The sequence below is a fragment of the Phacochoerus africanus genome, chromosome X (genome assembly GCF_016906955.1).
Source record: "Phacochoerus africanus isolate WHEZ1 chromosome X, ROS_Pafr_v1, whole genome shotgun sequence".
Classification (NCBI taxonomy): Eukaryota; Metazoa; Chordata; class Mammalia; order Artiodactyla; family Suidae; genus Phacochoerus; species Phacochoerus africanus.
In genome coordinates, this window is record NC_062560.1 from 110,114,578 (window position 1) to 110,236,473 (window position 121,896).

General features: G+C 38.8%; 1 protein-coding gene across 8 annotated transcripts; it reads right to left on the reverse strand.

The window, feature by feature from the left end:
* Positions 1-47,257: 47,257 nt before the first annotated feature.
* SMARCA1 (SWI/SNF related, matrix associated, actin dependent regulator of chromatin, subfamily a, member 1) lies at positions 47,258-121,535 on the reverse strand. 8 transcript variants are annotated; one of them, XM_047764797.1, is made up of 25 exons: positions 121,196-121,535; positions 115,433-115,519; positions 113,248-113,414; positions 112,799-112,899; positions 112,590-112,690; positions 108,932-109,111; positions 104,959-105,114; positions 103,216-103,347; positions 102,228-102,296; positions 98,185-98,294; positions 96,128-96,354; positions 94,662-94,783; positions 92,112-92,147; positions 91,022-91,174; positions 89,115-89,247; positions 87,392-87,540; positions 84,187-84,306; positions 76,539-76,649; positions 76,162-76,275; positions 67,343-67,465; positions 65,109-65,241; positions 62,181-62,299; positions 61,842-62,054; positions 49,084-49,225; positions 47,258-47,990 (listed from the first exon to the last, which is right to left on the reverse strand). In XM_047764797.1, exons 1-24 carry the CDS (start codon positions 121,376-121,378, stop codon positions 49,091-49,093), a joined length of 3,174 nt encoding a protein of 1,057 aa, XP_047620753.1. In that variant the 5' UTR covers positions 121,379-121,535; the 3' UTR covers positions 47,258-47,990; positions 49,084-49,090. The 8 variants fall into 8 exon arrangements, with proteins under 8 accessions (XP_047620753.1, XP_047620752.1, XP_047620750.1 ...); XM_047764796.1 differs by having other exon boundaries at positions 47,258-48,059; XM_047764794.1 differs by having other exon boundaries at positions 49,115-49,225; positions 121,196-121,534.
* Between the last annotated feature and the right edge of the window lie 361 nt (positions 121,536-121,896).

The following is a 121,896-nucleotide window of genomic DNA, read 5'->3' on the forward strand; positions in this document are numbered from 1 at the left end:
TTTGTGAAAATTAACTGAAATGTACAATTTTAATTTATACACCTTGCTATATGTATGTTATACTTCAATAAAACTTATCAAAAAAACTTAGGTATGTGGCCAAATATTACTCATAAATAAATTTAGTCTTAAATGCATGTATTTGAAACAAAGATTGAAAATAAATGAACTCATTTTCAACTCTAGAAGATAGAAAGAAAACAATAAGGCAAATCCAATGAAGGTAAAGTGAAAAATTATATATGTAGATAAAACATATACTGGTAAAATATAAGATAAAACTCAAACACTGAATAATAAAAAACCCAAAAGTGGAGTTCTCTTGTGGTGCAGCAGGTTAAGGATTCAGTGTGGTCACTGCAGTAAGTTTGATCCCTAGCCCAGGAATTTCTATATGCTGTGGGTGCAGCTGGAAAAAAAAAAAAGGTGAGTAATCTAAATAGTTAATAATATAAACAAATGTATTTATTTAAAATATTTCTATTACATTTAGAATGGATAAGCAATGAGGTTCTGCTGTATAGCACAGGGAACTATATCCAATCACTTGAGACAGAACCTGATAGAAAATAATATGAGAAAAACAATGTGTATATACATGTGTAACTGGGTCACTTCACTGTGTAGCAGAAATTGATAGAACATTGTAAATCAACCATAATAAAATTTTTTAAAAATACGATATTCTTCTTCAGATTCTTTTCCATTATAGGTTATTACAAGATATTGAATATAGTTCCCTGTGCTATACAGTAAAAATCCTTGTTGTTTCTCTATTTTATATAAAGTGGTATGTATCTGTTAATCTCATATTTCTAATTTATCCCTCCTCCCCTTTCCCCTTTGACAACCATAAGCTTATTTTCTATGTCTGTGAGTCTATTTCTGCTTGGTAAATAAGTTAACTTCTGTTCTATTTTAGATTCCACGTATAAGTGATATCATATATTTTGTCTTTCTCTGCCTGACTTCACTTAATATGATACTCTCTAGGTCCATCCATGTTACTGCAAATGGTAATATTTCATTATTTTTTATATCTGAGTCATAGTTCATTGTATATAACTATATATGATATATATATAGTAAATCAAGTTCAATTTTTAAAAAGCATATTTTAAGACTGTCACATTATTCAACTTCAAGGGCTCCATTTATATAATTCCTTCATAGTCTTGTGCAAAAGGTTGTGCAGTGGTCTGGAGTTGGGCAACAGACTGCAAGACTGTATTGCCTTGATTTTAGATAAAATGTACACCATTATTTCCAAAAAATAAATATAATTTTAAATTTTAAAAATGATATAAACATAACAAACAAGTTGTTCTGGTGGAAAATGTTGTCCTTGTGTGGGGACAGGGGTATATGTAAGCTCTCTGTACCTTCCCTTCAATTCTGATGTGAAACTAAAAGTGATTCTAAAAATACGTTTTATTAATTAAAACAAAAAAATATAAATAAAAATATGGCAAATATGACTGTTTTTTAAAGGAGAAAGCAAAATAAGCCATATTGGGAACACAAAAAGGGTATAACTAGAGACAAATTGACTAAAAAATTACAAGGGACTCCTTACTGCGTACAACCTAATACCAAGTAATTCGAAACCTTAAAAAATGGACATATTCAAGGAAAATACAAATTGCCAAAATTGGCCCAAGCATACAGAGAGAAACTTGAATAGACCACAAACCATTAAAGAAATTTTAAAGTATCCAAAATTTTGTAGTTCCCCCTCAAAACATCCCAGTGGTTTTGCTGACACATACTAGTGAAGCTTCAAGAAAGCAATATTTAAATGTAATGAATAAAAAAGGTTCTGGAGGTATACAACCATATGCATAATAGTGGTTACTTCTGGGAAAAGGAAGTGGAAATTATGATCAACAAAGAGATGTTTTCATTTTTATAAGAATATAGTCATTTCTTGTATAATTTATAATTCCTTTAAAAAGACACCAAAAAAGTCTTGATCTGCATCTAAATTGAAGACACACAAAATGGACAATTTTCCATATAAATTACCAGTACAAACTCAAAATCCACCACTTCCACTCAGCTGTGTGATCCCTGGTAGATTCTTTAATATCTCTGAGCTTCAATCTCTTTGTAAATGGTGAGTAATGACAGTACCTTCTTCGCAGGTGTTATAAAAATGAAAATTAAGTAAGTTAGACAAGTGCTTAGCCTGGCACATAGTAAGAGTTCGACAACTTTTATAATTACTAATAAAACAATGTTAAGGAATTTCAGAGGCCACAGAACCTTACAGCAATCTCACAGTCACTCACAAACCATAATGTGTGATTTCCTTACCATAACCCCTGATTCCCTTTGAGGCCATGCTGACTGGAATCCCCCTTGAGATTATGTCTTGTACTCTCATTCCTGACCGTGGGCCTCACTCTCCCTCCCCCCACCACAACTTGGACCCGCTTCAGGAAAAGTCACATGGACTCTCCTTTTATGTTTCTTATGATTTTTTTTTAATTATAGTGACAAAATGTACATAACAGGAAATTTACCGTTGGAATCATTTTTAGGTGCACAGATCAGTGGCATTAAGTACATTCACACTGTTGTTCAACCGGCACCACCACCCAATTCCAGAATTTTTTCTTCGCCCCAAACATACTCTGTACCCATTCAACAATAATTTCCCACTGCATACTCTTTTTCCTGAAATTCCCTCCTCTCTACCTAAAGATCCTAAGCCTTTGTCTCCAAGGACACGCGGCATCTCTGAAAGCTCTCTAGACTGGGTGGCTTCCAGTTCTCCAAGCTTCTAGAATGATGGTCTCCAGGCCTTTCCTCACAGTCAATACTTTCAATGAAAGTGGGGAAGGTGTCTTTTGAAATATGAATATATTTACAGGGATAATGAGCCATTTTAAGTGATTAAAATCCTACTGGGCTACAAAAAAATCTGTTACGGGCTGGCATGTATCCCCCCCAAATTCATATGTTGAAGTCCTAATCCCAGTTGTTGCTTATAACTGTCACTTTAGTTGGAAAAGGCAGTGTTGCAGATGTAATTAGTTAGGGTAAGATGAAGTCATATGGGAGTAGGGTGGACCCCTGATCCAACATGACTCGTGTCTTTGTAAAAAGAATATCGAGAGACACAGACATGAATACATGAAGAATGGCATGAGAAGATTGGAGTTTCGCTGCCACAAGCCAAGGAACTACCAGAAGCTAAAAGAGAACTCTGGAAGAGGATGCTTCACTAGCACCTTCAGAGGGAGTATGGCCCTGCTGACCCCTTGTTTTTGGGCTTTTGGCCTCCAGAACTGAGACGATAAATTTGTGCGTTCCAAACCACCCAGTTGATAGTACTTTGTTACACTAGCCCTAGGAAACAAATACAGTTACCTACTAAAGAAAACAGGAGAGGGAAATTTTGAAGGGCAATGGAGGGTTGGTAAAGTGTATTCGTTTTCTATTGACTTGGGTAACAAATTACTCAGAGTATAGGGTACTTCTGGGGAGAGTCAGCTTAGGTTAGAGGCCATAGTGGGGGGTTATAGACAATAGGGAGGCATTATAAAGGTCTTGAATTCCTGGAAGACTAAGGATGTCCATAACAGCCAGGTCTGCTTACGGGCATTTTCCTAGTATTCCCAAAGATACTTTTTCGGGGTCTGTCTGATGACTTCCTGGGGCCACATGATGTATAACTTCTTCCTTTTTGTGCTATTTTTTGTTCATCTAAAGAGAAGAGCTCTTGAAAGCAGACAGGCACCTGAGGGGAATGGTCAGAGGAAGGCAGGCTCTCCTATTTCTAAGCAGCCCAGTTTGCCATCATGAAGTGCTACCAACTGTTGAGCTTACAGGATGTTTACCTGGTGGCTGATGTTTGTTCTTTAAAGGGCAGTAAGCTACTCCAGGCATTAGGTAGGAGCTGTGAAGAAATAGCATTTGGAATGAGTTGGGAGATTCAATATGCCTTTCCCAGAGCTGGAGGCAGGGCCCACTTGTCTGTCAACCATGGTATGATTTCCTTACCATAGACCAGAGGCTCGGGAATCCAAGAAAATCTTCTTTCAGCCAGCAGCTATTGTCTACTAGTTAGGACTGAGGCCACAGACGCCTGACCAGAAAGTTACCCTGTAACCCTGCTGACCAGCCTGGTGGTTAAAAAGGCAGGAATCATTCTCTAGAGCTTGAGATTGGCTCCTCCTTTTCATTAAAAATGAAATTCACGGAATTTACGAGTTCATGAGGTTGGAACGTTCACTTGCTGAATTGGCCTTTAATGGTCTCACATCTCATCTGTGTCTTCCTGTGTTCCATTCTCCTGCCAGTGTGCCCACAATACAAAGAAAATAGCCCCTTCTCAGCAAAATATCTTGCGGTTTATAAATGACAAATAGCTGAAAAGGGAGAGAGCCTGTACCTTAGTTGACTATATAAGTTTAAAATGTGTCATCTCTTATTTTTAATTACATTTTGTTTTTTAATTTCCCCAGTGAATCTTTGCAGAAGGTAGGTTACCATAATTACAAATCAAAAGGAAGTTCCTCCCCACAGAATAATTGGCAAGATTTTCAGCCATAATCATCTTGACCAAATACCTAATCATTACACACGATTATGCCCTTGGCATTTGCAAAGACTTTCCAAGATCTAAAACTGTATCCCTTTAAGAAGACATCAAGTAAAAAGGGAAAATGAAGGAATTATGGTAAAGTTTTGCCTTGTCATTATATTTTGTTAAGCTTTTTGAAAGACAGTATTAGCTCCAATGTATGGTGTGTTCATTCAGCATGTGTTCATTCAGCAGATATTTTTAGAGAACTTACTATATTTTAGACACCATGTTACACACTGAGGATACAGCTGTAGGCAACATGGACCCTGCCTGCATGGAGCTTGTGGGCTAATTAGAAAGATAACCAATGAAAGCAGCAATTACAATAATGTGTGAAGCATTCTATAAAAAGTTAACTTCTCAAGGAACTGTGAGACTACGATGGAGGGACATTGTTCCTGGACTTGGGAGTGGGAGTGGAGTTAGGAAGACTTCCCAGGGATGGGCAGATTTCAGCTGACACTAGAAGGATGACTTAGTCTGGCAGTATGTGGGCAGATGGGAGTTCCTGTCAGTACAAACCCATGCAACAGGCAAAGCTGTGAGACTTTGAGTAGGGTACACACAGGGGACCGAACCAAGTTCATTATAGCTGGAGTATTAGTGTAAAAGAGAGAGAGGTCTGGTTTAAAAAAAATGAGGTTGGGCGAGTAGACAGATGCCAGGCCATAAACAACTTGCTAAAATGTATTAATAAGTTTAGACACTTTCTTTAGGTAATGAGAAGCCACTGAAGGTTTATGAGCAGGGAAGTGATATGATAGATTTATGCTTTAAAAAGCACATTCCAGCTGCAATGTAGAGAACTGACTGGAGGAGGGGGGAGAAGTAGAGGCAAGGAGACCAAGGAGGTAATTGTAGTAGTCCAACTGGTCAATTATGGAGAGGAGTGTTAGTCTACTGCACAGTGATGGAAATGGAGAACAGTGGAGAGGTTCAAGAGACATTTAGAAGATAAGATGAACAGGACTTAGTGATTGAATATGGGAAAGGATGAAAAGGTGTCAAGGATGAGTCCTTTGTTTAGGGCATAGAACTCTGGGTGGTCGGTGATGTCATTCACTGAGGTACAGAACAGAGGAGAAGGTGCACACTTGAAAGGCTATGGGGAGGGGAAGGAAATGAGTTCAGTATTGGTAATTTTGAGTTTGCAGCCCATGTAGTATATCCAGATGGAGATGCCTAATCAGCAATAGAGGAGAGAGGCTTGGGCTGGAAATAAAACTTGAGAGTCACCATCATTTAGATTATACTTGGAATCACCAGATAAGATCGCCAAGGCAGAGAATGTGGGAAAATAAGTTAAAAGTCCTGAGGCCCAAATCCTGAGAAATCCAACATTTAAAGTTTAGGTATCTTCAACAACAACAAAACAACCCAATCTAAAAATGGGCGAAGACCTAAATAGACATTTCTCCAAAGAAGACATACTGGATGGCTAGTTGGCACATGAAAAGATGCTCAACATCATTGATTATCAGAGAAATGCAAATCAAAACTACAATGAGGTACCACCTCACACTGCTGATGGTCATCAGTATGGTCAGACCAATGATGGTCAGAATGGCCTTCATTACCAGGTCTACATATAACAAATGCTGGGGAGGGTGCGGAGAAAAGGGAACCCTCCTGCACTGTTGGTGGGAATGTAAATTGGTACAACCACTAGGGAAAACAGTAGGGAGGTTCCTCAGAAAACTAAATATAGAACCACCATATGATCCAGCAATCCTACTCCTGGGCATACATCCGGACAAAACTATGATTCAAAAAGGTACATGCACCGCATGTTAATAGCAGCACTATTCACAGCAGCCAAGACATGGAAACAACCTAAATGTCCATCAACAGATGAATGTATTAAGCTGTGGTACATATATACAATGGAATACTACTCAGCCACAAAAAAGAACAAAATAATGCCATTTGCAGCAATTTGGATGCAACTAGAGATTTTCATACTAAGTGAAATAAGTCAGAAAGAGAAAGACAAATATATGATGTCACTCGTATGTGGAATCTAAAATATGTCACAAATGAACCTATCTACAAACAGAAACAGACCCAGACAAAGACAACAGACTTGTGGTTGCTAAGGCGGGGGTGGGGGGGGGAGTGGGATGGACTGGGAGTTTGGTATTAGTAGATACAAACTATTAACATTTAGAATGGAGAAGCAATGAGGTCCCACTGTATAGTACAGGGAACTATATAATTATATCCAGTCTCTTGGGATAGACTATGATGGAAGACAATTTAAGAAAGGGAATATGGTGACCCAGGAATGACCAGGTCACTTTGCTGCACAGCAGAAATTGGCATAACATTGTAAATCAACTATACTCTAACAAAAAATTGAAAAAAAATAAAAGTCTAGGTATAGGAGAATGAGCACCCAAATGCGACTGAGAGGGAGAAGCCTGGGAGAGGGAAATCAGAAAAGTTGTATCATAGAAGACACAGGAAAGGAATGTTGTTTAGCAAAAGGGAGTAGTCAACAATGTAGTGGGGAGTTCCCATTGTGGCTCAGGGGTTAACGAACCCAACTAGGATCCATGAGGATGTGGGTTCTATCCCTGGCCTCATTAGTGGGTTAAGGATCTAGCGTGGCGTGGCTGTGACTATGGCCAGCAGCTGCATCTCTGATTTGACGCTTAGCCTGGGAACTTCCACATGCTGCAGCTGTGGCCCTAAAAAGAAAAAAAAAAAAAAGAGTCTAATGAAAATAATAGGAGGAAGACACTGGGCTAGGAGTTCTAGCTTCAGCTGAAATATTAGCAATCACAGCTCTAATATTCTGTGATTCTATCCGCTCCAGATGCACCCCAATCTAGACTTACCCTTATGGCGCAAATGAACCTATCTACAAAACAGAAATAGACTCAAAGACATAGAGAACAGTCTTGTGGTTGCCAAGGGAGACGGGGAGGGAGTGGGATGGATGGGGAGTTCAGGGTTAGTAGATGCAAACGATGACATTTAGAATGGATAAGCAATGAGGTCCTACTGTATAGCACAGGGAACTACATCCAGCCTTTTGGGATCGACCACGATGGAAAGATAATATAAGAAAGAGAATGTATATATATGTATGACTGGGTCACTTTGCTGTACTGCAGAAATTGGTACACATCTGTAAATCAATTATACCTTAATTTTTTAAAAAAGGAGAAAAAGATAGATTTATTCTACTTAACTAACATTACCTCCAAATGGTTCCTGGTATGGACCTTCCTTCTTATATTGTCAACCTCATGTTAGTTTCATTGCATACCTTTCTTTGTGTCCACCAAAATCCTTCCAAGTCAAACTTGAATTCACCTTCTCTCAAAGGCCTTCCTTCACTCCAAGTCACTTTGATGGGACATGGCCCTCTGTCTTTGTTTTAGCAATTATCACACACTACTTCTAACCTAAATAGTTTTGAGATAGGTTAGTCTTATCGCCCTAGTGAGACTGTAAATTCTTTTAGAGCAGCAACTACGTATTTACTTGCCTGTTCACTCCCACATGCCAGACACAGACTACATGCTCAGAAACTACCTAATAAAAAAGACTTTTCTCCTAAAACTGGTGTGTAGCCTTCCTTTTTAGCCGTTAAGTCAGCAAGACCAAGCCCTGTACTCTGTTATTTGTGGTATGCTTATTGCAAAAGATCTCCATTCTATGGTATTTGCCATAGTTAATGGGGCGAGGCAGGGAGATGTCAATATTTTAGTTGCAGTAAAGCACAAAAAACAGGCAAATGCCATGGGAAAGAAAACAACAGCAGACACTGCTCAGGAATCCGAGACCTTTATTGGAAACCCTCAAACCCCAGCATGGGCCTGGGGAATGAACATTTCACACTGAGAGGCACTCATTTTTAAAGAAGGTCAGAGCTAGTGAACTGTGATGCTTTAATGGGGACAATATAAAAATCATACATTTTTGAAACAAGGGCTGTTTGAATGATTTGCCTTGGCTTATGATGCATTTACCCTAGAAGGAAAGCAGGTAAACATGGCTGAAACTCATATTAAGCTACAAAAATTGACGGGGCCAATTATCTTCCTCTGGAACTCAGCCCACATAAGGAGGAAGAGAATAGAAATGGTTTGGAAATGGAAATGGGACACTGACAGAGAGATGAGTGGCATCAGGCAGTCTCTGATTTTCACAGTGGCCCACTGAGAAGAGGGGGTCCTTCCGAGGGAACAAAATTTGACTGAAATCAGTCAGCTTTTACCAAGCATCTTTGGTTCCTACAAGCCTTTCTGTTTAGCCCTTTTGTGGATGATATTAAAATAAAGTGTTCCTGGTCCTTGCTCTGTAGAACCCTAGAGTGTAGCTGATGGAGCCTAGACAAAGATAACTGAAATAACAAAAGAACACTTACCATGTGGTATGAATAGGAACAAAATGCAAATTACAGTATCTAGGAAATGGAGACTCAGGGAATTACATGATGTGTGTATATCCACACATGTACACATGCCCACTTGTGTCTGTTGGGGAAGTGATGGTACAATAATCTGGGAAATGGAGCTTCATCCTGATGAAGTGTATGAGCTGGCATGTTGGAGGAAATGGAGCATTCTCTGTAACTATATGAGCAGTGGCTGCAGAGGCAAAAATAAAATGGGGCATGTAAAGAAAAGGATTTTTAAAATTAGGCTATTTAGGAAGTTCCTGTTGTGGCACAGTGGAAACAAATCCGACTAGGAGCCATGAGGATGCAGGTTCAATCCCTGGCCTTGCTCAGTGGGTTAAGGATCTGGCATTGCTATGAGCTGTGGTGTAGGTTGCAGATGTGGCTTGGATCTGGGTTGCTGTGGCTATGGCATAAGCCAGCGGCTATAGCTCCAATTCAACCCCTAGCCTGGGAACCTCCATATGCCGCCGGTGTGGCCCCAAAAAGCAAAATTAAATAAATAAATAATAAAATTAGGCTATTTAGACCAGTGGGTCTTTGTGAAAAAGGCTGGCATTGGGGAGCTGGGCCAATAGGCATGCAAAGGTTGGTGGTGAGGAAAGAGTTGGATTGATCAGTTGAGATTAGTTGGAGGAAGAGCTTCAAAATCCACAGCTAACATCATACTTAATACTGAAAGACTGAAAAGCTTTCCTTCTCAGATCAGAAAAGAGACAAAGATGCTTGCTTTCACCAGTTCTATCCAACACTGTACTGATGGACCCAGCCCAGTCAATCAGGCAAGAAATAAGAGGCACTCAGATTGGAAAGGAAGAAATAAAGCTATCTCTATGTTCAGATGACATGATCTTGTACAGAGAAAACCCTAAAGAATCCACTTAAACAATCTACTATAACTAATAAACGAGTTCAACAATGTTGCAGGATACAAAATGAACATAGAAAAATCAATTGCATCTTGCAATGAACAGTCAAAAAATGAAATTATAAGACAGTTCATTCATAAGTCTGGTCACTTATGATGGAGCATGATAATGTGAGAAAAAAGAATGTTTACATGTATGTGTAACTGGGTCACCATGTTGTACAGTAGAAAATTGACAGAACACTGTAAACAGCCTATAATGGAAAAAAAATAAAAATCATTATATATATATAAAAAAGAATAAAATGTTTAGGAAAAAAATTTTTTTGTCTTTTTTAGAGCTGTACATGCAGCATATGGAGGTTCCCAGGCTAGAGGTCGAATTGGAGCTGTAGCTATTGGCCTACACTACAGCCACAGCAACCCCAGATCCGAGCTGCGTCTGCAGACTACACCACAGCTCATAGCAATGCTGAATCCTTAACCCACTGAGCGAGGCCAGAGATTGAACCTGCAACCTCATGGTTCCTATTGGGTTCATTTCCGCTGAGCCACGATGGTAACTCCAGGAATAAATCTTAAAAGAAGTGAACGACTTACAGTCTGAACTACAAAGCATTGTTAAAGGATATTTGAGATCTAAATAAATGGAAAAACATTCCATGTTTATGGTTGGAAGATTTCATATTGTTAAGATGGCAATATTGCCCAAATTAATCTACAGATTCAACAAAATCCCTATCAGAATCCCATCTGACTTCTTTGTAGAAATTTACAAACTGATTCAAGTTTCCCAGAACAGCCAAAGCAACCTTGAAAACAAAGTAGGAGGAGTCACATTTCCTGGTTTCAAAACTTACTAAAAAGCACTCATAATCAGGACAATATGAGAGTGGTACAGTATAGACATATAGATCAGAGGAATAGAATCGTAAGACCAGAAATAAAACCATATGTCTAGGATCAACTGATTATTGTTCGGTCATGCTTATGGCATCTGGACCAGGGATCAAACCCATATCACAGCAGCGACAGAGCCACAGCAGTAACAAAGCTGGATTCTTAACCCACTGAGTCACAAGGGAATTCCTAGAATCAACTGATTTTTGACAAGGGTGCCAAGACCACTCAACTGGGAAAAACATTCTTTTCAATAAAAAGGTGTTGGGACAGCTGGATAGCCACATGCAAAAGAATCAAGTTGGACCCTTACCTCACATTCTACACAAAAATTAAAATGGATCAATGATCTAAACGTAAGAGCTAAAACTATAAAACTCTTAGAAGGAGAGGTCATTGAGGTAAATCTTCATGACTTCAGATTTTGCAAAGAATTTTTCAATATGACACCAAAATCATGGGCAGAAACAACAATAGATGACCGGACTGCCTCAAAATTTAAAACATTTGTGCTTCAAAGAATGCCATGAAAAAAGAGAACCAGTAGAATGAGAGAAAATATTTGCAAATCATATATCTGATAAGGGATGTATATCCAGACTATTAAAAAACTTAGAACTCAATAATAAAAATCAAATATCTCAATTTAAAATATGGTCAAGTGGCCAGATATATGTGCAAGTGTATAATTGAATCACTTAGCTGTACAGCACAAATTATCACAAGATTGTAAACCAACTATACCTCAATAAAACTTTAAAAATATGGTCAAATGGGAGTTGCCTGGTGGCCTATCGGGTTAAGGACTCAGCATTGTCACTGCTGTGGCTCGGGTTGCTGCCATGGTGTGGGTTTGATCCCCGGTCCAGGGAACTTCTGCATGCTGTGGGCGTAGTCAAAAAAATAAAAATAAATTAATTAAATAAAATAAGGTCAAATGATCTGAATGGACATTTATCCAAAGATGATATACAAATGACTGATCAACACACGAAAAGATATACAACATAATTTGTTATTAGGGAAATGCAAATTAAAACTACAATAAGATACTATTTCATACTCACTAGGATACAATAAAAAAGATAAGCATGGAGTTCCCTTCGTGGTGCAGCAGATACAAATCCGATTAGGAACCATGAGGTTGAAGGTTTGATCCCTGGCCTCACTCAGTGGGTTAAGGATCCGGCATTGCTGTAAGCTGTGGTGTAGGTCACAGATGTGGCTCAGATCTGATGTTGCTGTGGTTGAGGCATTGGCCAGCAGCTGTGGCTCCGACTGGACCCCTAGCCTGGGAACCTCCATATGCCATGGGTGTAGCCCTAAAAAAAAAGCAAAAAAAAAAAATAGAAAAATAAAAAGATAAACAATAACAAATGTTGGAAAGGATGTGAAGAAATTGGAACATTCACATATTTCTAGTGGGAATGTAAAATCCTTCAGCCACTATGAAAAAACATCTAGTAATTCATCAAATTGTTAAATATAGTTGTCATATGATCCAGAAATCCCACTCCTAGTTATATATCTAGGAAAAACCAAAACATATGCCCATACAAAAGTTTGCAGACACATGTTCAAAGTAGAACTATCCGTATAGCCCAAGAGTGGAAACTCAAATATCCATCAACCGATGAATGAGTAGACAAAATATAGAATATTCATCATACAAGGGAATATTACTCTAAAAAAAAGAATAAATTACTGATACCAGTTCCAATATGGATTGACCTTGAAAACACTTTTCTAAGTGAAAGAACAGTCACATCAGACCACATATAGTATGACTCCACTTACATGAAATGCCCAGAGCAGGCATATTTATAGAGACAAAAAAGCATATTAGTGATTGCTAAGGGATGGGGCAGGGAGAGGGGGAATAGAGAGTGGTTACTAATGGGTATGGAGTTTCTTTTAGGGGGAATAGAAATTCTAAAATTAAAATGTGGTGATTCTTACACAACCCTGAATATACTAACAATCATAGACTATCTACTTTTAAATGAGTGAATTATATATGAATTATATCTCAAAACATATAATGAGTTGAATTGTGTCTCCCAATAAGACATACTAAAATCCTAAGCACTGGCACCTGTGAATAGGACCTTATTTATAAATAGGGCCTTTGCAGATTTAATCAAGTTAAGACAAAGTCATTAGATCGGTCCCTAATTCAACATGAACGGTAACCTTACAAGAAGAGGAAAACCTGGACAAAGACACATGGAGAAAATGCAACGTACGACAAAGGTACAGATTGGAGTGATGCAGCTACCAGCCAAAGAACACCACGGGTCGATGGCCACCACCAGAATCTTGGAAGAGACAAGGGGTGATTGATTCTACCCACAGTCTCAGAGGAAGCATGGCCTTGCTGACACCTGGATGTCAGGCTTCTAGACTCCATAACTGTGAGAGGATAAATTCCTGTCCTTTTAAGCCACCTAGTTTGTGGTACTTTGTTATAATAGTCTTGGCAAAATTATAAAGCTATTAGAACATAAATAAAACAACACAAAGAAGTTTTGACTTGTATTGCAATACCAGAAATAACACTGGACTGAAAGTTAAAAGACCTAAATTTTTTGTCCTAATTCTCTCCTGACTCACTGTATGACATTAAGTAAGTCACTAACTCTCTCTGAGCCTCCGCTTTCTGGTTTAAAACATGCAGGGATTGGGTTGCATAATCATTAATGTGCCCTTAAGGATGGCATTCCCCACCATTAATAGAGTTCATTTTACAATTCCAAAAATATTAGCATGGAGTTCCAAATCCATATGACACCAATAAAAAGTAAGTGAAATATTGTATAATCGAATTAACTCCTTCCATCTTGAAGCTCTTTTGCTCATCTTGAAATCTCACTAGAACTAAAATCACCCCCATTTCTTCTTAGCTCCTATAGGAAAATGAAATCATTCCCCTAAGCCTTGTAGAACAGGACATAGTTTCTGAGACACAATATAGTTGTGAATTAAACTCCATTTGTCCTTTTTCTTATACCTTATAAAGGCAGAACTTCCTTTCCAGCATTGTGTTAATATAAAACCTATGTGGTGCCAATAACTAAGCCTCATTTAACCAAAGAAAGAAAAGTAGCATTGTCCTAGTTCTTGTTCTACCTGTATTCAAAGATGCTTTATGTAGTTTGCATACCATTGGTTTTGATATGCATTAAAGAAATCTTGAGCTGATCTTCCCTTTGTTATTAAAAATGTATAGCATACAGTTGCACAACTCAGCAAATGTTCAAAATGACTTCCCCCTCACCTTTCTATATTTTAAACACTTGGAACATGATACTCTTTATGTTTCATTTTTAAAATTTTTATATTTATTTATTTATCTTGGTCTCTTTTGGGCCACACCCGCAGCATATGGAGGTTTCCAGGCTAGGGGTTGAATCAGAGCTACAGCTGCCCGCCTACACCACAGCCACAGCAATGCCAGATCCAAGCTTCATCTGCAACCTACACCACAGCTCACGGCAATGCCGGATCTTTAACCCACTGAGCGAGGCCAGGGATCGAACCTGCAACCTCATGGTTCCTAGTCGGATTTGTTTCCACTGTGCCACGACAGGAACTCCCCTTTATGTTTTTTTAAAAACTTTCTTTTATCTCTCCCATGGTCCTTTCTCTTTGCAAGAACAGTCACTTGACACTCCTGACACTGGCAAACTCCATTGTAGCTCAAAACACGGAGTATGCATCAGTTGTTGAATTGTACACATGCCATAAAGATGTCTTTTCTTTAATACATAGCCCCATATGAAGTTTAAATTAAGTTCCAAGATCACAAACGAGTAGAATGTTCTTTCACAGGCTGAGTATTCAGGAAGCAGTTGTATATTTAGCTTCAAAATAATAAACTCTCCTAAGTGCTAATCATTGGCTTTTTGGCAACTCATTATGGTTTCCACTTAATAGTTTGCCTGTTGCACTTAAGATTTTACAACTTACTGTTGTTAATTTGTATCAAAACTTTTTTTTTTTAGGGCCGCACCAAACTTTTTTTTTTTTTTTAGGGCCGCACCTGCAGCATATGGAAGTTCCCAGGCTAGGGGCTGAATTGAAGCTACAGCTGCCTGCCTATATCACAGCCACAGCAATGCAGGATCCGAACTGCATCTGCAACCTACACCACAGCTTATGGCAATGCCAGATCCTTAACCCACTGAATGAGTCCAGGGATCGAACCTGCAACCTCATGGTTACTAGTCAGATTCATTTCTACTGTGCCACAAAGGGAACTCCCAAAACTTTTTATCCTAGGTATTTATAAAGTGGCATTTTCAATTTCATGATTTAGTAGTTAGTTTTACATTTATTCAGTTATTCATGCAGTATGTATTTGTTGGGTATGATGTGAAGTTTCACACAGACTGAATTTTACAAATTAAACCTCGTTTCAGTACAATACATGAATGGCTGGCTATACAGAAGAAATCTACAGTGGACCCTTCTGTAAAGTAAATAATCATTTGGTAAAGAGATACCTCTACCCTAATGTGTGAATTCTACCAAACATTTAAAGAGTTAATACCTATCCTCCTCAAACTATGCCAAAAAATTGAAAAGGAAGGATCACCGCAAAATTTGTTTTATGAGGCCAGCATTACCATAATACCAAAACAAGACAAAGACACAAAGAAAAACTACAGGCCAATATTCCTTATGAACACAGATGCAAAAATCCTCAAAAAAAAAATACCAGCAAACCAAATTCAACAATATATTAAAAGGATCATACATCGTGATCAAATAGGATTTATTTCAGGTTTTAAAGATGATTCAATATTTGCAAATCAATAATGCAATACACCCCATTAGCAAGACAAATGATAAATATATGATGATCTCAGTAGGTATAGAAAAAGCATTTGACAAAATCCAAATGCTGTTTATGATAAAAACTCTCAACAAAGTGGATATAGAAGGAACGTATCTCAACATAATAAAGGTCATATATGACAAACCCAAAGGTAATGTCATTCTCAATGGTGAAAAGATGAAAGCATTTCTTCCAAAATCAGAAACAAGACAAAGATGTCCACTCTCATCACTTTTATTCAATATAATATTGGAAGTCCTCGCCTCAGCAATCATACAAGAAAAAGAAATAAAAGCATCCAACTTAGGAAGGGAGAAGTAACACTGTCACTGTTTGAAGATGACATGATACTACACATAGAAGACTCTAAGGACTCTACAAAAAACCTATTCGAATAAATGAATTCAGTAAAGTTGCAGTATACAAAATTAACATATGCAAATCTGTTGCATTTCTATACACTAGTAATAACCTATCAGAACGAAATTGAGAAAACAATCCCATTTAAAGTTGTATCAAAAAAATAAAATACCTAGAAATAAATTTCACCAGATGAGTGAAAGACCTGGACTCTGAAAATTATAAGACATTGATGCAAGAGATTGAAGACAACATGAATAAATGGAAAGATATATCATGCTCATAGATTGGAAAATTAATATTGTTAGACTGTCCATACTACCCAAAACAATCTATAGATTCAATGTTTTCCCTATCAAAATACCAATGACATTTTTCACAGAACTAAAAAAATAATCCTAAAATTTCTATGGAATGACAAAATAGCCAAAACAATCTCGAGAAAGAAGAACAAAGCTGGGAGTTTCTGTTGTGGCTCAGCCGAAATGAATCCGGCTAGTATGCATGATGATGCAGGTTCGATCCCTGGCCTCGTTCAGTGGGCTAAGGATCCGCCGTTGCTGCGAGCTGTGGTGCAGGTTGCAGATGTGGCTCGGATCCAGCGTTGCTGTGGCTGTGGTGTAGGCTGGCAGCTGTAGCTCCGATTCAACCCCTGGCCTAGGAACTTCCATATGCTGCAGGTGCAGCATATGGAAAAAAAAAAAAGAAGAAGAAGAAGAAGAACAAAGCTGTATCATGCTCTCTAATTTCAAACTATATTACACTACTCAACATTTTAAAAAAACCTGATTAAAAAACAGGGAGAAGACCTGGCTTTTTTAGACACATGATAAGATGCTCCATACCATTAAACATCAGAGAAATTTAAATGAAAACTACAATGAGGAGTTCCCGTCGTGGCGCAGTGGTCAACCAATCCGACTAGGAACCATGAGGTTGCGGGTTCAATCCCTGGCCTTGCTCAGTGGGTTAAGGACCCCGCGTTGCTGTGAGCTGTGGTATAGTTCACAGACGTGGCTTGGATCCCTGGTTGCTGTGGCTCTGGCGTAGACTGATGGCTACAGCTCCAATTAGACCCCTAGCCTGGGAACGTCCATGTGCCGTGGGAGCGGCCCTAGAAAAGGCAGAAAGACAAAAAAAAAAAAAAAAAAAGCTACAATGAGGTATCATCTCACCAGTCAGAATGGCCATCATCAAAATTCTACAAATAATAAATTCTGGAGAGGATGTGGAGAAAAGGAATCCTCCTACACTGTCTGAGGGAGTATAAATTGGCATAGCCACCATGGAAAAGTCTAGAGGTTCCTTAAAAAACTAAAAATAGAGTTACCATATGATCCAGGAATCCTACTCCTGGGCATATATCCAGAGAAAATTCTAATTTGAAAAGGTACATGGACCCCAATGTTCATAGCAGCACTATTTACAATAGCCAAGATATGGAAGCCACCTAAGGGTCCATCAATAGATGAAAGGATGAAGATTTAATTACGCATTACACTGTGCAATGTCCACTGTCCACACACAATGGAATATTACTCAGCCATCAAAATTCATGGGGATGTAACGTACAGCACAGGGAATACAGTCAACAACGTTGTAATAACTTTGTGTGGTAACAGATGGTTACTAGACTTGCTGTGGAGATTGTTTTCATAACACACATACATAAATGAGGAACTGCTATGTTGTATACCAGAGAACAATATTGTATGTCACCTATACTTCAATTAAAACAAAGTAAAACAAAATAAAATTCGGATCCTAAAAATCTACCCACTCTGTGTTTAGAAACATCCTAGGGTCCGCAGAACATCCACAGAAAAGACAACCTTGAGTTTATAATAAAAAGATAGAAGCTACATGACGAAATTAACCACTGTGAGGAAGAGTCAGCTATCACAATAAACAGCAGGATTAGCACCCAAGAGGCCCACAAAATAAACAGGTGACAGAGATTATAAAATAGCTATGTTTACAATAATTAAGGAGACAAAAGCATAGGATTTTGAAGAAAAGGCATGAATTCAAAAGAGAAACAAAAAGAACTTCTTGAAATAAAACATACAGTTACTGGAGTCCCCATTGTTCTCAGCGGTTAACGAACCTGACTACCATCCATGAGGACGCGGGTTCGATCCCCGGCCTCACTCAGTGGGTTAAGGCTCTGGCATTGCTTCAGATCCTGTGTTGCTGTGCTTGTGGCGTAGGCCAGCTGCTACGGCTCCAGTTAAACCCCTAGCCTGGGAACTTCCATATGCCATGGGTGCAGCCCTAAAAAAAAAAAAAAAAATTCAGTCATTGAAATTAAAAACTGAATAAAGAACTGAAGACTAAACACAGCTGAAGAGAGACTCTTTAAAGAGTAGAAGTTAGCCAAGAAAATTAATTTAGGTTAAAATGGATGGTTGGAGAATGTGGGTGATGAAAATACCAAACTATATAATAAGCAGGATATAATTAAGGAGATAGTATTATTTTAAAGGTCACACTTACAACAGATTGAAAATGAGTTACAGAATAAATGATGAGAGAGAATGAGGAAGAGGCAATATTTGAGGAGATAATGGCTGGAAATTTTATAGAACTGAAGAAAGATCTGCATTCGCAGAACAAAGAAGCACTGATTCTTAAGATTAATAAAAGCAAACATATATCTATACACAGCATAGTGAAAATGTAGAATACCAAAAGTAAAGCCAGCTACAAAAAAAGTCCTACAAATGATGACAATTACACCGACAACAGAAGCTCAAATGAAAACAGCTTCAAAGTGATGATAAAAAAATACCTGCTTCTGGAGTTCCCATCGTGGCTTAGTGGTTAACTAACCTGACTAGCATCCAGGAGGACATGAGTTCCATCCCTGGCCTTGCTCAGTGGGTTAAGGATCTGGTGTTGCCGTGAGCTGTGCTGTAGGTGGCAGACAAGGCTTAGATCCCATGCTGCTGTGCCTGTGGCATAGGCCCTCGACTACAGCTCTGATTCAGCCCGTAGCCTGGGAACCTCCACATGCCACTGTTGCGGCCCTAAAATACAAAAATAAAATAAAACAAAACAAAACAAAACAAAATAAAATAAAATAAAATAAAATAAAAAATCTTAAAAAAAAAAAAAAATACCTGCTTCCCTGAAGCCTACTCCTGGCTTAACTATCACGGAGTGGGAGTAACAAAAGGCACTTTCAGATAAACAGGACTGAAAGCATTTTCTATTTACAAACCCTCACTGAAAGAGCATGAGAAAGTGTAGGGCACAAGAAAAAATGGTGAAGAGTTTCCTTGTGGCTCAGCAGGTTAAGGATCTGGCATTGTCACTGCAGAGGCCCGGGTCGCTGCTGTGGTGTGAGTTTGATCTCTGGCCCAGGAACTTCCACATGCCATGGACACAGAATATACCAAAATATACCAAAAGCTGCTGAATTTTACATGTTAGAGGACTTGCACAATATATAAATTATACAAATGAGTTGTATGTGAATTATATCTCAATAAATATGTTTTCAAAAAACAAAAAAAAGTCCAAATATGTTGGTAACCACATAAATGATAATGGATAAAATGTGGCTATCACAGGTTCACATGGCTTTGGAGGCAAGCGGTTAAATTTTTGGTTAAAAATTTCCAAAAGTGTATAATCTAGATTTTACATAAAATATTCCAGAAAAAAGTGAAAGGACTCTTTTCAACTTATAATTTTGTGAGTCTAGTACACTTTGACACCAGTGACAGTGCAAAAGGAGGACAAAAGCAGGACAATATGACTTAAGATCACTGATTTTTTTTAAAATCCTAAATTCAATATTAGTAAACCCAGTAAGTATTATAATTTTTAATACTTTATGACAAAGGAGTATTTATCCCAGCAATGCAAAGTTAGTATAACATTAGAAAATCCATGTAATTCACAAAATTAAATGCCCAAAGAATAAAATTTATCAAATCTCACTAAACATGGAAAAAATAATTGCTAAAATTCAACACCCATTCATATAATTACAAAATAACTTCTTAGCCAACTTGGAACAAAAGAAACTTCCTTAATTCGATAAGAGGTAACTACCAAAAACCTGCAACATTAGAATGTGAATGGTGAAACATTAGAAACAAACGCATTAGTGCCAGAAAACAAATCAAATATCCTTGCCAGATTTCTACTCCAAGGCTGAAGGGATTTGTCAGAACAGTAAGACAATATAAAGAAATGAGAGAATATTTTAAGGAAAGAAAATTATTATTTGCAAATGGCATGACAGTCTACATAGGAAGACCTAGAGAATCTGCATATAAACTATTGGTATTAATAAGATATTTCAGCAGTGTTGCTAGATACCAAATCAACATACAAAATTCAATGTACTAGCAATAATCAATTAGAAAATGTATATTTTTACAATATTATTCTCAATTGCAACAAAATCTATAATACACTTAGGAACAAAACTAAAAAAGTATATGTAGAATCATAACAAAGAAAATGGTTATTCAATTCTATCCCAACCAAAATCCCAGCAGTATTTTTTTCATGGAACATGACAAGCTGATTCTAAAACTGATATGGAAAAGTAACAGGTCAAGAACATCCAAGAAAATTTTGAAGAAGAATGAGAGGGTATTCACCCTACCAGGTATCGATTTATCATAAAATTATATTAATTTTGAAACAACATGAGATTAGCACAAAAATAATCAAATAAATTAGAGATCAGGAAAGTTTTTTCTGTAAGGGGCTAGATAGTAAACAGTTTAGGCTTTTCATGCCAAGGGGCAAATTTGAGGATATTATGTAGATACTTATATAATAGAACGACTCCTGCCAATGACTGAGGAATTAAGGCCACTATGTGCATGTAGCGCCAGCATCTCTACAGCCAATCTCCAGGCCCATGATGCAATGGGGAGGGAAAGGAGAGAGGGGTACTATCACAGAGAATCAGAGACTTTTCACTGCCTCACCCAGGAGGGGACTCACATCACTTCTGCTCACATTTTATTGGTCAGAACTAGTCACATGGCCTGCAAGGGGACTAGAAAGTATAGTTTCTATTGCTCAGGAAGGTGCAAAATGAACAAGAATTTGATAAATACATAGCATTGTCTCTGCCACAAATGATAATTATAATTGACAAGGTGAAAATAATACAGTTTGTAATGAGAAAACTTGAAAACAATATAAATATCCACCGAAGTGTTAAATAAAATAACACACTGGAACAGTACAGTGAAAATGAATAAACTAGATCCGCATGTGTAAACATAGGTAAATCTCAAAAACACAACATTGAGAAAGCATAAAACCATGGGTAGGAGGGATAAGAACCAACCTCTAGGTAATGATCACCTCTGAAGAGGAAAGAAAGCAAAGAGATGACACAATGGGATGATATGACATTTTGTTTCTTTTAAAAAATTATCTGTAGGAGTTCCCGTCGTGGCGCAGTGGTTAACGAATCCGACTAGGAACCATGAGGTTGCGGGTTCGATCCCTGCCCTTGCTCAGTGGGTTAAGGATCTGGCGTTGCCGTGAGCTGTGGTGTAGGTTGCAGACGCGGCTCAGATCCTGCGTTGCTGTGGCTCTGGCGTAGGCCGGTGGCTACAGCTCCGATTCGACCCCTAGCCTGGGAACCTCCATATGCCGCAGAAGCGGCCCAAAGAAATGGCAAAAAGACCAAAAAAAAAAAAAAGAAAAAAAAATTATCTGTAGAGGCAAATTTACGGAAAAAGAAAGTTGATTAGTGGGTGACTGAGGCTGAGGTTAAGAAGGAGGAGTGACTACCATGGACATGAGGGACCTTATGGGGGGTGACAGAAGTCTTCAAAAATTGAATTGTGGTAGGAGTTCCCATCCTGGCTCAGTGGTTAACGAATCCGACTAGGAACCATGAGGGTGAGGGTTCGATCCTTGGCCTTGCTCCGTGGGTTAAGGATCCGGTGTTGCTGTGAGCTGTGGTGTAGGTCACAGACGCGGCTTGGATCCCGAGTTGCTGTGGTTCTGGTGTAGGCTGGCAGCTGTAGCTCCGATTCGACCCCTAGCCTGGGAACCTCCATATGCCGTGAGAGCGGCCCAAGAAATGGCAAAAAGACAAAAAATAAAATAAAATAAAAAAATAAAAATAAAAATAAAACAAAAATTGAATTGTGGTGATGGTTACTCAGCACTGTAAATCGTTAAATTCTACACTTAAAATGGTAAATTTTATGGTATTTAAATTATATCTTAATAAAGCTGTATTTTAAAAACTATCTGTAATTAGAAAAACATTATAACATATAACTCCATTAATAAAAAAATATGTTTGGGGAGTTTCTGCTGCAGCACAGTGGTTTAAGGATCCGGCATTGCTGCAGCTGTGGTGTAGGTTGCAGTTGCGGCTCGGATTCTATCCCTGGTCTGAGAACTTCCATAGGCTGAGGGTGTGGCCTAAATAAATAAAATGTTTGTATATGCATTAAAAGCTTTTTTTAAATGATAGGGCATAGTAGTTGGCTTTTGCCTATAGGTCTGATGGCTCAAGTCAACTGCTTTTTGGAAAGAAAAAGAATGTGGTACTTAAAGTGTTTCCGAAATAATAACAATGATAATAACAGCTACCTTACATTATTTATTAACCTAGATGCATGCATATTTAAATTTTAAGTTAGGGATGTTGACAATTCACTCTCACTTTGTGCAGCCAACTCAGTGCTTACATCTTGGTGCATGACTGTTTGCATCATCTAACACAATTTTCCAAAGCACATCATTTTCACTTCTGATTAGGAGCAGAAGATATGGCATTTCAAATATAACTATATGATGCTCTCTCCAGAAAAGCAAACAAACAATAAGTCATATGTATAGGCATAACATACAAAATAGTCCTTTTTTTTCTCACTAATAATTTAACACCATGAGTAAAGAATAACCTCTGGAGTTTGACCAGCTAACATCTATTGAGGACTTACTAAGTGTCAAGCCTATTAACTTTCTGAAGTTAAATATTATTACTTAGCACTATTTTTCAGACGAGAAAAAGAAGTCTCAGAGAACTTGAGTAATTTACAGCTAGTGAGGATCTGAGGGCAAAGCCCGAGTGTCTCTACTCTGGCTGCTCCTATGGAAAGTCTAACTACCCAGAGCCATGTCATCAAATTAACCACAAGATCTGGTGGAAGGAGAGTAGTGTCCTCAACTCTAGTCAATGCAAAACCTTACAGTTCTAGTTCCTCAATGATTTTAGGTCATTTTGACACCCAGGGTTCCAGAGAATTCAGATGCCCTCAAGGTCTGAGTTTTTTCAGATTGGCTTTTTAGGAAGGCTCCAAATCTGCCATGTCGTGGATAATCCCACATTATTTCAGCTCTATAGAGGACCTGGGAGTGTTGGCTGACTCAGTGGCCAGGCAGCAGGTCAGAGATGGCTGACATTCTCTGGCAGCAATGGAATTTTTAAAAAGGTATAAACCCCAAAAGGAAAACAGCAGTAAAGAGACTACCCCTGGACAAGAAATACCAGGAAGTTTCTGAACATAGAAAGGAGATGTCCAAGTGATCATTGATGCAGTGAGTCAGAAGAAGCAATAGCCAAGAAAAGGCATAGGGGAAAATACAGCCGAGAAAGGAGTCAGTCAGTATGCCATCTAGCATCTCACAAAAGCTTATTGTTCAGAAGCACCAGAGACAACACAAAGTAGGAGTGAGGTGTGGAACTGACAACACAAGGATTAAAATCTATGTTATAACTGGGGCACCATGCTGCATAGTAGGAAAAAAATTGCATTGGGGAAATAACTTAAAAATAATAATAAAATAAAATAAAATCCATGTGAAAAAGTTGACTCTCCCCAGCCTCCAAATCCCCTTGCACAGAAATATTCACCATTAACCATTAGACTTCTTTCCCAGGCAAGAGAAAGGGGGTTCTTCTCTGGAGGATTTAAACAGACCCACAGCAAAGGCCTCTGCTTTCTGGTCTTTGGGAGATCCTTATCAGATGACCCTAATGTGAAACATACCAGTTGACCAGCTCTATCCAAGCACAGAGTTCCCGGGCAGTTGTTTATATTTTATTTCATCATTCTTATACATGAACCCAGGGATCATCAGGCATTTGAAGAAATTTTGCAATGGAAAAAAAGAGATCAATAATAAACAGAAAAATGGCCCCAAGAGAAACAGCAATAATTCAAAAAATAAAGAGAAATAAAAAAGCAATAAAAACCATTTTTACTGCGTTAAGAGCGCCTCACATGAGAGCTACCCTTTCAACAAAGTTTTGAGTGCACAATACATTGTTGTTAAATATAGGCATTTTGTTGTACACACCAGATCTCTAGAACTTATCTTGAATAACTGAAACTTGATCCCTGCTAAACAGCTCTCATTTTCCACCCCCCCCCCCCAGCCCTTGGCAACCACCTTTAAACTCTCTGCTTCTTTGAGTTTGACTATTTTATTACCTCATAGAAGTTGAATCATGGAGTATTTATCCTTCCATGACTGACTTATTGCACTTAGCATAATGTCCTCCAGGCTCATCTATGTTGTCGGATATAACAGGATTTCCTTTCTTTTTAAAGTTGAATAACATTCCATTGTACTTACATACCACATTTTCTTTATTCTTTCATCCATCAATGGACATTTAGGTTGCTTCTGTGTCTTGGCTATTGTGAACAATGCTCCAGTGAACATGGATGTGCAAATATTTCTTCAAGATACTGATCTCAATTCTTTTGGATTTATACCCAAAGGTGGGATTGCTGGATCATGTGGTAGTTGATTTTGTTTGTTTTTGCTTTTTAGGGCCACACCTATGGCATATGGAAGTTCCCAGTTTAGGAGTTGAATCGGAGCTGCAGCTGCCAGCCTACACCACAGCCACAGAAACGTGGGATCTGAGCCCCGTCTTTGACCTACACTACAGCTCAAAGCAATGCCTCATCCTTAACCTACTGAGGGAGGCCAGGGATCAAACCCACACCCTCATGTATACTAGTTGAGTTTGTAACCTGCTGAGCCACAATGGGGATTCCGCAGTTTTTTTTTTTTTTTAAGGAACTTCCATACTGTTTTTCACAGTGTTTGCACCATTTTACACTCCCAAAAAATAGCGTACAGGGCTCCAATTTCTCTACATCCTGGCCAACACTTCCTGTCTTTTGTTTTTTTGATAATAGCCATCCTAAAGGTTGGGGAAAGATATCTCATTATGGTTTTGATTTGTACTTCCCTGATGATTAGTAATGTTGAACATCTTTTCATATACCTCTTGGCCATTTGTACGGCTTCTTTGGAGAAATGTCTGTTCAAATCCTTTGCCCCATTTTTAATTAAGGTTATGTTTTTCTGCTATTGAGTTGTAGGAGTTCCTTATGTATTTTGGATGCTAACTCCTTATCGGATGTATGGTTTGCAAATATTTTCTCCCATTCTGTAGATTGCCTAATCACTCTGTTGATTGTTTCCTTTACTCTGCTGAAGCTTTTTAGTTTTCTTTTATTGCTTGTGCTTTTGGTGTCATAGCCAAGAAATCATCGCCTAGACTTAAGTTTTTTCCCCTCTGTTTTTTTCTAGGAGCTCTATAGTTTCAGGTCTTACATTTAAAATCTTTAACCCATTTTGAGTTGATTTTTATGTATGATGTACAATGTAAGCTATCCAAAAAATAATAATAAAAATAAAATAAAATAAAATGTAAGATGTCCAGTTTCCTTCTTTTGGATCCCATTTATTTACGATAGCATCAAAAAAGAATAAAATACTTATGAATAAATTTAACCATAATTATAAAACAGGAGTTCCCACAGTGGCTCAGTGGTTAACGAATCCAACTAGCATCTACGAGGACTCGGGTTCGATCCCTGGCCTCACTCAGTGGGTTAAGGATCCAGCGTTGCTGTGAGCTGTGGTGTAGGTCGCAGACACAGCTCGGATCCCACGCTGCTGCGATTCTGTCGTAGGCTGGCAGCTGCAGCTCCAATTGGACCCCTAGCCTGGGAACCTCCATATACTGCAGGTGTGGCCCTAAAAAACAAACAAACAAACAAAAAAAGAAAGAAAAAGAAAATTATAAAACAACATTGATGAAAGAGAAATCACAAATAAATAGCCATCCAGGCTTCATGAATTGGAAGACAATATTGTTAAAATGTCCAACATACCCAAAACAATCTACAGATTCAATGTGATTCCTACCAAGATTCCAATGGCATTTTTTTTACCAAAACAGGGGAAAAAATCCTAAAATTCATATGGAACCACAAAAGACCCGGATAGCCAAAGCAATTTGGATAAAGAAAAACAATTTTAAATAGCATCCTCAGAGAGATTCGAGATATTACATTCCTAAAACAAGGACAAAATGATAAGAGAAAGGATCAATAAGAGAAAAAGAAAAAGCTTGTGTAAAATGTAATTTCCAAAATAAAACTTAGTGACAAGGTTGAACATAAAGTTGAGGAAATTTCCCAGAAAACAGAATGAAGGGAGAAAGAGGTGGGAAATCTGAGCAAAAAATATTACACATAGAGGATCAACTGAGAAATTCTAAATCTGATCAACAGAAGTTGCAAAAAAAAAAGAGTTGAGAAAGGAAAGACAAAGAAATTATCAGAACAATACAAGAGAACTTTATAGAGCTTCATGAAAAATAAAATTGCTCTATCAAAGGGGCCTCTTCAGTGTCCAGTGCAATGAATCAAAAACATTCCACAACAAGCCACATCACTGTGAAATTCCAGAATACCAAATATCAAGAGAAGGTGCTAAAAGCAGCCAAAGTGAGCAATTGTGATCATCTACAAAGGTACAAGAATCAGACTGGCAACATATTTTTCTTCGGCAACACCAGATTTTAGAAGGCAACTGAGCCACAACTTCAGTTTCTGAAAGAAAAGTACTTTCAGATTTCGCCAACTACAAACTCATCAATCAAGTGCAAGAATGGAATCAAAACCTTTTCAAATACTTAAAACTCAAAAAGCTTATTTCTCACATATTCTTCCTTGGGAAGTTACTTGAGGATCTATTCCTGCAAGAAAAAGTAGTAACAAAAAGAAAAAAGAAAGAAAAGAAAAAAAAGACAAGACAAGAACTATTGGTTCCATCCAAGAACTGCAGTGAAGACAAGTCCTACGATTATTGCTCTTCATTAGAGCTGGGGAACAATCACACCAGACTGGAGCAATCTCTTGATGTTTTTTAAGTTAGTTTTTTCCCTCAACCTTAGAAACCGATATGCCTTACGATAAGCAAGAATTTTTCCAAAGTGTATAGTTTCTGCCTTACAGTAAGTAAATATTTTTCCAATGCATGTGATTTCTTCAGTTTGACCTCATTTTCTCTTTATTCCATTAAGTTCTAGCAAAAGTAATATGAATAATTTTGATTAAAAATATATTATATGATGCAAATTTTATAAAAAATGGGTTCAGTATGTCTATCACCTGTCTATATGTGTGCAAACAGATATCTAGAATGCTGTTAATCTCATATTAAAGGTGATTGCTTCAGTGTGGTAGGAACTGGAGTGGTTTTAGTTCTCAACTTTTTACTTTGAATTGCTTTAACTATTTATAATGAGCATGTATCATTTTTAGAAAAACAAAGTCATTTTGAAATGAGGGGGTTATTAAACTCAAAGGTCTCTAAAAATCTCTGCGCTCTAAAAGTCTATGATTTAATATTCTCTGAAGCAAACACAGATTCGTAATTCAGTGATCAGTCTCCACATTCTTGTGTGTGTGTGTGTGGTAATACCTTACTGAGACTTCTAGCCTCCTTTGATCACTGATCTTTGCCTAGGCTCAAGGCCTATTGGCAAAAACACTGCATGACCCCAAATAATTAACCTTAGAGGACAATGTGTTCTCATCAACCAAAGGAAATTTTTTTTGAATACTAATGAAAAAGTTACAACAGGAAGCATGTTATCTAACCCAAGAACAATGAAGGAACATCAGCTTACACATAAGGTAGTTTTAATATTTAATGGTAATGACTACAATCTGTCGACTTAGAGAGGATATAAGTATAACTCACACTGGGATACCTTTCTTCAAAATAAGGAGTCCAAATATGTTTTTCAGTAGGAACATCCACTATCCCCCTAACCTCCCAGCTCTTTCATACTCCTGTGTCTTTGGATGCATCCTAATGCTTTCTCCCTCATCTATAATTTGGACAAATGACATTCACTTGGCAAAATTCAGTCCCTCCTACCACTCCAGGCCCATGGCACTTGGCATACATATACCTGCGTGGTAACATTTCTCAGGGCAGCGTGTGTAACCATGCAGGTTGTGCACTGCACAAAGGCGCCCAGATCAGGGAGTAACTGGGAGCTAAAATCTACCCTGAGCTCAGCTGCCAAGCCAGGTTGTACCTGCCTAGAGGAAGTCTCTTTATTAAATTTGCACAAGGTTACCTTATAGATTCACATTGACTCTTACAGCTGTTTTGGATTGAAATAAGAGTTTATCTACTGCTCCTCCTAGAGTGTGAACACATCAAGGACCTGGCATACAGTCAGAACTTAATGTATGTTTAATGAATCCTGAATAAATGTAAGAAATAAACAGTTCCCTTAACCTCTTAACATCACAGTGAAAAGTGTCAGGCATTTTTCTCTCCCTTTATTTAGGTTGACAAACATTTTCTTATAAAGTTGTATAGAAAAAAAGGAAGAAAATAAAACTAATATTTCATGCGTAGCAAGCGTATGTCAGGAACTTCACATATATTATCTCGTTTTATGTTCCAAATAACCCTACCCATTAAGTCTTACCAGGAGTGAGAGTCAAAATATTTAACAACCACAGCATGGGCACCCACCAATCAGAATGGACACTGGCCCAATCAGAACAGCCCAGCGGCAAGCAACCGATGCCCCCATGCTGGTAAGGATAGGCTGAAAGTCAGCCCTGAGTATACCACCCCCACATCACAGATGGGCAAATGAAAGCTAAGCGAGGTTAGATAACGTATCCAAGCTCACATAACTGGTAAGTGGAGAAACTAGGACTAGACCCTGGATGAGTCTGATTCCCAAAACCCGTGTTCTTTCCCCCAGAGCACAATGCATTCCTGGTCTCTAAAGCCCAGCAGGAGGGTGAGGAGTTGGGCTTAAGTTTCCTGACATCTATTCCGACGTCTATTCACTAGACCACATCCCTTCCCCAAAGAGGGATCACCATTGTTTGTGAGTGTAAAATAATGACTCTCATTCCATAAGTCACACACACAGAAGTGTGACATTATCTGTGTGACACTGCTTCAGAGCAGCGCTTCACATCTTAGAGAATCTGAATGGGGCATTTTTATCACTCGATACATCGAAGAGGTTAACAAAAGGAGACAACCCTTGAATAATGCTCCTAGCTCCCTTTGCAGTTTCTAAAATCTGTATCATTTAAATCTGAACTACACAATGCAGTTCCTTTCAGCAAATATACTTCAACTGCTGAAGAATATACCAAATAGAATTTTGTTCTGTGAAAGTTCAGGGCAAGAGTTGGCATCCAATACATTTTACTACCAGTTGATGAATACTAGCTTGTTTCAAGACCTCAGATGTTCTCTGAACATATGTTCATTTCGGGATCCTGACATGCACTCAATCCTTGGATCAGCCACTGCACGGCACCATGGCCAGACACTATATACATTATGCCACATCCCTACCGGGAATGAAAACACTCAACAATGTTCGGTTCGTTTCGAGGTTGTTTTCCATTATAGCCCTGTAGGAGACTCTAACACATTTTTTTTTCTACTAGGAAATCAGTTCTTTTCTGTAAAAGAAAGGAGATTTTTTTTTTTCCTTACGTCACTTTTACTAGAATATAATGTTAACCTACAGGCAATCAACTCATTCTGATTTGTGACCAAAATTTATTTTTTTACCAATAAAAGAGTGAACCTAAGCAAAGATTATCACTTAAAAATGCTTTTTTAAAGACACATTTTCTCCTTTTTTTTTTTGCAGAAATAAATGGTGAATGTTTTAAAAACGCAAAATTTACAGACGTTGAAACTGCTTTAAAAGAAATCAACTAAACTATGAAATACCTAATTTATAACTACACTAATGCAACTATGCACAGAAAATATTGTACATACGCCTTTTTTTAATAGGGGTTTTGGATCTTCCTTCCATGCAAGTCATGGGAATGGCCTTCGAAATATTTAACAACGAGTACAGCACAGATACCAGCCAATCAAAATGGAGACCAATACTAGCCCTGAAATAGAAGCCCAAGCTCCTCGGCTAGATCACAAATTAACTATTTTGTTGCCAGGTAGTAAGAAGATCTTGGGATTCCCTGGGAGGGACCAGGTCACCTGGGTTGAGGAGGCACTAAAGGGTATTCAGCATTTCAATAACCAGTCCAGCTTGTTATTAAATAATTCCCAGTAGTAGATTTTCATGTATATTTTAATATTATATTAAATATTCTCATATTAATTAAAATAACCAGTATGGGAGTTCCCATTGTAGCTCAGTGGTTAACGAATCTGACTAGGACCCATGAGGTTGCGGCTTCGATCCCTGGCCTGGCTCAGTGGGTTAAGGATCCAGTGTTGCTGTGAGCTGTGGTGTAGGTTGTAGACGCGGCTCAGATCCCGCATTGCTGTGGCTCTGGCATAGGCTGGTGGCTACAGCTCTGATTAGACCCCTAGCCTGGGAACCTCCATATGCCACAGGAGTGGCCCTAGAAAAAGGCAAAAAGACAAAAAATAAAAATAAAAAAATAACCAGTATGGCGGCTGCCATCTGAAAATCAAGTCTGCCAGTCTGTCCTCAAAATGTCCATCAGTGGCTGCCAGGCCCCAGGCCCTTTGTCCAACTCCCCTACCCTTACTGAGCCCCTGATCCCCAGGCAGCCATGTCACAAACCATATTACTCAGCTCTTCAGGGGCCACAGCCACCAGGACCTAGGGTGGACTCACAATCCAAAGACTGCAAATCCATAGGCCAGCCAGCAACCCGTTTTGGCCCGACGCAAAATAACCTGGCTAGTCAGTCAGATTCCTAGTCTTAGAAACCTCAGTTAGGAAACACAAAGAGACTGATGCAAAGAGCAGGGAGTCCTTTCCTGGCAGGGTGGGAAAGGTGATGACAGAGGTGTCACTAAATACACAGAGGGTGGGAGGAGCTAGGGCTGGACACAAGCGGCAGCAGTTAATCCCAGAAGTGCCTAAGGACGTCACAATCAGCACCTGAGGAAGGATGGCAGTCCAGGTGCCAGGCAGGACAGGACACAGGAGACCTCTGTTTGGGATTTACAAATACAAGGGTCCCCATTGACTGCCAACAAAAGCCCGATTCAAGCCCCCGAGAAGGGCAGTTTTTAAAGTGTGAGTCCTGAACAAGCAGCATCATCACCTGGAAATTGTTAGGCTGCACAGTCCCACAGAAGCAGACGCTCTGAGGGTGAGGCTCAGGAGGCTGGTTTGATAAGCCCTCCAGGTGATTCCAATCCAAGCTCCAGTTTGAGAACCAAGCCCTGAATCTGGTTTGGCCAAGAGTGCCAGCATTACCTGGGAATGCACTTCTGCTGCCCTTAGGGCATCTCGGGGTAGTCCTCCCAGAGGCAGATTCTTCGGTTGGTCAGATTTGCTGACCAAGGAACTCACTTCTCTGCAGTACGCGTACGCTTACCAGTTCCAGTTAAAAATCCACCAGCCCCCAGCAGCTGCAGGATGCAGGGTATACTCTGAACCAGCAAGCACAGCTGAAGATGTGAAGATGCCACCTAAAAGTTATAGACATTGAGTCTGATGAGCAGCTTTTAATGCGATTTTTTTTGCATATTACCTCTAAATAAAAGCAGATTGTCTTCCTCCTGGAAGTGGTGGGAGCAGGTGTTTGTGGCTGAGGTGTCATAGGGAGATTGTTTTAGGCAGAGGCAACTTTGGTACTGCAGATAGGAGAAAGGTTGGTGCACCAACGGGCAAGAAACAGACTAGAGATGCATGTCAATTACTGCCTGTCAGTTCACTGCCTGCCTGCACCCTCTGCTGCTCATGCTGCCAAGTTCCAAGTTCGCATAACCTTGCCTTCTAGCCAAAGGGTGTATCTCCAACCCAGGTGCAGTCAAGTCAAAACACTTACCTACATTGTGACCTGATGCAGAAGATGATCTGTCCCCTTTTGATTCTCCTACTCAAAAATCTGAAGACTGAAGCTGTTAGAAAGGACAGCTAAAGCTTACCAAAAATATCCTGAGGAGGAGAAGGATCTATGAAGGATCATGGCCAGGCAAAGTAACAACAGAAACCGAATGCACTGCATGGTATGGGCTTCTAAGAAATAAAACCAGTAGGGCCATCCATTAAGGCTATGATCACGTACAGAGAAAAGCAGAGACACGGAGAGACAATGACAGTGACAGGGACAGTGAGAGAGACATCCTGTAGTCCTGGAGAGAGGGAAAGCATAACCACCTTGATTCCTGCTGGCTGGTGTCCTTTCAAGAGCCATCTTCTCAGGCTTAGGTGGTCAGAGCGAGTTACGAGAATGTCTACGGAGGGTGCTGTTTAAATTAGTTTGAGTGTAAGAGCAGGTGAGGGAGATAAACAGGATGAGCGAGAGCTAGAGTCAACGGGACAAAGACAATGAAAGAAACAGAAATGCACACAGACCAACAGAGACAATCCCTAGGATGCAAAGCTCGAAGGACATCCTGATAGAGAAGGGGTCCTAGCCACCACCCCTTCTCCCAGGAGTTGAAGTCCAATTAAACGAAGAATGAATGCATGCGTACACAAATGAATAAATAATAAATTTGAAATGACTGTTAAGTTAATGACATTTGTCAGGATGGACAGAGGTGACTCTGGCCAAGGGCCAGTGGCAGAAAGAGCATCAAAGCTTCTGAGATCAAATCACTAGGAGGGTAGAAAGAGATGACACTAGTGGGCCAGACCTTGCCCCAGCATCCAAGAGGATCAGAAAGACTGGGTCTGTGCGGGGGCAAACCCAGCAGCCAATCTCAGCCCAGCTCTTCGGGTGTCCTGAAGAAAAGGAAGTTAATGTTTCTAAAGAGCACAAGTGTTTGAGTTGCAGACCAGCTTTTGACAGAGCACCTTTACTCCGTGGTGGCCTGGGTGAGGGGCCAGGAAAGTGCCAGGAGTGGGGGTGTTCTGCCCCAGACACAGCAAGTCAGTCAGAACACGTGACACTGCACAGTCCAGCCCTGGCCATGGCAATAGTGACGATCAAGTCATCACAAGCCTTGCCAACCTTGGGGGCAGCAGAAGTGACATGGAAAGCCTGAGTTCTGACGCAAATGTCTTAGGGTAGCAAAGGTGGAGGTTTCCAGCCTCAAAGGGGCATATCTGATTTCTGACCCAGTGCCAAGAGAGGAGCACGCAGGGTCAGCCCTGGCTGGACCTTAGTAAACATGTGGGACCTGGGGTCATTCCCAGACAACACATGACATTTGCTCACAGCCCATATAGTCTTTGAATTTTTAAATGGTGATTTGACACCTTGAAAGCAGCTGAGCCCAGGAGAGCAAAGACACCGTGTGCTAATCTTGCCAGTTACAGAACTGGCACACGTTGCCTTAGGTTCTCGTCTCGGAGTACCCTTCTTTCACCAGTTTAGAGCAATCACAACCTGGAGTGTGGTGCCTGAGAAAGAAAGGGGGAAAAAAGGCAGCCTCCGAAATCTGAAAGCCTGGTGCTCACAGCTAGGTCATGTTATTCTTCTATTGGACGGTTGGTAAGTTCACATAACAACAACTTCAAACAAGGTTATCCTGAAAATGTGGGGCAAAACAAGTACACTTTATGATTTTGTCTTAAGCACAAAGCCAAGGTCACATGCTCCAAACAAACTACCAAACATCGCCCCCTTTTGGTTAAAACGGGGAACTGTTGTTTCTTTACCAGTTGCAGCTTTATCTTCTCTCTAGCTGGCCCTCCCTCTAAAAAAAGATTTTATTGAGGAATCCCCTTGGTGTGCAGGGGGTTAAGGATCTGGCTTTGTCACTGCAGCAACCGGCGCAGGTTCGATCCCTGGCCCCAGAAGTTCCACATGCTGCAGATGCAGCCAAAAACAAAGATTTTATTGAGATACCTAGCCATAGAATCATCCTGATTTCTGACAGCATCGATCTAAAATGAACCCTCTCTTCCTTAGACCCTCCCTTTATCACCTAATCAAAGCCCAAATCCTGTAATAGGCTCTTTATACTATGCTCTCACTGAGAGACCCCCTGGCTCCCCATGGTGCGTATTCACCCGCCCTGCAACAAGAAACGAACCCAACTTGCTCAAATACAGGTGTGTTCCTGGTAGGCTTTAGCTGTAGGGCATTGGCATGCCCCTAGAATGCATTCTTTTAATTGATTTATTTTGCCTTTATTATGTTTGTGTGTATGTGCGTGTGTATATATGTCTGCATTTTGCATGGAAGGTGGAAAGACAAAGTTTTCGTATCATATTTATGATTTTGGAGCAGTAACAGAGTTTTGTATGTTGAGTGTAAAATATCTACAAAGAGTTTAAACAGAACAGGTAAACAGTCATAATTATATTAAGAGAAACTGCCTAGTTAGGTCGTATTATGAAAAGTAATATTAATTATTAAACACTTGAGTCCATTTTAATGGATATCTGGTGGTGGGGTTTTTTTTTTGTTGTTGTTGTTGTTTTGTCTTTTTGCTATTTCTTTGGGCTGCTCCCTCGGCATATGGAGATTCCCAGGCTAGGGGTCGAATCAGAGCTGTAGCCACTGGCCTACGTCAGAGCCACAGCAACGCTGGATCCGAGCCGCGTCTGCAACCTACACCACAGCTCACGGCAATGCCGGATCGTTAACCCACTGAGCAAGGGCAGGGACCGAACCTGCAACCTCATAGTTCCTAGTTGGATTCGTTAACCACTGCGCCACGACGGGAACTCCTCTGGTGGTGTTTTAATAGAATAGGTGTCAATGTGGGGGCTCAGGGATGCATAGCATCTTTCCCCATTTAAAGTATTGTACAGAATGGGAGAAAATAGTTTCAAATGATGCAATGGACAAGGGCTTAATCTCTAGAATATATAAACAACTTATACAACCCAACAGCAAAAAAGCCAATCAATCAATGGAAAAATGGGCAAAAGACCTGAATAAACATTTCTCCGAAGAAGATATACAGATGGCCAACAAACACATGAAAAAATGCTCAACATCGCTGATTATAAGAGAAATGCAAATCAAAACTACCATGAGATACCACCTCACACCAGTCAGAATGGCCATCATTAATAAATCCACAAATAACAAGTGCTGGAGGGGCTGTGGAGAAAAGGGAACCCTCCTGCACTGTTGGTGGGAATGTAAACTGGTCCAGCCACTATGGAGAACAGTTTGGAGATACCTTAGAAATCTATCCATAGAATTTCCACATGACCCCGCAATCCCACTCTTGGGCATCTATCCGGACAAAACTCTACCTAAAAGAGACACGTGCACCCACATGCTCATTGCAGCACTATTCACAATAGCCAGGACATGGAAACAACCTAAATGTCCATCGACAGATGATTGGATTCGGAAGATGTGGTATATATACACAATGGAATACTACTCAGCCATAAAAAAGAATGACATAATGCCATTTGCAGCAACATGGATGGAGCTAGAGAACCTCATACTGAGTGAAATGAGCCAGAAAGACAAAGACAAATACCATATGATATCACTCATAACTGGAATCTAATATCTAGCACAAATGAACATCTCCTCAGAAAAGAAAATCATGGACTTGGAGAAGGGACTTGTGGCTGCCTGATGGGAGGGGGAGGGAGTGGGAGGGATTGGGAGCTTGGGCTTATCAGACACAACTTAGAATAGATTTACAAGGAGATCCTGCTGAATAGCATTGAGAACTTTGTCTAGATACTCATGTTGCAACAGAAGAAAGGGTGGGGGGAAAAATGTAATTGTAATGTATACATGTAAGGATAACCTGACCCCCTTGCTGTACAGTGGGAAAAAAATAATAATAAATAATTAAAAAATAAATAAATAAAGTATTGGTAAGGAGTTCCCGTCGTGGCTCAGCGGAAATGAATCTGACTAGCATCCATAAGGACACGGGTTCCATCCCTGCCCTTGCTCAGTGGGTTAACGGTCCGGCGTTGCCGTGAGCTGTGGTGTAGGTTGCAGCCGCGGCTCGGATCCCGCGTTGCTGTGGCTCTGGTGTAGGCCAGTGGCTACAGCTCCAATTAGACCCCTAGCCTGGGAACCTCCATATGCCACGGGAGCGGCCCTAGAAATGGCAAAAAGACAAAATAAATAAATAAATAAATAAATAAATAAAGGTAATTGCAACTTTGATTTCAGAGGATTTGCACCAAAGGAAATTGCCAGGAATAAGTCACAAGGGGAAAGATCATATTCATAAGCATTGGATGTGCAATAGCATAGATCTACCCTGAAGAATGGGAAAATTCTGGAATACCTGAAGGGAGTTGCTCACAACTTCCTCATGGAATCACCAAGAAATTAATATCAATTTCCAAGTCATAATAATTTAACTGGTAGAACTAATCAACACAAAATAAAATGGTCAATGTCTAAAATAGCACATGGTAAAAAAATATTTTTGCTCTTTTTAGGGCCACACCTGCAGCATATGGAGGTTCCCAGGCTAGGGACTGAACTGTAGCTACAGCTGCCGGCCTACACCAGGGCCACAGCAACGCAGGATCCGAGCCGCATCTGTGACCTACGCCACAGCTCATGGCAACGCCGGATCCCCGACCCAATGAGCAAGGCCAAGGATTGAACCCGCATCCTCATGGATATTAGTTGGGTTTGTTTCTGCTGAGCCACAATGGGAACTCCCAGTAAACTTTATTAGAAACAAACAAACAAACAAACAAACAAAAAACTGAAAAAAAACCCACATGTCATTTGTAACACTGGAAACTGAAAACTGACCTGAGAAACTTTAGACTTGGTGGAAATAACCACCATAGAAAAATATGACAAGTTGTGAAATTGCACAAGATAAAATTTGTTATTGACTAAAATGTTTACAATTTTAGACAAAAACCACATGTTCTTGGAAAATTTATACCTGTAAAATATGACCCAAGGAAATAGACTTTGATAAAAATGCCCATAAATTATAATTTACAATGCAAAGTAAATTTTACTATGGAAAAATTTATTGATAAAGCGAATCCTTACTGTAAACTTAAAATGAAACTAATCAATCCCAATGAAAATAGTTTCAGTAGCATAAAAATACAAATGGAAAAGAGTCTATACGGTTTAGAAAATCAATCAATAACTTTAGCTGACTTAAGGGAATTTATTCCAATAAAAAATTGCTCAGAGGGCGCTCCTGTCGTGGCTCAGTGGTTAACGAATCCGACTAGGAACCATGAGGTTGCAGGTTCGATCCCTGGCCTTGATCAGTGGTTAAGGATCCAGCGTTGCCGTGAGCTGTGATGTAGGTTGCAGACGTGGCTGGGATCTGGCGTTGCTGTGGCTCTGGCGTAGGCCAGCAGCTACAGCTCCGATTAGACCCCTAGCCTGGGAACTTCCATATGCCGCAGAAAAGGCCCTAGAAAAGGCAAAAAGACAAAAAAAAATTGCTCAATAAAAAAGTCATCAATATTGGGAGTAACAGCTAGGATACAGCTCCATATACCAATGACAACAAAATTCAAAACAGTGGCTTAAACAGGTGGAAAACTATTTCTCTATCAAGACAACAAAAATCTGGAAGTGAGAATATCCAAGGGCTGGTCAGGAAGTTCCATGTCACCAGGGACCCAGGCTCCCCCGATCCAGCTGCTGCACCAGCCTTGATGTGCATCCATGTAACTCAAACTCTAGCCATAGTATCCATATTCCAACCAACAGGAAAGAGGAAAGACTGTAGAAAATCTCTCCTTTTAAGGACACTCTCCAGAAGTTGCACTGTCGCTCCTGTTTACATCTCATTGGTCAAAAGTAGTCTTTCAGCCAAGTGGCAATGTGAACAGCTGAAAATAGATATTATTACTAAGCAAGAAGTAAAAGATGTAGAAGTTCTCTTACGGTGCAGCAAGGTGGGGATCTGGCATTGTGACTGCAGTGGCTTGGGTTGCTGCCATGGCACAAGTTCAATCCCTGGCCTAGGAACTTCCAAATGCTGTGGGCATGGCCAAAAATAATAATAATAATTAGGAGTTCCTGTCGTGGCGCAGTGGTTAACGAATCCGACTAGGAACCATGAGGTTGCGGGTTCGGTCCCTGCCCTTGCTCAGTGGGTTAACGATCCGGCATTGCCGTGAGCTGTGGTGTAGGTTGCAGACGCGGCTCAGATCCTGCGTTGCTGTGGCTCTGGCGTAGGCTGGCAGCTACAGTACCGATTCGACCCCTAGCCTGGGAACCTCCATATGCCGCGGAAGCGGCCCAAGAAATGGCAAAAAGACAAAAAAAAATAGTAATAATAATTAAAAGATGTTATATTAGGAGGCAATTAGCAGTCTTCTGTCTCCTTTAGCATAATTGTGATATACATGCTTATACTCAGAAACAGGGAGTCCAAATGTTCTTGTAGCCAGATAGATGGGAGATCCAAACTGCTGTCTCAAAAAGACAAGTTCGAAATGGTAGAGCCAAAAAAGCAGGTGCAAAATATCTTTGTGCCCTTCATACACACATGAGGAAGGAAGGTTCTAAGTGATAGACTCTTGACCTCCCACTGAGCTGTCTACAAGGGGACTCAATGCTATAATTTGGGATACGACTAGAGGACTGTTATTTGCACACTAACTATAAATCAGGACACTTCAACAGAAGAAGCTAGTGGTAGATTCCCCTCCATGCCCATCTGGTATCCACGCCTTCTGCAATGTAACTTTGCAGCATCTCCTATCCAGAGGAAGAGTCAATTTCCCTATCCCTTGACTCTGGTCTGGCCTTGTGATTCGCTAGGCCCAGTAGAATCTAGTGTGAAATCCAAGCATGGGCCTTAAGAAGGCCTTGCAAGCTTCTGCTTTTCCTTTTGGATCCCTGCCAAGCTACCATGTGCATAAGCCCCAGCTAACCTGCTGGATGATAAAGAGACTTGCAGTGAAGTTACCTCTACTGCCTAAGCCAATAACCAGTCAATGCCTACAACCAGAGTCACCCAGCTGACCAGTAGTTGACCATAGACACGTAAGTGAGCCTAGCCAAGACCAAAAGAACCACCCACCTGAGCCCAACCCAAACTGTCAACCCACAGAATTGTGAGTTACATAAATGGTTGTTTCAAACCACTAAGTTTTAGAGTGGTGTGTAGCGAAAGCTAACTGATGCTGAGCCTTACTAAAGTAAAGCCAAACCAAGCTTATCTTCAAAGCCTGAAGCTAACAATCCTGAATATATCCTTAACATATTAAATAGTTCTTAACATACTAAATACAAACCCCTGTGCCCTGGGAGATACACTCACTAGTCAACAGTTCCATGAGGCTTGGGCAGTATACCTTGCCATGGTCAAGCATGAAGAAAATGAAGAAAAAAAAAAGATCTCCACACGAAGAAAATGATGGCATGTAAATTATTCACACATGGTTTATACTGCTTTTTAAACTAAAAAATAAAGGTGATTCTTTTAAAAACATACTCCATCCTGGAGTTCCCACTGTAGCATAATGGGATCAGCTGCGTTTCTGCATCACCAGGACGCAGGTTCTATGCCCAGCAGCGTAGATCGCAACTGCAGCTAGGATCTGATCCCTGGCCCAGGAACCCCATGTTCCATGGGGCAGCCAAAAAAGAAAAAAATATATATTTTTTGTAATTAAAAAAAAACCATAATCCATCCATATCCGCATCTGAGCAGTAGATACGCATTAATAACATATGAAAGCATCACTTTTTACCTATCATGACTGGAAAGAGTTGCCATCCCCCAGAAGATGCAAAATACTGTGACATCATTGTATAATTAACCATTGTTCTCAAGGACTCAAATTCACTGACAAATTGTCTCACCAATAATCATAACATATGGTTAATCTCACATAGGTGATACGGTTCTCGTGAGAAGTTATCAAGTGTGCATTCTATAATGATGCTTTTTGGGACACCTTTTGTGGTAGTCAGTGTTCAGCCCTCTATGAACATGTAATCAATCACAGACTAGAAACTGACCTGGCTACAGAAGCTGAGCATCTAAGCACTGGAGGCATAGTGTCCATACTGGCCTCCAAGGGAAGGGGTTCAAAGCCCCTCTCTGTCCTCTTCCTATCCTCTTATGCAAGGAGTGGACATGTGCCGAATGAATGGGTATGATTCCCAAACACTCATTGAACCAGCGTTTCTAGTGGGTGGAGCCTTGAGAATATATAAAAAAAAAAAATCCTATATGGATAGAAAGCCTCTTTCGAGGATCCATTCCCTCTGGAGCTGGTAGCCGTGAGGTTTTTTTCTCGGGTTCTGAGTTCCAGGCTGCCTCTACCCTAAGCTGCCTGTGGTCAAGCCCAGCTCAGTAGAGTGCTGAACTAGGGTTTAGAGCGAATGTTCCAGTTCATAAAATATTACTTTTCATTGTTTTGACAGTCTTTTATGCATATGTCCTTTGTGGAACACCCAAATGTGGTAGGGCTGAGGCAGGAGTTAAGTATTCCTGAGTCCCCTGTGCTACTACCAACAGAATTCCACCCCTTAATAGTACCTGGACCTGGAGTTCCCATCGTGGCACAGTGGTTAACGAATTCAACTAGGAACCATGAGGTTGCGGGTTCGGTCCCTGCCCTTGCTCAGTGGGTTAACGATCCGGCGTTGCCGTGAGCTGTGGTGTAGGTTGCAGACGCAGCTCGGATCCCGCGTTGCTGTGGCTCTGGCGTAGGCCGGTGGCTACAGCTCCGATTCGACCCCTCGCCTGGGAACCTCCATATGCCGCGTGAGCGCCCCAAGAAATAGCAAAAAAAAAATAGTACCTGGACTTTACCTCCACCACTAATGCTGCCATGGTCTCAGGAGACAGAGCAGATAGATAGCCTAGGAACTGACATTTAGACAGCAAAGTCCTACAAAAGAGATTGAGGCTCAATCCTCAAACTTGAAGCACTACTTCTGTAGGCCCAGAATATTATCTCCTATGTATAAAAGGCAGGTGTAAGTATTGGTGCAAAGAATTTTAGGACTTAGGGTAACCTTGTCCCTGAATTCAAATTGCAGAAGCAGCAGGTTCTGCAACATGACCTAGGTCTCCCCAAAAGAAGCAGTGGGATATTTTTGGTGAATTGAATTGTTAGATCCAAACAATCATATGGCCAACTAGACGGTAGGTCCAGATTCTGTTCCTCTTAGGTTTTTTTTTTTTTTTTTTTTTTGGTCTTTTACAGCCACACCCATGCATATGGAGGTTCCCAGGCTAGGGATCAGAGCTGTAGCTGCCAGCCTACACCACTGACACAGCAATGCAGGATCCGAGCCATGTCTGTGACCTACACCACAGCTCATGGCAACTCCAGATTCTTAACCCACTGATCGAGACCAGTGATTGAACCTGTATCCTCATGGATGCTAGTTAGATTCATTTCTGCTAAGCGACTATGGAAACTCCCTGTTCCTCTTAGGCTTGTTTTAACTCGCATCCCAGAATAAAGAGGAAATGATGAGACAAAATCCTGGGGTATCGTGTGCCTTCCCTGAAATTTTCTGAGTCTCTTCTCCTCCATATGTTCTCATGTTGACTCTGATTTGGGCACTACATAAGTCCTAGTCTACAAATTTGTGGAAAGAAGATAAAGGGATACAGTAACAAAAAATAACCATCAGTGATTTGCCAGGCTTAATCAGGAGACAATCAATATATTCCTTGCAATGGCTTTTCTAATTGGGTATCTTCAGTGAGCACTGGCCAAGCTCCAGCCATGATTGTGGGTTTCAGAGACTTCCACAGGGTGATACAATCACTGCAGGGAGGTTGAGTTCACTAATAAAAGAGAATTGAGGCCTTTAGTGCATAGGGAAGGTCGCCTCTTGGACTGAGGTGGAGAGGGGAATTCAGTGACAGAAAGAACAGGTCCGGAAGTCAAAAAGACATTAAATAATGCCTGTACCTAGAATGTCCTGGCTTTGAGAACTGGGTTGGCCTGACATAGTGGAAGTCCCTTTACCAGGTAGCATGATTACAGGCTATTTAAAATGATCTAAAAGCTTTCGTCCAGGAGATAATTTGAGCTTTAGGAGTGATAGGAGGCAAACTAGGAGAGAATTGGGAAATTACGAAAAAGAGATAGTTTGAGGTCTTAGAAACCAAGAAGGACATATAAGAAATGAAAAAAGGACATACCTCCAAAGATATACCCAGATCTAATTGTATTCAGCTATCACAAATGTAAGGGAAGCCAACTAGCCAATTATAAACAAGATAGTTATCACACACTGGAAAAAGTAGGTGAAGACCATGCCAATCTTAGTAGAAAATAGGTAGATAATCATATTTTGACAATGCTCTCATATGGCCAGTACAAAACTAAAAGGCATTTGGAGACCTAGAGTTGATTCTAAGACAGAGATAAATAAGGTATCAATCCCAACTGGTGATGATGGTCACACGCTAAATATTCTAGCAACAATGGGACCTTAATCACAGATCTTTTCTGTCCTGGACATCACAAACAGGCTTTGATCTCCGCCACTGAAAACGATATGTTAGCTCACTTTCCACAGAAAAGAAACTCATGGACTTGGAGAACAGACTTGTGGTTGCGCAGGGAGAGGGAGAGAGAGTGGGATGGACTGGGAGTCTGGGGTTAATAGATGCAAACTATTCCATCTGGAGTGGATAAGCAATGAGATCCTGCTGTATATAGCACAGGGAACTATATCTAATCACTTGTGATGGAACATGATGGAGGATGATGGGAGAAAAAGAATATACATATATATATATATATACACGCACGACTGGGTGACTTTGCTATACAGTAGAAAATTGACAGAACACTGTAAACCAACTATAATGGAAAAAATAAAAATCATTAATTAAAAAATATGTAATCCAAAAATACATAAGTGGAAAAAAAAGATACGTTAGGTCAAAGTTGTATTCACGATGGGAGGCAAACAGTTGGACATGAATAGTACTCACTGTCAACCTCCTACAGGTAGATAGAGACCTGAAAAAATAGGCAACATCATTTGACAGTCCTACACACAGACAAATCCAGCATCATCTCACAGCAAGAAGATCAGACATTAACCAAGCATGTGTTGGGGGCAATAGGGAAGGCAAGGTTGAAAGTCAAGGGGAAGATATAGCTTGAATGTGACTAGAGTGGCCTAGATGAAAGTTTCCCCGTAGGAAAGCAATGAATGTATGAGGAAAGGGACAAATAATTGGGTCACTTGACCCACACATGAAAAAAATCCTGTTCTCACCAGGTTTCCATAATGATTATATGGCACAATACAGTGAGAAAGGCCAACACTTGGTTGAGTTACCTAAATGAACCACTGCTTCAGGGAGGCACCAGCCAGCATGGGGAACACTTACAAGAGACAGTAGCCTGGGCACCAGCTTTGGCCTTACCAAAAACTTGGGAACCTTTTCACCTCTGCCCCATAACAATTCCCAGTACCACAGCCATTGGTGATACGAGAGAGTCTCATTTCTTCATCAGAGAAATCTGAACTCAGTACTTCGTACCAGTGCAAAATATCCTGGGCCAGTCACGTCACACACTGACTGTCCGCAAAGGAGTAGATCTTCTAAGAACAGATCCACGACATACTATCCCAGTCATTACTATCCTTAAACACCCCCACCTTCTTATGAAATAACTAAGGGCCAAGAAGAGCTACGCATACAAGGTGAATGTCTTGATTTGGGTTTCCCCAGAAGCAGACCCTGAGACAAAGATTCTAACACAAGTGGTTTATTTAGGAGTTGGTGCCAGGAAACACACATAAGGGAGTGCGGAAGGGAGACACTTTTGATCTCTACCAAACCAGAGACGTGAAAAGCGGTCAACAAGGAGTATGTTATCAACACAGTCACTACAGTGGGTGACTGGAGCTTCATCCGATGGGTGAACTCTGGGGAACCATACACATGACACACCTTAGGCTGACCTTGCTTGAGGGGTGAGAGAGCTGTTGTACTTACAGGCCAACTCCAATCAGATTTTGGTTGAGAGCCAAGCTGTAATGTGTTAACCCTCTAGCACGTCCATCCTCTCAGGCAAAGGGTAGAAAAGGCTTCAAGGCCTCTGATAAAGCCCTCAGATAAAGAGATGTTGGCACTTAGAAATCAGCTGAGGCACACAGAAACGGTAAGGTGGAAGGATAGGGAACAACAGACAAGATGTTAGCTACGTGTACTTGAACCACAGGAAAATCGTCCCTCTTATCTATTAGGGACGGTAGCCGGGCAGACTAAATGAAGGAGATGGGGGTAGAATACTTACAGAAGTTTTAAATCTGATGGGAACTGGAGGATTTCCAAACAACAGCTGGAGAGAAAGCATGAGGGCACCAGCCCTGTCTCTGAAACTGGCCTGGGAACCTGAAACCAGCTAGACTGGCTACTGCACCATAGAGGAGAAACAACAGGCCACGGTGGGGGCCTCTGCCAAGAATTTGGGAAAGAACACCATTGTATTTTGGTGGCAACAGCGTTACACCAAACAGCCAGCAACTAAGATAGCTACAAAGATTCTAATTCAGTAACTTTTCTTAACTAGGAGGTCTCACACGAGGGACCAAAAGCTGGAGGCGCACTTCATGAGAGAATGTGTATTCTGACAAGCATCTGGGTTTTCCAGACAGCACAAGCACTTGGAGGCCGGGGAGCCAGAAAGAACTCTGCAATAAAGACTGAGATCTAAGCAGCTATGATGAAAATGAGGGATTTCCGAGTTCTCTGCCTTCTTTTGATCCTAAGGACATCAGGGCCTGAATATCCAATGGAATAAGGCAAATGCTTTACAAGGGCCTCTGGGAGCCTGAGAGCTACTGGGAAACCTATTCACCTCTTGTTTTCTATAGAGAAGTCTTGAGCAAGAGGAACCACTGAGTCCCCGTCCTTCTACTCACTTCCCTCCTTGCACATTCTCCAAGCAAGTTATCAGGTTGGGTCAGATTCTAGCACAATCTATTAGACCGTGTTTGCGGTGGCCTGGATCACTGTGCACTTATTAAATTTCATTCATGGGTACATTACTCTTTTCTGCTGCTTTTGGCCTCTGAGCAACTGACACGGTGAACTGACTATCCTGCCCTTTCTCTCCAACATGGTAGCCAGGTCTAGGGTTACTAACCCCATCAGTCTAGGCCTCTAGTTTGAAATGGGATTTTTTTTTGTTAGAACTTAAGTTTTTTGACATTTTAATTTCTCTGTGGAAAACTGACAATAAGAGAGGTTTCATAAAGAGACTTGGGGCCTTCTGCTATCAACACTGTATTGCTGGGACTGTGCTATCATCTGGTATTCACTGTGTGGACGTCTTTGTAGGCTATGTTCAACAATGATGCTGCACATAATCTGAGGAACAGACGAGGTGGTGCATTTCTCACTAAACATACAGTCATCTTGAAGTTAACACCCTGAGTAAAACTGCTTGACAAGTCCCTGAGGATGACATTAGAGGCATTCACTGAACATTTTGGAGAACTGAATTTCACATCGCTCTCTAGTCCAAGAAAGAGCCATGATACGGTCAGGGGAATAGCCCCACGAAAAGACTGGAAGAACTTACCTGCAGATTTTCTCCCCTCAAGTAGACAGTCACATACAGCTTAGCTATTAACCCCTTTGGGTTAACAGAGAAAGAACAGGAATAGAGACTTAAATTTCCATGAAAGAAGTTCAAATACCCTAAGCATATCTGCTCCCACCCTCCATCTTCATTTCTCCCTAAGAAAAGAAATGCTGAACTGATTGATCGGAGTCCAGTACTTCCACTGGGCTGTTTCTCAGTGCACAGAACTTGGAGGTATTAATAAGACCCTCAAAGGTTATCTTTTTCTGCATCTCAGGTGACTGTAGCTTCTAATCTCATTTCAGTAGAAAATTCCAAGATTCTACTTTGGGCTTAAGCGCTCTGGATTAAAGTTTGGAGCCAAAGTTCCAGCTGATGAAGTATTATTTTGCTTACCTTCCTCCTCTGTAGACCTTACAGAAAGGACAGTTATTCCAGGACAGATTTGGATATTTCTGGGTCCCTTGACTTAATTAGTATCACTCTAAATTCATCTCTTAATAATAACACCTCAATTTAATCCCAATTTCCAACAGAGTACAAGAGTCTAAGTCCTAACAGTGGAAACAGTAAAAGGAATCAAATCAGGAGCATGGCAGTAAGAAATTCAACACCTTGGCAATGAACAAAGACCCGGAAGAGTCCAGCAGAGAGTGGACTAGCATTCTAGAAGATCTATTCCCGTGTTGCAGAACCCCAGTGAGAAAGAGGATGTGAAAGACGCTGACTCGTACTCGGGGCTACCCAAGGTTGGCCAGTGGTACACTAAATAAAGTCTGATAGGAAATGCAAAGATCTTGGCAGGGGGAGAGAGCAACTCTTCACTGGTCCAAACCTTGCTGTGATGACAAACGCCACTGTCCCGCATCCCCAGCTTTGCTTATTTGCTATGTGTTTCACACTAGATTCTGATCCGTTCCCTGTCCCCTTAGAACCTGACCTTGACACTGATTAACCGCACACTAACAGTTCCATGTGACAGCCCCTGTGGAAGAGGCAGAAATGTAGAACATTCCATTTGTTCCCCTACCTGTGCCAGCCCTCTTGCACATACACAGGACCAAGAGACTAGTTTTGGACAATGAAATGATGTGACACATGTCACTTCTGGGCTGAGGTAATAAAGTACCCACAGGAGATTCTCCAGCCTTTTTTTCCTACAGCGGCAGCTGAGTGGGCCTCACGTTGCAGGTGGCGCAGCTCCAAAACAGCAGCGCCTCAGCCAGGAGCCTTGAGGGTCTGTGTGGGGCAGATCTCCCCCCATTCTCACATCCCCCTGACCTGCGTGGGATCTGCGGTGTGGGCGAGATAGAAGCCCTCGGTGTGCAAAACCTCTGACACTCTGAGACTCTTTGTTATCTGAGCATACTTGTATTCCCATAGGAGACCCCCCTTCTTCTGCACGCGTTTCATGCTTTCGTCCTAGCTGTTGATAAGTCTAGGTATTATACCCAGACTCCTCTGAACTGGCTCTATGGGACGCAAGAGCAGGAACAAGCCAGGAACAAAGCTTTCCCTTTCAAACAAATACAGACTTGTGAGCAATACAATTCAGTAAACACAACTATTTTCTACTGCACAAAAAACAGGAAATAATTAAATTTCTTATAGACGTTTCTTTATTATATTTTCCCACTTGAATATTTAGAGAATAATTTAACTGTAATGCATACTGACAGCAAGCACAGTATCAAATATTAGGTTTTTCTTAATATTTTTCTGTTCTCACCCTTTATTCCTTTAGGAAAAAAATATTTAGATGACCTCAAAGAAACAATTATTATGCTAATCACAGTATGCAGTAACACGTACAAGCCCATACTCAATAGAAAAGAAAGCAACAAAGAAGTGAAAAAGTCTTTCTCCTCAAATCATTTTAATTCATTTTTCCACAGCCATATAAATTTAAAGTATGAAACAACAATAATACAGCTATAGAATCTAGGTTCTCTTTCAAAGCAGCGGCATATAAAACATAGAAAAGCTAAAACCTCAGCACAAGCTTCAAAAGAACAAGGACTGAGAGAATTTTGATGAAGACATGAAATGCACAAAATACAGTACACAAAAATACTAGAATGCATAAAATATAAAGCTACACATTTCAGGTAGAAAGCATCGTAAAATATATAAAATATGCAAGAAATCAAAACCAAAGAGATTTTTCTTAGAGTACCATGAATACACTGGAACTGGCAATTAGCATTTGAAGATGGGAACAAGAAAATAGCAGTTTCCCATTTAAAACTTTATTTCTAGGCTTTAGGATTTCACCTTCTTGACATCCTTCTTTCCAGAGCTCTCAGTAGCTGACTCTGCTTTTCTTTTCTGTGACTAAAATGGAAACAGATTTAATGTTCTGCTCCAATATGCACATTTTTAAATGGCCCAACAATGTTAAATCTAGGATGTAAATGCATTAAAAAAAAATTTTAACATGAATATTCACTTAAATGTTATACTCACAGTTAATGTTCTATATACCCAACAAACTACATAACCCAAAGAAAAACAACTTTTAAAGATGTTTCTTTTTAAGAAAGACATAAAATACCCATCAAAAATAGTCATCAAGTGTCTACTTACACATGGTACTATAAATGTACGCTTATCTTAAAGAACTACTTAATACTTAAAGTCTTCTAGGCAAAATGTTATATATGAGTGTATTATTTTTTAAATCTTATGATAGATGTTAAAATACCATATTTCATATGTTCTATGATGCACATTTCTTTCCCACTTCAGCATCTCCGAAATTGGGATGCAGCCTATAATTGATGACAAATCACAGTGACTTGGCAGCAGTTTTTCTTAGTGGTACGTACATAAAATAATGCTGTGTCTCACAATGGAAGGCATCTTAGACTTGATGAAATATGGTAGTTTACTTAACCACACTCAAATAATATGATCTATTAGAGAGTATTTGAAATTGTAACTCTACAAGGCAACCTGACTGAATTAAAATCAAGTCATCTTAGTATTCAACAGTTAACTTATTACCAAGTAAACCAAGTAAAGCTTTGCTGTCGCCTCAAAGTTCTTATTTGTACTCATAGTTCCACGAAGCTCAGAAAACTTATTTGATCCAATCAGAACTCCCAAGTTTCCACCTCAGCCCCTCCCATCCCACCCCACCCCCTCCAATTCCCCATGACAACGCTAGTCTCAATTCAAAGGACTTGACTTGCATTATCCTTCTGCTTAGAAGTCATGAGGAATTTTTGAAATACTGAGACCTGTTACTAGGGCGTTCCTAACCATATGTTCTACCAACAAATAGGAAACAGGGGGTTGTAGTGTGATTTTTTTCTATCAAAAACAAATCAGCATTTCATAAAACCAGTTTTTATAATAGCTATCACTATGGCATTAAACATAATATAGGCATTTCAATTATGTAAAAAAAAAAAGGGGGATCTACCTAAAAGTTAGGAAAATGCTGAAAATTTTACCATTGGAGTTTTAGTTGCCCGTTTCTTCTTTTCTGCTCTTTCTCTTTCCTCAATTTCCATATTTTCTTTTTCAATCAATGAAATCAGAGTATTACAGCGTCTCTGGAATTCCTAAACCAAATAATACAAGGCTTTTAATTTCAACAGCCCAGGCACAATCTGAAAAAAGGGGTAATTCTTAATTCTATCACTTACGTGATACAGAATTTCTAACGTTGGTATTCTTCAGAACAATATTCATACAGGGTATATGCCACGAAAAATATGAGAAGTGGATAAATGTCACTCAGTGGGTGAATGGGTAAACTATGGTACATCCTCACCATGAAATACTACTCAGCAATAAAAAGGAAAAAAACTATTGGTTTATGCAACAACCCGGATGAACCTCAATGGGATGATACTGAGTGAAAAAAGCCAATCTCAAAATGTTACATACCACACTGTTCCCCTTACATAGCACTCTTAAGTGACAGAAGTTGAGAAATGGAGAACATATCAATGGTTGCCAGGGGCTGGGGAAAGGGGGGAGAGTAGGTATGACTAAAGAGCTAATACAAGGGAGTCCTGTGGTGCTGCTAATGACAAGTAACCTATCCCCATATGATAAAGTTGCACCTAACCAGCGAAATCTGAATAAGGTCTGTGGATGGACTAATGTTAATTTCCTAGTGGTGACACTGTACTGTATTTATGAAAGATGTTACCAACTGGGAAAACGTGGTGAAGGGTGCATGGGCCCTCCCTGCAAATTTCTTTACGACCTCCTGCGAGTCTATAAGTATTTCAAAATCACAAGTGAACAAAAATCCCCTAAATAAAAAAAAAAAAAAAAGGGGGAGGGATGTCTTACTATCAAAGTGCATTTTGGGAGTACTCTGTTTACAAAAGCCAAACAATCTTTCTGTACTCCAGGGTTCCTCAGAGCCCTTAAGTGCCTAATGAGCACTGTCACCCACTAGGGTAGGAGATGCAGGAAGCAAGCAATTCCCGAAGCTATTCAATCAGCAGAACTCTCTCCTCCAACGGACACCTCGTGGGATCAGAGTTCGAGGAGCACCTCTCAGGCAGCACTGCTGCTTTTGTTAATTCAGAGCAAACAATAGGTGAAAAGATCCCACATCAACCTTGCCACTACCTATATTTCACTGCCAGCAAATCAATGCATCCAAACAATAGTTTTTATGAATGTATGGTGAGCATTAAACACATGATTCATCAATAGGGACACCCGTATATATTAACCCTGAATACTTTGTGGTATTTTAAAGGTAAACGGCAGTTTAATATCAAAGGCTAAATAACATGTAAAAATGAGTTCTTTTTTGTATAAGCAAAAATATCTGATAAAATATAAGGCAGCTAAACACTCAAATAAAAATGCAGGTTTATGGGCAATTAAGAACTCCAACCAAAAAAACGGTCCAAGTACAAGAATAGAAAACTCATAAAAATTAAAATGTTCAAAAATTTTTTGCTCAAAGAAAGGCAAAGTAAAAAAATGATACATTTATCAAATTAGCAGTGACACAGGCATTCATGTGTGTGTGGTGTATGTATCCAGGGCTGGCAATAAGATGGTGAAATGGGAACTCTCATTTACTGATGATGGGATGTCAATGTTATTACCTGTTAAAAAATTGTGTCCCCCAAAATCTGTAAGATGAAGCCTCTAACACCCTGGCAATGTGACTGTGTCTGGAGAGAGGACCTCTAAGGAGGTAATTAAGGTTAAATGAGGTCATAAGGGCTGGGCCCTAATCCAACAGGCCTGGTATTCCTATAAGAAGAGGAAGAGACACCCAGGGATATTTCTCCCTTGCTACCCTCACACTTGAAAGGGCATTGTGAAGATGCCGTAAGAAGGCACAGCCCACGAGCCAGGGAGAAAGGCCTCAGCAGAAACCAATCCTACTGGCACCCTGATCTTGGACTTGAAGTCTCCAAAGCTATGAGAAATTTGTTTCAGCCACCCCACCTGCAGTATTCTGTTATGGCAGCCCAAGCGGACAAAAGAACTATCTTTCCAGAAAACAATTTGGAAATCTCAGTGAAGCATCTTAAAAATGTTATACCCTTTGAATGAACAATTCCACTCCTAGCTACTTGATGTAAAGAAATGAGAAATGTATATCAAAGATACACAAGACAATATTTAGAGAAGTATTATTTTTGGTCACGCCCATGGCATGCAGAAGTTCTGGGGCCAGGGATCAAACCCTTGCCACAGCAGCGATCTGAGCCACAGCAGTGACAATGCCAGATAGGAACTCTGAGAAGTGTTATTTTTAGCAGAGAAATACCGGGAACTAAATTTTTGGTAATTTGGAAATGGAATACACATACACATCTTACTATATACACATAAACACAGAAATAGATGAGAGAGTACTAACTACATAGAGTTATTAATGGTTAATAACAGCTATTTCTGAAAGTAGGACCAATGGTAACTTTTTATTTTCTTCTTTATACTAGCATTATTTTCCAAATTTTCTGCAATGACTATTTAGAGCTTGGGCAATCTGTAACATTTTTAAGAAATGGCAAAATTTTTTAAATAGCTTTACCTAGCAAAAGTGAAAGCCAGAAAATTACATATAGAAATATTACCAGCTAGCTAAGCATTTTCTACTCCATAAAAATTCAAGTCTAAAAGGAGGCAGAAAACCAAAGACAGTCTAGCCAGAAAAAAAAATTCATTAACAAATTTTGTTTAACTATTAAAAATAACCTTACAAAACACTGGTACATTCATGTTTCTTGTGCATCTTCAATTACCCAAGGTTAAATAATTTAGGAAAAATAACACTGGAATTTTCCTTACTTACCAAAACAACAGTGGTACCTTTAATATGCAGACCAAACATTCTTCATAGCTTCATTCAATAACACACATACAAATTAAACAGCATGTTATTCAATTTATCTATTACAGAGAAGGCTAAGTTGACCCTGATGAGATTTGATTGTTGGTTTCTAGGGAGGCTAGACAGTCTTTATGTGAAGCTGATTCTTGAATCATTAAGCTACACCCTCTGGCTATTATTATTCTCAATAAGTAAAAGCTGCCTGTGACTACAGATATCTTTGGATACATATTCATGGTTCATATGGGTGATTCAGGGAAAGAAATAATACTTCTAAGACAGTCTCATATGCAGGGAAGTAGAATCTCAAAGTGATTATAAACAGACTGTATAATAAGTTCTTACCTTCACTCCTTTTAACCTGTCACTAACTACTCCAGACAGAAAACTAATCTAACTCTCTAGAGAAAGGCAGCAAGGAATGGGTGAGTATGGATGTTATCTTCCTCGCATAGGAAATACCACTTGCTCTAGAGATACCAACCCCATATTTTATTCACATGTTTAAAGACTGCCTAACTAAACAGATGGTATCATGAACAGAACACTAGCTAAAACCAGAAATACAAGGAGAAAGGCCAGATTACCAATAAAACAGTGATTCACTTTTTGACTAACCAAGTGACTATGAAATGCCTATGAGAAATTTCGTGGTGTCTAAAGCACTTTTATATAATTTCTCCTTTCATACACATATTCCCCTAAATTCTTGTACCTTTTTTTAATCTCCCTATTTTCCTCGGGTTACAGGGAGTAGTTCATGTGGTCTCAAACCGTTTCCATAATTCTGTAGTCTAATTATCTCTTTCTCTCATGATTTCCCCATGCTGGATTTAGGAATGAAATTGGAAGGAGAAAAATAGCACACAAGAGGAAGAGAGGAAATACAAAAACAACAAAGACAACAGAAGAGGGTAGGAAAACTGTTCTGCAGTGTTAACAGCTGTGGCCAAAGGAAAAAAATTCTTTGTTAACGCATGTGCAGGAAATGCTAGATTTTAAAAAGGTTAAATTTCTTCATGGCAGGACTCCTCCGAGCTTTTAGCATTCTACTTGTAGATTGGAAGGGTCAAGGGCAGGATTCGATATCAGCATTTCCCAAATCTATCTGAACACAGAACCTTGTTCTGCATATTGTATATTTGCAAATCCTGGAAGAATGTTTGGTAGAAATCAAGTTGAGAAATGCTGTGCAGGATAAGAGTGATGGGTAAGACTAAGTTTGAGCCAAAGTACAAAGAACCTAGAAGCCAAAAACAAAGAACTAAGCAATTTTACTTAATTTAGCTGACAAAAGGATCTCATTGGTGATTTTTAAGCAGAAAGAGTCATGCAGCCAAAGATGTATTTTGTCCTCCGAACTCTTCCCTTGATACAGTCTCAGTAGTGGGAGTCCATAAAATCACAGATTCGCAAGATCAGAAAGGGCCTTTAAAGCCATTCGGGTTGATGCTGAATGCCTTCTACTTGGTCCCTGCTAATTAGCTGTCCAGCCTGTCTGAAGTCTTCCAACAATGGGGTACTCCCGCTACCTCCCAAGGCTGTATGTTCCACCTTTGGACAAGTTAAAAAAGTACTGTTAGGCAAAGCTACAATGTCCTACCTTAGAGTCTGCAAAACAACTGCTTCTAGCTCTAACTTCCGCAGGCAAACTGAACAAGCTAATTCCCTCTTCTGTATGTCAATCTTCCAAATACTACAAGGCAGCTCTCATGCCTTGATCACAATCGCCGCCACCACCACCAGACCTCCCAAACATCTCTGTCAGGCTAACAGCCTCTCCCTTTACTCGTCCTTCATTTAACACTTTTCTTGAAGGGCTGTATTCGTGTCTGACTACTTGATTATATTATTTCTTTTCTTCCACCTTTCTTACACATTCTTTTAAACCGGGGGTCAGCAACATCCTTTCTGTGAAAAACCAAATAGTAAATACTGTCAGCTCTGCAGACCACACGGTCTCTTCACAACTACTTGGCTCTGCCATTGCAGCATGAAAACAGTCACAGACGAGGCACAAATGAGTGCGTGTGGCTGAGTTCCAATAAAACCTTACTTACAGATACTAAAATCTGAATTTTTGTATAATTTTCACATGTCACAAAATAGTCTTTTGATTTTCTTTCAGCCATGTGAAAATGTAAAAAGCATTCTTGGCTTGCGGGCCGTACAAAAACTGGTAAAGGGCTTCAGTTTTAAACAAACCGTGCTGCCTTGGTTTTCCGTATCTTTTTAAATGGTTTATAATTCTATTCAATGCAAAGTTACCCAAGTTGCAACTTCTGAATACTAGGATATGTGTCTCTACCTTTATGTAATAAATGATGGGATGTTTGCAGTAAGTGGCGCTGCCCTGTACTGTGTGGTGAATACCAATCACGCCAGGCATCAAGTTCAAACATCCTTTGCCCCAATACTCAGCTTCAAAGCATCAATTCAAAAGGCACAGAAAGCATCAGTAGACTTGAAGTGACTTATTGAAAGAGATTAAAGAGACTCTACATTACATTTCCTATGTACTAAAATCCTAGACACTAAGCCTGCCTAAGTCTGAATGACAGACGGTCTCTGCCCGTTATGGCTGAAAGTCAAAAGCAGGTGAATGAGCAAGGGCAAAAAATAAATAAATTGCACTCCACCTTTGCACCTTTAAATTTGTAGGTAGTTCTGTGAAGTCAGAGAATTTTCTTCTACAGTTCTTAGCAAAACAAAATGGGTATTTTTTCTCCTTTGCAAACTCCCTATACTTTACCTTCTGAATCGATACCTCCAACTATACACTCTGTGGTGTATTTCCCAGGTTCTTCATCCCTTTGGAACCTCTATCATCATACTAACAAAACACAACAGCATTCTATATTAGAATCTCAGGGCCCAAGCACATCGGCAGTAAGATGGGAGTTACATATTCTAATAAATATATCTTATATTTCTTAAGCAAGTATCAAATGTTATGATAGTTTTACCTAACGGCTGCTGCTTAAGCATCACTTGTAAAATGTCGCATCACCGCCTCACAAGATAGCACATAAATACATAAAACACACTCCTGTTAGTACATTTATCACATTTCAGACTGGCAGAACAATTCAGTCTTAAACACTACAGTTATGAATAAAACACATGATATTTATAACTGGCTACTCAAAACTTATGTAAAAACAAAAGTTGCAGGAATTATAGCCAAGTCAAGTCTATTATTAGAAAAAGGTAGATGAAAAGAAACGAAAGAAAAGGAAAAGAAAAAAGAACTCAAACCCATTGCTACGTTTCACATTCTATCCAAATCTGATCCAACTGTAGGGGTCTCTGAAACAGAAGCAAACTGAAGCACAGAAGTTCCACGCTCATTCACTGAACATCTACTTTGCGCAAGGTGTTAGGCTGGTCCTTTTAGGCGTAACCATTTGTACTCGAAGGTTAAGAGAGCAGTAGTAAAAAATGACTGTGGGGCAGAGGGTGACATATTAGCCAAGGGAAGAAAAGAAAGGGAGGAACAGAGAAAAGACAGAGATATAAATTTGGGAATGATCAGCCTACATGGTGGTTAAGGTAGATATTTGCCCACTCACAGAAGGGCGTTCCTAAAATGTAAATCTGTCCATGTCACCGCCCTGTTAAAATCTTTCAATGACTCCCCATTTCCTGCAGAATAATGACCAAAGTTCAATACAGGGGACAGGGCCCTTTGTAATTTGGCTGCCAGCTATTTCTTCACCTTCTGGTACCCTCCTTCTTACACCCTACCATACCCACCTACTCGCAGTTTCTGAATATGCTGGGCTTGTACTGTTTCCACAGTCCCAGGGCCAAATCCTTCCCGGCCTTTCGAGGCTCAGTCCCAAGAAGGACTTCTGTGAAGCCATTACTCTGACCTAACCTCGAAGGCAAAGTTAAGTACTACCTCTAATGTACATACGTCTATATAGGACCTTTTTCAAAATTAAGGCTGAAAAGGACATTCTAGTCTTTCAAGCACATGAGGAAATAATATATCCTTTTAATAAGCATAAATATTTTTAATATTTTAATAATTCTAGTCAACAAAAACCTACCAATAATTTCAGTCTACCAATTTTATGAGTAAATGTATTAATTCATATTCTCATGTTTCATTAATAATGTAATTCTCTAAATGATCAATATCAGTTGTTATCACACAATTAAGTAGTGATATACACAATAAAAAATTATGAGTAGCCTTCTTATAAAATTTCCTAGGCTGTGCTGCATAAGCAACAAACAAAAGTGCTACTGTGATCAGAGAATAGGTTGGAAATTTTTGAAATTGATTTTTTTTCTAAAGTATCTATAAAGAAAATCCTTCTCTGACTGGACAGATAATCTATAAAACATCCTGTGCTGAACTAATAACTTAACATTAACTATCCCTGATAAACCTGTTAAAACAGAAGCAAGAAAATAAAGAGCTATGGCAGTGTTTTCTAAAAAGTTTTTTCTTTCCTACAATTCTAATGATGAATGTCATTTCTTAACTTTAAATAAGGAACACTTTCATTAAATAATAAAGCCGTGACTTGAAAACAAACAGCAGTAACATGAAATTTTCATTACATTGTATGCAACAGTACATGATTCTCTCTGAGATACTATCCCAAAAATTCATTTAAACTACTACAAAAGGGGAGTTCTCACCGTGGCACAGTAGGTTAAAAATCCAAGTGCAGTGGCTTGGATTGCTGTGGAGTCACGGGTTTGATCTCCAGCCCTGCATAGTGGGTTAAGAATCTGGCATTGTTGCAGCTTTAGCACAGGCTGCAGCTGCGGCTCAGGTTCAGTCCTCGGCCTGGGAACTTCCATGTGCCGTGGGTGTGGCCACTAAGAAATTTTTTAAAAAAAAAAAACCTACTACAAAAGGCAGGGTAATTGTAATAACTAATTACCAATACTTTGATTCAATTCCAAGGTCCATGGCCATAAGCTATGTACACAGAGCTTACTAGGAGAGGAAAGATAAAAGCCCCCTAGGGGCTGAAAGATAAGAATATTTTTTGACTAAAATTAAGAGTCAAAGTAAGCTTGCAAAGGAAGCATAAACAGCTATCTCAGGAATTTATTTATTTATGTATGTATTTTGTCTTTTGTTCTTCTAGGGCCACACCTGCAGCATATGGAGGTTCCCAGGCTAGGGGTCTAATCGGAGCTACAGCTGCCAGCCACAGCCACATCCACAGCCACAGCAACACGGGATCTGAGCCGCGTCTGCAACCTACACCACAGCTCACGGCAACGCCAGACCCTGAACCCACTGAGCAAGGCCAGGGATCGAACCTGCAACCTCATGGTTCCTAGTGGGATTCGTTTCTGCTGCGCCACGACGGGAACTCCAAGAAATTTTCTATATCACAGAGTCAAATTCTGCTTTTTCTCCCATAGTACTTAAAAGAACCTAAGCAGGTCCAAGGAATTATTACAGATTAAACTTTGGATACTTTCTATCTGTCCTTACCAGTAAACTGACTAGTATCCTGGACCGTTGTCTCAGATTCTTTTCAAATCTCCCAGTCACCTTAGCCTATCACTAATAAATGGAGATAGTACCTTGATACTCATTCCCTACAAGAAATTAATGAGCTAATAATGTTGGCAAAAAAAAGATTGACAAGCATTATATAAAAAGTACTATATAAATACAAAGGTACTATCTTTTCCTTATAGTCATCAGGCAAAGGTCCTTTAATTCTGATGGGTTTTGACATGATAGTTAAGACTAGGACCTCATTGTAAGACATTTCTTTTCTTAGAAGGAAAATGGTAGGGCCATTCATGTGCTATGAGCTTAAACATCTACATTGATCATATCCTTCCTACTTGTTTATGTAGTTCAATAGAGACTGATTACTTACTTAGAGACCACCAAGTTGTCAGAGAAAAAAAAAAAATCACAATCTTTTTAGCACAGAGAAATGGAACTAAAGCTCATTTTCTCTTTTGTATAGCCAGCATTTTTAAATGGAGAAGAGCCTCAAAGAAATCGTCAACCTTTAGCTGAAAGCTTTCAAAATGAGGCATATTTAGAAGTGGAGGTTCATGCCTTCAAGCACTTTAAGACTGAGAGTTAAGTCAGAAGTCATGAATGCAGTACTCTGAGATGGCTAAATAAAATGTAACTGGCTCGTAAGGTTTCTATTTTTTCCTAAGTATGTCACACTATTTATTGGTGTCTCTGGGAAAGCATCATCTTTAAGCAAGATTATGTTTTGAAAGACAGCTTCTTTAGTAAGCTAAATTTAAAGTTTAATCATTAATAAAATTTCAATGTGAACACAGTGACACACACAATGAATCAGATTATATCCTCTGTATTTCTAAAATGAGATTTTTCAACGAGACAAATTATTTTAATTTTGGAAATCACGACTGTCTCTTTCAAGAGGAAAGTTATACTTCTTAGATTGTGAATGCGATTCACTACACAAGACCAACCGTTTAAAATGAAAGGGCAAAGAGACCATCCAGAAATAACAGAAATCCATTTCTTTAGTTCCCTAGTTATTTATGGTACCATGAAATATTCCAGAAAGATGGTCTAAATTTATGCATGCATATTTTAAATATATTACTTTTATTGCAAATCTAGAAATGTAAGCAAAAGTTTTCATTAACTAGGAGGGAAATAATATGGTAGAAAAGTTAACAAAAACTCTGGATTAAAATATTTAATATGAAATAAACTACTATACGTTTTTAAAGACTCTTTAGAAATCATAAATTCCACCTTCTAGAACATAATTAAAGACAGAACTGTCTTCATTTTTAATAGACAAAAGTTTCATTTTTTAATCACATACGTAGTTAATATATACTCTTGCGAAAACATAGAGATTTAAATCTCATGGTAAAGAAAGAGGTAAATGGTTTGTACAAAGATGGAGGGGAAAAAAGATTCTTTACAAGGGAGTTCAGAGACATCTAGTGGTTGTTAATAATATATTGGATTTTTTCCTGGAAAATGAAGTAAGGTTATGTAGTTCTACAGTCAGGTTCATATTTCAAATAATATAAGATTTTCCTTGCGCTTTGAATCTGTTTCATCCTGCTTTATTTAATGATTCCAGAAACTGAAAACAGCATGAAATGCAACCTTTTTTAAAATTAGTAAAGTATCACTGAAATAATACTCTCAAATTGAGCAAATGTTTCATCACATAAAAGGGCATGTATGATCTAAAACATGATCAATCAACAAATGCAGGTTGGCATTTGTCTTTTATAAGCTGTTGGTGCCGCTCTAAATTAAATTAGATCCTAAGCTGCATAAAATGATATACATATGATTGCACCCCATATGGCCAAAAATGTTAAATGTAGCAGGGTGTGCTTTTGAAAGGCACGTCCTGCTAAACATGGTCGTAGATGCACTGAGCTAGAAGGCACCTTAAAAGGCCAACTAGCTCATTGCCAAAGTCTTCAGACCATCAAAATAGAATCTCACTTCCAAAGCTCACAGGAAAGCTATTCTACATTGTTCTTCAATAATATATTTCAATGATCCAAAGAACCCTATCAAACAACTCTTCCATATCCAAGCTCAGTCCTTCATGCTACAGATTCTTATCTTTTTCATTCTTTTCTCAATTCTTCCTACTGTATCTTATTAACCTATACACCTCTTCCTATTCTTTTGTACAAGTATAGCATTTTACATTCATTCCTATAACTGTCTGTGGCAAGGGACATTCAATAGATCCACCATTCCGATTCCTCTAGTTCCTTCTGGATTCTGGCTTGATTCAAATTATCTGCAGTATGTATCTCCCAGCATTATGTATTCCATTAGCTTGTTAGACATATTCTAATAACAATCCGGGAACACTCCAAATTTGTGTTAAAGTTTTAAGACATATTTATAAAATTAGCATCTTCAATATAGCAACTAAGATTTTTCTTTTTATTCAACTTGAACTGAATATATAAAATGGGTCAGATAAAATATTAAGCATTGCTTCACATCCCTATGAACATTTATGATGGCTAGAAACTAAAGAAAAATGTCCATTGTTTGGATTGTTAGTTTCTGGTTACTTTTAATGTTTAGACTGTATAAATCTATTTTTTGTCTCAACCATCTCGGCTGACAAAAGACAGATGGTGCAACACTGAAGACATGTTGCATTTATTTCAATATCAAGAACACTGCTCGGCAGCACTAGGATTTAACGGGAACACAATTCCTATTAGAAAGTAACAGTAGGAGTTCCTGTCATGGCTCAGTGGTTAACGAATCTGACTAGGAACCACGAGGTTTCGGTTTCAATCCCTGGCCTCGCTCAGTGGGTTAAGGATCTGGCATTGCTGTGAGCTGTGGTGTAGGTCGCAGACGCGGCTCAGATCCTGAGCTGCTGTGGCTCTGGCGTAGGCTGGCGGCTACAGCTCCAATTAGACCCCTAGCCTGGGACCCTCCATATGCTGAAGGTACAGCTCTAAAAAAGGCAAAAAGACCAAAAAAAAAAAAAGTAACAGTAAATTGCATGAAGTGAAATCAAAATTTCTTTCTTTTTGGCTGTACCTGCAACATGCAGAAGTTCCCAGGCAAAGGATGGAACCTGTACCACAGCAGCAACCCAAGCCACTGCGATGACGAGACCAGATCCTTAACCTGCTGTGCCACAAGTGAACTCGTAAAATCTCTTCTTAACTATTGACTCATAATATCCTTATAAAAACTCAACTGAGGCAACAACTCCTGCTCATTTTAAAAAATCCTTAATTTATTCACACAGTCTCAAGTACCACTTGCCTCATTACAAAGGGGAAACAGAGAGCTCTGGTGGTCACCATATTAACCAAGTAATCAAACTTAACATCACCAAGAGTGGGACAACCTGACATGATGAGCCTCCTGATGTGCTGCAATAAGAAGTACACGTAGGAGTTCCCGTCGTGGCGCAGTGGTTAACGAATCCGACTAGGAACCATGAGGTTGCGGGTTCGGTCCCTGCCCTTGCTCAGTGGGTTAACGATCCGGCTTTGCCGTGAGCTGTGGTGTAGGTCGCAGACGCGGCTCGGATCCTGCGTTGCTGTGGCCCTGACGTAGGCCGGTGGCTGCAGCTCCGATTGGACCCTAGCCTGGGAACCTCCATATGCCTCGGGAGCGGCCCAAGAAATAGCAAAAAAAGACAAAAAAAAGCATTAAAAAAAGAAGTACACGTATATCACTTAGGTCGTGTTCTTGCCAAAAATGTTTAACCAAACTAACAATGGGTAAACAATGACATAAATGTGGGGCATTCTACAAACAAGCCTGGGCACCTTTAAAAAGTCACTGTCGTGAAAAAAAAAAAAAAAAAGTTGTAGCTTGAAAGAGACTAAAGAGAATCAACCAGATGCAATATGTGAACTAAGCTTACTTAACTGGCTCATCAATTTTAAAAAATGGGTATGAGAGACACTTTGGGGACAAATGGAAAATTTTGTACATGGTCTGTGTACTACATGAATTACTGAATCATTGTGAACATTTTCAGGCAGGATAATGGTCTTGTGCTTATGTGAAAAATATTTTTATTTAGGAGATAAATGCTGAAGTATTTAGAGGTGAACACTGTGACTTACTTTCAAATGGTTCAGAAATATATACCTGTATTTTATGTTCATTAATACACAGATCTATACTTCTGAAATAGATAATGTTTCTGTATTTCTAAATACAATAAATAGATGTATGTATATGTAGATTCTATGTAGGTATATGTAAGTATATATACACATACATTGGTGAGAGGAGAAAGCCAAAGTGGCAAAATGTTAACAATTAGGGAATCTATGTGAAGACTATATGATATCGGAAAATTTTCAAAGTAAGAAGTTGGAGGAAATAAAAAAGGAATACATACCATGGCAGTTCTAGACTTGATAAACCAGTCAAATCTAAACTGAGGAGCATTCCGAACACACTGTCTTAATTCTTCATACACGTTTTCTCGATCAAAGCCCATTTTGTGTAACATACAAATCAAGAATCTATCTTCTTCCTCAGTATAGTTCTTTCCTTTGCTGGTTCCGTACTGAATACGTAACTGATGAAATGGAGCCTTGTACCTTGCAATCTGTGGATTTAAACAAAATAGCGCTTTTAACTAAATGTGCAAATAATAACAAGCCAAAGCTAATCACCATTTAATTACTAATTAAGAACAATCTATTGGTAATTTGACAATTATGCAATAGAGTACTTTGGCATCCAGGGCCTTCTTGATACTGATCCTTCGTTGAATTCTTGCTTCTCCGCGTTCAATTTGAGCCATAATTTTCTCAATGTCCTGTAATTCATTGCAACGTTCCCAAAACACAGCTGAAAAACAGAGTTATTAATTCACAATTCTATCATCTTAAGTAAATAAATCCAAGGAACTGCAGAATAAAGAATTAACAGGAAAGGATACAGTGCACTTACACTGTTTATAATTAAGATTCAGATTCATCTGTATATTTATGTTCAATTATTAAATACTCCTAAAGGGTAATAAATGAGGAGTATTAAATACCTCTTTTCATTTAAGTAAGACCTCAACAAGAAGGTTTTAGGTTATCAATTTTCCTTTCATGAAATATTACGGAGTTTTTAATTAACCACCCCAGAGGACTAGAATTTAAAAAGATACTACAGATACTGATTTAAGGTATGCTTCTATTCAGACATTTTATAGAAGGTACCAAATACATAAAGTGAAACAGAAGAGAGAGTGGTCATATAAACCAGAGAACACAGCTTCCTAGCAAGCAAAAACAAAAGCAAAACCATTGTCGACAGGTCAAACTACTTACTAAGCAGCAACTTCTACTGAAACTGCTGCTTCACTTCTGGATCCACTCACTATGCTTACAGTATTTCCAGTGATATACAACTTGCTTTTTAAATTTACTTGGAATGGTTTTTCTCTTAAATAAAAAGCCAAATCACCCACATTTTATAAATGAGCTAAATAATCTGGCTGCATTAATATGTCACATCTTGGAGTTCCCATTGCGGCTCAGCAGGTTAAGAACCCGACTAGTATCCATGAGGATGCAAATTTGATCCCTGGCCTCGCTTGGTGGATTAAAGATCCGGCATTGCCACAAGCTGCAGCACAGGTGGCAGATGTGGCTCAGATCTGGCGTTACTGTGGCTGTGGCACAGTCTGGCGACTAAGGCTCTGATTCAGCCCCTAGTTTGGGAACTTCCATATGCCACGGGTGTGGCCCTAAAAAGACAAAAAAAAAAAAAAAATCACATCTTATAACTTAAGTGAAAGGTCCTCTAATGGCATATTCTATATTCTCAAATTTTTTCATTTTTTTTGAGTCTATCAAGAAAGGAATGTTAGGGATTAACATATACACACAACCTCAGATAAAATAGATAACCAACAAGGACCTACTGTATAGCACAGGAAATTATACTCAATATTCTATGATAACCTGTAAGGGAAAAGAATCTGAAAAGGAAGACATATATACATATAACTGAATTGCTATGCTGTATACCTGAAATTAACACAACATTGTAAATCAACTATACTCCAAGAAAAAAATGTTTTAATTTAAAAAAGAAAGGAATGCTAGTACTCTGATTTTTATAAGCACTTGTGTTCATTTGTTCTTACTTATTCATTCAACACATACTTAAATGTTGCTGTATATAAGATACTCATGAATAGCCAAGTATACACATTGTTTCTTTTATTGCAACCAACTACATAAATTCATTCAAACCTCCCCAACCTCTGACATGGCCCAGTTAAGCTGTCCTGAGCTAGTCACACTACCTGGCCTGGTGTCAATCTGAGGGAGCACCTGACATGCTATCTTTTTTAATCATTTTTTTTCTTGCAACTTCATACACACTGATGCTATCCCTCCTTCCTATCCTCTGAAGAAAATTCTACTTCATAAAACCTCTCTGCACAAATCTTTTACACTCTTTTCATTCACCTCTTGCTAAAATTTCTCTCTCTCCTCTGTATTTCCCCTCTTTAAGCCCCCAAGTGCCCCAAATTTATGTGATAAACTTTAAGAGCAGCAGTAATGTTATGCTGGTATCAAAGCAAAGGACATTCACAGGCTTGATGTTATACTACACGAAATAAAAACCCAATATAATCTATCTCTAAGGTCCCTGGAATGTCCCAGAAGACCCTTTCAGATTTCCAGAAGAAAAAAGGTATCTGTTCTCTAATTACACATGGATTTCTTCAAGCACTAGCACTATAAATATTAAAAGTTGCCCCCAGTCTATATTAATCTTTGGTATATTTATTAGCATTGCAATGGTTTCTCCCTACTATTTTTCACTGCAAAAAGTACAGAATTTCAGTTGTTACACTAATAGGCTTTGAGGGGCTAGCGTAGAAACCTAAACCTACTTCATAACACTGTTTTTATGGGCGAAAATGTCCTAGATTCTATACAGCTGATATTCAGACTAAATTTGAGAGCTCAACCTAACTGGACTTCAGAAACTTTTTGTTCTAGAAGACATATTTATTTTTAATAAGATTTCTCTTCAGAAGCCTGAGGTTGGATGCGCTATGCCATGGTATTAACTTCATATGCTTCAGCACCTAATCTAGTTCTGGTCAAGACCAAAGACACAGCTGAATAAGAGAGAGAGATGACTCTAGGACCAAGTAACAGTTTATTCAAGCAGTCTTTTTAGATCTATTCCAACTTGCATAGAGTCAATGGAATCCACAGGACCTGCCTGGAGCAAACTGGAACTCTGATCGTGTTCGAGCATCTAAAAAGGTCTGATAGGAATATTCTACTTCAAGGACAAGACACTAATGCAATCCACTGAAACTGAAGTCTTAGACCTGATTTGCCCAAAAGATGACCAAATTCCAGGGCAAGTGGGCATTTTGCCAATGTGCATCCAACAGCTATCTTTGTTTGATCAGTCCTACATATACTCAGCTCTATCAGCTAACTAGTAGGGACAACAGCAATTTGTTTTGATAAATCTTAAGAATCTTTTCACTGAAACACAAGTCTATTTTATACTTTCACCTACACTTTATTCATAAAAGTCTAAAGGTCTCTGAATAAAGGTACAATTAAACTGACACTAAAGAAATGCATAAGGTTACAATTAAACACCATTTTTGGAGTTTTACACAAACCTGAATACTCCATGACCTCCTCAGGGGATTTGCCCTCCACCTCTCGAGCTATGTTATCAATGTCATCTCTTCCGTACTTCTCATTAGCTTTAATAAACTGGTTAAAATCTCGCTTAGTCCAGTTGGTGAATCCCTGTGAACCAAAAATTAAGCATCATCAACAGAGGTTAAATTAACAAATCCGAACATTGTTCTATTTAGTTCTATACAACGATACATTAAAAACAGTTCAGGAGATTAAGGATCCAGTGTTGTCACTGCTCTGACATGGGTTCGATCCCTGGCCCAGGAACTTCCACATGCCACGGCCAAAAAAACCCAAAAAAACACAAGTTCAAAAAACTTAAAATTTTCCTCCCTACAAAACCCCGGTTTTTTATATTGGAATCAAAAGTTGAGTTACAGTTATTGTAAAAATAACTGCTTTTCTATCATGAAGAGAATGTACTTCTCTTCATGGACTAAAAACAGATTTATAGTTCCAAAATATTATATAGTTTTAATTCCATATTTTATAGACGCTTACTATGTTAAAATACAAATGCATTAAAATAAAAACGTTAACATAAATGTGAAAGTCCCACTACTCCAGTACTTTGTTTTTCTCACAGACATATTCCCATGTAAATTAAGAAAAAAAATGTGGATGCATTAAATCAAAAAGATATATGAAGGAAAAGAGACTGCCGAAAAACTTTTATAGCTCTTTGTATCATTCCAAACTACTGCGAATAAATAATTTTTGTTCAAAATTATATTCATAAATAGAATTTCTATAAATAGAATGTTATTGGGCCTACTCAAAGACAGAACAGTTCGACCAATCAGTGTTTTAAGTCTCTTTGGTATTTATTAGCATGTTTCTTAAGTCTCAAGAACAAATATTTGTTTTCCACTCCTCATATCCCAACCCACATAAATGTGATACCCTCAACAATGCAAAACTCTAGCCCAAGGCTTTAGCTGATAAAGATTTCCAATGACTCCACATTTTGTTCCTTTGTACTCTCATGATTTTTTTAAAAGACTGATTATTTAGGACAGTAGAGAAAGATGATGATTAAGGATGATTTCAACTACAGGGAGGGGCAAAAAATTCATTTTGTTTCTATTACAAACTAAAGCAATTTCTCAGTTGAGACTGTATATTCACAATATATTGCACACTCACAATATACTGCAAGCCAAATAACATTCTAAGACCATAACTTTATTTTTGTGTTCAGGAAATAAATTTTGAAAATAAAACATGAATATTTAAATGTTTTATTTTATTCTGTGGTAAGTCCTAACACTCAGCCAGCTACAATTATATTTTCAAACCAAACTGTATGACTTCCAGGTATCTGGCTAAAATACTTACAAATGTAATTTGTAAAAAAAATGATTCAACAAAATTACATATTATAACAAAGACCTATGTAATAAAACATAAATATAAAAACCATCTTTCAATAATTAATGTGGAAATTTTCCTAGTGCTGTGCTTTGCATACTACTCAAAAGAATTTGTTGAATAAATAAATCTTGCTGGCAATTTTCCATACTAAATTGGAAGCATACAGTACACATTTTTACTATTCTGCAAAGATCTCTCACCCTGTAATTCTTTTTATCTTCTACATATTATTTTGGAAGTATGACCCTCATTAACGCAACAATGACAAGAAAGCATTAATATGTTGTTCAAATGGAAATGTTCCCTATTTAATCACTATTAGTTTTAACTATACAATGAGCACCTTTAAAAATTTTAGAAATTTCTCAGTATTTTATTAAAGCTCTTTTCAAGAAAGGATATAAGGCATATTTAGAATTATAAATCATTCTAGAAATAAATGATTAGGAGAGTATAATTTCAGACAACAGTTCTGAAATTACACATGTTATTAACAATAAACAAATTTAAATTTTCAAGAATATGTAATTATCAAGATTCATATGTGGATAAACTGATCTTATTAAAACTGATAAAATGCATGTCTTATTTTGAATAATTGACACGTATTTTGCATTTATGTATTTTATAGTATTTCCAAAAGAGTATATTCCATAAAAGGGATTAAAACTAGGGATATTTGGTCTAAATGTATGTTTATAAAATAGCCCTGAGTTTTGTTGGTATGGTCCAACCAGGGTACCAGGCCCATACAATAAAAAGTAAGTGTAATCTACATTTTCTTTTTTTTCTACTGGTTGACTAGAAGTACTTCAAAGCACTTGAAATAGTTTACTTGTGTGAGAAGTTTTTCCTTTTCTTCAGTCTCTTCTGGTGTAAGAGGTTCAGCTCCATCAATCTTTTTTTGCTCCTCTCTTTGAGCCACAGCTGGATTGGGGATGTCAGGATTCCTTGGGACCTAAAAATCAAGAGATGTGTTATGAGTAAACTGTTGAGAAAAATTAATTAAAGGTATACATACTCATATCAATATTTAGAGTTATTTTCAACAGTAAACAAAATAAAGTCATACCAGAATGATATATGATCCTCTCCACATTTCTACTACCATGATATTACCAGAGTAAAATTGTTCTTAAATGTGCCACATAGTATTTTCTAGTTAAAACCCCATTACTAAGTGCCACATTATATTCTAGATTTAATTATACCTTGGAACAAAAATATATCCTTATAATTTCGTAATACATGGTAATACTATCATTATCCCCAATACCAACATTATATAATAAAATCTCAAGCCCAGAAACAAAATATTTGGTAGTACGAAAAGAGCCCATATTCACCTGGCAATATAGACCAGGGCAGAGACGTGGCAATGCGCCTGAAGACTGCATCCAATGCTCTGATCAGTTCAACGTGCAAAAAGAAAGGAGTGCTTTTATTGCCTGCTGGGGTATGGAGAGAGCATCTTCACATAAAATGCAAAGACTGAAAGAAGTGACAGGATAAGGAAGAAGCAAAAAAAAAAAAAAATACAGACTATATGTAAGAGGGAAGGGATAAGCGAAGCGCACAAACAGCTGTGATGGGACCCGCAGTCAAAGGAAAAAGACCACAGTAGCAGTGACCAATAGAAAGTATAGTGTATACTACACAGCTCTGCATAGTATGCAGAGCTGCAATACACTGATAGCTGAGAAGAAGAGAGCTTGAGTTCAGAAGACTGAGGGCAGAAGCTCAGCTCTCCAAGGAAGCAAGCAGTCAGCCAGTCATCTGTATCTTAAAACTGTAGCCCCAGGGGCTTCACTGTGTCACCATGAGCATAGACAGCCCATACAGTTCAGCAGTATAGAGCAGCATTCATTGTATGGAGTGATAAACTAAGTCACTCAGCACAAAGCCTCACATCATTTTTATGTGCATCTGCAGTAACAATGCAGCACGCTGATTTAAGAGGGCAGGTATATAACATGTAGACTACATTTTACCGCATTCCATTAAACATGAAAAGTGTTGACAGTAAGCCTTCCACTGTTTGGAAGGCACACCTATCGTAAATGACTCATCCTCTCTAGGGGTATCAAGAAGTCTTGGTTTTACACAATGTAATTATAATACATTAGAGTACATTTCTCTAATTATTAGACATATTTCATAGAGTTTGAAACTATAGCATTATAACTTAAAAATATGTATTTTTTTAATCTATTGTATCCTATAGTTGTTTAAATATAAAACCTACTAAATGGGCACTAAAAAGAAATACTGAAAAAAAAAACCAGATTCATTTGTACATAGTCATCAGTACCAATCAATTTAGTAAGTACTGATTAAATGTCTATTTTGTCTGTAGCACTACAACAGGTATTCACTGGAATATAAAGAGCTCATAACATCATTGTGGAATTCTGCGCTGTATTTTAAGAACCCTAAGGATTTACAGAGATGGAGAAGAGGGAAAGAACACTCTAGGCTGGAGCACTATAAGCAAAAACTGTGAAGGCAAAAACAGAAGGAGCATATAGGGTTTATATGAGAAGGGATAAAAAACAGGCCAGGTGGAGACAGAATTAGAGGGCCTTCTGAAACTACACAGTAGGCAACAGCAAGCCATTGTAGACTTTCAACAAGGGAATAGTGTTTTCATCTGTCAGCCTTGTGCTGGATGGACTGAAGTGGGAAAGCAACTAGAGGCAAGAGAACCAGCTAAACTGTCATAATCTAGAAATGAGGTATGATCACCTGGCTGAGGATGGTAGCAAATGGAAAGGGAGAAGAAGTCTTAATTAAAAATGAAATGTAGTCCAGTGTATGCATGATTTAAAATAACTTTTCAATAACTAAATTCTATTCTTAAAGGCACACCAGCGATTCCATTCCTAACATATCTATACAAAGACTTTTGAGGAGAATGTTTACAGCAGATTTATTCATAAGAGCCAACATCCAGAAAACAACCCAGGATGTCCATCAACAAGAGACTGGATAAGCAAACTGTGGTATATCCTTACAATGGAATAGTACTCAACAGTAAAAAGGAATGAACCATTGATAATGGGACCACATGGATGAATCTCAAAAAATGTTCTGATAAGTGAAGGAAGCCTTACACATAATATATGATTCCATTTCTGTGAAGTTCTAGAACAAAACAACTAATCTAGAGAGGAAACTAATATCAGAAGAGTGGCTCTCTCCAGGGAGGGGGTATGGGGATCAACTTGGAAGAGGTTACCTTCTGCAGTGACCAGTGACGGTAATGTTCTGTATCTTCACAGGGGCCTTAGTTATGCAGGCATATGTGCTTGTAAAAATCCATCAAATAATACACAAGATTTATATATGTCAATGTATGTAAATTCTATCTTAAAAAATAATCAAATAAATATTGAACTCTGGCTAATATGCATTTTGAAGTGTTTCCAGGTAAAATATATTTATGTCTGCAACTTTGAAATGCATAAAAAACTAAGAAGGACATACATTTGATAGAAAGCTGGAGAAATGGGACAAATAGATGATAAAGCAAATACAGTAAGATGTAAACTGGAGAATATATACTGTGTATACATATGTTCACTCTATTATTTCAACATTTTTGTATGTTTGAAAATTTTTCATAAAATGCTGAAAAAAATTACAGACATAGCTTTGAAAGTTTAGATCTTTAAATTGTTAGTGAAATTCTCCAGCCTCAAATTTTGATTTTAAATGAGGAAAAACTCTTTTCATCTTTAAGATATTTCTCTACCAAATAGCTTTAAACTTTCCAAAACCAACAAACCACACTTTAACAAAATATTTCATAACTATCTAATTTTATGACATAAAATGGGTAATATACCCACACAAAATAAACTGTTTATTTTTATGTAGATGTCCCCAATACTACAAATTTCCCCCTTGAACTTTAATAAAAGCAATTATCAGGATATTATATCATACCATTAGCTTTCAGGATCCACTGCTCATATTTTTAATACAGCAAAACTTTAGAATGACTTCATCAATTTTATATTTACTATTTTAATTCTAAAAATTACTCAAATAGCTGCCAAAATTTTTAGAATTAGATGTGACTCAAAATTCCTAAATTCTTTTATCTCCTCCTACAAATAATCTCCTTACTATTTATTATTTTTAAAGGTATTCATTTTTTACCTCATGAGGTTTTTATCGGCATTTAGCTTCCTAGAGTGATTTCAAAGTGCTATATAAGAATTAAGTAGACAAATTATAAACCAACAGTACTAAACAGATAGCTAGAAAGTATCTCAAATACTCATACTGTATATATTACTGATCACCCGCAGCAGCACAATACAGCCACAATATGCAAGTTATCTTTCAAGGAAACATCTCAATTATTATGTGGGTTTCTAGTCAGATTGTAAGGAATCTGTGATTAAGAGCTATGTTCCATGGAAAAGTGAAAACTGGGGGTCTTGTTTCTTAGGAGTTTCAGCATAGAAATATGGAATACTGAATTACATGTGACAACACATAAAATGAAAGCAGTAACCTGAAATCAGCTCTCTGTATTTTAGTTCTAACACAGCAAAACAGGTGGCCCACAATGACACATTATCAAAACTCACAAAGATTACAGAACTGCCTGCATTTGTCAAACGTTTACATCCATCTCTAGAGAATTTTCTATTGAAGATACATGTTAGAAGGTTCTACAGATTTTTTCACCTTCTAATATGGTAAAACTCTTTCACTCTAGGACTTAGACTGACTCAATGGGACTTCTGGGTACTCTGGATTTTTTAAATTCTGCAACTGCAATTTTAATTCAGTCGCCTTCTTCCAATAGAAAGATTTTAGTGAACAACTGACTAAAACCACTAAGTAACTCCTTTAAGTCACAAGAGCAATGAAGCTTCTGAATATGTCTAACAAGGTCAAAGCTTGGACAGCAGGGAAAATTGGCATATAATGCACAGCTAGCTACCCACCAAGTGGCTAGGACAAAACAAATACTTCTCTCTGCCTCAAATAAAACAAAACTAGATCTTATTACCAGAAAAACTGCTGTGACCTTGTTGTGCTGAATATCGAGGGAGAAAAAAACAAAGTAGAGAATACAAATGCAAATAAACAAGCCCTGGAGAAAAACGCCATTTACCAACTGCTTCAAACCTACTGAGCCCCTCACTAGCCCCACCCCAAATCACTAGAGAATGTGAGCGTGAGGACTCAGTGCACAAAATGCTACCATGCACAAGAGTGCCCCTAGCTTTAGACAAAACCTTTCTCCCTGGGCTAACAAACATTTCAGCAGAAAGGAGGAAAGGAGTCCCTTTTTGAGAACCTAACTGCATAGAGAATACCAGCAAACTCCACTACAGCAGTCCTGCTCATCTAACAAACGAGTGCTCCATTCACTTTGAGACTCGGGTGAGTTGTCTGGAGGTTTAGTAGGGGGAAAAACATCAATGCTAGATACCCTTGAGAAGATATGCCCAATACTTATCAATATGACATCATCTTTCATGGGAAGCTTTTGCAGATGATTAACATGCCATGCTCATCTATCCATACAGTTGGCCCTCTGTATCCGCGGGTTCTGCATCCGTGGATTCAAGCAACCTCAGGTCAAAAATACTTGGGGGGAAAAATCCAGAAAGTTCCAAAGAGCAAAACTTGAATTTGCTGCATGTTGGCAACTATTTCCATAGCACTCACATTGTATTTGTACCTATTTGCATAGCAATTACACTGTATTAGGTATTATAAGAAACACAGAGATGACATAAAATACATGGGCAGAATTACGTAGGTTACATGCAAATACTGTGCCATTTTATATAAGGTACTTGAGCATCCACGGATTGTGGTATGGGGGGGGGTGGTTCTGGAACCAATGCCCCGCAGATATTGAGGGACAACTGTACTCAAACACGAGACCCACCCAATTAAAGCACCCACCTTAGCTCAGGTCTGTAGCCCCTGGTAAAGAATGGAAGAGACAAGGTTCAGAAAGAACCAACATCCAGAATGTATTCGTCTTTGTCTTGTAAATCCTCAGCTAAGTATGCATTTGGAAGATCAAGGCAAGTCTTAAGACCATGCAAAGGCAACCCAGGATGGGGCTGAGGAGAGCTCAGGGCTAGGAGTGGAGTGGTAGAGGATCCATTCTCCATGCCCACTGCCACCACCACACTCCAAGCGACCACCATCTTCTCACCTTCACACTGCAGCAGCCTCCTGGCTTGTTTCCCTGAAGAAACTCACCATTCTCTGTGTTGCAGCCAGAGTGGTATTTTTTTTGGCTGCACCCAGGGCGTGTGGAAGTTCCCAGGCCAGGGATCAAATCCGTGCCACAGCAGCAACCCTGCAGTGACCACACCTGATCCTTAACTCCTGGAATTCCCGCTGCGCCACAAGGGAACTCCAACAGTGATTCTTAAAAATGTAAATCTGATCATAATCCACCACTTATAAGGAGATTGCCAAATTACTCAGGGATAATTACTCAACCTCTCTATGCCTCAATTTCCCTATTTATAAAATAGGCATGTAGTTCCAGCGCCCTTATGAGAATAATGAACTAATCATTCTAAGCAATTAAGAGCAAGCAACACAAGTAAGAACTAAATAAGTATCTGTTGTTATTATTTTATCACCCACCCACCCACCCCTCTGCCTTAAAAACACCTCGAAGGTTTTCTTTTGCTCTAAAGTTCAACCTAATTAATATGACCTTCATGATCCACATGATCGGACCCAACCCGTTCACCAGTTTCATCTCAAGTCATTCTCCTCCTCACCAACACCTATCCCAAGCAACACTAGCCTTCTTCCAACTTCTAAAAGGGCACTCCTCCTTCAGTCTGCAACACCTCTGTGCCTGTGGCTCCCCCACCTAAGCGATTCTCTCCTACACTTCACTGGGCCAATTCCCATGCATCTCTCTGATCTCGGCTGAGATGCTGGTCCTTAGGGACCACCATCCTGATCGCCCAGTTCACATCAGATACCCATGTCATGCTCCCTGGTAGCAGCCTTTATAAGCACCAAAAGCAAATGTCACTACTCTGTGCTATCAGCTTCGTGTCTTGTCTCCTCCATTAGAATGTAAGTACCATGCACCGAGGAACCTTGTCTGTTTTATTCGCCAGTTTATCCTCAGAGCTTGGCATAGGCCCTGGCACAGAGGAGCACACAATAAGTATGTATTAAGTGAAGGCCAGCTTTACTTTCACTCATACTCGCTCTCCTGTCCTTCTCTCCAGGAGGTGAGGAAGAGAAAACAATAAGGTGCCATAGCACGGACTCCGTGCCATCTTCCCTCTCATTCATCCTCTTCCTCTCTTCTTGAACCTTCCTATCACCCTTCACAGCTGTCCCCTCATTCCTCCTCCTTCTAAAGTTTCCTCCCTCCTCCATCTCCTTCCAGTTGGCTACCACCCAACTGCCATGCAAGACCCCACCCGTAACCACAAACTGCCTGTAATGAAAGGCACTGTCTACATTAAAACCAGGGCTGTGGTGAGAATGTGGTGGGCACTGTATTATCTCAGGGAACAGAACTGCAATATCTCCAAAGAAGGAGCATGAACGGCTATATTAGCAGAGATGATTTTTTTATTGCTGCTACTTGACTACCACTTGGCTCACCTCCCAAACAACATGTCAAACCACTGTAAACACAGTCCTTATTTAGGGCTGCAGAAAGAGGCAGAGTTATGTCACATGCAGAAATAGCCCAGAATGTCTGAGTGGAAAGAGAACAGCATTTGAACCCTGAGAACCTGTGTTTGAGACCAGTCCCCTTGGCAACTCTCTAGATACCTGACCTTGAACGAGTCATTTAATCTCTCTAAACTTCAGTTTCCTCATCTATTACATGGAGTGATAGTAATACCTATCTCACTGGGTTTCTTAGAAATCAAATGAAAAATGCAGTAAAGTATTTCTTCAATTATAAAATGCTCTACACGGTTGATTACTAACCGAGGTCTAACATATCAGTTTAATTCTCCCATCAAGCCTCAGTAATAACAGTTAATAAAAGCACAGAAAATAATGATCTAAACCTAATGTTTTTTATAATCCTTAGTGGGATAATACATATATATATATATTTGTTTAAGAAACTTTATTAACTACCTTGTTAATTTTACTATTTTCATTTTATATCTTGAACCTGTAACTTGCCTGTTTCTTCAAACATACTGCTGTTTTTACTTTCTTTGAAACTGGTTTTATGCCTGGACGGAATGTTCAACCATGGTTACTTTATTCTTGTACGACTTGCTAAGAAGGATTTTATCCAGTCCTGTTGGTTAAATACATTCAAATTTAATCAAATTTCCCTAACCAGTTTATAACTAACCACTTACGTTCACCTTAAATTTTTATTCCTATTTATATATATTTCCATTTAACTCAGCCCTACTTCTTGTTCCTATTTATATATATATATATATATATATATATATATATATATTTCTCCTTATATTCACCTTAAGTTTCTTATCCATACATAAATAATATATAGATTTTGGTACATAAACAGCAAGCAAAGATTTTTTTGGCTCTATTTCAAATGACAATGCTCTAACTCTGGATAAATAGTAGAAACACTCTAGAGATTCACTCAGTTTCCAAAATATTAACTAACTAAATATCCCATATATAGGGAGCTTTATAAAATAACTGGTTATAGTTCCACTTGTGATTAATGTTCATAAAATAAATTTTAAAACACAGCTTCCAATTCATAAAACAGAAATCATCATGAAATTATAATAGTGTTAATATTTTTATAATTTTATTCATACTATTGATTATTATACTTTTGGTCATCCCTTTCCATTCACTGGGAAGTCCATTTCAACATACAGAAATAAACTGGTATGCTTAATCTCTGACAGCTTTAGTATGACAAATATTAAGCTTCACTCACTATAAATGAGTTCCTCTCTAACTATAAATAAGAATTTTAAATTTCAAACGATCATTTTTAAATTCTATAATTCATTACTATGTCTATCACTATTTTAACACCCAAGTGACCACAATCCACTAGCCAGCAATAGAGCTTTCATCAGTCTATGAGCAATAAACACAAAAATACTATTTCTTGGTCATTTTGAGGAAAACAATAAAAAATTTCTTATCATGTAACATACATTCACTCTTTTTTTTTTTCCTTTTTTGGCCACACCCACGGCATATGGAAGTTCCTGGGCCAGAGATCAAATGTGAACCACATCTGTGGATCCTTAGCCCACTGTGCCAGGCCAGGAATCAAACCAGCAGCACCACAGAGACAAGCTGGATCATTAACCCACTGAGCCACAGCAGGAACTCCCAACATTCACTTCTAATTAAACACACACCTATTATTCATTCTACATATTCTTTGAGCACCTGAACACTAGCACTATCAAATATGTTATTACTATTTTGAAATATTGGATAATTCTCCATTAATTCCATTTAATGATGATCTTGCTGGTGATTAGAGAGTTTGATGCTTTACTTCCAGTTAGACCTCCTCTTTGGTTTTAAAAACACCACTACTTTGATTTACTCAGATTCTGTCACATTAAAATGAAACACTTTCTAGTCTAACTTAATAGAATACTGTAGCTTAAAAGATTACATTACTCTAATTTGATAAAGCTAAAAAATTACCTTATAGCCTATTGTCTTCCTATAATAAAGAATTTCCTTTTCGAGGAGCTCGAATAAGCGTGGTGGAAAAAACTGAAAATCTTGAACATTTGGCTGTTTTGGAGGTCGTGGAGCCTGTAGGGGAAAAATGCATTACACGTATATTTGTTTCAAGTATATTAAATGAACATACTTATCTTTTATTATTTCTTTTATATATAGAAAAATAAATACAATGGAATCCACTTACATGTTTGGAGCATATCAAGGACTTTTCTGCATTGCTGTTATATTTTAGGGACTAAGATTTAGTACTAATATAAGTAAACCCAAATTAGAGACCATGCTACAAGAGAATTCCACTATAGGAATTCTATCCCAGCCTCAGACTGTTTTACCTTTGGCACCTTTGGCTCGCTGACACGTAATGCCTCTCTGAAGTAGGCATCCACCGCATAGTTTGCTTTGCGTTCTCGTTTGGGAGGTTCAATCCATTCCACCATTCCAAGCTATACATGAAAACAAGAATGAGGAATTTAACTACTCCAAACAGCAAGGCTGTAGAAGCGTGAGAAAAGCAAAGCCATTAGAAAGAATAAAAACTTGCTTTGTAAAACTCTAATTCAAAGATACATGCACCCCACAGTTCATAGCAGCACTATTTACAATAGCCAAGATATGGGAACAAACCAACTGCCCATCCACAGACAATTGGTTTAAGAAGATGTGATACAGAGTTCTCACCATGGCTCAGCGGAAACAAATCTGACTAGTAACCCTTGAGGACGCAGGTTCAATCCCTGGCCTCGCTCAGTGGCTTAAGGACCCGGCGTTGCCGTGAGCAGTGTAGGTCACAGACGCTGCTGGGATCTGGCCTTGCTGTGGCTGTGGCATAGGCCGGCGGCTACAACTCCAATTCAACCCCTAGCCTAGGAACTGCCATATGCCACCGGAGCAGCCCTAAAAAGAAAAAGACATGATATATATGTATATATACACACATACACACACGCAAAGCAATACACTGAGCCATAAAAAAGAAGGCAATATTGCCATTAGCAGCAACATGGATGGACCTAGAGAATATTAATAAAGTCAAAGTCAAAGAAAAATACTATATGATATTACTTATATGTGGAAACTAAAAATAGTACAAATAAATTTATATACAAAACAGACCCCCAGACAGAAAACAAACGTATGGTTACCAAAGGGCACAGGGAGGAAGAGTGGGACAAATTAGAAGTATGGGATTAACAAACAACTATACATAAAATAGACTGGCAACAAGGATTTACTCTATAGCACAAAGAATTACATCCAATGTGGAGTTCCCACTGTGGCGCAGTGGAAACAAATCCGACTAGGAACCATGAGGTTGTGGGTTCGATCCCTGGCCTCACTCAGTGGGTTAAGGATCCAGCATTGCCAGAGCTGCGATGTAGGTCTCAGATGCAGCTCAGATCCCGTGTTGCATGGCTGTGGTGTAGGCTGGCAGCTGCAGCTCTGATTTGACCCCTAGCCTGGGAACCTCCATATGCTGCAAGTGCAGCCCTAAAAAGCAAAAAAAAAAAAATTATATTCAATATCCCATGATAATCCATAATGGAAAAGAACCTGAAAAGAAATAACTGAATCACTCTGCTGTATACCCAAAAATAACACAGTATTGTAAATCAGCAATACTTGAATTATTTTAAAAACTCGTTTTTATAAGGCACAATTATACATCCCGAATTCTAAAACTTTGTACTATATACCAAGTTCAGGTGTGCATGCAAGGATGATTTTCTTTTTTGTTTTTAAGTAAGTTTAAAACTTAGCTTTTCCTTATAATTGAGAAGAATTTACACAACCTGGTTAATATTTTATGTCAAAATAAATAAACAGCATCTAATATATGAGGAAGACTAATACTGATTCTGTTAACTCTGTTAAGTGTATGAATTAGGAAATAGCTAAAAGTCATAAATAATGAATATCAACATTACATGCATACATCCCTTCAAATCAAGAGAAATTGTACAATGAGACCTCTTGGTAAGGTGGCTGTGGGAAAAGCCAGTGGAATCAGAAAGACCTGAACTTGAAACCAGGTTCTACTACTTTACCAACTGTATAACTTTGAAGAAATTATTTTTTCCATCTGTAAAATGGGAATAATATTAATACCTACCCAGAGGATTAAATGTGACCATATATTGTAAAGCATTAAGTAAACAACCAAGAATTAAATGTAAGTTATTATTAAACATCCAAAGTGGGGTGAACAATGATTTGGCAGCATTACAAAGCTTTCCTCCAATATCAGCTAGAAAATGCAATTTAAAAGCCAAGAGACAAAAGTGACAATATAAAGTTCCAAAGTCTGTAGGTACAGTTTTCCAGTTCGGATAGTCTTCCTGATTTCACAGTGCCTAGCCTAGTGCCTTTACACAAATGAGGCCATTAATCTACAAATAATGATCCCACTCTATGTGACCTTATCTACAGGGTGAGCTCTAGCCTTGGTATCCTATTTTAAGAGTAGATGATAGACTAAGATGACTAGATTGGTTAGAAATCCACACAATTTCAGTGTCTAGAGAAGTAAAGACTAAAGACAAAATGGTGGCATCCACATATGTAAAAGTCTATCAAAGAGGAAAAAAACAGTTCTTTGTTGATCCTTAAGATTAAAACCAATGTGGAAAGTCATAGGAAAGTAGACTGCTACTCAATATAATTTAACAAACATAACTACCTATTTGCAAGTCAATGTCAAGGATACAAAGATGAATAATAAAACAATCTCTTCCACCAAGAAGCTTATAAGCCAAATAGGACATTTTCTCAGAACCAGAGAATATAAAACAATGAAATGAAATATCCTGAGAGGAGAGGAGTAAGAGTCCCAACATGACGGCATTTAAAGAGAGGCTGGATGCGGAGAGATTTAAAAAAAAAAAAAAAAACAGAGGCTGGCTAACTATTCTAGATGCTACAGATGGGATTTCTTAATTACAAAACAGGTTAGACTAAATGACCTTTAAGGTCTCTTAATTCTAAGAGTCCGTGGGATGTGGGTAGTATAACATGAGTTGAGTAAAATAAGAAATATCCAGAATAATGAAACAAGTTTTGTTTTGTTTTTCCCCTCAAGTGGATTAATATGAGATGATAGTAATGGAAAATTACTATCTGGATAGTATTTTTAAAATAACCAATATTTTATTTGTCTCAATTGAGTGAAAATAAATCAACAATAACTTACTAAAAGTAATATATTTGGCCACTTGACCTATATGTGTTTGAAGGTGTAGATATTCAAATTTGCAGTAAGTAGTAAAGGCCAATTCCTGAACTTTCAAAAACAGACTAAATCATGTGAATTAGTTTTAGATTAATACAAACATATTCGAGTTAATTTATTCAGATTCAATGTCAGTCATTAATTCACCAGGTATGGTTATAAACTAATGCAACTAGTTCAACAAGTCCTATATGAAAATCTACCTCACTGCAATTCCCATGATATGTATGAACAACATTCTTGCAGTTTTTCAATTCTCTTCGAAGGATAATATGAACCTATTTTTGAGAACCTATCTAGAAAATATGGAAAGACAAATAAAATACAATCTCAACTCAGAATATTCAGGAAAAAAAATCTGAGAGTTCCCATTGTGGCTCAATGGGAACAAACCCAACTGGTATCCATGAGGACACAGGTTCATTCATTCCCTGGCCTCATTCAGTGGGTTAAGCATCCGATGTTGCCATGAGCTACGGTGTAGGTCACAGACATGGCTCGGATCCCAAGTTGCTGTAGCTGTGGTGTAAGCCAGCAGCTGTAGCTCTGATTCAATCCCTAGCCTGGGAACTATACGCCATGGATGTGGCCCTAAAAAAGAAAAATTTTTTTAAATTTTTTAATCTGATTTAATCAGACATTCTATTACAAAAGTACAAATCATCATAGTTGTTATTAAGTTTCTCTGTATCTGTACATCATTATTTTGCTAGAATTAGAAGCACAGAAAAACCTGTTATATTAAAAACAGACAAACATTTTACTAAGCCTAATTCTCCTCTAAGGACGTAGATAAGAAACATCACTGATATTTAGACTTTTCACTATTTAATATTTTCCACTTTATAAGACACTCTTAATACCAATAAGCCCCCGGGAATAATTGTAAAATTAATAAAATCCGTATCACATAATGAGATCTAAAAAGCATATTGGAAAGGCAGTTTCCACCCCGTGCATGCAGGCTAGCACCTCCATCTCATCAGAATAAACCATAAGTAGTCTGAAGTAAGGTTATAAATAGAATAACCACATAGACTTTGGTCAAGATACTAAAAACTAACCAGAAATAATGGTAGCTGCAAAGCATTATCACCGTAATACCTGTAATGCAAACTAAACTAAAATGCCTCCCCTCTCAATTTTCAACAAAATCGATTGGGAAGAATAAGCTTTTTTTTATAATTTTTTAAAAATTCTTTCCCACTGTACAGCATGGGGATCAAGTTATTCTTACATGTATACATTTTTTCCCCACCCTTTGTTCTGTTGCAATCTGAGTATCTAGACATAGTCCTCAAGGAAGAATAAGCTTTTTATTTTAACAAATTCATTCTGTCAGTTAAGAAAATAACATCTTTATGGAACAATCTGAGTAACAAAATTTAAAAATACAGAATTGTATTAGAACTCAAAAAATAAGTATCTTTGAGTCCATGCTTATATAAATAAATGAGTACATAAATAAAAAGGGAGAAGGAAGAGCTTCTCCTTACAGAAAAATCCCAATTAATAAACATACATGGAATGAAGAAAATACAAAATTACCATTAGGTAAACACCACAATAAGAACTACTGCAGGTGACCTCCACCAAGAGACTGCTAAAAATCACAGGTGAAAGTTTGAGGAGTATCTCCCCCAAGATATTTATCATTTACAAAAGAAAAAATGGTAACTCTCTGGTGGAAAAACCCAGCAGACACCTTCTCAACTAAGTGATTACGGTTGACATCGCCAGTAATACAACACCATGACGTCGTATGTTCCCCGGTACAATGTACTGAGAAAGACCGACATCCCCTCCAAGGCATTCTTGCCAAAAATGCATAACCTCAGTCAATCATGAGAAAATGTCAGACAAACCCAAAGTGAGAGACAAACTACAAGACAACCAAACAATACTCTTCTAAAGTGACAATATCATGAAAGACAAAGACTGAGAATTATCACAGATTAGAAAAACACAAGGAGAACAGCAACAAAAGGCAAGGTAGAGCAAGAGAATGAGAAGACAAGCCACAGACTGGGAGAAAGTGTTTGCAAAAGATATGTCTGATAAAAGACTATTATCCAAAGTTATGCAAAGAACTCTTAAAACTCAACAATAAGAAAACAATCCGATTTTTAAATGAGCAAAAAATCTCAACGGACACCTCCCCAATGAAATATACTGACGACAAATAAGCAAAGGTAAAGATGTTCAACATAATATGTCATCAATGAAATCCAAATTAAAGCAAAACCACTACACACCTACTAGAATGGCAAAATTCCAGAACACTGATAACACCAAACGCTGGTGAGAATGTGGAGTAACAGGAACTCTCATTCACTGCCCGTAAGAATTCAAAATGGTATGGCCACTTTGGAAGACAGGTTGGCAATTTCTTACAAAATCAAACATACTCTTACCATACAATCCAGCAATAGTGCTCCTTGGGATTTACCCACAAGAGTTGAAAATCCATACAAAAAACCTGCACATCAATGTTTGTGGCGGCTTTATTCATAATTACCAAAACTTGGAAGCAACCAAGATTGTCCTTTAGTAGATGAATGCATAAATAAACTGTAGTACATCCAGAAAAATAAATGTTACTCAGCAGTACGAAGAAATGAGCTATCAAGCCATGAAAAGGCATGAAGGAACTTAAAACGCATATTGCTAGGTGAAAGAAGCCAATGAGAAAAGGATACATACTGCATGATTCCAACTATATGATGTTCTGTAAAGGGCAAAACTATGGAGACAGTACAAAAATCAGTTGTTTCTGGGGGTTGAGGAGAGGGAGGGATTAGTATGCAGCACACGGAGAGTTTTTAGGGCCGTGAAACTATTCTGGATGATATTATAACAGGGGATAGCAGTCATTTATTGCTATCCAAACCCACAGACTGTGTAACACCAAAAGTGAACTTTAATGTAAATGATGGACTGTGAGTGATGTTATGTCAATGTAGCTTTAACTGTAACAAATATACCACTCTGGTGTGGGATGTTGACAGTGCAGGAAGCTGGGGAGGGGGCAGAAGGAATATGGGGACTCTTTGTATTTGCCACTCAATTGTGCTGCGAACCTAAAACTGCTCTTGGAGTTCCCGTCATGGCATAGCAGAAATGAATCCGACTAGGAACCCACTAGAGGTTTCAGGTTCAATCCCTGGCCTTGCTCAGTGCGTTAAGGATCTGGCATTGCTGTGAGCTGTGCAGTAGGTCACAGACGCGGCTTGGATCTGCTGTTGCTATGCCTGAGGCTGTGGTTGGAGGCTACAGCTCCGATCAGACCCCTAGCCTGGGAATGTCCATATGCCGCGGGTACACCCCTCAAAAAGACAAAAGCCAAAAAAAAAAAAAAAAAACCTGCTCTCAAAAATAAAACTCTAGGAGTTCCCATTGTGGCTCAGTGAAAACAAATCTGACTAGCATCCATGAGCATGCAAGTTTGATCCCTAGCCTCGCTCAGTGGGTTAAGGATCCAGTGTTGCCGTGAGCTGTGGTGTAGGTCACAGACACGGCTCAGATCTCATGTTGCTGTGGCTGTGGTGTAGGCCAGCAGCTACAGCTCCGATTCGACCCCTATCCTGGGACCCTCCGTATGCTGTGGGTGCAGTCCTAAAAAACGAAACAAAACAAAACAAAACAAAACAAAAACCCTCCTTTTATAATTAGCAAAGTGAGATCCTGGATTATAAACCCTGGAACAGGGAAAGGTCATTGGGTAGAAAACATGTTAATTTCCTAGATTTGACTGGTGTAGCATGATTAATTAAATTGGTAATATTAGGGGAAGCTGAGTTAGAGATATATGTGAACTGTTCTACTTTTTTGCAATAAAGTCTCAAGTCATTTCAAAATTACAAAGTTTTAAAAACTTACAGCCATAATTTCAGTTTAAACAAACTAAATAAAACCCCATTTCTTCAAAAGGCCTTTGCTGCCCATGAATTATATATTACAAGGCATTATTTTTTAAATGAGACCACCTGCAATAAAGTCCTTCTGGCATCTAAGTAACTATATGTTAACAATAATATTATTACTAATATAATTAATACTAAGTGCCACGAATTTTGTTCTAATTACTCTGTGATGTCATTACTACAACCTCCATTTGATCGGTTAAAAAAATTGATTATCCAAAGTCACTTAATTAGTGATAGAGTTGTAATTTCAGTTTCAGAATCCAGGAATTCAACCACAATCCTGTATACTGCTTCTCAAGAACAAAAGTACTGGTAGTAGTGGTAGCAGCAACAGCAAGAATGATGATGATGGTGGTGATAATACTAATAAACCAGGAGTTCCCATTGTGGCTCAGCAGTTAACGAAGCCAACTAGCATCTATGAGGACGTGGGTTCAATCCCTGGCCTCCCTCAGTGGGTTAAGGATCCGGCGTTGCCGTGAGCTGTGGTGTAGGTGCAGACTCAGCTTGGATCTGGCATTGCTGTGGCTGTGGTGTAGGCCAGCGGCTACAGCTCCGATTCGACCCCTAGCAGGGGAACCTCCATATGCCGCGGGCGTGACCCTAAAGAGACAAAAAGACAAAAATCATCATCATCATCATTATCATCATCACCAACCAGCAAAATATACTAAAGATAGCCCTTGGGTAAGGTTGAACATTCTGACCTCTATCACTCTCACTCTATAGCAGAATACTGTGAAATAGGTAAGTGCCAGTGTTTAATATATAGTTGTTATGGAAAGAAATGCTAATTTGAGCATCTAATGGTTGAGGGTAAAGTGTTACCTTCTGTTTTTCTCTATAATCTTCTCCTTCAAACTTGTACAAACTTTGTTCAGTGTCCATTCTAAAATTTCTCAGAGAAGACTCTCCCATTTTCTGCAAGCGTTCATTCATCTCTGCGGTCTAAAGTTGAATGCATCGAAATTAGAAAATTATCACCAAATTACTTATAAAAATCTGTGGATTCGCCATCTTTTCAACAGTTAGGTTTTGACACAAAATGTCCAATCTGTTAATTCACAAGGTAAGAATGCAATGCTAACATGAAACTCGAATATAAATTTAATTTGCCCCAAGTATTTTATTTTTTTCTTTTTCAGCCACACCTGCAGCATATGGAAGCTCCCAGGCCAAGGATCAAATCCAAGCCGTAGCTGCTACCTACACCACAGCTACGGCAATGCCTGATCCTTAACCCACTGCACCACAGCAGCAACTCCAGCCCCAAGTATTTTAAATACTTAAATGATTCTTCTGAAGTGTTCTCACTTAGGCTTTCTTTAAAATCTTTTATTATTGAGGATATAGCCATATTATAATTTCTGTGGCATAATTTTAATGGGACAAATGGCTAATGCTAAAATAAAGGCACACTTGGATTAAACAACACATATTGCATGCTAACATGAAACACACACAAGATTGCTCAAAATTCAACATATGACCGCAGATACATGAAAAGGTGCTCAATGTCACTAATCATGGGAAATGCAAATCAAAGCCACAATGAGATATCACCTCAACCTGTTAGAATAACTATTATCAAAAAGGCAAGAAATAATAAGTGTTGGTGAGGATTTGTAGAAAAGGAAATCCTTATACATTCGGTGGGATTGAAGAACAGTATGGGGGTTCCTCAAAAAATTAAAAATAAAGCTACTGTATGAGGCAGCAATTCCACTCCTGGGTATTAATCTGAAGGAAATCAAGACACGAACTCCCAAAATATACCCGCACCCCCACGTTTGTTGCAGCATTATTTACAACAGCCAAGACATGGAAACAACCTAAGCATCCATTGATGAGTGAATGGATAGAGAAAACGTGGTGTATAATGTATACAATGGAATACCACTCAGCCGTAAGAGAGAAGGAAATCCTGCCATTTGTGACAACATGGATGGACCTTGAGGTGGTTATGCTAAATAAGTTAGAGGAAGAGAAATACCATATGATCTTACTAATATTTGGAATCTAAAAAGAAAAAAAGAAAACCAAACTCACAGATATAGAGAACAGATTGGTTGGTTGCCAGGAGTGGGGTGCAGGTGAATAGTTATAAAATAAATAAGTCCTGGGGATATACTGTAAATATATGGATGTGGTACATATGAATATATTTATATATATATATATATCATCAGAAACAAAAAATAGTCTGAAAGTAAAAATTCAACCAATTTACAGAAAATACAGCAAATAAGTGACATACATGATAAAATACCCCATGGGGATGGAAGGAGCAAAATCCAAACCGAGCAACTCGGAAGGCAAACAATCTAGTTCCTTCACCAAATAAATTACAAGGGAAATAATATATAAACGGACGAAGAACCTACAGGTTAAAAAAGATACAGGAGTTCCTGTGGCTCAGGCAGGTTAAGAACCTGACTAGTATCCACAAGGAAGCAGGTTTGATCCCTAATCTCACTCAGCAGGTTAAGGATCTGGCATTGCTGCAAGCTGCAGCATAGGTTGCAGACACGGCTCCGATCCACTATTGCTGTGGCTATGGCGTAGGCCAGCAGCTGCAGCTCCAATTCAACCCCTGGCCTGGGAATTTCCATATGCTTCGGGTGCAGCCCTAAAAAAAATCAAAAATCAAAAATAAATTAAAAAGATACAGATAACATATCCACCAATGGCAATGTATGGACCCTACATATAGCCCTATTTTTTTAAAAGCAAGCTACTTCTGAGATAACTGGAAATCTGAATACCAACTGGAATTTGATGTTAAAGAATTACTGGAACTTTTCAGGTGGGAGAGTCTCTTAATGATTGTGTTTCGAAAGAGTTATTTTTTAGAAATCCATGGAACTGGGGGTGTAAATGGAGCAGGACTGGTTGATGTTTGTTGGAAATAGTATTAAGTACATGGAGGTTCATCACACTATTCTGTCTACTTTTGCTTATGTTTGAAATTATCCATAATTCGTGAAAAAGGTAAATTCATCACAAAACTGTAATATTCTAAAACAGCTTATTATACTTTAACAAATAATGCTTTAACAAATACAAACATACTTAAACAAATACAAAATATACTTTAACAAATAATTCACAAAATGTTCACAAAAGGTTTTCAGTTAACACAATGTATCAGCAGATAATTTCTAATCCCATAGAAATGCAGTCATAGAAATGCAGTCATAGAAATGCAGTCCTGGATTACCTATTGTGGCTCATTGGGTTAAGAACCCAACTAGTGGAGCTCCCAGTGTGGCTCAGTGGTAATGAACTTAACTAGTACCCGTGAGGATGCAGGTTCAATCCCTGGCCCTACTCTGTGGGTTAAGGATCTAGCGTTGCCATAAGCTGCAGTGGAGGTCACAGATGCAGCTTAGACCCAGCATTGTGCGTGGCGGCTGTGGCATATGCCGGCAGCTGTAGCTCCAATTCAACACCTGAGAATTTCCATATGCCATGGGTGCGGCTCTGACAAAAAAAAAAAAAGAACCCCCAACTAGCATCCATGAGGTTTGGGTTCGATCCCTGGCCTCGCTCAGTGGGTTAAGGGACTATAATATATGTTGTAACTCTCACATGCAACTCTCAGATCTGGCATTGCTATGGCTGTGGCGTAGGCTGGCAGCTACAGCTCCAATCCGACCCCTAGCTTGGGAACTTCCATATGCCACAGGTACAGCCCTAAAAAGAAAAACAAACAAACAAACAAAAAAGTGCAGTCCTGATAATGTGATCAAACACAAAATTTATCTGGCTTTTAAGAAGAATAAATACCAACATTAAAAGTGTCAGATATAAGGTCACTCATTTTTAAACTCTGGTTCTTAGTCTTTCTCACCAAAAATTAAACTAAAAAAAAGTAATTACCCCTGTACATAAATCCACAAATTCTTAGGAAGAGCATGAGTCACTTGAAATATGCAGTTTGAAACATGCATTTGAAATAACACAATACAATAATCATGCTGAAGTGTGTTAATTTTAAAGCAATCCATCATGAACTGCCGTTTTAACTAACCTTCCTTTCCCCTCTTTCCAGAAGAGTTGTAATGTCTTCATCTGTCAGCTCACTTTCTTTAGAAGCAAAAACATGGGTGGCTCCATGACGTATCATTTGCAGCATTTCTTCTTTTGCCATCTTGTTAGACTGTTGGTCGATGAGTCTTCCTAACAATAAAAATAAAAGTTGCATATATTCAATGATATACCAAAGAGAGCAGAGCATAATAGTTTTATCAGACACTAGTACATTTAACCGTAAGTAAAGCTTTAGAACAGAAAATTAGTGAGCTTTCAAGTAAATTTTTCATGAACAACCCTGCAAGGTTTTCTTCTACCATACCTTCTATATCAATATGAATATCCTTCTATAAAATTCAGTTAAGGAGTTCCAGTCGTGGCTCAGCAGTTAACGAACCCGACTAGTATCCATGAGGAATTGAGTTCGATCCCTGGCCTCACTCAGTGGGTTAAGGATCTGGCGTTGCCATGAGCTGTGGTGTAGGTCGCAGACACAGCTCGGATCTGGCGTTGCTGTGGCTATGGTGTAGGGCCAGCAGCTGTAGCTCCACTTAGATTCCTAGCCTGGGAACCTCCATGTGCTGCAGGTGTGGCACTAAGATGACCAAAAAAAAAAAAAAAAAAATTTCAGTTAAAACACGGAAGGAAAGAAATATTTTTTCATGTTCAAACTTCATTTCTCAGATTATTTCTCTGTATGAAAAGGCACCCTCAGCAGTACCGTTGTGACTCAGAGGTAACAAACCCGACTGGTATTCATGAGAATGCAGGTTCGATCCCTGGCCTTGCTCAGTGAGTTAAGGATCAGGCAGTGCCATGAGCTGTGGTGTAGGATGCAGCTGGGATCCCAAGTTGCTATGGCTGTGGTGTAGGCCAGCAGTTACAGCTCTATTTGACCCCTAGCCTGGGAACGTCCATATGCTCCAGGCATTCCCCCCCCCCCCCCCCGCCAAAAAAAAAAAGAAAAGAAAAGGCACCCTCTAATACATAGGATTTTTTATTATTTTTTTTCTCTTTCAGCTGTCCCAAGGCACATGGAGTTCCCTGGCCAGGGATCAGATCCAAGCCACAGTTGCAACCTAAGCTGCAGGTGCTGCAACGCTGGATCCTTAACCCACCGTGCCAGGCCGGGGATCGAACCTGCATCCCAGTGCTCTCAAGACACCACCTATCCCATTGCGCCTCAGTGGGAATTCCTCTAAACACAGGTTTCTAATTTTTTAAACCAAACATTTTATGTGTTAAATAATACCAAGTACTTCAAAAGAGATGCCACTGACATTCAACTATAAGCTAGTGATGTTCAACTAACTACTCCACATATTGAACGCGAGGCTTCAAAATACAAAGACTTAAATTAGCACTTTTAATTTTTAAAATTATTTGAAGTTTTACTGACGTATAGTTGATTTATAATGTTGTGATCATTTCTGCCACACAACAAAGTGATTCAGTTATACATATACACACATCCATTCTTTTTTCAGGTCCCTTTCCCATATAGGTTTATCACAGAATATTAGGTAGAATTCGCTGTGCTATTCAATGGTCCCCACTGACCCTCCATTCCATATACAACAGTGTGCATACAGCATTTTTTAATTGACTTTTTTCTCTAAGTTTGCAGAGTTTGGTCAACTTTCCTTAAAAGTCATCTCCTTTAAAGAAAACTGCATGTATTTTTGCAAAAAGCACCTAATTAAGTTTACATGTATAAATACCTTGTTGTATGACAATTGAGTCAAGTCTCAGTTTTATCTCAGCTCTTTCAACAATCCTTTCTTCAACAGTATTGTCAGTGATAAGACGAAACACACGTACTGGCTTCTTCTGACCAATACGATGTGCCCGATCCTAGCAGAAAGAATCCTTATATAAGACATTGGGTATTCTGGATAAAATACATGATATAATCACCTTATGTTAGGAAATTCTGGAAATAAAATTAGTTCCTGATCTCTCAAGACCTGCCACTTTTGAAAGGAGGATAATGAGTATTAAGAATATCTAGAGACCCCTGGGAACAAAAAAATCTGCAAATATTCCAACATACCATTAATGGAAACTTCCAGAAGGACGACGGACAAAACCCCTTTAAGATAAGGACTAAAGGGAGCTGAAAGCTTCTAGATTAAGTTACTAAGTAACTTGAAGCCACTTAAATACAAACATCTTCCACACTAGCAAGGAGTTTTTTTAAATGAGGGGCAAAGTAGTTAACAAGGATTGCTATGGTGACAAAAGTCAGCTTTCTCTCATCAGCAGGCAGTTTTTTCTGCTTACTGGGGCAATTCATGGATCTGTAGCAAAGGGTCATAAAAATTAACGGGATATTAATATCCTTACTATAGCGTCTAGAATTGGTCTTATGGTTTACACTTGGTAAAAGTGACAGGTGGCAAGTTCTGATAACATGTAAATAGCTAGGGGGAGTGTTTTTAAAACACAGAAGCTGCCAGAGCAAATAGGTGAAAGAAAGGAAATAGGTAGTCAAGAAAAGAAAACCAAAGAAAACAAGGATCAAAACAGCCCTTGTAAAAACAAAACAAAACAAAAAACACACAGCCCTTGTACTAAATATTAAAACACTAGATCCAGTAATGGTTTCAACACAGCACACTTACAAAGACTGCAACACCCTTACACATATTTGCATTTCAAACTCAAATCAGTAAGTCATGAAAATCGGCTATATTCTAACACTTTCAAGGAAGTAAAGTGTTATCATCAACAGGTTTTCCAGTTCAGTAACACTAATTTACTGGGGCTTACTCCAGCTTAGTCATATCAAACAGGGAGTTTGGTACCGTGTTAAAGTAGCAATAATTATGCCAAAGCATGTGGATTTTAAAATGTCCCAATGGTCAACATTTTTCAATTCTCCATTGTAAAAGAAAAGGAAGGACTTTTAAGCTTTGCTTCATCTGGCACATGACTTTAACTGATTCTAAAGACAGTCAACTGTCCCATAAATTCTCGGGATTTTGACTGCATAACTATTTTGCATCTTTTTACTTCTGAAATTATATTGAGTCACAGTGTCTGAAGTTGTAGCTCCAGTTCAATAAATGAAACCATAATGAAAGGTAAGAAATAGCTCCTTAAAATTTTTTAAAGAACACGACAGTTTCTGACGGTGTCATTAATTAGGCAACAAATGTTTTTCTGGAATATATTCCTTTGTTACCTTTTTACCTTCTTGACCTAATTGTTTTATTGCAGAAGTTAAAATCCTACCTCTCCCAATGTCAATGCTAAGAATTTCAGTATATTTAGTTGTTAGGCAGAATAATATTGAGAGGCTAACTTTTAAACCCTTTTCATTAAAACACATGTATGTGCCCTCTTCAATATTCAGAAGTGGGAAAAAATGACCTTTCTGTTTCATGATAAAAGCCAAAGTTGACACAAACGCAAGAGTTGGATTTGGCATATGTTTATTTTTTTTGTTCAACCTGTTTTTGCAATTAGCATAGCAACTTTGTTTTCCAGGAAAATCTAACTTAACATCTACAAAATCTCCCCAAAATTGTTGTTACCCTTTTATCATAAATTACCTTTGTGCTATGTAAATAACAACAGTTTTCTGGGCTAAGATAAATTTCTGACATCATTAAAGATTACTAACCATTGCTTGTAGATCAACCTGCGGATTCCAGTCTGAATCATATAGTATAACGACATCAGCACTTGCCAAGTTAATTCCGAGACCTCCAGCCCTGGTACTCAGCATAAAGATGAATCTGCTACTGTTAGGAACATTAAAGGCCTCTATTGCTTCCTTTTTTTAAATTGACACAGGAGATGGAAGAAAAAGAGACAAAAATCAAATTATATTACCAGAGTCTTTACGAAAGAAATAAACATTTTTACATGCATGTTCAAAACCCCACTTTATAATACTCTCCCATCTTCAAAAATGTTTAAGCATCCATCTATCTATAAACTATACTGTGTGCACAGTAAAAAGTATATTACATAAAGTTCCTAATCTTTAGAAGCTTACATCCATAAAGACAAAGACTAATCACAAAGATAAATTTAACTAAGCAAGTAATAAGTCACTTCGATTGTTCTAAAACAGTAATAGTGAAAATGTTTTAATTGAGTGAGAGCTGAAATATATCAAGGGGGTAAAATGTCAGATATCTAAACTTCATTCCCATTAGTCTATGAAGGATTAATTTAAAAATGTGTAGTTTAGAAGACCAACCAAGAGAGAAAAAGGTTTAGAAATGGGAATCAACAGATAAAGGGGGAAGTAAGGAGATTTATTTCCATACGGTGAAAAGGGGCAAACAGGGAAGTAATGGGAAAAATGAGGAAGGTAATCCAGGGATATTCAGTAAAGAGTCTTAAAAATTAACAGGATGTTAATATCCTTATTTCATAAAGATCTCAACAAATTCATTAGAAAAAAACATTAAGACCCCAACAGAAAAATGAGGGGGAAAAAAGAACAGACAATACACAGAAGAACAAATACGAATGGCTAATAAACACAAGAATAATGTTCAATCTCACTAGTAATCAAATAAATGCAAATTAAAAAAACATTAATACCATTTTTTGAAGATTAAAAAATGATAATACTCAATGTTGACGAGGGGGCGGTGAGACGGGCACTCTCATACATTGCTGCTGGGAGAGTAAATTGGTACAACCTTTCTGGAAAGCAATTTGGCAATATGCATCAAGAGTCTTAAAAGTGTTCATACCCTTTGACCCAGTAATTCCACTTCTAGGAATTTATCCTAAGGAAATAATCAGAGACGGGCACAAAGATTTATGTATAAGGACTTTTACTTCAGCATTATTTATACTAGTGAAAAATTGGAAACAACCTAAATGATCAACAATGGGGGAAAATTTATTTAATGTACGTACACAGGATGAAATATCACACTAAAATTATTTTACAATGATTTTTTTTACTGATATAGGAAAGTACAACATAATTTTGAGTAAAAAGTATCAGAATACTGAACTTCATATGCAGTGTATAGAGTATTAATTATTTATGTATTATGTATGCATAAAAATATTGGCCAGAAATACTTCTATTTTCTGAATTTCCTTGGCAATCATATACTATTTTTATAATCACAGAATACAGGAAGTTCTATTTTTAAGGAATGGAATGGCATGATCCAAAGCTGCAGGCAGAGAAGGTGGCTCTGCCGCAGGCCGCGCAGCATGTAGAAGGGGCAGTACAGAAAGCAGCATGATGTAGTGAGAGGCAATTTGGTGTAGAGGAAATAGCAAAACCCCTGGGCTTGAATCGTAACTCTACCATTTATCACATATGTGATTCTCAGCAAGCATTTAACCTCCCTGAGACACAGTTTCAAGTGGAGAAAATTATGCCAGATACTTTACTGGGCAACTAGGAGAGTTCAGCTGCAACTATAAGCTGCCTTCCTTTCCCTACAAAAGTGAGGAGACCAATAAGTAAAGGCTACAGGAAGTAGCTGCGTTTAGCTGCAGCAATGGAGAAAAGGCAAATCTGAGCACTATTAACGGCTTGCAGACAATTCAAGTAAGGAATCAAAAGAGGTCTTTCCCTTCTTGTGGGGAAAATAGATGAAATGCTTGCCTAAACAACAACCTAATGGGAAGGCAAAGCATTTCCAAAACAAAATGAACCGCTCTCATTTTCCTATATCTAAAGTCAAAACACGTGACTCAAAGTCTCTGAAGGGAGAACATTATTTGACGTTTAAGAAATCGGATAATTTGGGCATAATTTTAAGTAATTAATACCCACATTGTTCATGAGCAGAATGATTCGTCAGACATGCAAATCGGCTATTTGAGATCAGAAAGCACCCACTCTTCTGCCTTACAATCATTCCAGGAAGAAGGGCCATCTTGAATGGCTTATGTCTAAAGCAGATTTGGAGAAACCCATTCTCAGGAATAAATCAGTAAAAGCCCAAAAAAGCTTCAAGTTACCATTTCAGAAAGAGTAAAAGACTACAGAGCAGGGAATGGCGTAAGCTTTGAAACACCCTCACGTTTATAAATATTACCACAGCTGTTTCCCCATGGTGGGTAGCATGAAAAGGGCCTTGCTCCTGCTGTGGACATCATCCTATGCTATAGGTTTCACAGAGGAGACACGCAAGGGACAGAGTGCCCACTGCAGCTATGGAAGGAGAGGGACACACGCTGAGAGTCTGTGGCCTGAGAAGGAGTCCTGGAGAGGTAGGCAGGCCCGTGCACAATTTCATGACCTGTGGTCTATACTGCACTACATAGGACAGAAATTATGTCCATACCTATAATATCCAATGATTCTCACAAAGCTGTCAGGAAAACAGAAGCCTAGGCATTAAATATCACCCCTGTAATATACACTTTAAAAACACTGAGGCTCAGAGGATTAAATAGCTTGCACACACTACAAAGTGGTGGAGTTGGTGCTAAAACTCAGGTCTTCTGAAACCAAGTTCAATGCATTTTCCACTATACCATTAAACCACGATCACTGCCCAGAGCATGAGTATAGACTTAAAACAGAGGCCAAAGACAGAGCCCTGAAGGATCACAGAAAAGAGAAGATAAATTAGCAAAGTCCTCCCCAAAGAGTGCTTTAAAGGGTTTAAAATACATTAGACCCCTGCCATTCATGAAAAATAATCTAAAAATCTTTAAGAATTTCCAAATTAGAGAAAGATACCAGGTGCTAGGTAGGCTTACTCACTAGCTATGTGACTCATTCCTACACACCAACCTTTCAGTATTCCAAGATCCAAGTACATGATAAGCACCTATTCCTGTGCTATCCCACTTCAGTTTTAGAAAATTCCCCTAAGACTGAGATCATTCCCTTTACAAATTACTGTCTCATGAGTCTTTAGGGTTGCTCATAAACTGAAAAAAATCTCAACCATTAAACTCCATGAATGGCAAGGGTCTACTGTAGGAGGCAAATCAAGAAAAGAAAATGACACAGAATCAGGGGTCAAAGAGTAAGCTAAGAAACAGTCATCAAAAGGCCAGAGATAGCAGGTTAGAGCAGATAAGGATGTAACGATGCAGTGTCCTTTAGATAAGTGAGGATGTCTTTGAAGACCTTGGAAAGAATGATTTGCAGAGAGTTAGTGCAATGGAAGTCCAGCTGAAGATCTCAGAGGGAAGTGGTAGTGAGCAATTCAATGCACCTAGCTAAAGAAAAGGCCAAAATTCAAAACTACCTAATGATGAAAAACATGGCTTAATCGAACTCTGATTTCTGAAGTCTTATTTTATTTTCTCTTCCTCACCTCTCTTTCTTCGTGTGGAGTCTGTCCATCCAGTCGACAATACTCATAACCACGCCACATACAATAATCCTCCAAAATGTCCAGCAAGCGAGTCATCTGGCTAAAAATGAGAACCCTTGATCCTAAAACATTTCACCAAAAAAAAAAGCAAGTTATTCAACATGTATAAAACTAACTTGAAAGCTACAAAAATAAAAGTAAACATTAAATGCCCTATAAATATACAGCACATGAACATTCCCCTAAATATACGCACGCACGCAAGCAAACACCTTCAAGGAATACCATACAGAAATATGCATTGTTGTGCTATGCATTTTTAAGGCCTTCAAAATCCTCCACACATACGATTTAAAGTCTGCCTTTACTCTGACCTGAGGATGCTTCCAGTCCCTCATCCTCAGTAGATAAACCCCCATACTGCTTCCAAGATTGTCTTCCTAACATGCAAGTCTGATCGTGTCACTCCCTTTCACAGCCAAATCTTCCATGAGCCCCACCACCACCTTCAAAGGAGCCCAAGCTCCTGAAAGCGTGGTTTTAACGGCCTTCAGTAATAGCCTATCTTCCCAGACTCATCCATCGCCACTCTACCCAAATACCATAAGCTCTGCATTCCCTCCTTGCACACTTCTGCTTCATTGCTCAGGGAAACCCTTCCCCCTCCTTAATTTTTTCTTTTTAGGGCTGCACCTGTGGCATATGGAAATTCCTGGGCTGGGGTCAAATCCGAGCCGCATCTGCAACCTTCACCACAGCTCACAGCAACACCCGGTCCTTAACCCACTGAGTGAGGCCAGGGAGGGAACCCACATCCTCACGGATAACAGTCTAGTTCTTAACCCACAAAACCACAATAGAACTCCTTTCGCTCCTTTTTCTCATGGTTTACTCCTACACATTCTCCGGTGCTCACCTCGAATGTCATCTTCATGTAAACTTCCCCAACTCCCAGTCTCTCAGCTTATGGCAGCACTCATCACAATGAGCTGCAACTACTCCTCACTACACTGTCCTTTGCATCTACAAGGCAAGGACTACTGTACACCCAGCCCATAGGACAACTCCAAACAAACAGTAAGTATTCAGAAATGTTTGCTGAACAAGCGAAGGAATGAAAGAAAATGATTGGAGTTCCCTTCGTGGCTCAGCGGTAACGAATCTGACTAGTATCCATGAGGATGTGGATTCAATCCCTGGCCTCACTCAGTGGGTTAAGGATCTGGCGTTGCCGTGAACTGTTGCAGATGTGGCTCGGATCTGGCATTGCTATGGCTGTGGTGTAGGCCGGCAGCTACAGCTCCGACTCAACCCCTAGCCTGGGAACCTCCATATGCCTCGGGTGCAGCCCTAAAATAGCAAAAAAAAAAAAAAAAAAAGAAGAAGAAGAAGAAAGACAAATGATTATGCAAAAAATTATTCATGTACAATATTATTTCACGTTAATCTGAACATTTGTAACTCACCCTGTTCTTTGAGTTTGGCCAACAGTTTATCAAGAACTACCATTTTACCACTGTTGCTAACAATGTGCTCATCAGTGGTATAGGGTGGACCAGGCTCAGCACCATCAAACAGGTAAGGATGATTACAACACTTTCGAAGCTGCATCAGAATGTTTAAGAGTCGCATCTTGTCCATTTTGCCAGCAGAGTTTAAAACATCAATATCTTTCATCAGGATTTTTGTATACCTAAAATTTTAAACTATAATTAATCATCAACTATTAAAAAGGTTTAATTCCATAACAAATGTCCCTTTGGTGATCAGCTTAGATTCCTGTTTACAAATAAACAAAAATATTTGATTTGAGATTAAATCTGATCAGCAAAACTAGTGAAGATTTGAATATTTTAACTTGTATGTTGCCTATAAACCTGTTTCCTTCTGCTTTATCCATTGCTAGAAATTACCATCAGCAGATAACAATTCAGTAACTACCACTGGTAATTATTTAATAACTACAATATATGCTGAGAGTCAGTATCCAACTTTTATTTGCTTGAGCTAAAAACAACTATAACTTTTTATACCTGTCTTCAGAGGTGGTTTTTTTCCTGATCCCATAAACATTTTTATTGTCTTTTCTACACCTTCACCCAGGGGAAAACAGACTTACAAATCCACCTGGACAGTAATAATATTTAATTATAACAATGAACAACTTGTACTGAGTGCAAATGCCAGGTATATGAGTCATCTTGTTAAATGTTCACAACAACTCTGAGTTAACAACTAGGGTCACCCGCATTTTATAGATGGAAGGAAATTCAGGCAGCTAAAAGAAGTAAAACAACTTAGAGCCACAGAAAGAGTTAAGGCCAAGGTCTGATCTCACATCTGAGTCCAATGAAACATACTCTTCACCACTACCCTATACGGACTTCAATAATAGAAAAGTTACTAAATATTATAAGCGATCTAACTTTTTTTGGCCACCCCGCAGCATGTGAAAAGTCCCAGGCCAGGGATTGAATCTGTGCCACACCAGTGACCCAAGCTGCTGCGGTGACAATGTCGGATCCTTAACCAGCTACACCACAAGGGAACTCTCATAAGTAATCTAATTATTCTTTATATAAGCAACACTTTGCATCTCTTAGTAGCATTATTACATTATTAACATGTCTAATTTTTATCTAATTTATGATTCCTTGTGACTCCTCTTGTCAATTTCCTGCTCTGCTTGTATTTTTTTTAAAGTATAGTTGATTTACAACATTGTGCCAATTTCTGCTGTACAGCAAAATGACCCGGTCATACATATATATATACATTCCTTATATTATCTTCCATCATGGTCTCTCCCAAGAGATTGGATATAGTTCCCTGTGCTATACAGTAAGACCTCATCGCTTATCCATTCTAAATCTAATAGTTTGCTGGGAGTTCCCGTCGTGGCTCAGTGGTTAACGAATCCGACTAGGAACCATGAGGTTGCAGGTTCGGTCCCTGGCCTTGCTCAGTGGGTTAACGATCCGGCGTTGCCGTGAGCTGTGGTGTAGGCTGCAGACGCGGCTCAGATCCTGAGTTGCTGTGGCTCTGGCGTAGGCCGGCGGCTACAGCTCCGATTCGACCCCTAGCCTGGGAACCTCCATGTGCCGAGGGAGCGGCCCAAGAAATAGCAAAAAGCCAAAAAAAAAAAAAAAAAAAAAGAGGCAAAGCATGGACTCAAACACAGTCTGATAGACTCCAAGGCCTATGCTCTTTCCTAAAGGTTAAATAAAATACTCACCACTTTTCTATTAATATATCTGAACTACTTAACTATTTAAATGTAATATAAAAATTCTGAACTAAAGGTACAACTGAATCACTACAAAGACAGGGTTTTTTTGGCCACGCCCACAGCATGTGTAAGTTCCCAGGCCAGGGATCGAACCTGTGCCACAGCAGTGACCTGAACCACTGCAGTGACAACACCAGATCCTTAACCCACTACACCACAAAAAAACTCCTATCAAGATAATTTTTAATAAATCATTATGCATAAATAAATTCTAATGGAAATATAACAGCTCACCATTCTCGCTGCATTTTACTCAGTCCCAAGTAAATCTTGATTTCCTTTTTAGGAGGCAGGCTCTTCTCTACGTCAGTTTTTATACGACGTAACAAAAATGGTTTTAAAACCTACAGAGTGATAGTTTTTATAAAAGTTTATAAAACATTCAATATTATAACATTTATTTCATTGACAACTCACTAATGTGAAGTTTACTTCCCACTGTATAATCTTAAAAATACCAATACCAATTGCCAACTTTCTTGGTAAAAAAGAACCAAATAATGGCTCATTAGAAAATCATAAGGGTACTCAAATTAAACATGCATGATTTGATGGCGCAGAAGACATTAAAAATTAAGACAATGAGATTACTGACTATTGAAGAGGTACAAAATAACCTTTTAAAAAATATACTGTCACACAAGATTTTTAAATATTAGAGGAAATGTGAGGTCAGAATATGGATCAGAAAGTCTCTAAAAGTGAAATAAAAATTCAGACCATTTAAAAATGGTTCCATGTTAAGGAAGCTATGAATGAAAAGAGAAAAAAAACAAGAAATAATCAGTGTACTGATTGTGATAGAATCTGCCTAGAAGTGCAAGGCAGATTCTATCACAAGAAAAAAACATCTCCATAGTACCTGCAATGTGCCAAACACCACACCATGAACCTTAGAGTATTGAATCCTTACAACAGATCTTTAAAAGGGAAAGATGATTATTTCAATTTTCGTATCATTACCAGAGTCACTCTGCTACTAGGTGGTAGAAGCAGAATTCAAACCCAGATTAAGCCGATTCTACATTCAGCTCAGTCCCCGATTAGCTGTTGAGCTAGGCAAGTTCTGTAATTTTTCCAAGCCTGTTTACTCATCAATTCATATATATATATATATACATATATATATGTGTATATATATATATATATATATATATATATATATATATACTATGTGTTTATGCTAAGCACTTTTACATGGGGATAAAGATACCTATTTCCAAGGCTGCTGTGACAATGGGTGGTACTACATGTGCAGAGCTTAACCACAGTAGACATTAGTAAGCGGTAGCTATTATTACTAGAGATCCATGGGAGGTGAGGAAAAGGGAAGTGTAAAAGAAGACCTCTGGTTTCCTGTTTGGGCCTCTTAAATTTGTCTAAGTGGCATTTTTAAGAATTGAAACTGCCTATGAGACATTTAGGCAGAAGACTCCAAAGGCAGTGGGATATTTTCCTCTCCCTGTCTCTCTCCTAAGTCTTATCTAGAGCTCAGGAGACAGGGAGAGAGAAATTGGGAGTTGTAAGTATAGAGGCGGTAGCAGAAACTCTGCGAGTGAACACCCAGGGACAGCATGTATGCAAAAGAGAGTCAAAGCCCTGCCAAACAATAAATTTCCAGGGACAGAGAAAGAAAAGTCCCTAAAAGGGACTGATCAAAGTACCCAAAAAGGTTAAGGGAAAAATCCATTCCACACCCCAGACACTAAGCACGAAAACACTGAAAGCAGGAATGGTTAGCATTGCTCAATATCACAGAGAAGCCATGGCGCTGACCAAAAGGTATACCCTCAACTCAGCAATAAAAAAACTACAAACACTTGTGAGATAAATTTCAGTTGTATTAAATGAACAAAATCTATGCATTAAGGGGTGAATAGGAGCCAGCAGAGACAGAGTAACCATTCCCCAGACAGAGCTAACCAAGTTCCTGCTGTAAGAGGCCCAGCAGCACTACAACTTGTGTTACAAGATTCTTAGAAGATTTGTCTTCTACTCCTCTTCTGCATTCTTACAATAAATTCCCCATTACATAAGGTAATTTGTCTCTTGACTTGCTCTGCTTAACTCTAAATAAATATTTACAACATGATGACTGTTGGGGCTTCAAATCAATAAATATTTAATGAGCAGTTACTCTGGACCAGGCACACAGGGCACAATGTGGTGGAAAACAGACAGGGTCTCTGCCACATGAAGTCCACGTTTTGCCAGGGTAGAGGGGAGGAGAGGGACGATGCGTTTGTTTTTGAATTGGAAAGAAGTCTTGAGATTCTCTTTTAAAGTAGCAGACAAGGGGAGTTCCCATCGTGGCGAAGCAGAAACCAATCTGACTGGGAACCATGAGGTTGCGGGTTTGATCCCTGCCCTCCGTTGCTCAGTGGGTTAAGGATCCGGCATTGCTCTGAACTGTGGTGTAGGCCAGCAGCTGTAGCTCTGATTTGACCCCTAGCCTGGGGATCTCCATATGCTGCAGGTGCGGCCCTAAAAAGCAAAATAAAAACTAAAATAAAATAGCAGACAAAGGAGTTCCTATCATGGCTCAGTGGTTAACGAACCACTAGTATCCATGAGGACGCAGGTTTAATCCCTGTCCTGGCTCAGTTGGTTAAGGATCCGGCACTGCCGTGAGCTGTGGTGTAGGTTGCAGACACAGCTTGGATCCTGCGTGGCTGTGGCTGTGGTGTAGGCCGGCAGCTACAGCTCCGATTTGACCCCTACCCTGAGAACCTCCATATGTCTCGGATGTGGCCCTAAAAAGACAAAAGACAAGTAAATACAAATAAATAAAAACGGCAGACAAAAAAATAGCAAAATGCATCTGTATCCACTTCCTCACAAATCTCCACTAAGCCAATTTTTAAAATTACAGGTGTACATTTTTTCGGCCATGCCTGTGGCATTCAGAAGTTCCCAGGCCAGGGATCAAACCCTCACCACAGAAATGACCTGAGCCACGGCAGTGATAATGTCAGAACCTTCACTTGCCAAAGCCACCATGGAAGTTCAATACATGTACTTTTTTTTGGTCTTTTTTTTAGGGCCACACCCTAAAAATAAAAGGGATGGTCAATAAAAAGGACAAATCAAGGGGTAGAAGTCTATAAGGAAGCAGGAAAAGATGAGATCCAGGGTTCATGTTGGCAGAATTAGCCACAGAGAAAGACAACCTCTTCCACTTAAGCAGAAGGAAGCAGATACCCTTGGAAGATGAGTATCTTTGAAGGAGTTCCCACCTAAGGACTCCCTATTTTTCTCTTGGATAAAGGAAGGACGTTACTCGCTGAGAAAGGACAAGGGCAGGGAACACCTGGGTTAGAAGTCTTGGGGGGACTAGAGAAGGTCTGAAATGGCTGCTATGGGAAATGGGAAAGAACGCTGAAGAAGGCCATGGTAAAGGATCACCAATAGCATCCAATCTCAGCTTATGTCAGGGAACATGAAGTTGTAGTGCGTCCAACCTGTACAGTGAGAATAGTATTTTTTATCAGTGTTGAGCAACCCCAGTACAGAGCAGGTCACTCTGCTAGTAAGTGGTAAAAGCAGAATTCAAACCCAGGGGACAGAGACACTGTTACATAATTCCAGTTTAGGGCTTATAGGGCAGAAAATGGCAGGTCAAAAGAGCAAGGGAGTTTGAAATATTGGCAAAAAAAAAAAAAGTGGTTCAAGTGATAGAAAAATGGGCTCATTGCTGGACACAGAAAATGTAACAACAGAAATGGGCTGATGGGGGAGGAAGGGAGTAGGGGTCCAGGGACTGGATGTCTCTCTCACTCACAAGGCATAACGTGAGTGAAAGAGAAGGATGCAAGAGGCTGCTATCAAAGAACAGAAAATTGATGTTCAATGAATGTGAGGGAATCACTTGGTAATGAATAAATGACAGAGAACAGAATGGGCAGGGAGTGGACTTGCAAGATAACTGGAGCCTCAAAGGAAGAATTCTACACATGACCGTGGTTTCGAAATGACACTGGGGAACTAGGAGAATACTGACGCAGGACCTGTGGGGTGTGGGAGAGTAAACAGCCTCTACAAGAAAGACTACGTTACCCAAAGGAGCGAGCCAAAGCAAAAAGCTGTTCCATGCAGAGGCTGAGGAAGAGACAGTGGGAGTTTGCTTCCCAACGAGGCTGTCAGAGAGGTTGAGAGGGAAAAGCACTGAGGCTGAGCCAAATGCCAAATCCACAAATTCAAATGGATTTGACGGCAGTTTATAAATGACTCAGTTATACACACGTAATTACTAAATTCTCTTGTCTGCTATTACTTACTGCATGAAGTCTTTCCACAAGTTTTTGATCACCAAGACAATTTTTAGTGTCAAACCAAGAATCAAAGTCCTGTGGAGGGGTGAAAATTCTGCAGTTAGCATACAGGTTTTTAAAAAATAAATGCAATAGTCTATAAATTCTTATACAACTCATACAGCAATAATTCATTTTAAAAGCACTTTCGAAAATATGTTAACTGTGATGGCCAATATCATTTACTTCTGAAAACAGATAAAACCCTGGAGTAGTTAAAAAAAATTGAACCCTACTATATAGGCACTCCATCAGCAGTTTGTCCTTAAAAGGCTTTACTAGGCTTCCCAATAACCATAGTGGAATTATGCCCAGTTAAGAGGAGTAGAAATAAGAATATAACATGGAAAACATGCTAATGAAAGTGTTAAACAATAAAAATGAACAAAAGCAAGATAAAGTATACAAACCAACTTAGTATCAGAAATGAGGAAAATCAAGCTCCAAAGTCCTTAAATCATTCAATTCAGTTTGCTGCACTAGCATAACCTTGTTTTAATGACAAAGACAGTTTAAATCATTCATTTACCAAAAAATGTTGCTTTTCAAATCACATACTATAAGCTACTTAGTACTCACCAAATGTTAATGCCTGCAATAATCAAAGATTACTTCAATGACTCCACCTGCCAAACTCGTTTGCAGAAAGTCCCCCCAATTTAATTCAAAGAAAGACATTTAGAATGCACTATTCTGAACTCGGCCCACCTCATGTCCTAAGTTGTGGTAGCAATGTGATATAGGTAAAGGTTAACAGGCAGGATAATCTCAAAGCAAAGAAACATTATTTCTTTAAATATCACCATCTGAAAAAACGTCTATTTAAGAGCTCTTTTCTGAGAAAACCAAAACACACAGATAAAGGATTACAAATTTCAATCCACATTCTATGCTTTGAAAAGAGATGTCTGTGAACATAAGAAAAGTATTCCTAAAACATACGACTTAAACTTACATCTGCAGAATTAAAGACATCAGGCAATAAAAAGTTGAGTAGTGCCCAGAGTTCATGCAGGTTATTCTGCAAAGGCGTTCCAGTTAAGAGCAAGCGGTTAGTTGACTTGAACTCACGAACAATCTCTGAAAGCTAAAAAAAAAACAGTTAACATTTTAATTTATTACAATGTTTAACATTCAGTTGTTCTCCCGATACATTTTGTGAATAAAATAAAACTTGAAAATTGATTTTCCATGGAAAAATACCCTCGTTCTGCTGATGGAGTGCCACAGTGAAGCACAACGGAACAAAATATCCTGGGCATTTCTACACTCACAAGAATGCTGACCATAGTCACACATGAGACCTTTCCCCCGTTCCAAAAAAATGTATTTTTTCCACTTGGGTCCACACAAACAGTCAGAACCCTATGGAATCCAGGCTATTCACCTTACAGAATTGTATCTCCTTCTTCCTGTCAATCACTTTCATCTACATGCCTAGTCCACTTCTAACTTCGCCTGGTCACGATTTTTCAACACCACAGTTGAATCCATCTTCCCCGATATCTTATGTTAACTTTTAAAATATAAAACCACAAAAATGAAGGCACAAAAGTATAAAAGAATAGTAATCTTATCAATAAAAAATACACATTATTTTAATGCTCTTAAATTAATAATTATTCTCTAACATGCGTCTTATCACATATTATATTCCAGTTTGAAAACCACCACCTGGTGATTTTGCTTCTGTTCTGTCCCTATTTCTCCCAAAGCAGCCCAGTGATCCAAAGAGAGGCTCATCACAGTAATTCATATTTTTCCTACTGTTGATAGAGTTGAATGGCAAGAAATATTGATATTTTCCAACGTTGACACTACGCTCTAATTCACACACATCAGATAATTCTAGGAATTTATTCTTTTCTTATCTATATGAATACTCACAAGGCAGCCCCTCCATAAAAAATAAACCAACGCAAATGATATTTGTACATCAATTGCTTCCCAAATATTAAAATGCTGTAGCATAAGATTTAGGCTGCCAACAGGTACAGCAAATGAACACCTAATTTCCTTTACATTAAAAACTGCACAATTTTGGAGCTCCCGTTATGGCTCAGCAAAAACAAACCCGACCAGTATCCATGAGGAATTGAGTTCGATCCCTGGCCTCATTCAGTGGGTTAAGGATCCAGGGCTGCTGAGAGCTGTAGCGTAGACTGCAGATGCGGCTCAGATCCTGCATTGCTGTGGCTGTGGCATAAGCCAGCAGCTACAGCTCCGATGCGACCCCTAGCCTGGGAACCTCCATATGCTGCGGGTGCGGCCCTAAAAGGACAAAAAAGACAAAAAAAAAAAAAGCCTGCACGATTCTCCTTTATCTTGTATTCAATCATTTCTATTTCAAAACCATTTTTAAAACTGATTTTCATTCACATTCTGTGGATAAAAATCACAATCCTCCATCACGTTTTTATTCTAAATATAGAGAAGTAAACAAACATATATGGTAGTTAAAAGAAAACTTTAATAAAGATATTAAGGAGTTCCCTGGTGGCTCAGCGGGTTAAGGATCCAGCATTGTCACTGTAGTGGTTCAGGTTGCTGCTGTGGCATGGGTTCAACCCCTGGCATGGGAACTTCTGCATTCTGTGGATGCAGCCAAAAAAATAAGTAAAATAGAATAGAGTAGAGCAGAGCGGAATGGAATGGAATGGAAAGGAATGGAATGAAAAGATACTGAGAACTAGCTTACCTTAGATTTTTCATTCTTTATTCTGTGAGCCTCATCAATGACCAGGTATCGCCAGTGGAACTTTTTGAATACAGATTTTTCTTTAATTACCATCTCATAAGAAGTAACACAAACATCCCACTCTCCTGGCATCATCTCATCACGAATAAAAGCAGCCTGATGCAAAATAAAGTTCCCTGTATTAGACTATGCTGACAAGATATCACAGAATTAAAGCATCAAGAGAATACTAAGAATTCTAAGAGACTCTAGGAATCATTGGATCTCATCCATTTCAGAGATAGGAAGTCTGTGGCCCAAAGATGCCTTTGTGGTCAATTATCTGAATGATATGCTAATGTTTTTATTAACAAAAGAGAAGCAAAGGCTTCCATCAAACAAGTAAGGCATATCCAATGAACTGAAGAAGTTCATATCACCAGACGATGACAATTACTAGGCTCTCTCTCCTCATATCCATGGGGTCAAAAGGACATGGGCAAAGGAAGCACTTTCTGAATACCATATCCTTACCAAGATCCAAGCATTACCAACATGGTATCATTTCAATAAATGGAAAAAGCTCAATATACATGAGCTGTTGAGATCTCTTGTATGTTTCCTTCACTTTCCAGCAGAGACGAGTCATAAAGTTTGTTAAGGGATCATAAAAGCCCATTAATGTTTTTGTACAATTCCTAATGTTATGAGGCTATTGAATGTGATTTTATAAAGGGGACTTGCTTTATCATATACAGGAGTCGATTTAAAATGGTGAGACTACTAAAGGCTATTTTTAAATCATCACAGGCAGTGGCTAATGTGGTAGTCAAGGTGACTGAAAGCATTTTTGACTTGCATGAACTGAATTCCAGATTATTTTTATTACGGGTCAAAAGAAAACCACAAGTTAGCAGGGAGCCGCAAAATCTACATTGAGAAGGGGCTGATTAGTACTGTAAATCTGAAATTGCAGTACATACACAAAATTGATTGTTCACTACAAAGTCACTATTTCATAAATTCAGTTATGCACCAAACACACCAGGGACTCTTTCAGCAAATATTCAATGAGTGCCCGCTATGTATAAAAGGATTGCCTGTACTGAAGTAAAGGACAAAAAAAAGGCCTTTGTAGATCTCAGCTGCACCCTGGGAAGTGGTCATATTCAAAAAGTTAATTAAGACATTAGGGAGTTAGAGGAAAAATAAAAAGAACCAAGGTTCCAGACCCCATTTGGTCCTGCAAATACTTTATACTTATTTTATTTTTTTAAATACTCGGTTTAATGGTTCCTCCTACAGTTTCATAGAATATACACACATTTTTAACTTAAATTAGCTCTGCTTTGAAATTTGTGTAACTACTTGATAGTTCTAGAGTTAAACATATTGACAGAACATTAAAGATCACACAATCCGGAGTTCCTGTCGTGGCTCAGTGGTTAACGAATCCGACTAGGAACCATGAGGTTGAGGATTCGATCCTTGGCCTCGCTCAGTGGGTTAACGATCCAGCGTTGCCATGAACTGTGGTGTGGGTCGCAGACGTGGCTCGGATCCTGCATTGCTGTGGCTCTGGCGTAGGCCGGCAGCTCTAGCTCTGATTAGAACCCTAGGCCTGGGAACCTCCATATGCCGTGTGAGCGGTCCAAGAAATGGCAAAAAGACCAAAAAAAAAAAAAAAATCACACAATCCAAAAGCTCTCATTACACAGGTGATAAAAGTTAGGACCCTTTGAGATTCACTCAACATCAGAATCAGTAGCAAAGCCAGAACTAAAACCAGATCTCCCATTTCCATGTCCATGACCTTTGTTTGATGCCTCTAGAGTGGAGAAGGAAGGCGTCAAAAACTTTTTTTTTGGGAATCACACCTCTAAATACCTCAGGACTACATTAGTTTCAAACAGGATCAGGATTTTCGCTGATGATTTCCTAACTCAATTAAAATATCTACTATAACCTACATCAAATATTTTATTACCAGGAGTTCCCATCGTGGCTCAGCGGAAATGAATGTGACTAGTATCCATGAGGATGCAGGTTCCAACTCTGGCCTCGCTCAGTGGGTTAGGGATCCGGCGTTGCTGTGAGCAGTGGTGTAGGTCACAGACACGACTAAAGCTCCGATTCGACCCCTAGCCTGGGAACCTCCATATGCCACGTGTGCAGCCCTAAAAAGACCAAAAAAAAAAATAAACTAAATTAAAAAATATGTATTACCAAAATGTTGATCTCATAAAAGGTTTACAGAAGACCATGAAAACAGAAAGACCCAATATATCTATCCCATGTGGTACAAATGTTCAAACAAATCTGTCAATAAATAATGATCTGGATTTTCTCTATACACAATGACATTAATCCCTAAGTGGTGCATATTATATTATTTATGTAATTAACAATTACTGATTCTCAAACTCTTTGACCATGGCCCACAGTAAAATTGTAATTTAGGTTGCCATCCAGTAGACACATACATGTTTGAGGGTATGTATACAGAAAGAAGCAATACATATCCTCACACATATGAAACTTCTATTTTCTATTCTATTCTATCTCAATGTTTTAAAAAATTGTTGTCACCACCCACTAAGCTGAATTCCCAATCCATTGATGAGTGGCAATTTGAGAAACGCTGACTTTGAGGATTAGTTTTCAAGATTAAAAAGTTTTTGAAGCCTCTAGATGAATTTCAAACTCCCACAGGGCAGAGATAGGGCAGCTGACAATTAAATATACCCACTCTTTCTTGAAAACTCCCAGAGTCACCTCATGACTTGGATTCCAAATGCTTAGATTCCATGCTGAAAACCACTGACATACATTTTTATTGAGACGGGATGAAAACACAAGCCTAGCTATTTATCAGTGTCTATGACCTTCAAGAAATAATTTCAGCAAAAAAATTCAATGCTTTAGAAATGCAAAATTTTTAAGGAATGGTGAGGCATTAAACAATACCAGTTATCAGAAAGAGTTCTAAGTGACTAATTTGCTACTGGGAAATATTAGGCATAGGGAAGAATCAAGCCTGTAATTCCAAATTTATGAGCTCAGTATTTCAATATTTAAATTATTTATAAGTTAAATTTAAATAAATTTTAGTAATTTTTCTTCAAGCAAAATGATAAGAATAAATTATATAATTCATTATGCTACCATTCTTTTGAGGATATTTTTGATAACCTATTCTAAATATGTAAAATAGAATAAATCTTTACTCTAAACTATGTTCTCTGGAGGCAAAATAAAGACAAAGTTTAATAATATGCTTGCTAAGCTGATTATTCATTTTGGTGTTTTTGCATAATTCATTATTTTTAGATTAATTCAACAGTCCTAAAATAATTTTAGCTTATGAGATTGATAAATAGCTAATTTAATCAAGAGCCCAGAGTTTTTAATATTATCTAAGAATGTATGCAGACATGGATTCTTTTATTCAAAGATCAAAACGGAAAGTTGTGTCTATGCATAAACACAAAACACAAGGCTCTCTGTACCAAAAAAAAAAAAAAAAAACGGTTCCATTCATGTGTGTGTGCATGTACAAAAGTCAAAGTCAAAAGTAAAAAATATAAACAAAAAAACTGACATGCAAATTTATACTTTTGGCATCAAAACAGCACAAATAATAGAATCACTGATAAGACACACTGTCAATAAAATAAAAATTTTTTAAATACAGTCACTTAAAAGTGCAACTCAAAAATGCTTAGGTTAATGATCTAGTTAAAAGTATAATGCAAATAAGCATAATAATGGATTTTCTGTTTTGAATAGGCAACACATCTACCTCATAGGAATGTTGTGAGAATTAGTTTAATTAATACAGAAAAAACACTTACAAAAGAGCCTAACATGGAGTAAACACAACTTAAGCGTTATTTAGTAGTGGACAACTCAAATGTATTTTATAGCAATAGTATGCAACATAACCCCAGAAATGTCGTTCTTGATTGCCTTTTTAAACCTGTTTCTCACTTACTCTTGCATCCTTGTCTCCAACGAAACAAATAACACGAAGAGATGGGACCCATCGTTTAAATTCATTCATCCAGTTGTGTAAAGTAGACTTCGGAACTAAAACCATGTGAGGTCCAGGAATGTTTCGGTAATGTTTCAGGTAACCAAGCAAAGCAATCGTTTGTAAAGTCTTACCAAGACCCTGCATTATCACCATAAGAAAAAAAAATCCATCAAGGTTTATTTAATGAAACATCTTGTTAGTAGCAACATTACAAAAGGTATCTGCCAACTATCTCACACAGGGAAAAGTTAAAAGACTTTTTAAAGTTGGAGTTCCCATTGTGGCGCATCGGAAATGAATCCAACTAGGAACCATGAGGTTTCGGGATTCAATCCCTGGCCTTGCTCAGTGGGTTAAGGATTTGGCATTGCCCTGAGCTGTGGTGTAGGTTGCAGACTCAGGTCAGATCTGGCGTTGCTGTGGCTCTGGCGTAGGTTGGCAGCAACAGCTCTGATTAGTCCCCTAGCCTGCAAACCTCCATATGCTGTGGGTGCGGCTCTAAAAAAAAAAAGACAGAAAGACCAAAAAAAAAAAAAAAAAGACTTTTTAAAGTGAATCACCATTCCAATTCAATACTTACCCTGAGCACAAAAAGAAACCAAGAACTTGCAGTTAGAAAGCTGCTCAGCAAAGTAATTTTCTATTTAGGAAATTTAGTCCTAAAGGAGCAAACAATCTATATCATTTGTTTCTATTACATTTTTTGCAAAATTAGGAACTTTGTGTATGTCACAAAGACACACTTCCTTTATCAGCCTGCTTAGATACTGGTCTTTCCTTCTCATTTTCCCCAACATTATTAGAGCCCAGGCATGAAATATATTGAGATCATGAATCTCAAGGGGCACATAGCTCTCTGTACTTGCATCTCACACCCTTGAAGACCTAAGGAACCATAAAAGAACATAATATAAAAGAACTCTGCAGCCAGAAAAGACCCTAGAGATCAACTAGTCCAGAAGACTTTTTTAAAAAATAAGATACTGAACACCCCTGAACTCACTACCTAACCCATGGGAAAGGGAACTATGGCCTATAGTGCATGACCTTTTAAAACAGCTTCTGGGAGTTCCCGTTGTGGCCCCGTGGAAACGAATCTGAGTAGGAACCATGAGGTTGTGGGTTCGATCCCTGGCCTCGCTCAGTGGGTTAAGGATCCGGCGTTGCCATGAGCTGTGGTGTAGGTCACAGATGCGGCTCAGATCTGGCGTGGCTGTGGCTGTGGTGTAGGCCGGCAGCTACAGCTCTGATTAGACCCCTAGCCTGGGAACCTCCATATGCTACAGGTTCGGCCCTAATAAGATAATAGACAAAAACAAAAAACAAACAAACAAAAAAAAGTTTCTGGCTTTATCTCTATATATTGCTTTCATAAACCTAAGCTTAAAGCTGTTTTTATAGGATTTATCCTTTCTGATATTGCACTTATGAGATCAAAATCTTAGAATGTTTATACTCCTTATCCAAGTAATTCCACTTCTAGAAATCCGATGGAAATAACCTGAGAGGTGGAAAAAAAACTAAATTACAAGGGTTCTCAGAATAGTATTATTTATCATATATACATATATATCAACCAATATATACTATACACATATACATAATACACACTATATGTATTTTACACATCAGGAGTTCCCATCATGGCTCAGTGGAAACGAATCTGACCAGTATCCATGAGGATGCAGGTTGGATCCCTGGCCTCGCTCAGTGGGTTAAGGATCTGGTGTTGCCGAGAGCTGTGATGCAGATCACAGATGCAGCTCGGATCTGGCATTGCAGTGGCTCTGGTGTAGGCCAACAGCTATAGCTCCGATTTGACCCCTAGCCTGGGAACCTCCATATGCCGTGGGTGCAGCCCTAAAAAAAGACCAAAAAAAATTTTATATATATATTTACACACACACACACACACACACACTACACATCAACTAATCCAAATGACCAGAAAAAGAGAGGAGATTAATAACATTATGGTACCTCCTTAGGATTATTATGCAGTAATGAACAATTATTTCTACAAAAAAAGTTTTAATTATGTGGAAAACAACTATAAATGTGAAGAAATTAGAATACGAAATCATACATACAATGTGAGCTCAACTATGCAAAATAAATACAGGCAGAGAAAAAAGACTAAAAAGAAATATGCCAACATGTTAACTATGGTTATTTCTAGGTAACAGAATTACAACTTACTTTTAATTTTTTCTTGATTTTTTTCCCCTAATTTTCTCTAGTCATTAAAGTATTTTTCCCCTTTTTAGTAATTAAAACATTCCTGGTGTCAGCATAAATTCAATATGAAAGATCTTTAGATCCTTCCTTCATGTTTAGACAGGCTGCAGCAAGAGGAGCTTGGGGAAAATAATTCTGGTCTTTCTGTTGTCCAATTAACTAAGCTCCCTGTCAGAGCTGACTGTAGTCTCCAACCCAGAATACTAAATATAAGGAGCTACAGACCCTTGATTTTAAAGATCCTGCCACACACCTAACAGCTGCTCAGCCAGGGATGAGCACCTATGGGACTGACTACTGCACTAGCTGCTACAGAGCATAAGCAATCACGCAGCCCCTGTGGATAAGTGATTACAAATGCGTCTCCAGAGTCATAAATATGAGTACCACTGCCCTCTCTTAAATCCCGTCTTCTTCATTTGATCCTAAAATACCAAACCAGGCCCTCCCTCATATACTCCCCTGATCTGCTGAATTAGCATCCTTAAATGGCCTTCCTTTTTACCTTTGGTCATTTTTTTTCCAAATAAACAGTTTACCCTCAGAATCCCTGGGTTTCACATCCAGGTCGTCAACCAACCAGATCAAAATCCCCAGATGGTAAACCGTGGATACAGAGGGCCCAATTGTCCTATGCCATTTAATATAAGGACTTGAGCTTCCATGGATTTTGGCATCATGGAAGTCCTGAAACCAACCTCCCTCAGATATAGAAGGATGACTGTATGTTCATCATTCTTTCGCTTACTTCCTGACTCCCACCTGGTATTCTACTGTCAAGACTCAACATTGCTCTTTACTTTTTTGTTCTTTATACCATCTATTCACACTATCTGATTGATCACACACGGAGGCATTTACATTCACTCACGCATGCTTTCATTCTTATTGTTTGGTTTACTCATTTACTGTGTGATTTCTAGCCCCACCCCATTCCCAAAAGAATTCAGGTAGCCTACAATGAAAACATGGGACATAAAATTAATGGCCAAAGATAAATAAAGAGGGGCCAAGGAAAGTAAGACTAAAAGGTAAAGAACAGGAAACGTCACCAAGGACACGATGGGCGGACCATGAGCAGTTACACAGAAGCTCCATTTCAGCATTCACTGGAAGCCAAAGCGCAAACATACACACAAGTACAAGGTTTTTTAACACCATTTGAGAAAACTTCAATAAGAATTCTGTGGCCTGTGGAACTATGTATTTCAGAGACTATTTAAAGAAACAATTCTAGACTTTACAAATGCCTTTTATGTTATAACTAAATAGAATAATCAGCCTCCAAACCCCAGTAGGAGAGTTCAGCTCAGGTATTTCAAATTTACATTAAAATTACTAATAACTGCGAATGTGTCTTTAGCTACCAACTTCTTACCATTTCATCAGCCAAAATACCATTGACTCCATTTTCATACAAAGAGATCAACCAGTTCAGGCCTCGAATCTGATAATCTCTCAGCGGTCCTCCTTTCACATCTGAAAAAAAAAAATCAAGGATCTCTTGTACTTTTGTTAATACAACTACGTAAAATTCTTCTAAAACCAAACTGAAAACAAAAAACACTGACACAATAAAGTACTTACATGAAGGTGACACCTCAAATCTAACACACACATTAGATGTTTTCCGACTCTCCGAGAGCAGCTCTTCATCTTCTTCTTGTTCTGTGCGCCTATGACGGTAGCTGAAATAAAGAAAGAGGTATCTTCGTATTCGACCCAAATGATAAGGTGTCAATTTAGTCAGTATACACCGTTAATACCATTTATGAAAGAAAAAGCGTTATCTAGAGTCTTGCTCAGAAGTTGGTAGAGCCAGCCTACATTTTTCCTGCTTGGCTTGTAGTGAGAAAAATAAATATTGTTGCGTCCAAAACACATTTACACTGAAAATAACTTTATTTTTTCAATATAAAAATCACACTGAATAAGTGAAGGAGGAAGCAAAGTACAAAGGGAAGTATGAGGGGAGACGGGAGGTAGGAAGGGAAGGATGGAGGGAAGAACATCCAGAGAGAGAGAGGCCGACATACTCTCCAGCGGAAATTAAGCTCTGCTTGTCATCCTTCTTGATTCGGGGGCGTCCCAATTTTATGTTCAGAGGAGATGTTGGAGATTTCTGAGCTGAAGGTTGAATGAAATGTGCAAAAAGTTCTGTCTGCTTCAGTAAAAATTCAAATCTCTTTGCTCGATCTGCTTTCTAATTTAAAAGACAAAAGAAAAAGTAATGACTTCCGTTTGTGTTCATTCAAAATTTAACAAATACTTACAATGTGCTTAATTTGCACTACGTCTGAGCATGTTAAACATACTAACCCATTTAATTCTCTTAATAAACCTATGAGGTAGGTACTAGTATTACCTCCATTTTACTGATGATAAAAGTGAGGCACAGAGAGGGTAAGTAACTTGTCCAAGCTACCACAGCTGGTAAGTAGCAGAACCTGAAGATGGTGTTTTCAGATAGTTTGCATAGAAGTCAAGTGATCAGACACTTAATAAATGCCCCAATAAAGAAGTACCCTGCTTAGGACTTCCCACTGTGGCTCGGCCAGTTAAGGACCCAATGTTGTCTCTGAGAGGACGCAAGTTCCATCCGTGACCTCATTCAGTGGGTTAAGGATCCAGCATTGCCGCAAGCTACAGCACAAGTCATAGATGTGGCTTGGACCACTGTTGTCATGGCTGTGGCACAGTCCCCAGCTGCAGCTCTGATTCAACGCCTAGCCCAGGAATTTCCATATGCTGCAGGTGCAGCGTGAAAAGAAAAAAAAGAAAAATACCCTGCCGAAAAATCAGACTCCAAAAGCAAATACCGGAAGTTTCCTGTTGTGGCTCAGCAGTAACGAACCCAACTAGTATCCCTGAGGATGTGGGTTTGATCCCTAGCCTCGTTCAGTGGGTTAAGGATCCTGTGTTGCTGTGGCTGTGGCATAGGCCGGCAGCTGCAGCTCCTATTCGACCCCCAGCCAGGGAACTTCCATATGCCTCACATGGAGCCCTCAAAAAAAAAAAAAAGGAAATTCCGAATGGTTTGGAAAAGCCAACCAAGAGTTTTCAAGCTTCATCTAGAAATAATTTAAATCTTAGAAGACAGTATCACGTTTCAAAATATTTTGTGTCATGGTACAATAACATAATAAACATTTCTCTTCTCAATTATAGTGATCTAGAGAATTCTGTTTTATACTAAGAATATATAATCTCAAATGTGAGGATATGAAGAAAAATATATACACATACACACATATATATAAGTGACACAGTTGATACGTATTAACAATTAAAAATCGATACATAATTTCTCAATAAATTGTAAAAGGTCATATAGCTTATACCACATAAATGCAATAAAACTTTTTCACTAAAAAAACCTTGAAAGATAAAAAGATGTATAGACCATTCTGGATAAAGAAAAAAACAAAGGTGATTTTTTAAATTCCCAGTCACTTTCTGACCACAGGGTAGAGAATATTTGATCACCAATGAAGGATGCATAATTAATAACATCGGAAACTTACAAGAATTCATTAACATAAATACAAGAATTAGACAAATACATTCATACCAGTACCTGGAAGGAGGCCAAAACCTTTCCATTTTATGTTATCCTCACTGGAATGTTGTTTTTAGAGTTGTTAAAACATTAACTATCTACGTTAGATGTGGCCTTAAACATTAAGGCATGGGGTTTTTGAAAATCGCTATGAACAACCAAAAAGTGTACTTCATCTCTGCCTATTTTAGTAATATTATTTCAAAAACAACCCCTCAACATAAAAATTCAGTTCCAACTACCTGTTATTTTCTCTTTTGAGCTAATCAAGTTCACTGGTTTTGAAAGATCCCAGAACATAAAAGTCTAGTTAAAATTAAAGCTAAAATGTGGGGTCTAGTGACTAAAAATTTAAAAATTACATGTACAGCAAAGCTGTAGGTGGGCATAAGTAAGGTTATAGTGCTTAAGTGTGTAATATTTTCACACACTGGGCAAATATCCCTCCCTCAAGAAAACATATTACCATATTATGTTTCATCTGAAAATAAGGAGATACATTTATCCAACAAAAACCTATTATGGTGGATTATATATCAAACTACTTTCCAATTCTAAAACCTATGATTCTGTGCTTGTTATATATAAGATGTATTTTAATCTTTCATATCTCCTGTATAAAAATCAACTACTGTATTCATCCTACCCAAGAACATATTTACCATTTTCTCTTCATATTCTGGATCCATTTCCTTTTCAGATTTAGAAGCTTTAGCAGCAAGTTTGAGTTGAAATGGAGAAGCGTTTTTCTAGAATTTCAAAGAAAATAAATCATCGAATTGCAAAGCAAGGTCAACATTCTCATTTGAAGAAAGTAAAAAGTAATTAAATACTAAATAAATAAATCAACATGAGCCATGCATGAACCAATGATGAGAGCATGTCATGAACAGGGCTTATGATTAATCCAGCTCTGTGCACCTGAGGTCCAATAAAAAAAAAAAAAAACAAAACTGAAGAACTGTACAAGCCAGAGAAATAACATTAATTAAAATAAAAACCAAAAGGTGGAAAAATGAGCCTCTTCGCCTATTTTCTAATTAAAGTGTAAGAAAGTATATAACCACTGAATAGGAGATTTAAAATCTAGAATATTATCAACCACAAACCAGAGTATTCAAGGAAAGTAAATATTAATTCTCAGAAACACCTCTTTATATGTAATGGAAACAAGCCAAATTTTCAGAAGAAGAGACTGTGGCTTCTGTTCTTGAAAAGACATGATTTTTTAAATTTTGTTTTATATCCTAATTAGAACATTTAAACTTTTTATATAATTAAATGTGATCATTTATATTTAAAATAATAAAATAGTACAGCTTCAAACTTTTGGTTTATGTTAATTTTCTCCAACTGGAAAGAAAATAGTTTAAAAACCATATACATAAATATTTTGTAGAAGCAGTTTCTCGGGGCTATTAATTGCTAACCTTTGATATTTTAAAAAAGTTGTAATTTCATGAAAATTGACATAAATCGGCTACACTAAAATTATCTAGGGGGTTATCTCATGCATCTTATCCTTTATAAAGACAAACTTGTAAATATAAATAGATATGTACATAGAATACACCTCCTTCCCTGTAAGAAATCAAGAAATAAAATAATAAAAACATAAATCTACCCATTAGTAACAAAGCCAAGGGTATTTCAGTTTTAACACAGACTTTGCAGAAGTCAAAACACAAATCTGTTTGTGAAAACCAAAGACATTATGTCCATTTGATCATGGCTTTTGACACCCTGTTCCTGAAAGGTTAGGTCATAAATCAACGGAAGAACGTGATCTTAAACATAAGAAAAACATGGGTCCGGTAGTTAATGAATGTTTTCCAACATTTACTAAAATTTCTACTTTGAGGAAATCCAAACTAAGATTATGGAATTTGACCGGGGTCAGGGTTCTCCTTTGGAGCACTGATCAGATATTATTCAGTGATTCTTGTTCTGTTGTTGTTGTTGTTTTCAGAATTCTCACTTCTCTTTCATCACTGAATTTCAGCTTTACAAATAACCTTAGAACAATTCAGGTAATTAAAGTTTTGAGGGAAAACATTTCTTTCTTGTATGTGAAGGACTATTACATGCGTCATTTTTCTGTGAATAACAGTATTGGGTGGATTAACAAACACTGCCACAGAAATGCACAAAAGAATTTTTAAAGCCATAGTTCATTGCATATATATTTACAAAAATCCATAAATAAACATGTATTTGTCCTTTACTAGGAGAAGTTAATAGGTGTTTGAACATTAAGGCAGTGATGATTCTAAAACATAATGAAATTCTAAAGTTAAGGCTTTATGCTTTTTCTTTCCCCCCTGTGTTTTTAGGGCTGCACCTGCAGCATATGGAGGTTCCTGGTTAGGGGTTGAATCAGAGCTGTAGTTGCTGAACTACACCACAACTCATGGCAATGCCGGATCCTTAACCCACTGAGCAAGGCCAGGGATCGAACCTGCATCCTCATGGATGCTAGTCAGATTTGTTTCCGCTGAGCCAAGACAGGAACTCCTTTATTCTGTTTTTTGCTTTTTTATGCTCATTTTGAAACCCATACTTATAGGCAACTGTGACCAAAGCAAACTTTTAGCTACCAGGTTGAGTTCACCTGCCCAGGATATGTTATTTGTCCACTACCAACAACTGTTCCATTATTCTTAATCCAAATAACAGCCGTCTTGATTTACAGTATTTCATATGCACATATCATCTATGTGAGATGTTTTGAATATAATTTTGGATGGATGAGAACAGAAACTACTAAAATCCCCTCAATACCACACTTTCAAACTGTCATATATACTATAAATCCTATATTATTTTCAAAGCAACAAGTTCGGAAAATTGGGTAGCAAAATCCATACCTTTATCATTCCTTGAAAAGCTAAATGAGGTCTAGTTTTCAAGTTTCAAAATTACGTCCCCTCATATACACAAGCACACATCTAATAATGTGGGATGTAAATTTCACTTATAGAAAATTCAAGTTTTAATATTAGAAAAACATTCTGCTCATTGTTTTGCTTACCTTGCGGTAGAATACCATAAGATTTTAATCATATGCTAATTAAAATCCTAATCTTGAGCACTGCCTTTAAAAAGATGTAGGTAATTACTCAATTGGCACTATCTTCCACAACGATTTTAGAATACCTACCTTCTAAAACTTTCCATTTGTCTATGTATATGTTTTCACAAATACACCTCTCATACAAGAAAAGCTAAAAGATGACTACGATATTCTAATGATTTCTTTATGGATCTTATCATCTGGTGGTCTAGATGCCATAAGAAGGCAGCACAAGGTCGCCAAGATGATCTTCTTCTTGACATTTTCATTACCAAAAATACCAACTCCAATTTTCACAGTGTTAGGTTATCCAACTGTCACTTAAACCAAGGAAGTTCAAGAACCAGGAGCTAAAAGCAAAAATACCATTCTGGGGCTGAACATCACAAGACAATCCACTACCCGTCTCATGTACTTTATGCATTAGGAAAATGCTCTCACTCAGAGCCTGTCTCCTTTTATTTGATGTACAAGTCCAACAAGTTTGATAATATGGCTTCCCATGCTACAGAGAATGAAAGCAGCAGCAAATGACGTGGGGAAGACCACTAGAAGAAGACACACTGTCAACAGCAAGAAGGGATTGCATGGAAGCCCAGAACCAAACCTTAAGTTCCAATGCATTAACATCCCATCTCCTTGGTGTTCAGGAATAATTATTTCCCTCTCCTGGCTAGATGGCTTGTATTTTTATATTTTTACCATTGTTTTATTTTATTTTATTTTATTTTATTTTATTTTTTGTCTTTTAGGGCTGCACCAGCTGCATGTGGAGGTTCCCAGGCTAGGGGTCAAATCAGAGCTGTAGCCGCCAGCCTAAGCCACAGCCACAGCCACAGCAACGTGGGATCTGAGCCACGTCTGCGACCTACACCACAGCTCACTGAGCGAGGCCACGGACCAAACCAGCGTCCTCATGGATGCTAGTGGGGTTCGTTAACCACTGAGCCACGACGGGAACCCCGTATTTTTACCATTGTTTTAAATGAAAGGTTTTGTTTCACTTATGTCCTTTATCATAAGCCAATTCTTTCTAATGAAAGTAGATGAAGTGTTTAAAAAGTGATAGTTAACAGCCTGACAATTGAGGGAGGAGACTGAACATTTTTGAAAAAAAATCAACGCAATATTGGAAGTGTCTGGAAGGTGTTTATTTGAGGGGAACCAACCTCCTAAATCTCAAATGCCTTTGTATGGGTGTCAGAGTACAACTGGTGGACACCAGGAAAAGGTTAATCTGTACATTTAGGACACCATTTAAGGAATCAAGGTAGTGTGCAGATATTTAGACCTGGAGTGGGGGGATGCACTGGGGGTTTGGGCTGGAAATGCTATAAATTTGGTTGTGATAGTCATTGTACAACTATAAATGTAATTGAAGAATAAAAAATGCTATTAAAAATGATATTCATATTGGGGGGAGAGACAAAATTACCTTATTTGAAGGAATAGAACAAATAAAAGCACTTAGGTAGATGTTGTGGTTCGATTCAGATTTTTAAGGAAAAATTCAAAATAAAAAAGACGTAGTGACTAAAGTAATAAGATTCAGATATCCAGAAAGTTCCTGCCAGGTGGCACCTCATTTCTCTATGCCGAGCCAACAAATGAGGTGCTACTAGTGCAATTTCTGATAAGGCCACAGAGTTCACGAATATATATGCATCAGCTCAGTGATTATACACGTTTTTTATTGATTACCAGTCTCTTCACAATTCCAAAAATTCATATACCCTGGAAATTCGACAACATTTACTGCCATACAAAAGACGGCCAAGCACTTACATTCGCCCAGTCTAGGGAAGAAAAGGTACCCAGACACATTCCTGAATTTCCCAACAGTGATTTATATCATCGATGCTTGGTATTTGGCCCAGCTTTAATCATCGATATTGTCTTACTGATCCAAGTACCACACAGATCTTAAAATGCGTATGTTTTCTATGGTTTTCACTTAGCGCTACAATTGTCTTTCTGTTTAGTCAACCTTGTAACAGTAAAATACGTCACTTTTAAGCAACTGCTGAATTTAAAATTACTCTAATTCACGGCCAAAGGTGTTAATTTCCCTCAAAAGCTTTTCATTTGGTCGTAGAGCATCATAGAATGATTCAAACAAAGCCACTTGAGATCGCTAAAGCATAATTTTAATTACCTACCGTTTTTTTAATTGCGATATGTCTACTCGTAAACGGAAAAAAAAATCCAGCCATAAACGATCCATTCCACAATTTTACTATACATCAAAATCCTTATGCCTCAACCTAATTTTTTATTCCAATATTTCAATAGCCTTTCATAGTTCTACTTGCACGTCTCAGTCCGTATGAAATATGCCTTATGGAGATAATACGTATTTTTTTTTATCTGGCTTTAATAGGTGTCACAGCGGTCCCCTTATGTACATTAGCAGCAATTCATCCTGGCGACGCTGGGTTTAAAAAAACAAAATTAAAAAAAAAAAAAAAAAAAACCTGCGTGTGTCCAGGAGCCAGCAGCGCCCACTAGGAAAAGGAGGCGGAAGCCTGGAAGGCTTGGGGCCGGATTGGGGGACCATTTGGGTGGCCCTGGAGTGAAACACTATACCGTCGGGGGCGGGGCAGGAGAGGGTGAGGGTGCACACGTTGGAAATTTTCCTAAGCCAGCGTCCAGGGTTCCTCAGTTTGGGATCTGGATTGGAGGGGGGGGGGGTGGTACGACGCTGAGAGCTCGTTTTCTCGGGGTGACACCCCCGCTTCAGCAGGCGGGGACCAAACGAACAAGGGATTTTTTTTCTCCTTGCCACCCCAAAGGCCGACATTGCCAATCAAAGAAACAAACGTCTCTCCTATCGTCCTCCTCCTCCCAACCACCGGCACCTGGAAATTCAAATTTTAAAAAATAAACCCCCAGTAAACCCCTTTTGCCTGAGTGTGGGATTGAAGGGCCCAGATTTCCCAGGCAGAGGCCGACGGGAAGGGGGGGGGAGAGGGAGCGAGCGAGAGGAGAGGGGGAGGCGGAGGCTTTTTCCTCCACGGCCCCATCCCCCACCCCGTTACCCCAGTTCCGGGAACGCCAAAGGGGCCGGGGGCTGTCGAGGGCTCCCCAGCCCCCAAGCCCCGAGATAACGGGCACCCGCCGCCCCGCGCCGCGCCCGCGCCCCAGCCCCGCCCCCGCCCTCCAGGCGGCGAGAGGCGAAGGGGGAGGGGAGCGAATGCTAGACTGTTCTGCCGCCCCCACCCCGCGCGCCCGCCGCCCCCAACCCTGCGGAGCTCCGCGGGTACCTGTCGGCGCCCAAAGGTCAGCGTTTGGGCCCCTCCGAGGGGCCCGGCGCAGGATTTGTCCACCGCACACACACCCCCTTCCTATTTACCTCCTTCTTCTTCTCGCCCTTCTCCGTGGCCACGGTGGCTTCGGTGGACGCGGTGGCCGCGGCGGCGGCTCCCTCCTCCTTGGAGATGGACGGCCCCGGCTGCTCGTCCTCTATGACCACGATCGTGGCGGTCGCATCAGAGGCTGCCACGGTGGCTGCCACTGCGGCGGTGTCCGGCTCCATGGCGTTGGAGCGGGAACGAAGAGGGGAACGAGCGAGGGGACGAGGGCTCCTGGGCGGCGGCAGTGGCTGCACTGGAAAGAGCTAGATGGAGCAGGGGTGGGGAATCACTCGCTTCCAACCCCTTCGCTCGGCCCCCCCTTCTTTAAATAACCCTCAACCCTGCCCCACTTCCGTCCACCCACCCTACGTCATGGCCTCCCCCCGTCACCCTCCCCCCTTCCTCCACCCCCCCTCAACGATCGCGAGACTCCCCCTCCCCACCCGAAGCCCAGGCCGTCCCCGCACGACCAACTGTTGCCTGAGCGTGGGGCGCGGACTGGGGTGGAGGCGGGAACCCACAGCCCGCGGCCCCCTAAAAAATCTCCTTCCCCACACGCCCCCAACAGTCAGCCCGAGCTCCCCTCGCAGATGTGTGCAGAAAGAATCCTCTTCCCCTTAAATCTGCTCTTTGTACCTCGGGGCGCTCTCCCCTTCTTGCACAAAGAACTTTTCCTCTGCTTATAACTGTACTGTAGAAG

Coding starts and splice junctions, on each gene's coding strand:
- SMARCA1 (XM_047764794.1), bottom strand. CDS start 121,378: ATGGAGCCGGACACCGCCGCAGTGGCAGCCACCGTGGCAGCCTCTGAT. Junction 115,520..121,195: donor AGGGCGAGAAGAAGAAGGAG/GTAAATAGGAAG, acceptor TTGAAATTCTAG/AAAAACGCTTCTCCATTTCA. Junction 49,226..61,841: donor TCAAGTCTAGAACTGCCATG/GTATGTATTCCT, acceptor TATTTGGTTTAG/GAATTCCAGAGACGCTGTAA.